General features: G+C 40.0%; 1 protein-coding gene across 4 annotated transcripts; it reads right to left on the bottom strand.

Moving 5' to 3' along the window:
* Positions 1–30835: 30835 nt before the first annotated feature.
* On the bottom strand, positions 30836–102617 carry RALA (RAS like proto-oncogene A). Of its 4 annotated transcripts, XM_036863397.1 has the most exons (7): positions 102358–102489; positions 71524–71612; positions 62569–62643; positions 51986–52138; positions 48978–49186; positions 45319–45493; positions 30836–32797 (listed from the first exon to the last, which is right to left on the bottom strand). In XM_036863397.1, the coding sequence occupies exons 4-7, from the start codon at positions 52097–52099 to the stop codon at positions 32675–32677; spliced, it is 621 nt and encodes a 206-aa protein (XP_036719292.1). In that variant the 5' UTR covers positions 52100–52138; positions 62569–62643; positions 71524–71612; positions 102358–102489; the 3' UTR covers positions 30836–32674. The 4 variants fall into 4 exon arrangements, with proteins under 4 accessions (XP_036719292.1, XP_036719291.1, XP_036719293.1 ...); XM_036863396.1 differs by lacking the exon at positions 71524–71612 and having other exon boundaries at positions 102358–102598; XM_036863398.1 differs by lacking the exons at positions 71524–71612; positions 102358–102489 and adding an exon at positions 67795–67813.
* Positions 102618–105325: the final 2708 nt, after the last annotated feature.

Below are 105325 nucleotides of genomic sequence, written 5' to 3'. Positions count from 1 at the left end.
CTATAGTAACCAAGTTTTAAGTTAGATCCTCATACTGTAATAGGGAAGAACCTTTGTATTCTATATATTACAAGTTAATCACTAAAAGGATGTTGCCTATAAGCTTAAAGCATACATAATGGCCCATCTCTGGGACCCCTGCCTCCCAGGTAATGTGCATTAAGCTAATATAACTTTGATTAGCTCGCAGTAAACATCCTGATCAGGCCCACCTGCGAATGGCTGCAGGCAGGAAGAAATTAACACAGCCCCTACGGAGGCTGATGGGAACCAGGAAGTGTTCGACTTTACTCCCTCCCCTTTTAGTATAAGAGAAGCCTGCATTCTAACTTGGGATACGAGTTCAGCATCTTCTCAGTCCGCTGGCTTTCCGAATAAGGTTACTGTTCTTTGTCCCAACAACTTGTCTCTCAATTTATTGGCCTGTTGTGTGGCAAGCAATATGAGCTTGAACTAGGTAACAAATTTTGGGGATCCAGCCAAGAGCCTTGACGCTCATGGCTAGCTAGTCCAGTTTGGGAATTTTCAGTTAAGGCCCTAGCAGCTGCTAGAACCACTTGTGCTGAGGATCTTCCCTTCAAAATTCCCAGAAGTGGCACTTGCTGCCCCAGCGCTTGGCAGTTGGAGCAAGAAACATTTGGAAGCTGGTGGGCTCCACATAGTAGGGTAAGTCACTTTGCTGTGTACAGCCAGGAACTTTATTTCCTCTCTGTTTGGGGCTTTTTCTCTGGAGTAAGCCAATTTGTTTGGGGTACCCTGTTGGAGAGAGGAAATAGCTGTTGGTCTTTTATCCGATTTGGAAACCAGTTAGTTTGTTTCTTTGGATGCTAGCATTTGTGTGTGAAGTTTGTGTTTTGTTTGTCTTGAATTTCTGTCTTTAAAAGTGGGAAATGTTTCAACTATCCCTAAAGAAAGTCCTCTGAGGCGCAATTTGGATATGCAATCTGATTACAGCTATGAACCCATGGGTGAGAGGAAGACGATATTTTATTGTTAGCAATGGCCACAGTACCTGTTAGGCTCTCCACAAGGGCTTTATGCAGGGTTATCTTGGGACCCTGTGCACCACGGACTGCTACCCTTACTGTGTTAATTATGTAATTTATGGTCTCCTGTGTCCTTGGTATATGTAAAACCCCAAGACCAAACTTGAGCGTTTATTTAGGATTTTCTGTTTGTCCTTTGGGTTTTTCATTTCATTTTGTTTGGTACTGTTTGTCCATTTACAGCCAAAATCAGTTTTGTGATTTTAAAACTTTTACTGATATCAAATGGAGGAAAGGAACAGTGAAGCAAACAAAAACAAAAAAAAGTGTCTGTTCTTGTCTAAGAGTGCGACATTCTCAGGATGAAAAGGTTCCACTTTGTTCCTAAAATCACCAAAAGCTACAAATAGAAGTGTCTTTTCCATAAATGTTAGTAAAAAGTGTTTAGCCATCCAGACAGGTGGTCTTGATTTGTCCCATCTGCCAGAAACCCAATTTGAATCCAATCTCTTTTGTAACTAATGGGTTTTACCTTGTTGTACCTGATTCATGGCTAAAATTTTGGAATGGGAACTATGAGGTCCCTGTGTTTGTATTTGTACGTGTGTTATAGATGTGTGGCATTGCCAGAATTAATTTGTAGAAGAGCTCTATTTAACTGGCTTAAAGGAAATTAAGTGCTTATATAAATACTCAAATATAAAAAAAAACTGGCCAGAGTGAATTTCGGGTTCAGGAAATATTCAGTATTGAATTAATATCTGGTATTAAAGTTAGATTAAGCTTGTTGGTGTGATTAATACTTTAAAGTCATCAACATTAAGTATAATACTTTCATTGTACCTAGGTTTACTAGAAATCAAATAAGACCTTATTATTCCTGTTAACAAAGTTTGTCAGCAAGAAAAATAACAATATGACAAAGCTTTTAATTAAATAAAACAGAGGCAAATGAGGTAAGAGTTTTAGGTGAACTCTATAGGAATAATTATGTTTTGGGAACATCTATCTAAAATAACCTCTAGATTTTCATAACTTGAAATGAAGGTAAGTTAAAGGAAGAGAATTCATTGACTATCTGGGTCATTTCAAATAGGATAAAATATTAGAACATTAATTGCTGGGCAGGTCTAAGTTTACTTACCTTTGCCTTCTTAGGAGAGGAAGACTAAAGCATAAGTTTGTCAATCAAAAAATGCTAGTATGCCAGTGAATTACTTGCTTCTTGGTTTTCACTAGAGATTAAGGTTTTACGTTTAAAAATTATAAATGAAAGATTTCAGATGCAAAAATGTAAGATGTGTGTTTTCAGCAAAGAAGGTATGATAAATGAAAATGCATTTTGTTAAAGGGAAAAAGGTGGTTTTGTCCTAGAACTGATTGTTTCTGAATGGAAAAGAAAGTGAGGGACTGATTAATATGGATACAAAACATTGTGGAAGGTTTGTGGAGGAGGAACGCTGAAAGAGTTTTGTGCATGGTCAGAATTGGATAAGATAAGATCGAACTTAATTAAGAAAATGAATGTTAAAGGTAAAAGGGTACAAAACCTGAATTCGATTCTCTAAGAGGGCAAAGTTTTCTTCAGATATTGACCTGCTTTTGGTAATTGTGAGTTTCTTTGTTTAAGTGATCTGTATTTGCCATTGAGATCTTTTATTATCACTGATTAAAACTTTTTGATATTTTTGAGAAAATTCCAAAGATCAAATTCTAAATGAATTCATTTCACCTCTAGCTAACTTTGAGATTTTCTAAAGGGTCCCTGGAACACCTCAAATTATTTGCTTTCTCTCCATCTCAGAGGAATATTAAACTAATTAGGTTTATTTGGTATGTTAAATTACATGGGAAACATTGTCAAATAAGTGGCGATAAAACTTCTTAGATTGTATCATACAAGTAAATGTTACTAATATACATGTTCTAGAAATTATATGGAACTCCTAAAATTCTGGTATATTCTGGTAAATGATCAGTCATAATTTTAATCTTAAATTGTATGTCACAGCAGTAACCAAGTTTCTTTTCAATTGCATTGTAATCCCTATTGGTTGACGCTAAAGCAAAAAGGCAACCTTAATGGTTAGAGATGATCAATTGCTATTTATGGTTTTACAGTGGCTTTTGAATGACTCTGTAGCTATTTTGTGAAGAAGTGGGAAAGACTGATGAAATCCTTTATGTGCAAGCATTTGTGTTATTACATCAGGGAAAACAAAAGGAAGGGAATCAGAATGAGGATATGTTGCTTCAAACCTTAACTCGTCCAGCTGAGCTAGCTGTCCCAACCACTCTGGCTGTTATGCCAATATATCCACCCCTTCCACCACCTTCCTTTCCTTTCCAACCCCAATTCCTGACACTGGGGCTCGGGACTTCCCCTCCTTCTAGGGATCAATTAGAAAATCCTGTGTTAGTTTCTGGGGCACAGGGACTTGGTCTGGTATCACCATCTAAGGCCCAACAAGGCAGCCAATTTGGGCCAAGAGCCACTCCCAGGGCAGGGCAATTGCCACTGCTGTTATTGTGTATAGGGGGCTAAATGCAAAAGACCAGCCAGCTTGATTTCTCGGACTTGTTTAATTGCAACGATCGATCACAACCCTCCTTTATAGCGAGGATCCTCTACACCTGAAACCCACTTGGCAGGACCCACAGCTGAACCAAATTGGGACCCCAGAGAGGGAGGAATGCCCTTGTTAGAGCACTACTTATTAGTGCATCTTGGCAGGGCTTTGAAACGGGGAACCAAAGTAGCCAAAACAAAACAAAAACAAATGAAGACCTCTCTGAATTTTTGGGAAGGATTTATCAGACTTACAGACATCATCTTAATGCAGATCTTGAGGCCCCTGAGAATATTAGAATGGTAAATTTGACCTTTTTGAGGGGGCAAAGTGCCTCACATATCAGGAGAAAGTTGCAAAAATTAGATGGTGCATTTGGAATAAACCCTTCTTGATTGGTAGATGTAGCTTTTAAAGTGTTCAACAGGGAACAACAACAGAAGAAAGAAGCTGCAAAAATGAAACAAAACGCCACTTGTTGGCAGTGGCATTGGATCCCCAGAAGGTTAATAAACCAAAGAGAGGTAAGCCACCATTGGGGAAGAACGTTGGAAAACAGATTGCCCTAGGCGAGAACAGAAGAAGAAAAACAAGAAGATGAGAGCCTCTCATATGGCAGAAAGAGAGGAACACTCTGATGAATGAGGAGGCCCAGGGCCTCCCTTGGACTTGAGGTGCTTAATTCCCCACAAGAGCCCCAGGTAAAATTGACAGTGGGGAATGAGCTGATTAACTTTCTGATAGACCTCACCCTGAAGATTTTCACTAGGACAGCTTGACATCAGAGTCGCTCCAGAACATGCTTTAAGCCTACAGGTGGTGCTCATGAAAACCCCAGGAAAGGAAACAGAGCTCTTCCCCGCCCACACCCCATCCCCCTCCCCCCCACGCCAGGTCTATGAAAAGGTAAGACCAGAAGTGTGTGCCAGTGGCACCCCAGGGAAGGCCAAAAACACATGGCCAATACGAATCCCATTACAAAGGGATGATGGGACACCTAATCTAAAACAATATCCTCTGAGACAAGAGCATCACTTCTCCCACAGATTGAACTGTCAAAATACCAGCCAGTGTATTCAGAAAAGGACAAAGAGTGGGGTTTCACTTGGATCACACCTAACCCGGCTGGAAATGCAGTGCACAATTGTTTCGATCCCTGAGGTACTCTGGACCCTGTGCTGCAGCACATTCATGATAGCACCCATTACAGGAGATTTGCCACCTTACAAGCGATTCAAAAATATATATAGGGGGGCCTAACCTACAAAATGCCATCCAGCAAGTCACTCAGAATTGCATGATTTGTGCTAAAAATAACCCAAAGACTGCTGTCAGACCTTCCCAGATGGAGACTCAACACAGAGGAACCTGCCCCATCAAGGACCAGAAAATAGACTTTACTCAAATGCCTTGAGCTGCAAGAAATTTCAGATAACCTGCTAGTGTCTGTGGACACTTTTTCAGGATGGGTGGAAGCATATCCCACCTGGACAGAAAGTCTCTGAAATGGTTAAAGCCCTCCTTAGGGAAATGATCCCTTGATTTAGATTAAGGCATTGAAACTACGTTCCTCCTGGAGACCACAATCAACAGGGTAAACCAAGAAAATGAGTCGTACATTAATAAGAACATTGCTTATGTCAAGAGATTAATTTAACTTGGGATAAGGCCTTGCCAGTTGCCCTGCTACTGATTGGTGGCTCCCAGAAGCAGGCTGAAATTTAGCCCCTTTGAGATATTGTATGGTACGCCATTCCAGGTGTCTGCTCAGGCAGGAGAAGCTGTAAATGCTCTAAAAGACCTAGCATTTGCCAATGATGTTAAAACTTTGGGCTGTGTACTAACCTCTGTTCATGACTTTACCTCCAACAAGTCTGTCTATGCAACTGAAGGAGATGGGAATTTCGTTGCAGCTGGAGAAGGGTAAGCCAATTTGTTTCCAAATAAACAGCACAGGAATTGAGTAAATGTATTGGGAACTGGAACCAAAACCCCAAGTTTAATTACACATTGGACCACACAGTGCGAAGGGGTTCCATCAGGTTCAAGTAGTTGTAGATAAAACAGGACTGACTAAAGGTTTTAAGGATACTTGTTGTCTCCAGAAGTAACCAGAGCGGTCTTTGTCCTTTTTTCCATAAGACTGTGGAATGGACATCGACAGTGGGGAACTGTAATAGGGAAGAAGCTTTGTGTTCTATTACAAGTTAGTCACTGAAGGGATGTTGCCTATAAGCTTAAATTACACATAATGGCCTGTCTCTGGGAACCTTGCCTCCCAGGTAATGAGCATTAAGCTAAAATACCTTCATTTAGCTCACAGGAAACATCCTAAGCAAGCCCACCTGTGAATGACTGCAGGAAGGAAGAAATGAACAATCCCCTCAGGGGGCTGACGGGAACCAGGAAATGTCTGACTTTCCTCCCTCCCATTTTAGTATAAAAGAAGCCTGAGTTCTAACTTGGGACATGAGTCCACCATCTTCTCCATCTGCTGGCTTTCCAAATGAAGTAGCTACTCCTTGCCCCAACACCTCATCTCTTGATTTATTGGCCTGTTGTGCAGCAAGCAGTACAAGCTTGGACTTGGTAACAAGACTTTATTCACCTTACAGCTGGAAGTTTGTTCCCTTTTACCCACCCCGCCCTATTTCCCCCACACCCCAGCCCCTAGCAACCACTTTTCTACTCTGTTTCTATGAGTTTGACTTTTTTTAAGATTCCACATAGAAGTGATTCATTGATTCCACGTGGTATTAGTCTTTCTCTGTCTGGCTTGTTTCACGAAGAAGGTATCCTTTCTTGATGCATCCTGACTGCATCCTGAAAACAGCCCCTCGGGGCTGTGCAGGAGCTGCCTCTCCAGGCCCCTGGGTGGTATCCATCCCACGCCCTCCCCTCAGTATCTTCTCTCCCCTCTGGTCTCAGACCAAAGGATTCACCCAGGAAGACTGGGTTCAAGGAGGCTCCCCAGCCCTCCTAAGCTGCAGTCCCTGGAAGCAGTCAGTGGGGCAAGGCCCTGGGACATGATGATGAGGTTGAAGACACTTGGGGGCTGATCAAGGGAAAAAATATGACCACGAGGGAAGCAGTTGTGCTGGAACAAGTGTGCACATGAGGAGAAGTTCATCACGGTATAGACCATGAGAGGCTTTTGGTGAGTGGGCCACCCTCCAGAAGCGGAGGAGAACAAGGGAAGTCCCAGGGATTTGGGACTGGGAGAGGGGTCGTACATGGCTCAGAGCGTGGTGAGGAGCGTCCGGGTCAGAGAACTCCAAAGGTCACTTGGGGTCTTATAACTACCAGGCTCTATCTCATCTACAGCTGGCAGACGTGAAGCGAGCCACGTCTCGCAGGGTATGCAAAGTAGGCAGCCTCTAAGTGGCTAGGAATCTGCTGTTTGGGGCTCTATTTAAAATAACTGGATGTGTAAAATTTTGAGTTTCTCACTGGCAGGCTTTGGGCAGGTCTCAGTCCTCAGTGAAGAAATAAAACACCTAGCGACCAATACGCAGGCTGTCTTTGGCCCATTTATGTAGCACATGAAGTGAAGGAGGAGAGAAAGGTTTTTCCCGATGGCCTTGCCTTCAGGCACAACCTTGACACAGGCTCCTCTCAGATAGTAAATGAGGGCATCTCATTATGGGTAATTTCCACCCTCGGAGGACTACGAAGCCTGCTGTTCAAGGTCGTTCATGGTCTGGGCTCTGCTGGCTCTTAAACTGGCTGCGAAGTGTTTAATGGCTCACTGGGTAGCTAGTCTCCTTAAAATACAAATTTCCTCCTATTATCCCACTTGAAAACCTTAATGCTCCCTATTGCCCACTTTGTCCTACAAACTGGGTGGCTTAAAACAACAGAAATGTATCGTCTTACAGTTCTGGAGGCTGGAAGTCCAAAATCAAGGTGTCACAAGACTGCTCTCTCTCTGCGGACTCTAAGGGAGGAATCCTTGCTTGCCTCTTCTGCCTTCTGATTTTTGCCGACAATCCTTGGGTTCCTTGGCTTGTGCAGGCATCACTTCAGTCTCTGCCTCTCTCACCACATGGCTGACCTCTCCCTGTGTGTGTCTGTGTCTCTTCCCTTCGTACAGGGCACTGGTCATATCAGATCAGGGTCCACCCTTACTGACCTCATCTTAACCTGATTACATCCACAAAGGAAGTCACATTCACAGGAACGGGGGTTAGGACTTCAACCTATAGTTTTGAGGAACTCAACTCAACCCATAATACCAAGTGGCTAACTTCTGGTTAAACACATGTGGTGGAAATATACAGGAGCTGCCGTAGACCTTTCTTAGGAAAGAGCATGTGGGTTCCTTTGCTCTTTCTCTGTCCCCTTCTCCATCCTGCTGCCCAGGACTTGGACTCGGATGTTGAGGCCACACAAGGCAAAGCAACAACACAGAGGGGCTTGGGTTCTTCATGGTGTGGAGCATGTTTCCGGCCCTGGACAGTCAACCCGGACTTTAAAGAGAAATCAGGGATTTCCCTGGCGGTCCAGTGGTTAGGACTCGGAGCTTCCACTGCTGGGGGCCCGGGTTTGGTCCCTGGTTGGGGAACTAAGATCCCATAAGCCATGGGGCATGGCCAAAAAAAAAAAAGAGAGAGAAATCAATGCCTCAGTGTATTGAGGGTTTCTATCACTTGCGGCAAACACAGTTCTAATCAACACACTTGGTGCTGTCCTGGATTTGTGGCTTCTCCATGAGGTTTGGTTTCTCCTTGGACTTACCAAGGGGAAGTGAGCACGGGTCCTTCTGCTTTTACATCTTCAGACTAACTTGGGGATTCTATCACATGCTCCCTTTCTCAGGGACACTCACCTGCGCCTGATCTCTCTCTGTCCCCTTTTTTTTCTCCTTTCCTCAATCAGAGGGTCTTAATCTCTCCTAGGTCAGGAAAAAGGTATTCTCTTACATTCATCCAAATCTATGATTTCTGCCATAAACTGCCTGCTCTGAGTCCCCTGGGGCTTTGACTTTTGAGATTCAAAACCGTTATTTCATTATGTTGTCTCAAAGATGTATCTTAAAAGTCAGAAATCTAAAAGACACTTTTGTGTTGCTGTAGCCCTCTGTTTCTGGGGCTGTGAGCCCAGAATGCTGTAGCTGAGGCCCCAATAGGGGAAGGATCACAAGGGACCAGGGATGTCGAGGAATGAAGACACGTTTTCGAATTTATCAGCTATGACCCAGCCATGTGAGCATTTACCTAGATAAGGTGCCCGAAAATGCCAATGCTGGAAAAAGTCTTAAAGAATCTCCCCCCAAAGAAGAGTTCTATGTTCAAAAAGTTTGAGAAACACTCAGAACTTTTTTTTCAATTGAAGTATAGTTAATTTACAATGTTGTGTTAGTTTCAAGTGTACAGCAAAGTGATCCAGCTGTGTGTGTGTGTGTATATATATTCTTATATTTTCCATTACAGGTTATTACAAGATATTGAGTATAGTTCCCTGTGCTATACAGTAGGTCCTTGTTGTTTATTTTACATATAGTAGTCCATATATGTTAATCCCAAACTCCTAATTTGTCCCTCCCCCTTTCCCCTTTGGTAGCCATAAGTTTGTTTTCTATGTCTGTGAGTCTGTTTCTGTTTTGTAAATAAGTTCATTTGTATTATTTTTTAATATTCCACATATAAGTGATGTCATATGGTATTTGCCTTTCTCTGTTTGACTTACTTCACTTAGGATGATAATCTCTAAGTCCATCCATGTTGCTGCAAATATCATTTTTCATTCTTTTTTATGGCTGAGTAATATGCCATTGTGTGTATTTATATACCACGTCTTCTTTATCCATCCATCTGTTGATGGACATTTAGGTTGCTTCCATGTTTTGGCTAATGTAAATAGTGCTGCAATGAACATTGGGGTGCATGTATCTTTTCAAATTAGGGTTTTCATCTTTTCTGGATATGTGCCTAGGAGTAGGATTGCTGGATCATATGACAACTGTAGTTTTAGTTTTTTAAGGAACCTCCATACTGTTCTCCATAGTGGCTGTACCAATTTACATTCCCACCAACAGAGTAGGAGGGTTCCCTTTTCTCCACACCCTCTCGAGACAGCATTTATTGTTTGTAGAGTTTTTGATGACGGCCATTCTGACCAGTGTGAGGTGATACCTCACTGTGGTTTTGATTTCTATTTCTCTAAGGATTAGTGATGTTGAGCATCTTTTCATGTGCTTTTTGGCCATCTGTATGTCTTCTTTGGAGAAATGTCTATCTAGATCTTCTGCCCATTTTTTTGAGTGGGTTGTTTGGTTTTTTGATATTGAGCAACATGAGCTGTTTGTATACTTTGGAGATTCATCCCTTGTCGGTTGTTCTGTTTGCAAATATTTTCTCCCATTCTTGGGGTTGTCTTTTCATTTTGTGTATGGTTTCCTTTACTGTGCAAAAGCTTTTAAGTTTCATTAGGTCCCATTTGTTTATTTTTGTTTTTATTTTCATTACTCAAGGAGGTGGATCAAAAAAGATCTTGCTGCGATTTATGCCAGAGAGTGTTCTGATTATGTTTTCCTCTAAGAGTTTTATAGTGTCCAGTCTTACATTTAGCTCTTTAATCCATTTTGAGTTTATTTTTGTGTATGGTGCTTTTACATGTAGCTGTCCAGTTTTCCCAGCACCACTTATTGATGGCCATTCTGACCAGTGTGAGGTGGTACCTCATTGTAGTTTTGATTTGCATTTCTCTAATAATTAGTGATATTGAGCATCTTTTCATGTGCCTATTGGCTATCTGTACGTCTTCTTTGGAGAAATGTCTATTTAGGTCTTCTGCCCATTTTTTGATTGGGTTATTTGGTTTTTTGATGTTGAGCTGCATGAGCTGTTTGTATATTTTGGACATTAATCCCATGTCAGTTGCTTCATTTGCAAATATTTTCTCCCATTCTGAGGGTTGGCTTTTCATTTTGTTTATGGTTTTCTTTTCTGTGCAAAAGCTTTTAAGTTTGATTAAGTCCAATTTGTTTATTTTTGTTTTTATTTCCATTACTCTAGGAGACAGATCCAAAAAAATAATTCTGTGTACACTCAGAACTTTTAATATGCACTGTGCAGTAGATAGGGTGCAGTATCTGCTAAAGGGATCTTGTATCTTTCTCCCCAGAACCCTTTACAAACACATTGAAGCACACGAAGGTCTGTCTTCTAAAACGCATCTCTACATGAGTATATGCGTGTGCGTTGCTGCAGGGTGTTCAGGAGGAAACATCAGCTGATACAAATGGTGGCCTCTGGGGAGCCAGGGTGGGAATTAGACTTTCTTTCCACGAGACAGCTTTTGGTGTTCTAGGCTTATGTTTACTATGTGCATGTGTTAAGATAGATACAATAAATGTGTGGAAGCTTAGATGAGCCCAAAGCTGGATGTGCAGTTGACATCATATTTAACTGAATCTTTCTTAGGAATGACAGCTGCCACCCTCCCCTTGAGAGCCAGAGTAAGAAATAGCCCTCAGAAACTCATCATTCAGCCTGACATAAGAGTAACATTGAGGACGCTATAAAATAGAAAAGCAAAAGCAAAAACGAACACCCAAAACTGATTTAACTGCTTTAGTGTGGAACTGGATCTGCCACATTTTTTTTTTTTTTTAAATGTGTTAAGAGGCGATATCCTTGCCTTGTTCTTTTTTATTTATTTATTTATTTATTTATTTTTGGCTGTGTTGGGTCTTCGTTTCTGTGCGAGGGCTTTCTCCAGTTGCGGCAAGCGGGGGCCACTCTTCATCGCGGTGCGTGGGCCCCTCGCTATCGTTGCCTCTCTTGTTGCGGAGCACAGGCTCCAGGTGCGCAGGCTCAGTAGTTGTGGCTCACGGGCCCAGTTGCTCCGCGGCATGTGGGATCTTCCCAGACCAGGGCTCAAACCCGTGTCCCCTGCATTGGCGGGCAGATTCTTAACCACTGCGCCACCAGGGAAGCCCCTGCCACATTTTTTTTTTTTTTTTTTCACATTTTTAAAAGCTCTGATGTGCAGCCAGAGCTGAGACCCACGGGGACTGAGCGATATTTAAGACGTGCTCCTTTGCGAACCATTCCCCTGTGTTGGGCAAGGCACTTGGCACGGGGAATGCAAAAGTGAGTGAGACTCAGTCTCTAACTTCAAATGGCTCCTGGAGCTGGAAGTTGCTTTTTATCTTAGAAAAGAATTTTCCAGAAAGAGCCTCCTCCCGATCCCCTTAGCTTCCCTGCTTGTACTGGGGCTGGGTTTGCCCAGAGAGAGCTGAGCTGAGTGTATCAAGTCAGCCTCGGAAGGTAAAGAGCTTTGGGTCACCTGGAACCCTGAGGGCAGCCTGGCGCGTCCAGGCGCTTCTGAGAGCCTCTGCATTCTAGATCCCATTCTCAGGCCTGAGAACTAAAGGGGGCGCCCTGGCTTGTATAACAGCCAGATCCAGACTTGGCCGTAGAAAAAAAGTCTTTCCAATTGCCAGCCCTCCACAACTTTTAGCATCCCAGATGCAGATTCACCCAGTCCTTTTAAATTTTTAAAATTAATTTAATGTAATTTAATTTTTTATTGAAGTATAGTTGCTTTACAATGTTGTGTTAGTTTCTGATGTACAGCAAAGAATCTATGTATTCTTTTTTGTGTTCTTTTTCATTATGGTTTATTACAGGGTATTGAATACAGTTCCCTGTGCTATACAGTAGGAACTTGTTTTTATCTATTTTATATGTAGTAGTCTGTATCTGTGAATCCCAAATTCCTAATTTATCCCTCCCCCAACCCCTTTCCCATTTGGTAACCGTAAGTTTCTTTTCTATGTCTATAAGTCTGTTTTTGTTTTGTAAATAACTTCATTTGTATCATATTTTAGATTCCGCATTATAAGTGGTATCACATGGTGTTTATTTTTCTCTAACTGACTTACTTAGTATGATAATCTCTAGGTCCATCCATGTTGCTGCAAATGGCATCATTTCATTCTTTTTTATGGCTGAGTAGTATTCCATTGTAGCAATATACCACGTCTTCTTTATCCATTCATCTGTCAATGGATAATTTAGGTTGTTTCTGTGTCTTGGCTATTGTAAATAGTGCTTCTATGAACATTAGGGTGCATGTATCTTTTTGAATTATGGTTTTGTCCAGATATATGCCCAAGAGTGGGATTGCTAGATCATATGACAACTCTATTTTTTGTTTTTTAGGGAACCTCCATACTGTTCTCCATAGTGGCTGTACCAATTCTCATTCCCACCAACAGTGTAGGAGGGTTCCCTTTTCTCCATACCCTCTCTAGCATATATTAATTGTAAATTTTAAAATAATACCCAGTCTTTTTTTAAACTCTGGCAATGGAAAAATCATTTCATGGGTGAAAGCATTCTGGTTTTGGACAACTCTAATCCTATCTTAAAATGTTTATCTTGAAATAATTGCAGGCTTGTAGGAAACTGCAAAACTAGTCCAAAGAGCCTCCTGTACCCTTCACCTATCTTCCCCCAGTAGTGACATCTTATATGGGTGTAGTACAGTATCAAAGCCAGGTTACCATTCTGGACTACAGGTCTTACTCAGTTTTTATCACTTAAAAACAAAACAAAACCAAACACTGCATTCATTTGTGTGTGTGTATGTTCTATGCAGCTTGATCGCCTGTAGAAACTCCCATCACCATCACCACAATTAAGATACAAAACTGTTCCACTGCTGAAAAAAACTCCCTCCTGCTGCCTTTTGGTATTCATGCCCACCCCTCCCCCTCCCCTCCTGGAAACCACTAATCTGTTCTCCATCTCTAGATGGAGAATGTTATATAAATGGAATCATACAGTATGCAATCTTTACTTTAAAGATAACACCTTTATTGACATATAATTCACATACCATGCAACTCATCCATTTACAGTGTTCAAGTTCAGTGGGTTTTAATCCATTAAAAGAGTTGCACAGCCATCACCACAGTCAATTTTAGAAACTTTTCATCACACCCAAAAGAAACCTTATACGCATTAGCAGTCACTCCCTATTTTTCCCAAACCCCCAGCCCCCCAACCACTAATCTACTTTCTGTCTCTATAGGTTTACTTATTTGGGACATTTCATATAAATGGAATCATGTAACGTGTGGTCTTTTGCGACTGACTTCTTAGCATAATATTTTCAAGGTTCATCCATGTTGTAGCAGCTGCAGGACAAGATTAAACTGGTCCCACTCTGTCAGTAACAAGATACTGAGTTGTTTTTCAGACAACAGAGCAAAACCATAAATCATGCAAAGCATGCACAGAAGAGAAAAATTTGACCTCAAATAACACCTGGAACCAAAGTCCTCTCCCCCCAGCTCCCAGAACTAAACTGTGGGGACATGACTGGAACTTGAACACTGGAACCCTTTCAGAAATGAAGGGTCCATTGCCCAAGAAGATCCAGTGCCAAAGTCTCCTACCATATCTTCCCATAAATGCCAAGTTCCAAAACCCTCCAATCGAAACCTGCCCTGCCAGCGCTTCTGCTTACCAATCCATCCTCCCCTAACTTATAGAAGTTTGACTGGGGCTTCCCTGGTGGCGCAGTGGTTAAGAATCCGCCTGCCAATGCAGGAGACACGGGTTCGAGCCCTGGTCTGGGAAGATCCCACATGCCGCGGAGCAACTAAACCCGTGAGCCACAATTACTGAAGCCCGTACAAGAGAAGCCACCACAATGAGAAGCCCGTGCACCACAACAAAGAGTAGCCCCCACTCGCCGCAACTAGAGAAAGCCCACACGCAGCAACGAAGACCCAATGCAGCCAAAAATAAAAATAAACAAAATTAATTAAATAAATAAATAAATTTAAAAAAACAAAAACAAAAAACTCTGAGTCCCAGATCGAGGAGACAAATTTGAACCATGGCTCCTGTCTCCTTGCAGGTTGATGTTGCCATAAAGCCTTTTCTTTTTCCTTTTTTTTTTTTAATATAACAACTACTATTAACATTAGTTGAGCACTTACTACTGTTACTACTAATAATATTTATATAATACTATTTCTTTAACATCTTTATTGGAGTATAATTGCTTTACAATGGTGTGTTAGTTTCTGCTCTATAACAAAGTGAATCAGCTATACATATACATACAACCCCATATCTCCTCCCTCTTGCGTCTCCCTCCCACCCTCCATATCCCACCCCTCTAGGTGGGCACAAAGCACCGAGCTGATCTCCCTGTGCTATGTGGCTGCTTCCCACTAGCTATCTATTTTATATTTGGTAGTGTATATATGTCCATGCCACTCTCTCACTTTGACACAGCTTACCCTTCCCCTTCCCCATATCCTCAAGTCCGTTCTCTAGTAGGTCTGCGTCTTTTTTTTTTTTTAATCAATCATCAATTTTATACACATCAGTGTATACATGTCAATCCCAATCTCCCAATTCATCACACCACCCCCCCCCACCCCCCGCTGCTTTCCCCCCTTGGTGTCCATACGTTTGTTCTCTACATCTGTGTCTCTATTTCTGCCCTGCAAACCGGTTCATCTGTACCATTTTCTAGGTTCCACATATATACGTTAATATACGATATTTGTTTTTCTCTTTCTGACTTACTTCACTCTGTATGACAGTCTCTAGATCCATCCATATCTCTACAAATGACCCAATTTCGCTCTTTTTTATGGCTGAGTAATATTCCATTGTATATATGTACCACGACTTTATCCATTTGTCTGTCGAGGGGCATTTAGGTTGCTTCCATGACCTGGCTATTGTAAATAGTGCTGCAATGAACATTGGGGTGCATGTGTTTTTTTGAATTATGGTTTTCTCTGGGTATATGCCCAGTAGTGGGATTGCTGGGTCATATGGTAATTCTATTTCTGGTTCTTTAAGGAACCTCCGTACTGTTCTCCATAGTAGCTGTATCAATTTACATTCCCACCAACAGTGCAAGAGGGTTCCTTTTTCTCCACACCCTCTCCAGCATTTGTTGTTTGAAGATTTTCTGATGATGCCCATTCTAACTGGTGTGAGGTGATACCTCATTGTAGTTTTGATTTGCATTTCTCTAATAATTAGTGACGTTGAGCAGCTTTTCATGTGCTTCTTGGCCATCTGTATGTCTTCTATGGAGAAATGTCTATTTAGGTCTTCTGCCCATTTCTGGATTGGGTTGTTTGTTATTTTAATATTGAGCTGCATGAGCTGTTTATATATTTTGGAGATTAATCCTTTGTCTGATGATTCATTTGCAAATATTATCTCCCATTCCGAGGGTTGTCTTTTCGTCTTGTTTATGGTTTCCTTTCCTGTGCAAAAGCTTTGAAGTTTCATTAGGTCCCATTTGTTTATTTTTGTTTTTATTTCCATTACTCTAAGAGGTGGATCAAAAAATATCTTGCTGTGATTTATGTCAAAGAGTGTTCTTCCTATGTTTTCCTCTAAGAGTTTTATAGTGCCTGGTCTTACATTTAGGTCTCTGATACATTTTGAGTTTATTTTTGTGTATGGTGTTAGGGAGTGTTGTAATTTCATTCTTTTACATGTAGCTGTCCAGTTTTCCCAGCACCACTTACTGAAGAGACTGTCTTTTCTCCATTTTATATCCTTGCCTCCTTTGTCATAGATTAGTTAGCCATAGGTGCGTGGGTTTATCTCTGGGCTTTCTATCCTGTTCCATTGATCTATATTTCTGTTTTTGTGCCAGTACCATATTGTCTTGATTACTGTAGCTTTGTAGTATAGTCTGAAGTCAGGGAGTCTGATTCCTCCAGCTCCGTTTTTTTCCCTCAAGACTGCTTTGGCTATTCGGGGTCTTTTGTGTCTCCGTACAAATTTTAGGATTTTTTGTTCTAGTTCTGTAAAAAATGCCATTGGTAATTTGATAGGGATTGCATTGAATCTGTAGATTGCTTTGGGTAGTATAGTCATTTTCACAATATTGATTCTTCCAATCCAAGAACATTTTCACAATATTGATTCTTCCAACCCAAGTCATTTTCACAATATTGATTCTTCCAGTCCAATCCAACATGTATATCTCTCCATCTGTTGGTATCATCTTTAATTTCTTTCATCAGTTTCTTACAGTTTTCTGCATACAGGTGTTTTGTCTCCCTAGGTAGGTTTATTCCTAGGTATTTTATTCTTTTTGTTGTAATGGTAAATGGGAGTGTTTCCTTAATTTCTCTTTCAGATTTTTCATCATTAGTGTATAGGAATGCAAGAGATTTCTGTGCATTAATTTTGTATCCTGCAACTTTACCAAATTCATTGATTAGCTCTAGTAGTTTTCTGGTGGCATCTTTAGGATTCTCTATGTATAGTATCATGTCATCTGCAAACAGTGACAGTTTTACTTCCTCTTTTCCAATTTGTATTCCTTTTATTTCTTTTTCTTCTCTGATTGCCATGGCTAAGACTTCCAAAACTATGTTGAATAGTAGTGGTGAGAGTGGACATCCTTGTCTTGTTCCTGATCTTAGAGGAAATGCTTTCAGTTTTTCACCATTGAGAATGATGTTTGCTGTGGGTTTCTCGTATATGGCTTTTATTATGTTGAGGTAGGTTCCCTCTATGCCCACTTTCTGGAGAGTTTTTATCGTAAATGGGTGTTGAATCTTGTCAGAAGCTTTTTCTGCATCTATTGAGATGATCATATGGTTTTTATTCTTCAGTTTGTTAATACAGTGTATCACATTGGTTTTGTGCATATTGAAGAATCCTTGCATCTCTGGGATAAATCCCACTTGATTATGGTGTATGATCCTTTTAATGTGTTCTTGGATTCTGTTTGCTAGTATTTTGTTGAGGATTTTTGCATCTATATTCATCAGTGATATTGGTCTGTAATTTTCTTTTTTTGTAGTATCTTTGTCTGGTTTTGGTATCAGGGTGATGGTGGCCTCATAGAATGAGTTTGGGAGTGTTCCTTCCTCTGCAATTTTTTGGAACAGTTTGAGAAGGATGGGTGTTAGCTTTTCTCTAATCCTGGACTTCTGTTTGTTGGAAGATTTTTAATCACAGTTTCAATTTCATTACTTGTGATTGGTCTGTTCATATTTTCTGTTTCTTCCTGGTTCAGTCTTGGAAGGTTATACCTTTCTAAGAATTTGTCCATTTCTTCCAGGTTGTCCATTTTATTGGCATAGAGTTGCTTGTAGTAGTCTCTTAGGATGCTTTGTATCTCTGCGGTGTCTGTTGTAACTTCTCCTTTTTCATTTCTAATTTTATTGATTTGAGTCCTCTCCCTCTTTTTCTTGATTAGTCTGGCTAATGGTTTATCAATTTTGTTTATCTTCTCAAAGAACCAGCTTTTAGTTTTATTGATCTTTGCTATTGTTTTCTTTGTTTCTATTTCATTTATTTCTGCTCTGATCTTTATGATTTCTTTCCTTCTGCTGACTTTGGTTTTGTTTGTTGTTCTTTCTGTAGTTCCTTTAGGTGTAAGGTTAGATTGTTTATTTGAGATTTTTCTTGTTTCTTGAGGTAGGCTTGTATAGCTCTAAACTTCCCTCTTAGAACTGCTTTTGCTGTATCCCATAGGTTTTGGATCATCGTGTTTTCATTGTCATTTGTCTCTAGGTAGTTTTTGATTTCCTCTTTGATTTCTTTAGTGATCTCTTGGTTGTTTAATAACGTATTGTTCAGCCTCCATGTGTTTGTGTTTTTTACGTTTTTTTCCCTGTAATTCATTTCTAATCTCATAGCATTGTGGTCAGAAAAGATGCTTGATATGATTTCAGTTTTCTTAAATGTACTGAGGCTTGATTTGTGACCCAAGATGTGATCTATCCTGGAGAATGTTCCGTGCGCACTTGAGAAGAAAGTGTAATCTGCTGTTTTTGGATGGAATGTCCTATAAATATCAATTAAATCTATCTGGCCTATTGTGTCATTTAAAGCTTGTGTTTCCTTTTTAATTTTCTGTTTGGATGATCTGTCCATTGGTGTAAGTGAGGTGTTAAAGTCCCCCACTATTATTGTGTTACCGTCGATTTCCTCTTTTATAGCTGTTAGCAGTTGCCTTATGTATTGAGGTGCTCCTATGTTGGGTGCATATATATTTACAATTGTTATATCTTCTTCTTGGATTGATCCCTTGATCATTATGTAGTGTCCTTCCTTGTCTCTTGTAACATTCTTTATTTTAAAGTCTATTTTATCTGATATGAGTATAGCTACTCCAGCTTTCTTTTGATTTCCATTTGCATGGAATATCTTTTTCCATCCCCTCACTTTCAGTCTGTATATGTCCCTAGGTCTGAAGTGGGTCTCTTGTAGACAGCATATATATGGGTCTTGTTTTTGTATCCATTCAGCAAGCCTGTGTCTTTTGGTTGGAGCATTTAATCCATTCACGTTTACGGTAATTATCAATATGTATGTTCCTATGACCATTTTCTTAATTGTTTTGGGTTTGTTTTTGTAGGTCCTTTACTTCTCTTGTGTTTCCCACTTAGAGAAGTTCCTTTAGCATTTGTTGTAGAGCTGGTTTGGTGGTGCTGAATTCTCTTAGCTTTTGCTTGTCTATAAAGCTTTTGATTTCTCCATCAAATCTAAATGAGATCCTTGCCGGGTAGAGTAATCTTGGTTGTAGGTTTTCCCTTTCATCACTTTCAGTATATCATGCCACTCCCTTCTGGCTTGTAGAATTTCTGCTGAGAAATCAGCTGTTAACCTTATGGGAGTTCCCTTGTATGTTATTTGTCGTTTTTCCCTTGCTGCTTTCAATAATTTTTCTTTGTCTTTAATTTTTGCCAGTTTGATTACTATGTGTATCGGTGTGTTTCTCCTTGGGTTTATCCTGTATTGGACTCTCTGTGCTTCCTGGACTTGGGTGGCTATTTCCTTTCCCATGTTAGGGAAGTTTTCGACTATAATCTCTTCAAATATTTTCTCTGGTCCTTTCTCTCTCTCTTCTCCTTCTGGGACCCGTATAATGCAAGTGTTGTTGCATTTAATGTTGTCCTGAGGTCTCTTAGGCTGTCTTCATTTCTTTTCATTCTTTTTTCTTTATTCTGTTCCATAGCAGTGAATTCCACAGTTCTGTCTTCCAGGTCACTTATCCGTTCTTCTGCCTCAGTTATTCTGCTATTGATTCCTTCTAGTGTAGTTTTCATTTCAGTTATTGCATTGTGCATCTCTGTTTGTTTGTTCTTTAATTCTTCTAGGTCTTTGTTAAACATTTCTTGCATCTTCTCTATCTTTGCATGCATTCTTTTTCTGAGTTCCTGGATCATCTTCACTATCATTATTCTGAATTCTTTTTCTGGAAGATTGTCTATCTCCATTTCATTAAGTTGTGTTTCTGGGGTTTTGTCTTGTTCCTTCATCTGGTACATAGCCCTCTGCCTTTTCATCTTGTCTATCTTTCTGTGCATGTGGGTTTTGTTCCACAGGCTGCAGGATTGTGGTTTTTCTTGCTTCTGCTGTCTGCCCTCTGGTGGATGAAGCTATCTAAGAGGCTTGTGGAAGTTTCCTGATGGGAGGGACTGGCGGAGGGTAGAGCTGACTGTTGCTCTGGTGGACAGAGCTCAGTAAAACTTTAATCCACTTGTCTGCTGATGGGTGGGGCTGGGTTCCCTCCCTGTTGGTTGTTTGGCCTGAGGCAACCCAACACTGGAGCCTACCTGTGCTCTTTGGTGGGGCTAATGGCGCACTCTGGGAGGGCTCACGCCAAGGAGTACTTCCCAGAACTTCTGCTGCCAGTGTCCTTGTCCCTTGGTGAGCCACAGCTGCCCCCTGCCTCTGCAGGAGACCCTCCAACACTAGCAGGTAGGTCTGGTTCAGTCTCCTCTCGGGCCACTGCTCCTTCCCCTGGGTCCTGATGCGTACACACTACTTTTTGTGTGCCCTGCAAGAGTGGAGTCTCTGTTTCCCCCAGTCCTGCCGAAGTCCTGCAATCAAATCCCACTAGCCTTCAAAGTCTGATTCTCTAGAAATTCCTCCTCCCATTGCCAGGCCCCCAGTTTGCAAAGCCTGACGTGTGGCTCAGAACCTTCACTCCAGTGGGTGGAGTTCTGTGGTATAAGTGTTCTCCAGTTTGTGAGTCACCCACCCAGCAGTTATGGGATTTGATTTTATTGTGATTGCGCCCCTCCTACCATCTCATTGTGGCTTCTCCTTTGTCTTTGCATGTGGGGTATCTTTTTTGGTGAGTTCCAGTGTCTTCCTGTCGATGATTGTTCAGCAGTTAGTTGTGATTCCGGTGTTCTTGAAAGAGGGTGTGAGAGCATGTCCTTCTACTCTGCCATCTTGAACCAATCTCTGTGTGTGTCATATTTTAGATTGCACATATGAGTGATATCATATATATTTGTCTTTCTCTTTCTGACTTCACTTAGTATGATAATCTTCAGGTCCATCCATGTTGCTGCAAATGGCATTATTTCATTCTTTTTTATGGCTGAGTAATACTCCATTGTATATACATATACCACATCTTCTTTACCATTCATCTGTCCAGGGACATTTAGGTTGTTTCCATGTCTTGGCTCTTGTAAATAGTGCTACTATGAACGTTGGGGGGCATGTATCTTTTTGAATTATAGTTTTGTCTGGAGATATGCTCAGGAGTGGGATTGCTGGATCATATGGCAACTCTATTTTTAGTTTTCTTGAGGAGCCTCCATACTGTTTTCCACAGTGGCTGCACCAATTTACATTCCCACCAACAGTGCAGGAGGGTTTCCTTTTCTCCACACCCTCTCCAGCATTTGTTGTTTGTAGACTTTTTAATGATGGCCATTCTGACTGGTGTGAAGTGGTACCTCATTGTAGTTTTGATTTGCATTTCTCTGTTAATTTGTGATGTTGAGCATCTTTTCATGTGACTATTAGGCCGTCTGTCTGTCTTCTTTGGAGAAATGTCTATTTAGGTCTTCTGCCCTTTTTTTTTTTTTTGTTTGGGTTAGCTGTTTTTTTGGTATTGAGCTGCATGAGCTATTTGTATATTTTGGTGATTAATCCCTTGTTGGTTGCTTCATTTGCAAATATTTTTTCCCTGTCTGTAGGTTGTCTTTTCACCTTCTTTATGGTTTCCTTTGCTGTGCAAAAGCTTATAAGTTTAAGTCCCATTTGTTTATTTTTGCTTTTTAAAAAAATCTTTATTTTATATTGGAGTATAGTTGATTTATAATGTTCTGTTAGTTTCAGGTGCACAGCAAAGTGATTCAGCCATACATATACATATGTATGGTCAAAGGACACACATAGTTTGAAAGAGAGGAGATGGAAAAAGGTATTTCATGCAGATGGAAATGACAAAGTGGGTGTGGCAATACTCATATCAGACAAAATAGACTTTAAAACAAAGACCACAAAGAAAGGTAAAGAAGGACAATGAAACAGAGAAGGAGTCTCTTGTAGGCAGCCTACTGTAGGCTCTTGTTTTTCATCCAATCTGCCACTCTGTCTTTTGACTGGAGCATGTAGTCCATTAACATTTAAGGTAATTATTGATAGATATGTATTTATTGCCATTTTAAACCTGTTTTCCAGTTGATTTTGTATTGTTTCTTTGTTCCTTTCTTTTTCATTTTGTTTCTCCTATTGCGGCTTGATAGTTTTCTTTTGTATTATGCTTGTGTTCTTTTTGATTTTTGTGACTCTATTGTATGTTTTTGATTTGTGGTTACCGTGTTTCTCAAGTATGTTAATCCCTTCCTATGGCTACTTGCTTTAGACTGATAGTCATATAGGCTCAAACAGATTCTAAAAAAACAAAATCTACATTTTCTTATTCTCCTCTCCGATGTTTTATGATTCTGATGTCCTCTTTTACATCTTCATGTTTATCCTTTTGCTATTCATTGTGGTTATCATTGCTTTCACAAAAATATTTTTATTTTTATTTTTTTAACTTGTGTACTGTCTTATTTGAGTGATTTAGTTTCCAATTGTGATTTTCTCTTTCCCATAGATTCTTGCTGCTTTTCTATTTAGAGAAGACCTTTCAGTATTTCTTTTAGGGTAGGTTTAGTACTGCTGTGTTTCTTTAGTTTTTGCTTGTCTGAGAAATTCTTTCTCTCTCCTATTCTAAATTATGTTCTTGCTGTGTAGAGTATCCTAGGTTGCATATTTTTCCCTTTTAGGACTTTGAATATGTCTTACCACACTCCCTTCTGGCCTGCAATGTTTCTGTAAAGAAATCAGCTGATGTCCTTATGAGGGTTCCCTTGTAATTAACTCTTCTTCTCTTGCTGCCTTTAGAATCCTCTCTTTAACTTTTGCCATTTTAATTACAATATGCCTTGGTGTAGGTCTGTTTGGGTTCATCTTATTTGAGACCCTCTGTCCTTCCTGTGCTTGGATATCTGTTTCTTTCTTTAGGTTAGGGAAGTTTTCAGCCATAATTTCTTCAAATACATTTTTGATCCCCTTTTCTCTTTCTTCTCCTTCTGGGCCCCCTATTATACATAGATTGACATGCTTTATATTATCCCACAGGACTCTTATATTGCTTTCATTTGTCTTTCTTTCTGCTGTTCTGATTGGTTTATTTCCATTATTTTATTTTCCAGATCACTTATTTATTCTTCTGCATTATTCAGTCTGCTATTCATTGCCTTTAGCTTAGCTTTTGTCTTGGCAAATGAGTTTTCTAATTTTTCTTAGCTACTCTTTATATTTTCTAGTTCCTACAGTAATCTGCATTTCTACTGGTAACATTTCTTAATTACTTCAGTATTTTCATTATCTCCCTTTTGAACTCAGTATCTATTAGACTGAATAGTTCTGTTTCATTGTTCTTTCAGGAGAATTCTCTTGATCTTTTAGTTGGGAGTGGTTCCTCTGCTTCTTCATTTTACTTATATTTCTCTGACTCTATGAATTTAGGAGAAACAGTGATCTACTGTGGTCTTAAAGTGCTGTTTATATGTGGGAGTGTCCCTGTGTGGCCTTCGTGAGTCTAATATTTTTGGTGCGAGGGCTGTTTTTAGTAGGGGTGTCTGCTACATCTTTCCTCAGTGTGTGCTGGCCATTATCCCCTTGATAGGGGGTTTGACTGGTGTTTTGATGACCACAGCCTGCACTGGCTATTGAGCAAGTCCTCCTCTTTGCTCTGTGGTTGTCACAGCCCTGTCAGGGGCAGGGTCTGCTTCCCAGCTGTTGGAGTAGAAGCCTCCACATCTGTTTCTGAGCTTCGGTTTGAGGCAGGAAGGATTGGAGTGCTCCTGCTGGGACAGGAGCCCCAAGGATTCCTCCGCTGGAGATTTCCACCCAGGAGTATTTTCTGTGCTGTCACCTGACACCTGTTGTGTGGACTCACACAGGACACTGTTGTTTGCACTGCCCTCGGCCTCACCTCTACTGTGGGGATGCAGGCAATTGGCCTGGGTGTCCCTCAGGTGCTGTGTTCCCAAAGCCACCAGCACTGATCTGTAGGCGCAGATCCACTGAAGTCAGGTATCAGGACCACAGGAGTCACGCACCTGGATTTGCTGTGGGAGCTGTGGAAGCAGCCCAGCATCCAGCCCAGCCTCCAAGTGTGTGTGCCCACAGAGCCCACAGCTGCTAAGGCCAGACCCGTCCCAGCCGAGGAAACACCCGTAGTCCACTTGGATGTCCCACAGGCACTGAGCTTACAAAGCTGCTGGTGGTGGCATAAATCCATGGATGGCATGCTGTGGGGAGAGGGCTCAGATTTCAGCCCTGCTTCCTAAGTCATGCGGCCCCTCAGCTCTGATTTCAGCCCCGCCTCCACGTGTGGGCCAGCCCCTGGTGCGTGACTGATCCCTAAGCTCGTAGAGGTGGCACCATGCCGGCTGAGAGCACGCTGAGACATAGGCTGCTATGGAGGGTCCCGCCCCTCCCTTCGTGTGCCCCTTAACAATGGTGCTTCGCTTCTGTGGTGGGCCTGGTCTTCTTCCACCTAAGCCACCAGTTGTGGCCTGTGCCATGCTCTAGCCCCTTCAGGCTGTTTCCATGCAGCCAACCCTGTCCTCTCCCTGGGTCTGTCCTCTGAAGCCAGAGTTTCAGCATCCCGCCCCTGCATGCACCAGCTGATGTGAGTGTCAGGCTGGGGAGTGCAGACAGGTGGCACGGACCCTCTGTGCAGGTCTCGCTCTCCTCTGCCTGCTGCAAACCCGGCTGTTGCACTCTCCTTCCAGCCTCGGAAGCTCCCTTTCTATCCTGGCTGATTTCCCTTCCAGTGAGGGGCCTTCCCAGAGTGCAGGAACATTTCCTCTTTCACAGCTCCCTCCCAGGGGTGCAGATCCTGTCCTGATTTCCTTTTCTTTTTTTTTCTTTCATCCCACCCCTTATGTGGAGATTGCTTGCACTTTTGGGTGTCTGAGATATGCTGCCAGTGTTAAGTAGCTATTCTGTGAGAATTGTTCCACATGTAGATGTGTTGTTTTTTTTCTAATTTTTTTTTTTAATATTTTAATTTATTTTTGGCTGCATTGGGTCTTCATTGCTGCGCACGGGCTTTTCTTCAGTTGCAGTGAGCAGGGGCTACTCTTCATAGCCCTTCTCATTGCAGTGGCTTCTCTGGTTGCTGAGCACAGGCTCCAGGTGCACGGGCTTCAGTAGTTGTGGTTCACGGGCTCTAGAGCGCAGGCTCAGTAGTTGTGGCGCATGGGCTTAGTTGCTCCGCGGCATGTGGGATCTTCCCGGACCAGGGATCAAACCTGTGTCCCCTGCACTGGCAGCTGGATTCTTAACCACTGCGCCACCAGGGAAGCCCCTGTAGATGTGTTTCTGATGTATTTGTGGGAGGAGGTGAGCTCCATGTCCTTCCACTTCACCATCTTGATTCTGTCTCTGAGCATCTTTTCATGTGCTTATTGGCTATTTGCATTTTTTTTTTTTTTAGGAAAAAAATGTTTTTGGATCTTTTGTCCATTTTTTTAAAAATTTTATTTATTTATTTATTTATTTATGGCTGTGTTGGGTCTTCGTTTCTGTGCGAGGGCTTTCTCCAGTTGCGGCAAGCGGGGGCCACTCTTCATCGCGGTGCGCGGGCCTCTCACTATCGCGGCCTCTCTTGCTGCGGAGCACAGGCTCCAGACGCGCAGGCTCAGTAATTGTGGCTCACGGGCCCAGCTGCTCTGTGGCATGTGGGATCTTCCCAGACCAGGGCTCAAACCTGTGTCCCCTGCATTGGTAGGCAGATTCTCAACCACTGTGCCACCAGGGAAGCTCCTTTTGTCCATTTTAAATTGGGTTATTTGTCTTTTATTGTTGAGTTTTTAAAAATATAGTCTAGATGCAAGTTCCTTATCAGATATATTATTTGCAAATATTTTCTTTCATTCTGTGGGTTGTATTTATGCTTTCTTGATGGTATTCTCTGAAGCACAAAAGTTTTAAATTTTGATGAAGTTCAATTTTTTTTCTCTTTTTTTTTTTGGTGTGTGTGTTATAGCGTAGAAGGCTTTGCCTAATCTAAGGTTATAAAGATTTACTTCTCTTTTCTTCTAAGAATTTTGTAGTTTAGTTCTCACATTTTAGGTCAGTGATCCATTTTGAGTTAATTTTTGTATATAGTATGAAGAAGGAATACAGTTTCATTCTCTTATTTGTGGCTATCCAGTTGTCCCAGAACCATTTTGTTGAAAAACTATTCTTTCCCATTGAATTGTCTTGGCACCCTTGTCCAAGAGGGATTGAGTATAAATGTGAGGATTTGTTTTTGGACTCTCAATTCTATTCTGTTGATCTATTTGTCTGTTCTTATGCCAATACCACAGACTTGATTACTCTAGCTTTATAGTAAGTTTTGAAATCAGGACTTTTTTTTTTTCAAGACTGTTTTGGCTATTCTGAATCCCTTGAATTTACATATAAATTTTAAAATTTTTCTTTATTTTCTTTATTTTTTTGGCTGCGTCAGGTCTTTGTTGCTGTGCACAGCCTTCTCTCTATTGGTGGCATGTGGGCTCTCTCTCTAGTTGTGGTGCATGGGCTCCAGGGCACGTGGGCTCTGTAGTTGCAGCACACGGGCTCCAGGGCACGTGGGCTCTGTAGTTGTGGCGCACAGGCTCCAGGGCACGTGGGCTCTGTAGTTTGCGGCACGCGGGCTCTCTCATTGAGGCATGCGAGCTCAGTAGTTGTGGTGCACGGGCTTAGTTGCCCCGCGGCATGTGGGATCTTATTTCTCCGACCAGGGATCAAACCCACGTCACCTGCATTGGAAGGCGGATTACTTACCACTGAACCACCAGGGAAGTCCCTGTCATCTGTTAATCTTCTTTGGTGAAGTGTCTGTTAGGGTCTTTGGCCCATTTTTAAAATTGGCTTATTTTCTTATTGTTGAGATTGCAGAGTTCTTTGCATATTTTGGATAACAGTCCTCTAACAGGTGTGTCTTTTGCAAATATTTTCTCTTGGTGGGCGATTTGTCTTCTAACTCTCTGGATAGTGTATTTAATTTGCATTTCCCTAATGGCTAGTGATGAAGAACATCTTTTCATGTGTTTGCCATTTAGTGAAATATCTGTTTATGTCTTTTGTCCATTTTCTAATTGTTTTTTTGTTTAATGTTGAGTTTTGAGAGTTCTCTATATATTCTAGTTATATGGCCTCTTTTGGCTACATGTAATCATATATTTAAGAAAATTAATTTCAATTATGTGCATAATACATGATTGCATTCTTCATTTAAAAACGAAGATAAAGATAGATAAAGTTTAAACCCTCAAATCCTTTTCCTTTTCACCATCCTCTCATGGGTAACCATTATTATGTATTTCAGGTATATCCATCCAGATTTTTTAAAAAATAGCTTTCTCAAGATAAACTCAGAGCATGTATATGGTGTTGTTCGTATATGGGTTTTACAAAAAAGTTGTAATGTTTGTATCGTGGTGCAAGATGCATTTTTGACCCAAGAATATTGTAGAGATCTCTCTGTGCTGATAAATATCTCTAGTCTGTTCGTTTGAACTGCTGTATAGCATTGATGGTCTGACTATGTTAGGTTTATTTAGCCATTCCTCAGTTCCTAGACATTTAGGTAGTTCTCAGTGTTCCTTAGTAAATAATGCCACAGTGACCCACCTTGTGCGTGACTCTGGGCACATATGCAATTGTTTTCTTAGAGAGAGAGAGAGAAAAAGGGAATTTTGTGAATATTGAGGTGTGTGCTTTTTATATTTGAGTAGATCCTGCCATATTGCCCCCCCAGAATGTTTTTCCCCCCACCTTGGCCAACAACTGCATATCTTTTGACTATAAGACCCACCCACTATTTTGTATCCCAACTGTCTACCAACTGCAAAGGGGAGGGATGTCTGAGGTGGGCCTTGAACAGGAGTGGGATTTAGACATGTTGCTGGTGAGAGTCACACTTATTGAGTGCCTTCTATGTCACAGGGTGTGTACCCACACGCTTTCGGTCCATCCCTACCTATTAGGAATTGTCATTGACTGGAGGAGACTAAGGAGGCATGGAGACTAAGTTCAAAGCGAATTCTAAGGTCCCCTCTAAGCCGACTTCTAGGGTCCAGGAAAACCATCTAAGTAGCTTTCCACCGAATCGGCGTCCTTCACAAAGATCAGTCAGTCCATAAACAACAAACAGATTTGGCATGTGATGGTGCAACACTCAGGGCGATGGCCTGCAATTCCTTGCACTTCCTCCGTCGAGAAGCCCTCTCCCAGCAAAGGCCCAGGAGAAGTTAGCTCTCATACCTGCTCCTTTCTCTTCCAATTCAACAAGGCTTGACTCTTACTTTTTGGCTGTTGCGAACATTTTGCCCTTAGGAGCATTTTCTAACTGGTAGGAGCTTATGAGCACCTAAACGCTTCAGCTGTTTGCTTTCCTTGGGGCTTTTGATAAAAGTGATCTTGTTTTTCTGTCAGATTAGTTGTGCAAGTTATCACGGGTCTCGGGGCCTCTCTTCAACAGATTTTATTTTTTGGCCGCGCGGCTGGAGGGATCTTAGTTCCCCGACCAGGGATCGAACCCGTGGCCTCAGCAGTGAAGTGTGGAGTCCTAACCACTGGACTGTCAAGGCTTCCCTTAAACAGACGTTAGATGCTCTCTGGGCCCCTCTCTCTCCCCAGAAATGGTGCTTCTGTAGGGACTGAGAATACAGACGGCTGAATGTCCCTCCCCGCCCACCTCCTGTCTATAGGCAGTTGTCCACAACAGCTGCACTCAGGGCTGCTTGAGCAAAGGACTCGGAAATTATTTTGCAGTTAAAGAAATATGGGATGAAGGTTTCTGGCCTGCCAAAGAATGCTGCCTCTTTACTGACGTTATGGAAAAAGCACTGTTAAGGCTGACTCCAGAGCTGAGCTCTGCACAAGGTTTTCCTTCCCGCACTTGATCTTTCTCTTAGCAACCAGGCTGTAAGCGCAAGAGGCCTCTTCTGTTCATAGCAACCTCTGCAAACTCTCTGAAGGCAATCACTGACTAGGTGGCTGCAGCCTTGGGGGAATCCTGGATATTTCCCACAATAGTACGGGCCACTGAATAATTAATTCTAGTCTCCACTCTACTCCTCTGTGCGGTGATTCAGAGCATGGACTCGGGAGCCAGACTTCTTTGCTTCCAATCCCACTTAATAATTTTACCAGCTTTGTGGCCCTGGGCAAGTTATTCAACAGCTCTATGCCTCAGTTTTTCCATCTGCAAAATAGGAGCTAAGGACAGCACCTACCTCACAGGGTTAATATTAGGTTAAAAAATATAGGGAGGGCTTCCCTGGTGGTGCAGTGGTTGAGAATCTGCCTGCCAATGTAGGGGACACGGGTTCGAGCCCTGGTCTGGGAAGATCCCACGTGCCGCGGAGCAACTGGGCCCGTGAGCCACAACTACTGAGCCTGCGCGTCTGGAGCCTGTGCTCCGCAACAAGAGAGGCTGCGATAGTGAGAGGCCCGCGCACTGCAATGAGTGGCCCCCGCTCGCCGCAGGTAGAGAAAGCCCTCGCACAGAAATGAGGACCCAACACAGCCATAAATAAATAATAAATAAATAAATTTATAAAAAAAAAAAATAGGGAGTTCCCTGGCAGTCCAGTGGTTAGGGCTCTGTGCTTCCACTACAGGGGGCCCAGGTTTGATCCCTGGTCAGGGAACTAAGATCCTGCAAGCCGTGCACGGCACATATAGAATACACTGTGTGTTTGCTATTATATGAATTTACAAACATAACAAATAGGGGGTCTAGCCCCGTGTAAGGAGACCTAGACTTAATCTCTAATTCTTTAAAAACTTCTTTTCCTTTCCTTATGCATGGAACACATAGGTACTTTCTTCAGTGTGAATGTCTGTACTTGTCCCAAACTCATGTCTGTCCTTCCATCTGTTGTATTCCCAGCAGTGCCCACAGTAGGTGGTCCGTAAAAACCTATCGAAAACTAAAAGGGCATGAAGGAAGACCTCCATTGACCTGCCACTCTTCACTTCCAAAGTAATTTGCTAAAGGGGACTTTGGTTCTCCATTAGCTTCAGGTGCAATTCAGACTACTTAGCCCATGTCAACCCTTAGGACTTCATGAGCTATCTTCCCCGCCTGTGTGGGCAGCCAGGTGAATCTGCTCTAACACTGGATTAAATAAAAAGGATTACTTTGAAAACTTTAGAGGAAGTTTTGGTAAATAGTTTTACTCTTAGGGCAGTTAGATGAGGTTGCCGAATTTTTTTACATCCTTGTCACAGACTTTTGAAAATGACATTCCGATTCACTTTGAGACGACTTAATCTAAGCTTTGTTTGGTACCTAACATTTAACATCATGCCCATTATTGGTGTTAAAAATGGGTCCACACAGTGAGATTAAAATGATGCCATTTAGAACTTAAATGTGTTCATTGTGGCACTGCTTATGAGTTAAGTAGGAAATTAAAATGAATTGGATTTTGAGGGGTTGTGTTCAGTGTTGGGCCAGATCGTTTCTAACCCAAAGGCCGTGTGATGATTAACAGGCCACTATTTCCCAGCAGACATCAGATGAGAGAGAACGGCCCGAAGTGTGATGAAACGGTAGGGGGGTGGTTTCTCCCGCCACAATTTGGAAATTCAAGCATCCCTGGAGATCATTCTGATTTAGAAAATGAATATAAAGCTGCCACCTACCCACTCTGGAGTGGAGTAGTATTCTAAAAGTAGTGTATACATTTGTGACTTTCGCGACAGCAGAAGAGAGTGTCTTCCGTGCAATTCTGCACGTGGGGCTCCTCCATTTCTGAGCCTTGATTAAACCTGAGCAATGATGATCCTGACTGAGGAAATGTGGCACAGAATTCTTCTCACACAGAAGTCCCTCAACTAATGGCTCAAAAGATTTAGTTGTAGTCAAGTCTCTGGTAAGGATGCCCAGGTTGATAAATCTGTATTTTACATGTTATATTGTAAACATCAAGTAACACCACAAACATTTAAAAAAAGAAAGTTTATTGGTCTTTAAATGGCTCAAATTGCAAATAAACCAATCGGGTAGTGGCATCAGCCTAAGACATGTGATGCATCTTTGTCATTTGGCTTCATAGCACCTCAGTACCCAGGAGAGGAAAGGTCTTAAAGCAAAGTCACAATGTTAGTGGTTAGGACCCCTGGTTAAATGAGACTGCAACAAGTACACACGGAGATCGCTGGGCCCACGGGGCCGCGCTTACATTGGTAACTTTAATTCTGCACATGGCACAGCCTATGAAAAATATGAAAGATGTACATCTCAAACCCTTTAAGGACAAATATTTAATATGACAAGCCGGATGTAATATCTAAAGAGTTCAGTTCCTAAATAGCCTATTTTTGTTAACTTTACGTACACATCTGTCACCTGGAATGCCTGAACACATCTTTGACTTGCTGAAATTAGGACTGAGCAAAAAGAAAGAAAAACTTTGTTGAATCAAACTGTCCTAGTCCCATTACAAAGAAAAGAAAAATCTGACAGTGGTAAGTTTCCCATTGAAATTATGGCCCTCCAGCGGGCACGCCATACAGTGGGGACACAGCCTACTGTTTGGTGCCAGACATGTTTTCTGCACTATCCTCGGGTTTGGTTTGGTTGTTCGATGTTAACTTCAGGAAAACGTAGAAACAGTGTTCTTCATTACGAACACAGCCTACAAATAATCCCACTAACTCCCGTACAAACTGTAACCTCGGGAATACAAATTTAGAAGTTAACAGATGGTGAGCACGACTTTTCCGAAGTGTTCTAGTGCAAAACGCGTTAGCACTGTCCACGCTTTTCCTGTGCCCTGCTCCAAGGAGATCAGAATCTTAACACAAGCTCACCACTTGCAGAAAGGGATTTCCAGGGACCAGCATCTTAAAGAAAGAGGGTTCACTGAGACATAACTGGTACTGAATGCTCATAGTCTAAAATTATTTTACAAGCAGACACTGGTCCTTCATTTTAAACTACCTTACACTTAATTAAAAGCAATCAAGAAGCTCTGGAACCTTACTTTCAAGAACCAGAGTATGGCACACAGTTTAAATTTGGACAGACTCCTACCAGTAATTTCTTGAGAATCTTCTATACAAAAGTTGTCCTCCATCCTGACATATATTGTCTCACCAGGACACATGGGCAATGGGCCCACGGCAGAGCGAGGACACACCCAGAATGATGTGAGTGGGTATCTTTAGGTTTCTAAATTAAGGCATATTAAAAAATTTCCATGTACAAGTTTACACCACTTTTCTAAGTTAATCACCGGGTAGTTAATGCAGGTTCACAGATGAATTACTCTCAATTGAACTATATGCAACAATCATGCCAGTAACTTTTTCTTCTATATTTTGCATAACAATGGTTAAAAAAAAGTGGTACAGTTTAACTATCATGTTCACAATTGTCATTTGTCAAGGCAGTAGAAGACCAAGACATTTTAAAATGATATAAAATTTAAGCTTTATAATAAACCAGAGGAAGTAGCCTTTCCTCCCATTGCCCACCCCCATCTCACCTCTTGATAGTTCAAGAAAGACTGCCAGCAAAACACAAGTGCCCACGCTACATTCAGGACTGTGATACATGTAGGCAATTATGAAATAAGTTGAACTTTGCTTCTTGATGAAGCCACATTAATTTCTTTTTTAAGTGAATTTGACTTTCAGTGCAGTTCCAATTCATGCTTTTAGAGATACATAACAATTTCCAAAATGTTAAAGTAATTTCAGTCAATTGAGCCTTCAGTGGCAAAGCTTATAAATTATATTTCTTAGTATGGTCAAGATAAGAAAGGAGTTTGGGCTTTGATTATAAAATGCAGCATCTTTCTCTTATTCTCTTGGCTAAACTTTTCCTCTTCTTTTTCCCATTCTTTTCTTTGCTGTCTTCCATCTTTCTGGCTCGAATTTCCCTCATTAAATCAAAAAATACCTAGAAAGAAGAAAATAGGATAAATAAACCAAGTAGATCATATGTGCCTGGAATTTCTCTGAATCACAACAGTAAACCTTGGGAATGTTATATGAATATTTAGGAGCTCTTGTTTGGGGAGTACAGAGAGAGGAAAGCACCTAAGTAAAGCCTGCTTCTCCAAGTATATTGAGAAAATGGGAAAAATGAATTTGGTAAAATGTGTTTACATAATATAACGTAATCTTTCCATCTGAATTTTCAAGATAAAAATGAAAAAAGCACTACAAGTGAGGCTAGCTCCAAAGATACAAAACTCAATGGATTACATTTGAGTAATTTATAATTAGTAAATGTATTTTATCAATTAAATTTTAAAGCAATTTGTGTTTAATAAAATTTACATTTAATAACCTGGTTTTCTTCAGCCCTGTTTTAAAAAACAGCTGTGGAAAATGACTGCTTCCTTTATCGTTCTGATACCAGGCACTAGAAAACAATTTTGTCTGTTGCACTATATTTGAGGATTTATCAATTCTTGTTTGATGTCTAGAAATTGGCAAATAATGGGAGATACTGTAACAATTCAAAAGTTCAATATCAATAACAAATGTCTGAGTACACACTGAGAAGGGCCTAGAAGGATGTGGACTCACACTGTACACAAATAGTCATGAGTGTGTGGATGATGAGTGGATGAATAACTTCTATGGGTCACACTTTTGCATTCTGGATTAAAAAAATGATTACTTCTAGAATAAAACTTGATAAGACTAAAAACAAACAAATTCAAGAAAACTGAAATCATATCAAGCATCTTTTCTGACCACAATGCTTAGAAATCAACTACAAGAAAAAAACTGTATAAAATAACAGAAACACGTGGAGGCTAAACAATATGCTACTAAAACAACCAATGGATCACTGAAGAAATCAAAGAGGAAAGCAAAAAATACCTAAAGACAAATAAAACGAAAGCATGTAGCAATAACAAAATATATCTTGTATACAAAATATAGAAAAATCTCAAACAACCTAATCTTACACTTAAAGCAACTAGAGAAAGAAAAACAAACAAAACCCAGTTAGTAGAAGGAAAGAAATCATAAAGATCAGAGCAGAAATAAATAGAAACAAAAAACAACAGAAAAGATCAATGAAACTAAAAGCTGGTTCTTTGAAAAGATAAACAAAATTGATAAACCTTTAGCCAGACTCATCAGGAAAAAGAGGGAGAGGGTTCAAATCAATAAAATTCGAGATGAAAAAGGAGAAGTTACAACTGATACCACAGAAATACAAAGGATTGTAAGAGACTACTACAAGCAACTATATGCCAGTAAAATGGACAACCTAGAAAAAATGGACAAATGCCTAGAAAGGTACAATCTCCCAAGACTGAACCAGGAAGAAACAGAAAATATGAACAGACCACTCACAAGTACTGAAATTGAAACTGTGATGAAAAAACTCCCCACAAAAAAGTGGACCAGATGGCTTCACAGGCAAATTCTATCCAACATTTAGAGAAGAGTTAACACCTATCCTTCTGAAAGCATTCCAAAAAGTTGCAGAGGAAGGAACACTCCCAAACTCATTCTATGAGGCCATCATCACCCTGATATCAAAACCAGACAAAGATATCACCAAAAAAATTACAGGCCAGTATCACTGATGAACATAGATGAAAAAATCCTCAACAAAATACTCAGCAAACTAAATCCAACAATACCTTAAAAAGGATCATATACCATAATCAAGTGGGATTTATCCCAGGGATGCAACGATTCTACAATATCTGCAAATCAATCAGTGTGATACACCATATTAACAAACTAAAGAATAAAAACCATATGATCATCTCAATAGATGAATCTGATCAAAAGCTTTGTCTGCAACACCGATTTATGATAAAAACTCTCCAGAAAGTGGGCCTAGAGGGAACATACCTCAACATATAATAAAGGTGGTATATGACAAACCCACAGCTAACATCATACTCAATGGTGAAAAGCTGAAAGCATTTCCTCTAAGGTCAGGAATGAGACAAGGATACCCACTCTTGCCATTTTTTTTCAACATAGTTTTGGAAGTCCTAGCCACAGCAATCAGAGAAGAAAAAGAAAGGGAATCCAAATTGGAAAAGAAGAAGTATCATTGTTTGCAGATGACATGATACTACACATAGAAAATCCTAAAGATGCTACAGAAAATTACTAGAGCTCATCAGTGTTCAGTAAAGTTGCAGGATACAAAATTAATACACAGAAATCTGCTGCACTTTCTGCAATTTCTATACACTAACAATGACAAATCAGAAAGAGAAATTAAAGAAACTCATTTACCATCACGTCAAAAAGAATAAAATACCTAGAAATAAACCTAAGTAGGCAAAAGACCACAACTGTAAGAGGCTGATGAACGAAATCAAAGAGGACACAAACAGATGGAAAGATATCATTTTTCTTGGATTGGAAGCATCAATATTATCAAAATGACTATACTATCCAAGGCAATCTACAGATTCAATGCAACCTCTATCAAATTACCAAGGGCATTTTTCACAGAACTAGAACAAAAAATCTTAAAATCTGTACGGAGACACAAAAGACCCCGAATTGCCAAAGCAATCTTGAGGAAGAAAAATGGAGCTGGAGGAATCGGACTCCCTGACTTCAGACTATACTACAAAGCTACAGTAATCAAAACAGTATAGTACTGGCACAAAAACAGAAATATAGATCAATGGAACAGGATAGAAAGCCCAGAAATAAACCCACACACCTATGGTCAATTAATCTATGACAAAGAAGGCAAGACTATACAATTAAGAAAAGACAGTCTCTTCAATAAATGGTGAAACTGGACAGCTACATGTAAAAGAAAGCAATTAAAACATTCTTTATCACCATACACAAAAATAAACTCAAAATGGATTAAAGACCTAAATGCAAGACCGGATACTATACAACTCCTAGAGGAAAACCTAGGCAGAACACTCTGACTTAAATCGCAGCATTATCTTTTTCCATCCATCTCCTAGAGTAATGGAAATAAAAACAAAAATAAATAAATGGGGCCTGATTAAACTTAAAAGCTTTTGCACAGCGAAAGAAACCATAAACACAATAAAAGACAACCCACAGAATGGGAGAAAATAATTGCAAACCATGTGACCAACGGGATTAATCTCTAAAATTTACAAACAGCTCATGTGACTCAATATCAAAAAAAACAACCCAATGAAAAAATGGGCAGAAGACCTAAATAGACATTTCTCCAAATAAGACATACAGATGGCTAAAAAGCACATGAAAAGATGCTCAACATTGCTAATTATTAGAGAAATGGAAATCAAAACTACATTGAGGTTAAAAAAAAAAAAAAAAAACAACTACATTGAGGTATCACCTCACACCAGTCAGAATGGCCATCATCAAAAAATCTACAAACAACAAATGCTAGAGAGGGTGTGGAGATAGGGAACTCTCCTACACTGTTGGTGGGAATGTAAATTGGTGCAGCTACTATGGAGAACAGTATGGTGGTTCCTTAAGAAACTACAAATAGAGGTACCATATGATCCAGCAATCCCACTCCTGGGCATATATCCAGAGAAAAACATGGTTCGAAAGGATACATGCACCCCAATGTTCACTGCAGCACTGTTTACAATACCCAAGACATGCAAGCAACCTAAATGTCCATCAGCGGATGAACGGATAAAGATTTGGTACATGACAATGGAATATTACTCAGCCATTAAGAAGAATGAAATAGTGCCATTTGCAGCAACATGCATGGACCTGGAGATTATTATACTAAGTCAGACAGGGAAAGACAAATATCACATGATATCGCTTAATGTGGAATCTAAAAAAAATGATACAAATGAACTTATTTGCAAAAGAAAAAGACTCACAGACTTAGAGGATGAACTTATGGTTACCAGTGGGGAAGGGTGGGGAGAGGGATAGATTGGGAGTTTGGGATTGACATGTACACACTGCTACATTTAAAACAGATAACCAACAAGGACCTCTGTATAGCACAGGGAACTCTGCTCAATACTCTATGATAAGCTAAATGGGAAAGGAATTGGAAAAAGAATCAATGCATGCATATGTATAACTAAATCACTTTGCTGTACACCTGACACTAACACAACGTAGTTAATCAACTATACTCCAATATAAAATAAAAATTAAAAGAAAAAAGAAAACAAGGACTATCAGACTAATGGGTTGAGTTAAATGGATGCAGGACCAACAGGAAAGGACACGGATAATTAAAGAAGGGGAAGACTGAGCATAAAAGCTCAGAAAGAATGCAATGTACTGAAACACATGGGTGACAGTTCAAACCCCATGAATTCTTGCCCCACTTTCTTGCAGCTTGGTGGCCTGGAGACTGGGGATTTTGGAACACCTCTGCTTCAAGTCCACAGCTGACCAGCCGGAGCAGGAAGCCTCCAAACTAACTACGTGTGATTAGCAGAAAACTCCCAGTCCTGCTTTCTGATGTGAGTACATCACTGCAGAATGGATATTAGAAGATGGGATTTCTAATTTTAGATGAGTATCTGAAATAAACTGCAAACGAATCCCTATTGGAAACCGCCAAGGTCATCTTAACTAGCAAACCCAATGGGAAACTTTTAAACTTTACATCAGCTAACTTAATGAATTAAGGTAAAGGAGGCCTTGTTTCAACTGCCAAGTGGAAGGAAATAAGTAATTAGGAGTAAGAATCAGACAAATGATAATCCCAAAAGTACAGAGCTTCTTCCAACTGTTTAAAAATACACTTTCAAAATTTCTTCTCACCCTCATTTCCTCCCACCCTATTTCCTCCTGTCCCCTTCTTTCCCTTCCCCCCATTTCCCCCCACTGGCATGTACAGAATTTGACTCTTCTAATTCCAGAGTAGAAATCACAGGAAATCCCTGTTCTCACGTAAATGAAAGTGAAACAAAACTAGACAGACACAGACTCAAAATGCTTAGCTCAGAATACTTACAGTTGAAAAAACATATAAAAATTATTAGAAATGACAAACATCTCTCTTAAAGCATCACAGGCCGTTAGCTTTAATTGTAAACCTTTGCCTTCACCAGTTTCTTCATTTTAAGTACTTAACAGCCCCTAGTTCACAACACAGACAATACTAAATTTTCAAAAGGACTAAAGATCTACTATAAAGGCCAACACAAAAAGGAAGCAAAAATTTTACATTAAGTGTTTTGTTTTTTACTTTTATTTTTGGCTGTGTTGGGTCTTTGTTGCTTGCACGGGCTTTCTGTAGTTGCAGCGAGCGGGGGCTACTCTTTGTTGCGGAGCATGGGCTTCTCATGTTGCGGAGCGCGGGCTCTAGGTGCGCAAGCTTCAATAGTTGTGGCATGCGGGCTCAGTAGTTGTGGCTCACAGTCTCTAGAGCGCAGGCTCAGTAGTTGTGGTGCACGGGCTTAGTTGCTCCGCGGCACGTGGGATCTTTCCGGGCCAGGGATCGAACCCGTGTCCCCTGCATTGGCAGGCGGCTTCTTAACCACTGCATCACCAGGGAAGCCCTAGGTAAGTGTTTTTTAAGTTTAGGATGGGAGAGCTTTTCTAATGAAGCCACAGAACCCAGAAGTCTCAAAGGAAAAACACTGACAAATTTGACAACGTAATCTTCAATGTTTTTTCCATGGCAAAAGGTAAAAATCAGCAAGTTAAAAGACATGGTATGGGGACTTGCCTGGTGGCACGGTGGTTAAGAATCCGCCTGCCAATGCAGGAGACACGGGTTCGAGCCCTGGTCCAGGAAGATCCCACATGCCGCAAGGCAACTAAGCCCATGCGCCACAACTACTGAGCCTGCGCTCTAGAGCCTGCGAGCCACAACTACTGAGCCCACACTCCACAACAAGAGAAGCCACCGCAGTGAGAGGCCTGCGTACCACAACGAACAGTGGCCCCCGCTCGCTGCAACTAGAGAAAGCCCACATGCAGCAACAAAGACCCAACGCAGCCTAAGTAAATAAATAAATAAGACATGGTATGGAGCAAATCAGTCAGGGTGATATACCACATCAACAAATTGAATAAAAACCATATGACCATCTCAATAGATGCAGAAAAAACTTTTGATAAAATTCAGCACCCATTTATGATAAAAACTCTCCAGGAACTGGGCACAGAGGGAACATACCTCAACATAATAAAGGCTGTATATGACAAACCCACAGCTAACATCATACTCAACGGTGAAAAGCTGAAAGCATTTTCTCTAATATCAGGAACAAGACAAGGCTGTCCCCTCTCACCACTTTTATCCAACATAGCTTTGGAAGTCGTAGCCACGGCAGTCAGACAAGAAGGAGAAAAGGGATCCACATAGGAAAAGAAGAATTAAAACTGTCATTATTTGCAGATGACATGATACTATACATAGAAAATCCTGAAGATGTTACCAGAAAACTACAAGAGCTCATCAGTGAATTCGGTAAAGTTGCAGGATACAAAATTAATACACAGAAATCTGTTGCATTTCTATACACTAACGACGAAAGATCAGAAAGAGAAATTAAAGAAACAATCCCATTTACCACTGCATCAAAAAGAATAAAATACCTAGGAATACAACTACCTAAGGAGGCAAAAGACCTGTACTCCAAAAACTATAAGATGCTGATGAAAGAAACTGAAGACAACACAAACAGATGTAAAGATATAACGTGTTTTTGGGTCAGAAGAATCAATATTGTCAAAACGACTACACTACCCAAGGCAATCTACAGATTCAGTGCAATCTCTGTCAAATTACCAATGGCATTTTTCACGGAACTAGAACAAAAAAATTTTTAATTTGTATGGAAACACAAAAGACCCTGATAGTCAAAGCAATCTTGAGGAAGAAAAATGGAACTGGAGGAATCAGGCTTCCTGACTTCAGACTATACTACAAAACATCAGTAATCAAAATAGAAATATAGATCAATGAAACAGGATAGAAAGCCCAGAGATAAATTGACCATAGGTGCGTGGGTTTATCTACAACAAAGGAGGCAAGACTATACAATGGCAAAAAGACAGTCTCTTCAGTAAGTGGTGCTGGGAAAACTGGACAGCTACATGTAAAAGAATACAATTAGAACATTCTTTATCACCATACACAAAAATAAACTCAAAACTGATTAAAGATCTAAATGTAAGACTGGATACTATACAACTCCTAGAGGAAAACCTAGACAGAACACTCTTTGACATAAATTGCAGCAATATCTTTTTGGATCTGTCTCCTAGAGTAATGGAAATAAAAACAAAAATAAACAAATGGGACCTAATTAAACACAAAAACTTTTGCACAGCAAAGGAAACCATAAACAAAATGAAAAGACAACCCACAGAATGGGAGAAAATAACTGCAAACCATGTGACCAACAGGGGATTAATCTCTAAAATTTACAAACAGCTCATGTGACTCAGTATCAAAAACAAACAACCCAATGAAAAAATGGGCAGAAGATCTACATACACATTTCTCCAAAGAAGACATACAGACGGCCAATGGGCACATGAAAAGATGCTCAACACCACTAATTATGAGAGAAATGCAAATCAAAACTACAATGAGGTATCACCTCACCCCAGTCAGAATGGCCATCATCAAAAAGTCTACAAACAATAAATGCTGGAGAGGGTGTGGAGAAAAGGGAACCCTCCTACACTGTTGGTGGGAATGTAAATTGGTGCAGCTACTATGGAGAACAGTATGGAGGTTCCTTAAGAAACTAAAAACAGAGTTACCATATGATCCTGTAATCCTACTCCTGGGTACATATCTGGAGAAAACCATAATTCAAAAAGATACGTGCACCCCAATGTTCATCACAGCACCATTTACAACAGCCAAGTCACGGAAGCAACCTAAATGTTCGTTGACAGACGAATGGATAAAGAAGATGTGATATGTATGTGTACACACACACACACACACACACACAGAGGAATATTACTCAACCATAAAAAAGAATGCCATGTGCAGCAACATGGATGGACCTAGAGATTATCATACTAAGTGAAGTAAGCCAGACAGAGAAACATAAATATCATATAATATCACTTCTATGTGGAATCTAAAAAAAAAAAAGAAAGATACAAATGAACTTATTTCCAAAAAAGAAAGAGACTCACAGACATAGAAAACAAACTTATGGTTACCAAAGGGGAAGGGGTGACAGATAAATTAGGAGATTGGGATTAACATATACACACTACTATACATAAAATAGATAACCGGGAACAGTGCTCAGAGCTTTCTGAGATGCTCTATGCAGTTATAATCCTCAAATTTGGCTCGAATAAAAATTTCTATTTCTTTTGTAGGGAAAAAAAAAAAAGACAACTAACAAGGACCTACTGTATAGCACAGGGAACTATACTCAATATTTTGGAATAACCCATAAGGGAGAAGAATCTGGAAAAGAATATACATGTGTATAACTGAATCATTCTGCTGTATACCTGAAACTAACATGATATTGTAAATCAACTATACATTAAAAAAAAAAAAGATAAAAAAAGATATGGTATGCATTAGGAGACACTGTCCACAACGGATATAGTGGACAAAGGGTTAATGTCCTTAATATAAAGCAGGCTTATGAATCAAAAAGATAAACCCCCCATTAGATCAATGGGCAGGAGAAAGTAATTTCAGCGTTCCCAGAAGATCTACAAGAGGCCAATGAATCAACTACAAGATGCCCACCCTCAGTAGTAACCAGGAAACACAAAAGAAATGATTTCCCCATCTTGTTGGTGACATTTAAAGGCTCCTTTAATTGGTACTGACAAGTAGTGGGGAAAGGGTTTCCTCACACTCTGTTGGTGGGAGTGTAAGGCAGCCTCTCTGGAGGGTGACTTGTCATTAAAATTTAAAATGCACCCTTGCTTTTAGTCTTGTGTGTGTGCACGTGCACACAGTTCACTGTAGTATGTTTGTAATAGCACTGAAGACAATCTAAATGTTACTGATAGGCTTTTTTCATAATTCAGCCATTTTCCTAACTATGGAACATTTTGTAGATTTTAAAAAGAATGTGGTACGTCTATATGCAACGACATGGAAAGAACTACAAGATCTATTTGTTGTGAAATTTAAAAAGCAAACCACAGACATACACTATACATAACACATATACACACACACAAATCCTATTTATACAGGTGGAAAACAAGCAAATACAAACTTTCCCTTAGATTCTTTTTTTTTTTTCCCTTAGATTCTGTATGCCTGTCTTTAAATGCAGGTAAATGTCTGGAAAGATACACACGTGTTAGCAGTGGTTACCTACAGGTAAAGGAGGTGAGTGGAATCTGGATGGAATGACAGACTCACTTTTCCTCCTTATACTTTTCCTCTGTATCACGAATTTTTCTTTATACAATGAGCATATGTTCATGTATTACTTGTATAAAGAAAAAAATTAAAAACATTTTCAAAAACAAGACACTACATTTCTAACAAAATTCTTTCCCCCACATAAAATTGGCTCTCTTGACATAATAAATCATACTTTCATTTTGACATCTACTTGCCTAATTTCTTTCCATTTTCCCCAAGATGTTCCTTAAAATTAAGAGCAACCTTGGAGTTGCGATTTAAAGAGCCAGAGCATTGAGCTAGAAGGGTACTACAGGGCCATCAGGTGACCTGGCACCCAGTGAGGACCCAAGCAGCTTTCCCAGATGGTCCTCTAGCCTCTGAGTGATTCCTCTGTGACAGGCCAGGCCTCAGCTCCACAATTCTGATGGTCATGAAGCTTTTTCACAGGGTAGTTTTAAAATCTGCTTCTTTGAAACTTCTACCCAGTGGTCTATTTGGAATCCTGATAAGGATAAGGCATGGGTGTTTAAAGTCTTGTGGGAGCTAGTATTTGTTTTCTGTGACAACACAAGATACCTCTCAATTTAATAGAAGGAGACAATGTTAACACTTAATCCTGGAAAATCTGATCAGACTTCCGGTAGTGGATGACACACAACATGGGAGATGCCACAGGTATGCCAACCATTGTTTTAAGTAAAATAGAGAGGGAAGAAGAACATTGGCGCCAGAGCCAGCAGATGCCACTACGGCGGCGGCATGGTGACCTTGAGCCAGGTGTGTAATCTCTCCACACCTCCGTTTCCTCATCTAAAAAGGCGCCATGAGAGGAGTATCTATGCTTCATAGGGTTAAAGATGAAACAGTGAGAGCTCGCCACAGTGCCTGGCTCTTGCAAGCACTGAAGAGTATTCGCTCTTATAACTATGTATTACATCACTGCCTCAGCAAACAAACCCAAAAAACAAATATAATCCAAACGTAACCAAATTTAAGAAAGTGAAGAGTTGCTGCAAGTCACTTTTCCTTAGCCACTGAGGTACTTTATCTGGTAGCCGCTCTGCAGGACACAGCAGTGAAAAATGCATCTGTCTGTGACTTAGTTCTCTGGCGGCAAACACAGGTACTAGAATCTTACACATTCCCCTGATACATACATTCATGTGTGCTTGTGTGTGTCTGAGTGTGTTTCAAACACAGATGGCAGCAAACTACAGACACTGTTCTGTCCTTTGCTTTTTCATTTACTGATGTTGAAGATCATTCCATATCAGCACATCTAGCTCTACCTTCATTTCTTTTCAACAGCTGTACAGTATTCCATTATATGGACGCACCATAATTTAAAGCAGTCTGTTACTGGACACTTGGATATTTCCCGTCTTTTGCTTCTACAAATAATGCTTCAATGACTATTGCTGAACATACACTTATGCATGGATGTATAATTTTATCCGTATAATAAATTTTTAGAACTTGAATTGTTGGGGTCATAATTTTGATAGATAATTGCCAAACTGCCCTTCCATGAACATATGAGAGTTCCTCTTTTTCCCATACTCCTGTCAACAGTATTATTATCAACCTTCTTGCTTTTTTCCAACTGACAGGTAAATATGTCATTATATTTTAAAATTGCACTTCCTTTTTTATAAGTAAGACTCATAAGCCTCTTTGCAAGTTTAAACGCGATTTGCATTTCTTTTCTGTGACAGGGCTATCTGTTTTTCGACCATTATTTTCCCATTGGGTTGTTGGTCTTTTTCTTACTGTCTGGTGATATCTCTGATAAGGCACACTACCGTATTTTCCCAGGGCCTCTGATGCCAGCAGGTGACACTACAGGACTGCTTCAAGCCTCAGAGCTTGGACAGTTATTGCTCCCCACTCCCCTTAGATCACGAAGGTTTGTTCTATAACCTGCTCAAGACATCAAACAGGAGCAAACAAAGTATACATATGCTATGACAATCTTCATTGGTGCCTTTCAAAACCCCAAACATGCTGAACCTTAAACTGTATTTCATTAGTACTTTAAAAAACATTTGCCATAACTTTAGAGGAAACTGGTCTACTCAGTAGAAATCTTATAGCAATTGGTACAGATGTCTTGGAGTTACAGGAATCTGACTGTGTGACTAAACAGAAATCAATCAGTTTAAGACAGTAATAACACTGTCTTAAAACCTACTGTAAACAAGCAGAAAGAATCTCTAAAGGTTTAACGTCACGATTCTGGATCAGGGTCGCGAGTCTTCAGGCACGGCAGACCAGCTCACAAGCACCTGCGCGCCTGGGGCGGTTACTCCAAGTGTGCCGCGCCGCCCCGTCTGCACACCCAGGAGCCAGCTAGACGGGCAGAGTCTCAGGTCTCACCCCAGACCAAGCGAATCAAAACCTCTGGGGAAGACCCAGGAACCTGTGTTTATCAGGCTCTATAGGCAATCCTCCTGCACGTTAGTTTTTGAGAGGCACGCGGTAGAGCCTAGATCCGCGGGGGCTGAAAGGGCCCCGCCTGGAGGGCTCTCAGAGCCTGTGCTGCCCCAGCGCAACCGGCAGGCTTCCTAAATACTGATGATGGCGTCCCGCAGCCGGATGAAAGGCACCTGGGAAGGCTTCTAGGAACGAGGTAAGGGTGTTCTTCACCTGGTCTCCAGGAAGGGCCAATCTGAACACAGTGTGAAGATGAGGGGAGAGGGCACAGGAGCTCCCCTTCCACTTGGGGGAGAACAGAGGCTGAGGGTGGGGAAGGCAGCTGTGGTGACAGATTTCAAAATCCTCTCCCCCGGGTCTGGGAGAACTTAAGTGAGGCTGGGCAGGTGTCAGCTCAGAGGACTTACATAGTTCCTTCTAGATTCTCCAGCCAATCAGGATAAGGAAAAAAAAAAAAAAAAAAGGAGGGATTCAGGTCAGGAATCTGTCAGTGCTTTGAAAAAAAAAAAAAAGGTACATCTAGCTGCAGCGTCTCATGTTTTAACACCTCTCGGGAACCTAAGGACAAAGTGAAGTAAGAAATTCCTAACACGTTGCACTTGAGCATTCAGGGCCAATAAAAAATCAACACGTATTAAATCTCTATTCGAAAGTCTCACAGAATCTCTAGACTAAACAGAGCCGAGTTAAAGCAAATCAACCTATTTTTAACATGACATGGTAGTAGAGCCACCTTTTACCTTGTCAACATTAGCTCGCGTTTTAGCAGACGTTTCCACGTAGTTAACGTTCCACTGATCGGCTCTGGTTTTTGCCTCTTCTACAGAAACCTGCCTCTTATCTTCCAAATCTGATTTGTTTCCAACGAGCAGAAACGGAACATTCTCATCTTCCTTTACTCTTAAAATCTGCTCCCTGGATAAGAGAAAATGAGCAAGAAATATTAACGTTATCTCTACATGTTAAAATAACAAAACACGCAATTAGCATTTATTTATGTTTCTATACAATAACAACTAGCTCATTTATTACAAAGTAGGAAACAAGCAGCACTTCTTCCTTTTTCTACCATCAATGATTTGAGCTCCACATTCACTTCATTTGGAAAAATACACCAAAGAAGAGTATAAATATGGCAGTAGACGTACGAAGTGAATATCAAATGCAACTTCCTCCGAAATGCTTTTTTAAAAATAAACTTTTTATATTAGAATGATTTCAGATTTACAGAGAAGTTGTGAAGATAGGACAGAGAGTTCCCATATACCCCACATCCAGTTTCCCCTACTGTTAACATTAATGTGGTACACTTATCACAATGTATAAACCACTGTTGATACAAGTATACCTTGTTTACTGCAATCTGCTTTACTGTGCTTTGTAGATACTACTTTTTTTTTTTAACAGACTGAAGGTTTGTAGTCACCCTGCGTCAAGCAAGTCTATCAGCGCCATGTTTCCAACAGCATTTGCTCTCTTTGTGTCTCTGTGTCACATTGTGGTAATTCTCGCAACATTTCACACTTTTCCATTATTATTATATTTGTTATGGTGATCTGTGATCAATGGTTTCTGATGTGACGACTGTAATCATTATTGGCATTTTTGCTTGAAGTGATGCTCTCTTTAAATAGAGTTCGAGAGGCTACTACAGAATTTTAGAATAGGAAAACACCTTTACAAACTGGTCCAGCTTCATTCTTATCAGAAGGAAAGTGAGAATGAAAAGACGTAACAGAGCTTTCTAACATTTCTATCAAACACTTACTAAGCACTACAAGTTGTATGCCAGCAACTGTGCCAAATAGGGGTACTAGGGACACTGAAATGGATAAGAAGAGTTTTTACCATATCAGGAAAAACACATATAAATCAATCTCATATAAGAGTGGGGCGAGTGTGCTGTTGCAGCTGTGGTAAGCATACCGCACACACACACGAGGGAACGATGGATCCTGCCTGGGTGACGGGAGGCCTAGGAAGGCTGAAGGGAGGAGCTGACAATCAGAGAAATGCAAATCAAAACTGCAGTGAGGTACCACCTCTCACTGCGCGGAATGGCCATCATTAAAAAGCCTATAACAAACGCTGGAGGAGGCGTGGAGAAAAGGGAACCCTCCTACACTGTTGGTAGGAATGTAAGTTGGTGCAGCCACTATGGAGAACAGTATGGAGGCTCCTTAGAAAACTAAAAAGAGAACTACCATATGATCCAGCAATCCCACTCCTGGGCTGGTATCTGGACAAAACTCTAATTCAAAAAGATACATGCACCCCAATGTTCACAGCAGCACTATTCACAATAGCCAAGACACGGAAGCAACCTAAGTGTCCATCGACAGATGAATGGATAAAGAAGATGTGGTATATATAGAGACATATATAGATATATATACACACACAATGGAATACTACTCAGCCATAAAAAAGAATGAAATAATGCCATTTGCAGCAATATGGATGCAACCAGAGATTATCATACTAAGTGAAGTCAGAAACAGAAAGATAAATACCATATGATATCACTTACATGTGGAATCTAAAATATGACACAAATGAACTTATCTACGAAACAGACCCACAGACATAGAGAACAGACTTGTGGTTGCCAAGGGGGAGGGGGTTGGGATTGGCAGATGTAAGCTTTTATATATAGAACGGATAAACAACAAGGTCCCACTGAATAGCACAGAGATCTATACTCAATATCCTGTGATAAACCATAATGGAAAAGAATATGAAAAAATAATGTATATATATGTATAACTGAATCACTTTGCTGTACAGCAGAAATTAACACAACATTGTAAATCAACTATACTTCAATAAAAAAAAAAATTAAAAAGACAGGAGCTGACACTGTGCTATACTTTGCAGGTCAGACCGTGTGGCGTGCCTACTATAACCATTCAGACGATCTCAAAAATGGCTTTCCTATTGCTGGTCAGTTAGTAGGAGCACTTTTTATTTACGGGAGGGGCAACACACTGGAGGTACAACAGACAAGTAATGAATGATTCACTTATTTTCTGTAACAGCAACAGCCCAAGATTCTTTCTCTTGGCATAAAAATACCTCACTCCCTTGAGATACCACTTTGGCTTTGGTGACTATGGTGACAAAATGTATTCCATTACTTAGAACAGAATCTGCTACATAATAAGCACTCAAAATATTTTTTTGAATGAATGAATAATCACTGACACTTACGTAACTTTCAACATGTCTCCCAGGATTACAAAACTCCCTTTGCACTTTATCACATACAAAACTCCTTCCTTATAGAAGCCAACAAACTTAATGTTACAAATAAATTTACATTTTTAAAGTTTCTCAATGACATGCTTTTTTGCAAAGGAGGTGCTTTTGGAATCTTTCAAGTTCTTGAGAGTTTCATGTACACATAAAAAGGAATGCTTTATGTAACCCTTGCTTCAGTTTCTTGCTCAACCACCAGGAATGACCTCTTTCCTCATCTGTGGAAACCCTTCTTCTCCTGCAGGGTTATTATCTATCTCTTGAAGGCCTCCCAGCTCCTCTCCTCTCCTGGATCCTCTGTAACCATCACTGGCCACGTCTCCTACTTTGTCGCTAACTTACACTTGGTTTCATGACTTATTCAACTCAGCTGCGTGAATCTTGAAAACAGAGGATATATCCCATGCTGCCTTGGTGTGCCCCACGCCAAAGCAGACAACACAGAAATAAAAATATACAAGTAAAGAATGCTTGTGATTATGCATGCCGTCTTTACGAGACGACTCAAGAACTTATTTATGCTATATTTCTCTCAAGTATAGAGAGGACCCCTCTCCCCTTTACCAGCCCCCCCGACCCCCCTGCCCAAAACCAAACGGAGGACAGATTTTAATTACGCAAACAGTAAATAAGATATAAAAAAAATACTGTATAACAAAGCCTTGTGTGCCAATCTATGGTGGTATTATTTCTACTAAAAGTCCATGCTATCAGTGAGGTGGATGGCAATGTGCCTCCTGGGCGTGACACAGGTGCTGAGACACCAGTGACCAACACAGCAAGAGTGACAGTCTGGGCCAGAGATCCATTACGCAACGCAAGCGTCTACTCTTAGGGCAGCAGTAGTAGTGTGCTTCAAAGGGAAATACTTCAGAAACGCGTGAGGAGAGCCTGGGTACGGGTGTGCCACAAGCTCAGGCTCCACTGCCGCTGGCACCGGCAGAGCTGGCTGTGAGATCACGCAGGGCGCGCCGAGGATGTGCGCACAGGCGCGCGGCGGACAGCGTCACGCTGACATCAGAGAGGGAACAAACGCGACCAGACGCAGAGGGAAAGGCGATCAGGTAAGAGCCTCTGGCTGCCTGCTTGTTTCTGGGGAGCAAGCCGTCGCGCGGTGTAACGACGCGACTCCCTGACCTACCTGAAGTCGGCTGTGGCCGCGAAGGACTCCATCTCCGTGATGGAGAAGACACAGAGAAAGCCCTCGCCGCTCCGGAAGTAGTTGTCCCTGATGGCAGCGTAGTCCTCCTGCCCGGCTGTGTCCAGGATGTCGATCTGCACTTCCTCCCCGTCCAGCACCACCTTCTTCCGGTAGCTGTCGGCTTTGGTCGGCTCATAGTCCTCCACGAACTGCCAGAGACGAACAGCGCATCCACGTCAGAATTATCCTTACTTCTCAAAGCTGCTTATTTTGAAATGCAGAGTCACGTGAAGTTGCCGAACTAGTACTGAGAGGTCACGTGGGGCCGTCATTCCGTTTTCCCCAATGGTAAACACTACATTCACTTAAATTTCCATTTCAGGCAACTCGGTGGCTTCCTCTTTTACAAAAAGTGGGGACTGAACAGCTCTAGGCCGCCGACGGCTTGAAAACCGTGCCTTTTTTCTTACTTAGAACAAACACTACACCTGCAAAAACTATTACACAGATATTTTATCAAATGTTTAAGAACTCTTTCTGTGTGACTCTAAATAAAAATTTTCATGTCAGAACTGTGGAAATAACTTGAAAGTAAGTTAATATTTAGGTAAGCATTGAAAGCACGGTTAAATTTTTTCTTTCTCCAAAATGAACCGTGTCAAGAAAGTGGCTTATACTAGCCTGTAAAATGCCAAATCTTGAACTTTGAAATTTCTCCCCAAACTTCCAATTTCTTAAAATAGTACAATTAAACAACTTTACAGTTGTACTTCTATCTTCTACCCCCTAAATCTCACCTCGATATTTTTGATCAGTGTATCGTTGTTGGCATACGGGTATGTATACACACATACTTTAGTGGGTTTTTTGTTTGTTAGTTCCTATAAATATTTTCATTATCTGATATTTTCTTATTTATTTGCTCAATGTCTAAATCCCCCTATTAGAATTTAACCCCTGGGGGCAGGGACCTTGATTAGTCTACTCATCACTGTATCTCCAAAGCCTGGAATATGCCTGGTACATGGAAGACACTCAACAAATAATTATTAAAAAATCAAGCACAGGGCTTCCCTGGTGGCGCAGTGGTTGAGAGTCTGCCTGCCAATGCAGGGGACATGGGTTCGAGCCCTGGTCTGGGAGGATCCCACAGGCTGCGGAGCGGCTGGGCCCGTGAGCCACAACTACTGAGCCTGCGCGTCTGGAGCCTGTGCTCCGTAACAGGAGGGGCCGCGACAGTGAGAGGCCCGCGCACCGCGATGAAGAGTGGCCCCTGCCTGCCACAACTAGAGAAAGCCCTTGCATAGAAACGGGGACCCAACACAGACAAAAAAATAAAATACATAAATAAATAAGTCAGGAGCTCTTTAAAAAAAAAAAAAATCAAGCACAGTGTATTTGTAACTGTAAAAGCTACAGAACATTCTATGACAATTACATGCTAATATTTTACAAATATTAAATATTTATAAATATTTATGCATATTTAATGAATAGAAATATTCAGATAGCATATCTGATAATATTATGAATATTAAATATTTATGAATATTAAATGAAAGCGTAACCATTCCTCAAATGTCAGACGTGAACATTCTTACTTTTGACCTCCTATTGTCAAGAAGGGGACTGACTTAAGGATTAGTTTAAAGAAAAGCAGCTATTAAGGTAAATAGCATGAAAAACAGAACTGAACAGATAAATTAGCAATTTCATTTAAAGTACCATTTCAGTTTCTCCCTCTCTAAATTGTTTATCATAAGCAACACGACTGATGGATTTAAGAGTTCTGTGTGTGTGAAAGAAATGCTGACGAGCAGGCAATGAAAAGAGACCTTAGGTGGTAAAAGTCTGCAGGATTTTTTTCTTAGAAGACTAGGTTTAATACTTACTCATCAGAGATCACTCTTCTTGGGCAGGTTGGAAAACCTCTCTGAGGTTCTGTTTCCTCATCTGTAAGATGGGGAAACCACTGCCTACCACACAGGATTTTTTTGAGGATTAAGAAAGAGTAACCATAAATCTTTGCTTCTCTTTGGGAGGAGGAAGAATTGAGGATCAATGCTTAAATTTGATTACCAACTCTTAAATCATTTAGCCTTATTAATAGTCCTCTAGGGAAAGAATGTATTGCTGTATATAGGCTGAGACCTTACCTCTGGGACAATAAAGTCTGATACAAATACATGCACAGAAATCTGTAACCTGTCTAGTAATTTTATTTTAGGGACACAGCCTTTTCCTGCTTAGTGTTGAGTGTGGTGCCACGCCAGTACACAATAACTGACTTTTTCACTGAAGTTATTAAAGGACAACTTATGTATATTAACGTCAAGTTTCAATTAGGTACTATATCCACCAGTTCTATTAATTCAAGGTGGGACTCACCATTAAAACACTAAAAATAAAAAAGCCAGTTAGACTGCTCAAAAATAGTTAGTTTCCAGGGTTTCTTTAAAATTAATTAAATTTTGGCTGCACTGGGTCTTCCCTGCTGCACGCGGACTTTCTCTAGTTGCAGCGAGCGGGGGCTACTCTTCATTGTGGTGCACGGGCTTCTCACTGCGGTGGCTTCTCTTGTTGCAGAGCACGGGCTCTGGGTGCGTGGGCTTCAGTACTTGTGGCACGCGGGCTCAGTAGTTGTGGCTCACGGGCTCTAGAGCGCAGGCTCAGTAGTTGTGGCGCACGGGCCCAGTTGCTCCACAACATGTGGGATCTTCCTGGACCAGGGCTCGAACCTGGGTCCCCTGCACTGGCAGGCAGATTCTTAACCACTGCGCCACCAGGGAAGTCCCTGTTTTGTTTTTTAAAAGCATAAGGATTTTAAGGACCTTGAGTTCTTGACTTGTTAAATCAAGTTGTATACAAATGTTGACTCTGAACAGAAGAAAAATGGTCAGTAGCTTTCAAGAATTCAAGGAATCCATCCAAAACAGCACCAAAACTAAGCTAGAGAAATATTCTCTGAAAGCCCAAACTTTGATATCCATGGTAAAATCAGCACTTACCTCATCATACATGAACTGCAGAGTGAGAGCAGACTTGCCCACACCACCACTGCCTACCATGATGACTTTGTGTAAGGCCAAAGAATTCTGACCCTTCGGCTTATTTGCAGCCATCTTGTGTCACAGAGTTTTCACCAAAGGATTAAGAAGAATCTGAAAAGAATGAAAGGACAAGTAATGCTCAATACATTCTTCTTCAGAATTCCAGTGTAGGAAAGAGATATATTGTCCTTAGGCGTCAAGGTATTAGTTTTCATTCTGCAGTGATTTTAAACAGATGGCAAATGAAGTATGCTTATTTGGGGGAAGAACCACTTATCAGAGAACACCATGGCAATAAGACAAGTATATGACTCAAGGGCATTTCTCTTACAGTAGCTTTCAGTAATGAGCTTGCTGACCGAAAGTGAAAATTTCCCAGTGCAACCATATGCTGACAATAATGGAGTATTTAGTTGTATTAGAATATGGTCACACAGATTACAAAGCAGGCTGAACGATCACTTTGTTTTCATATTATCCTCTATTGGTAATAATTAAAGAGATGTTTCTTCTAATTTCAGTAAGAAACAACTGATGAAAGAAAGAAAGAAAGAAAGAAAGGGGCGGGGAGAGAGGAAGGAAGGAAGGAAGAGAAAAGAGAAGAGGAGGGAGGGAAGAAGAAAAGGAAGGAAAGAAAGAAAGGAAGGAAGGACGGAAGGAAGGAAGGAAAAACCCATCCCAACTACTTGCTGGTAGAAATATAAATAGAACCGAATACCGTATACCCCAACTCCCAAGTATCGTAGTACTGGAACACCTGTATATTTTGGGATGGATGGCTAATCTAACGTAAACACCTGAATCTAGTGTGCCCTCACTTTTGTTCACTACATTCACGTGCTCAGCGTGGAAAGACCAGGTCCCCCAGAGGTCGTAGTGGTGAGGCACACTAATGGCAGCCCGTTACTTTGGCCATGGTACCAGGCCTTAGAAAGAGAGGCGGGGAGGTCACAGCAAACACTGCGTCTGTGTGCAGGCCCAGGAGAGGAGACTTGTTCTGCACCTTCCTTCTCAGCACCTCTGACCTGTCTCAGTCACAGCACACCTTTCTCAAGCTGCAACTTACAGAACACCCCGCCCTGCCCACTTCTGTATCTCAGGCCATCTCTCCCAGCCTGGCCACATCAGCCCACACTGGTCTCCTTTGATTTTTCATACGCTCTTCTCTGCCTCTTGGCCTTTACCATGCAGTTTCCTCCATTTGGCATATTCTTAATTTGGCTAACTCCTCTCAGTGTCGGGGTGTTTCAGCCTTACCTGAAACACTCAACCTAAATTAGGCTCTCCCCTGCCCTGTGCTCACATAGTACGTGATACTTTTCTTTCATAACCATTATCACAAGTCGGAATTGCCTGAGTGTGTTAGCTGATTAATACGGCTCTTCTTCCTAATATACCAGAAGCAACTTGAGTACAGGCGCCATGTCTGTTGGTTTACTTCATGCTTAATGTAACTAATATGCCTTGGCAAAATCAGCCATTCAGTACGTGTGTGCGGAATGAACAAATAAATGTTCGAGTCTGACTTAACCTTGGGGAGTGCTTTAGACTGTACTGGTATAAAGCAGCTATTGCTACTAGAGGTTCCATCACAAGCTTGTTAGGCAAGGACAGTCTGCCGTGGGCTTGTGCGCCACACACTGGCTATGCAGGGCACCCAAGAGCTGGGCACTGCTCAGGCAGCCCCAGAAGTCAAGCCCATAAGCCTATTTGCCCAATACAGAAAAGTCGTAAGAAAAAAAAAAAAATCCCATAACCTTGCTCTCCATTTAACAACACGAATACATTACACTGTGTTTGAGACAGCTTCAGTCTGCACGGAGCGTAACTGAGATCACACCATATATGTGGCTTTTGATCCTGTTATTCTTACATTATGTCTAACATTTTAGTAGAGGCAGCTTAAACTGTGCAGCATATGGGAAAGAATCCACATTTGGAGGCTAGATGTTCAATTTAATTCAATAAACAAGGACTGAGACCCTCTTTTTCCTGGATACCAAGGAGATGATCATTGGATTCTGATGATTACCACTGCTGAGAAACAGTGAAAAGTAACAGTGTACTTCAGATAAGTAACTAAAAGTCCAAAAGATACCTCGTCTACGCGTTTATGGAGCAGCTGTTGCTGGCGTCCCTAAGTAAGGCAGGAAATGACTTCTTTCTCACCATTATGACCCTTACTTACTGGCAGCTGTAATCACTTCACGGCTACGCAACTACTGTTATATTTTTAAAACAGTTAATACCACAGGAGCTCAGGGTGTGAACATATCAATTAATACTCTAAGAGTTCAGTGTGTGCGTTTTTAAAGCAAAACATTTAGCAGTTACACCAACTGGGTTAAAACACTTTCCCTTCCAGAACAATTTACAGTATAGTCTGTGACTTAGAAAAGGCAGAGATTCCCAAAGACATTTTTCCCAAGTGCAGACTTTCTTTAATAACCGTTAGCTGCACATCCCATACTTTCAAGGAAAGCTATCCAGGAAAAGAAGCCCCCGCCAAGGAGACACTCCTTTGCCCCATTGCAAAAACTTGGCTTTCCATAACTTAGGTTCCAATTCCTAGTCTAGATGTTGGAACTTAAGACAACATACATGTAAATAAGAAAATTCCATTAGTGCTAAGCGCAATGAAGAAACTAAGGGGCACCGGGATAAGGGGGCAGGGAGGGGCTACTTCAACCAGATGGTCAAGGGCGACTCCTCTGAAGAGGCAGCATTTGAGCTGAGACCTGAATTTTATCAAGGAACCAGCCAGCTCTGAGGGAAGAGCGTTCTAGACACAGGGAAGAGCAAGTGCAGAGGCCTAAGATGGGAGAGGGTTTGCCACGTTCTAGGGGCCAGAGCAGGGCCAGAGTGGATGGAGCCTACGAGTATCAGGGAGCGTTAACAGGAGGTGAGACTGAGAAGCAGGAGAGGCCAAATCATAAAAAGCCTTGAAGGCCATGGAAAGGTGTTTGAGTTTTATTATCATTGTAATGGGAAGCCTCTGGAGAGTGTGTAAGCAGGACTGTGACATAATTTCATTTATGTTTTTAAAAAGATTACCGTGGCCAGTGTGTGCAGAATGAATGGTAGAGGTGCAAGAGCTGAAAGCAAAGGAGTCCATCCCATAGTCCATGACTAGGTTTGGCAGATGCAAGCTGCCAATGACCTTGGGAAGAGTCACCTCACCAACGAGGTAGGAACCATAGCCTGACTGGGGTGGGTTGAGGAGAAAACAGAAGGTGTAGAAATGGACTTGACTCTGAAGATGAATGGAGAAATGGGGACATAGATGGACACGGTTTTTTTGTTTGGGTCGCTTTTTAATTATTCTTAAGGGATGTTTATATGATAATCATCTAAAAGAGGCAGAAGTTAATGAAGAAGAGAAGGTGCCTCTAGGAGTAGACCAGGGGAGCAGAGACCCAGGGCACACAGGAGCGGGGACAGCTCTTTCCTTGTAGTGGGGGGTGAGGTAAAGCAAAGAACAAGGCACAGGTGCAGGCTGCGGACAGATGTGGCTCCTTCTTCATTTACCTGCGTCTATTATCTCCTCCACGAAGTACGATTCACACGGCGGTTCAGTGAGGAGTTGGAACTCAGAAGCACACCTGCCTAGATAGATCAGTGGAACGGGACATACAGAAATAGATCCAAATACATACTATAGTTTAGTGCGTAATAAACGTGGCATTTCAAATGGAGGGTCGGGGAGGGAAGCATAGAGGATAGTTCAGTAAATGGTACTGGGACAACTGGTGAGCTATCTGGGAAAAAATTAAGTTGGACCCATTCTCCTCACACCAATATAAATTGTAAATTTATAAAATAAATTTATATAAATCTTTGAAAGTGGATCAAAGATTTAAATGATAAAATGAAATCACAAAAGCACCAGAAAAAAAAAAAAACCACAAAATTTTTGTTTTATAATCTTAGAATGGGAAAGGCATAAAGTACTATCTAAAACTCAAGTCATAAAATAACTTTGATAAATTTTACTACTCAAAACAATTTCTACATGGCAAAATCTTCTATAAGCAAAATAAAAAGATGAACTGAGGAAAATATTTGTGATTCATTTCAAAGAGAAGAGGTAATTTCCCTATATAAAAAGTTACTATAAATAAAACCAACAACTCTTAAGAAAATGGGCAAAAAATACAAATAGTCATAGGAAAGGAAATACAAAGGGCTCTAATATGCTCAACCTTGCTGATAAGAGAAATACAAATAAGATTAGACTGGATTTCAATTGTTTTACCCATCAGATTGGTATCAGTATGTTTGCAAGGACCAGCAAACTATAGCCCCCTTGGCCTGCTTTTTGTATGGCCTGTGGCTAAGAACGGTTTTGTGTTTTTGAAGGGTTGTAAACAAAACAAAACAAAATAAAACCAAGAAAAATATGCAACAGAGAACGTATGTGGCCCACAAGTCTAAATAATGTTTTCTTTCCACCCTCTACAGAAAAAGCTTGTCCCTCCCTGGTAGACAAACAGGCACATTCCTTCACTGCAGTGGAAGCGTAAACTGGAAACATGGACTAATTAGCAACCATAAGAAAACAGATGCTCTTTACCCATTGATATGGAGGGAGTTAAAACATATTGTTTTTTTAAACTAATTAATTAATTAATTAATTGGCTGCATTGGGTCTTCGTTGCTGCGTGTGGGCTTTCTCTACCTGTGGTGAGCGGGGGCTACTCTTCGTTGAGGTGCAACAGCCTCTCATGGCAGTGGCTTCTCTTGCTGGGGAGCACAGGCTCTAGGCGTGCGGGCTCAGTAGTTGTGGCTCATGGGCTGTAGAGCACAGGCTCAGTAGTTGTGGTGCACGGGCTTAGTTGCTCCGTGGCATGTGGGATCTTCCTAGACCAGGGCTTGAACCCGTGTCCCCTGCATTGGCAGACGGATTCCTAACCACTGCGCCACCACATAAAGTGAAAAAAGTAAGATATAGACCAATATAACTTGTATGCTATGAACTGCATAAAAAGATGAGAAAAAAGGGATTTAGAGGTTTATTTGTTTATATACCGGAAACGATATAAAAAATGGTAACACAGGGTTGCCTGTGAGGATGGAAACTAAGTCACTGGTGGACAGAAGCGGGATAATGGCTTTTTGCTAACTACCAGTTTCATTTTTGTATAATGTGAACATATAACTTGTTTTTAAAATTAAAATTAGTCATAAAATAAATAACATTACCCTGTTTATTTCCTGCACTCGCTTGGTAAAAATACAATTAACTACTTTCCTGGCACCTTATACAAACTAGGAATTGGAGGACTGAACCTGAATTTTAATTGAAATACTTCTCCATGTATGTGTATGCATTTGTGTTTTCCTCCTTCAAGTAACGAGATAGGGATCCTTGAACTTCAAATTGTTTGGTTTGTAGGGTTCCTCAATTATTTTCTATCTTTTGCTGTTCAAACAAATATTTTTTAATTACACAATGGCCTCCTCCCCCCTCCCCCCACCTTTTGGGTAACATTACATCCCTGTGACTTATTTTATAGCTGGAAGTGTGTGTGCACCTTTTGACCCCCTTCACCCATTTTGCTGCCTCACCCCCATCCTGGCAACCACCAGTCTGTTCTCTGTATCTATAAGCTTGGTTTTCTTTCCTTTTTTTTTTTTTTAGATTCCACATATAAGTGAAATCATATGGTGTTTATCTTTCTCTGTCTGACTTATTTCTCTTAGGATAATGCCCTCAAGGTCCATCCATGTCACAAAGGGCAAGATTTCATTTTTTTAATGGCTGAATAATACTCCATTGTACATATATGCCACATTTTCTTCAACCATTAACATGCTGATGGACACTTAGGTTGTCTCCATGTCTTGGCCACTATAAATAATGCTGCAATGACATGGGGGTACATATATCTTTTTGTGTTAGTGTGGATCATATGGTAGTTCTATTTTTAAAAAGCGATGTCCTAGAACAATACTATAGAATCTACTTGGTTATGGGTGGGCTTCAAGTTTTCCACCTTACTGTTTTTCTCTGCTTCACCCAGAAGCTAGACACCTACATCATGCTCACCATGTTGATTTAAGTTATGAATTACCTGATTTTTCCTTCCTCTCTCCCTCCCATCCTCCATTAACAAATATACTGTGCCTTATTATGTGAGGCACAGTTCTAGGCACTGGGGATATGGAGTTGAATTCCATAGGCCTAGGTCCCTGCCCTCATATGTTTAGTTAACAGGTACCCATACTGTATTGTTTCCTGTTGCCACTATATCAAACACTATAAATTTATAGGGGCTTAAAACAACACAAAATTTATCATCCTGTTGTCAGAAGTCCAAAATGAATCTTAAGAGGCTAAAATCAAGGTGTCAGCAGCGTGGGTTCCTTCTGGACACTCCAGAGGAGAATCTGTTCCCTACTTCTCCCACTTCTAGAGACTGGCTTTCCTTGGCCCCTGGCTGCATCGCTACCATCTCTGCTTCTGTAGTCAAACCTCTCTCTGCCTCCCTCTTATAAGGAGACTTGTGATGAGGAGACCTGTGATTACATGTAAGGCCCACAAGGATAATCCAGAAAATCATCCCCCAATCCTTAACTTAATCACACCTGCAAAGTCCCTTTGGCCACAGAAGTAACATTCAAAGATTATGGGGATGAGGACTTGGATATCTTGTCGTTGGGTCATTAATCAGCCTACCACACATGGGAGGAAGTGGGTCAAGGCGCTTCAGACCACAAATCTCCAACCCAAACTCTAGGCTCTCTATTTTACACTTTATGAAAATTTCTAAGACGTGATCAATCTAGTTCTCCAATACGTAATAAGGAATACTCTACCAAGTAAGATCTCAAACACTCCCTGTCCACTAAAAACAATAAACCCAACGATCTTTATATTTCCAGAGTTCATTATTACCTTTTTTAGACTTTCATAATAAAGACACTTACTATTAGGCTTTAGTTTAATAAAACTATTAGCTGGCAGAAGTTCTTACTGAGAGATTCCTTGTTAATAAAGAGATTAAATGGAGCACGCCTCTCCCCTCCAATTTGAACAGCGCATTAAAAGGCTATGATGATCACTAAAGTTCAGTTCCTATCAAATCATTATAAACCATTACTAAGCACAAGCAGATAGAGGCCACAGTAGTGACTCGACCTTCAAAATGAAAAATAGTTCATATAGATAACTCACAAATGACACTCCCTATCTGCATTAAGAATACCTGCTCAATAAAGGAATTTAGTATAAAGTGAACAATTTTAGAAGAGTTAGAATATACCTGACCAAGAAAGCAAGATACACAATTCTATTTGAAAGGGATTTGAGACTATTTCAGGTTATTACTAGGCACAGATACAGATAATACCACTGGCGTATTTTTCCAACCATTTAAAGAACAGGTATTATTAGTACTATTTAATGTTTTGCAACATAGAGAAAGCCTCCAAATTCTTTTTTGAGAGCTAGCTTAACATTGATGCAAAGTTCCTAACAAAGAGAGACTAAAGGAAAAACAGACTGACCTATCATGTATATATGGTGCAAAAATTCTAAATAAAAAATGTTAGAATCCAGCACATTAAAAGAATAAACCAAAGTGACCAGGTGGGATTCAACCAGATATGCAAGAATGTCTTTATATTTTAGGAAGTCAATGTAATTCTTCACATTAATAGAAAAGTCATAGATTATCTCTACATGATCTGGAATGATATTTGATAAAATTCAAAGTCCACTGCTTATACCAATAATGATTTCATACTTAGGCCAAAGGAATCAACTGAAAAATTACTATAAACAAGAGATTTCAAAGATAATGGTTATATAATCAATATATTGTATAAAAAATAAATTTCTTTTCAAATAACCAGTTAGAATATATAATGGAAGGAAAGACTCAATTTACAACAAGACTCACGAAGAATACATAATTAAGAATAAAATTAACACAAACTGTAAGATATTCATGAAGACAATTCAATAAGGATATTTAGGTAACAGAAAGGGTGACTTTATGAACATAAATGAAGGCAGATCCTGTTCTTGGGACAAGAAGATTGTATACTGGTAAAGGCATAAAACTCTGATAATAAGAAAGACTATTAATTTCTAATATATAAAAATCTCTTCACAATAAAAAAAATTTTTGACCACTGAGTCAAAAGACAAAGGACTTGACTTTGGAGTCATCTGATCTATCGCCTAGTTTTCTTTACCCTTAAATTTGTGAAGATAATTTCTGATGTTGATAACTTGCTTTAACTTTTTCTTTAAAGGCAGGTTGATTTATACACAATAAAATCACCCTTTTAATGAGTTTTGATAAATGTATACAGTCATATAACACCACCACAATCAAGACACAGAATAGTTCCATCACCTCCAAAGGTTTCCCCTTACCTCTTTGCAGTCAGTCTCCTCCCATCACCCCATCCCATGGCAGCCACTGATCTGATTTCAGTTCCTATTGTTTTGCCTTTTCCAGAATGTTATATAAATGGATCATATTGTACATAGCCTTTTGTGCCTGTTTCTTTTCACCTAGCTAAGACTTTTGAGATATATTCATATAGTTACATGTATCAGTGGCACGTGCTTTTTTTTTTTTTTACTGTTTGATAGTATTCCGTTGTCTGGAAGTAGCATAATATGTTTATCCATTCACATTTATTTGGGGTGTTTCCATTTTTACAATTTTATAAATAAAGAAGCTATAAAGAGTCATGTACAGGTCTTTGTGTGTGTGTGTGTGTGTATATATATATATATATATGTTTTCATTTCTCTTGGATAAATACCTAGGGGTGAGACTGCTAAATTGTATGATAAGTATGTGTTGAAATGTTTTTCGAAGTGGCTATACCTTTCTGTATTTCCACGATGTATGAGATTACCCGTTGCTCCACATCCTGGTACAGTCACAGCCACAGTCTTTTCATGCTAAGCGGTCTATTGGATGTGTAGTGGTATTACACTGTGGTTTTAATTTGCATTTTCCTAATGACTAATCATGTTGGGCATCTTTTAGTGTGGTTATTTACCATCTATGTGTCTTGGAGTTCAAATCTTTTACCCATTTTTAAAAACTGGGTTTTTAAAAGTGAGTTTTAAGAGTTCTTTAGGTATTCTGGAATCAAATCCTTTATCAGAGACATACCTTGAAAATATTTTCCCCCAGTCTGTGGCTTATCTGTCCATTTTCTTAACAAGTTTTTTGAAGAGTAGAAGCTTTTGATTTTGATGAAGTGCAATTTATCAATTTTTTCTTTATGTTTCAATGCTTTTGGGGTCCTGATCTTTGACAAATTTTAAATGACGAAGAAGCTACTGTAATTTGAATATTTATAAACAAAACCTTACTATTTAGTTATTATTAAAAATAGAAAATGGAAGGAAGTCCATGTGAAACATAACTTGTAACTGACACCCTGAACTCTTAGAAGGTCCTCCTTTATTTCAAGATATGCAATCAGCTCAAAAGGAGCAACAGTCAAAGTCAGAAAGTCCCTGAGGCAATGTTTTACTTCTAAAATGTAATAACCTAATATTTTCCAATTACCCAGACTTCACTGAATAAGGACAACACAAAATTATAACAAAGACTGAGCTAAAGAAAATAATGTTCTGTTTTAAGGGTACAATAGTTGAAAGCTGATTAAAGATGGCTTAACAATTTGCCTGGTCTGCATAATAAAATTTATTTATATGACTTGCCAGACATGTTGTCAGACATCAAAGCACAGACTTTTAAAATCATGGGAACGCTCAAATTACTTTACCTCTTTGGGTCTCGGCTTGTTTGTAAAACTAAGGTTAAGATGAATAATTTAGCATATGGAAGATGTCTAAATACACATAGTAAGTACGAGTAATGTAAACATTCAGGCATCTTTTTAGAAGACCCTACCTTTATATGCAGCGTATATTCAGTCCCCAGTCAGTGCAAAATTATTGATATTACCAGCAGCACAAAAGTAAAGCCCTCACCAAGGTTAAAACCAACAAAATATTTCTAGAACTCAGGAGGAAGTCATGACTAAGCTGAGACTTGAAAGACAAAGCATTTTAGCAGACCAGGTGAACCTGGGGGTGTTGGTGAGAGATGAAGCTGTAAGAAGTAAAAAGGGCCAGAAACAGATGTTTACATGCCAGCAATTGAGATTTTTTTTATCCTTAGAGCAAAGAGAATTACCAGGAGTTTTTAAGTGAGAGATTATGACTCAGAAGGCAGGAAGAGCAGCCGCAGGCTACAGGGCAATGGTGACTAGGGAGAAGATGGGGATGGATTTGAGACATTAAGAAAAAAGCATCAACCAAATCTGGGGACAGATTAGATATGAGGGGTGAAGGGACAATTCAAGCCAAAGTACCCAACTTCCTGGCTTGAGTGGATATGGGTAAGTAAAGGAAGAGGAACAAGCAGCCTTTTTAGGAGGGGTGGTGGTGAAAAGAGTTGGTGCAAGGAAATGATGGAAATCTACACCGATTTTTTAATAGATCAAAATATTTTAAAAGAAGAATCTAAGTATAGCCTAAGTATAAGCAGTTTTCTTACCCCAGTCACAGAGGTTCTGCTACCACACTATGACTTGATTTCAGCAATGTTGAGAAATAAGCAACAGGGCAGAACCTGAAAGGTGGAAGATAAAAAGACCGATAAACTACTATTTATAGCTATTTTAACATTTTTCTTTGAACCCCTAAATGTGCTTTTAAAATAAGATTATGTAGAAAAATATTTAATAATTATTAATTATAAAGAATATACATTTTGCTTCTGTATTCCTATGCTAACTATGGCACGACACATAACAATATTTTGAATTTTGAACCATGTGAGTCTTTTACCTATTTGAAAATTCAATACATGTTATTTACTGAACATACCAGCTACAAAATTGGATGAAGAAGTAATATTCAAGCGTGAATTTAACAGAACTACTAAAAAAGTATGATTTATGTAATTTATACCTGCTTTAGAGTCTACTGCATCCAAGCTATAAATTAGGTGTATAAATACTGTTGAGTTTCTCTTATTGATATATTTATAAATCTGATATTGCCTGTGAAAACTCTGCTGATTTAAGAAGCGGAACCAGAAAAAAATAATTGAATTAACCATGCCTGGGGCTTCCCTGGTGGCGCAGTGGTTAAGAATCCGCCTGCCAATGCAGGGGACACGGGTTCGAGCCCTGATCCGGGAAGATTCCACATGCCGCGGAGCAACTAAGCCCGTGAGCCACAATTACTGAGCCTGCGCTCTAGAGCCCACAAGCCACAACTACTGAGCCTGAGCTCTAGAGCCCACGAGCCACAACTACTGAGCCTGCGCTCTAGAGCCCACGAGCCACAACTACTGAGCCCACGTGCCTAGAGCCCGTGCTCTGCAACAAGAGAAGCCACTGCAACGAAGAGCCCGCGCACCGCAATGAAGACCCAACACAGCCAAAAATAAATAAAAATGAAAAAAAAACCATGCCTGAATGATCCAACTTAAAAATGAACAGGGCATTTGATTAACTGAATAAGACATATCAAACTACATATTACAAGAAATACTGACAAAAAGTTTAACAGTAAACAGTCATTAGCAAATGAAATATTTTAAAAGAATCTAAGTATGGCCTCTGGTTTACATGAAGACATCTGTTAAATCCCACTTTGGGATGCACGTTTCATTTAAGTTAGCTCTCTCTTTGTGTAGTGGCTTCCCTGATCTTTTGGTTTGCTTTTGGATTTCTTTTCTGTTTCTTACGCCCATATTCTGAGTCAACATATATTTATTAAGAGTCAGATACTGTGCTAGGCACTGGGAGGGGGGAGGGGGAGGGGAAGGCGGGAGGGGGGAGGGTGGGTACACAGATGAGCAAGTCAGAATCCCTGGCTTTGAGATCTTACAACAAAGCAACAGAGATGTGGGGGAGGACGGTATTAAGTTGTAACACACCAGTCTGCCTCCTGCATCCCTTTCCACTTAAGTCACACTTGCTTTTTCTATGTTGTTTTGTTGACTTCATAGCTTTAATTTTAATTTAATCATCCTGTAGATGTAGAGCAGTCTATTTACCAACCCTTGTAATAGAAGACATCATAGCTGTTTGGAGTTCTTCTAAATTCTAAATGGATAACCATCTATTTCTATATTTAAAATGCTTTTCATGAGGTAGATTTTAAGGAATTGTAATGAATGAACGGATTGTTTAAGGTTTATTAGACATACTGTCCAATGCTTTTCAAAACTGCTATACAACTGTTCACGACATTCCTATTAGCAATGGGCATTCTTTTAAAACATCTGCTAATTATATATTGGGAAAAAGACCTCATTTTTTCTAATTACGTCTTTGATTACATGATGAGGGTGACCATTTTTTCCATGTACTTATTTATTTTGTGAATTGTTAATTCACACCCTTTACTAATCTGGCAATAGTATCTCCTATTATACTTTTTATACTTTCATGTCACCATTGGCTAGGCTTTCTTTCCTCTTGCTTTCCCAGCCCACTGTAGCAGGTTTCTTCTGTTGCTGGGTAGATCTACTTCCCATGACAGATCAGGAGAGGTAACAGACTATGTTCACTGGCATTTTAGCGGACGGGCTTTACTTCAGGGTTCATGGGCAAGGAACAGGTTGAAAGGCAGGATCTTTCTCCAAACATCAAAATAAGGAGAGTATCCCCTGGAACACTCACTCTTGCATTAGAACGCCTAGTCCTCCTCAGGCTGAGAGTTTAAAAACAAGGTTTGTTTGAAAGTAGATTTCCAAAATTAGCATGGTAACCAATGTTGTGTAATCTTTGTATGGGCTGAGTGAGTGGGTAGCATATCCAATTAGCTCTTGATACATCCTCCTTTAATTACTACCATGTCCTATCATCTCTTCTGCTCTCTGTTGCTACTGACTCAAGCTTAGAGTCTCTTGAGGACTCTAAGGGGAAAAATAGATTCCACGTGCAGTTTCCCTCATGGGTATGCTGGGCTGGGGCTTCCTCCACCCTGGTTCAGCCATCAACGCCATCTGTTTTCTGTCTTCTGGAACCTGGAAGTGTCTGCTTTGCTGATGGTCACTCCATCTGTTCCCATTCTCAGTTATGGATTTACAAATTTCCGCCTCTACATTTTTTTCCTCTCTGTCATTTCACAGGGAGTCGGGGCTACAGAGGAGTAGGACACGTTAATTTAGTCTATTGGCTTTCCCTGTAGATGAGTTAAAATCCAGAGCTGACTTGATTTGGAATGCCAAAATATTTCAGATTTAGAAACTATGAAAATCTCTATTAAAGAGATCTAATTAAAATTAGCCTCAGCTTTTTTGCACAGCAAAGGAAACCACTGACAAAATGAAAAGACAACCTACTGAATAGGAGAAAATATTTGCAAATGATATGACCGATAAGGGGTTAATATCCAACATATATAAATAGCTCATACAACTCAATATAAACAGCTCATACAACTCAACATCAAAAAAAGCAAACAACCCAATTTAAAAAATGAGAAGAACTGAATAGACATTTTCCCAAAGAGGAAATGCAGATGGCCAACAGGCACATGAAAAGATGCTTGACATTGCTAATCATCAAGGAAATGCAAATCAAAACCATAATGACATCACCTCATACCTATTAGAATGGCCATCATCAAAAAGACAACAAATAAATGTTAGTGAGGATGTGGAGAAAAGGAAACCCTTGTACCTTGTTGGTGAGGATGTAAACTGGTGCAGCTACTATGGAAAAACAGTACAAAGGTTTCTCAAAAAACTAAAAATAGAACTACCATATGACCAAACAATTCCACTCCCGAGTATATATCCAAATAAAAACAAAAAAACTAATTTGAAAAGATACATGCACCCCAATGTTCATAGCAACATTATTTACAATCGCCAAGATACAGAAGCAACCTACACACACACTGGAATATTACTCAGCCATAAAAAAGAACGAAATCTTGCCATTGCAGCAACATGGATGGACGTGGGGAGCATTATGCTAAGTGAAGTCAGACGGAGAAAGATAAATACTGTAAAAAAAAAAAAAAAAAAGGCAACAAACTAGTGAATATAACAAAAAGAAGCAGACTCAGAGATATAAAGAACAAACTAGTGGTTACCAGTGGGGAGAGGGAAGAGGGAGGGGTAATATAGGGGTAGGGGAATAAGAGATAAACCTATTAGGTATAAAGTAAGCTATAAGGACATATTGTACAACACGGGGAATATAGTCAGTATTTTAGAATAACTATAAATGGAGTATGACCTTTAAATATTGTGAATCACTACATTGTATACTTGTAACTTATTTAATACTGTACAGCAACTATACTTCAATTAAAAAAAACAGCCTGAGTTTTAAAGAATACAATTTATTCAGTACCAGTTATGAGAATAAATCCGTTTCCTGATGTCAACCGAAGGAAAATGCACAACCTTAAAGCTGCATGTTATGTTTTATTTGGGGACCTTCTTGAGGATGACAGCCCAGGAGACAGCCTCTCAGATAGCTGTGAGGAACTGTTCCAAAGAGGCAAGGGAGGATATATAGGAGTTTTTGCTGGGGGGGGGGGGGGGGGGGGGGGGGGGAAACAACTACTGCTAATCACAAAAACCAGACATCTCAAGTTAATGATTTTAGTGCTTTTCTATGTATGGGAAGATGCAAGAGTCTGGGCTCACTGAAATTATTCCTTAGATATGCACCTTAGCTATCTAGGGCCAGTATCGTGCTTTTCTCCACCCTGAATTCCTCTCAGGGCGCACCGTCGGGGTGGCCGCAGTGGCTGAGAGCTTGATGGCGGGCAACAGTCACTGTCTACCAGAATGGCAATCTTTGTTTACTGAAATGACAAGGCAACTTTTTTTTGTCCCCACCGATGCGGGTGAGCAAAGAATCACAAATAAGGAAGCAGCTAGGACTAGGCAATATCTGTCATAAAAAGGAGTTAAGAGTGAGGCACAAGTGGGAGAGAAGAGAAAGGAGAGCCAGTAGTGTTCGTTGCTATAGAGAAGGGTTGAAATGATTTATCTTTAACGTTTTCCTTACAGCATTGGGACTGGTTAGCTAAAACTCAATTTATAAGGGAACATATTGATCAGTCATGGCCCTGCAAATTAAGCACTGAAACCATTTTAACAAACCAGGAATTTAAGGCTAAAGTTTAACTCCACAGCAACAAAGAAAATCTCCCTTTGTACCAATTAAGCTTTACTACAGCTCTTTCATAGACGACCTGCTGAGTTTCTACTTTGTGGAATTGTGGCTGAACAGCCAATTCTTTTTAAAGGAATAACAAGGAGCTGCTAAAAAACCAGAAAGAAAGAAAATATAAACTAGTAACCTTTGAAATTCTGACTTGCTATGCATGGCACCCCGTACCACTCCAGCCAGGTTAACCTCTTGGTATGTACTGTAAGATGCTCACTGTTAAGTAGGGTATAGCAAATATACAGAAAATATCATTTTAAATTAAAAACCTCCTCTGACAATGAATATATTATCTGAACTTACATTTAATGACAACTTGAATATTATCAATTAAGTTCTCCATTGCAAACCTGTTTACCACGGGTTCACTTCCAAGGGCTATGCTGAATGCTGCTGAATAGTCCTAATCTTACGGTTAGTGTTGATCACCACGCCGTACACGCATGCAGCATACATGCATGCATGCGTGGGACATGAGCTCCCTCCCCCCTCAACAATTTTTCATGATCCTAAAAGTAACATGTGCTCATCGTATATAATGTGGAGAGTACAGAGAAGAAGGGAAAAGTCACCTGTGTCGTCCTATCATCCACTGTTAATATTTTTGAATTTTTATCTTCTTCTAGGACTATCTTATACAAAGCATTCAACCAGTCATATGGCTCAAGAAACTGGAGAAAAATTCTGAGGAGAGCAGAAAAGAAGAGAAAAAAAGAGATTTAAAAAATCATAATACCTGGAGATGGGACAACAACATTGGAGGAAAATAAATAATATTTTCATTTATTGAGATACTTTTTCAACTACTAATTATCTCATGAAACTCTCAAGGCTTCTTTATAACTATTATCCACATTTTACAGGTGAAAAAATTGAGCCACACAGAGCTTTTTAAAAGGTGCCCCAGGGCTTCCCTGGTGGCGCAGTGGTTGGGAATCTGCCTGCCAATGCAGGGGACATGGGTTCGAGCCCTGGTCTGGGAAGACCCCACATGCCGCGGAGCAACTAAGCCCGTGAGCCACAACTACTGAGCCTGCGCGTCTGGAGCCTGTGCTCCACAGCAAGAGAGGCCGCGATAGTGAGAGGCCTGCGCACCGCGATGAAGAGTGGCCCCCGCTTGCCGCAACTGGAGAAAGCCCTCGCACAGAAACGAAGACCCAACACAGCCAAAAATAAATAAATAAATAAATTTATTAAAAAAACGGTGCCCCAAATCACACTGCTGATGTGGAGCCAGGATTTTTAAAAATCCAGATCCTAAGTGTTTACCACCTAAACTTCACTACCACTATGGAAGAAAATGGTTAAGAATGAGCTTTTTTACAAGGCTTAGGGCACAGATGGCTTCAGACACAATTTCTTTTAAACATAAAAAGATAATTCTCAAGGGTGGCACAGAAAAGCTACACAAATCATTTTATTTGGGTAATAACAACCTAAATGGGAAAAGAATTTGAAGAAAGAACAGATACATGTATATGTATAACTGAATCACTCTGCTGTACACCCGAAACTAACACAACATTGTTAATCAACAATACTCCAGTATAAAATAAAAAGTTAAAAAAAAAGTCAGTGGTACTGAAAGAGCAATAGTCATACCAAAAGAAGCCATATTATAATTGCATTATGAACACAGAAATTTCATAAAATACAAACACCCGAATTTTACTTCTTAATAAAAGAATAATTCATTAGAGTTAAATGTGTTTTATCCCAGGAATACAGTAATAACTTAATATTAAGAATGGCATAAAATAATATAATCACATGATTAGGCCCAATGAGAAAAGCCACATAATCAACAAAAGAGAAAAGAAAAAGGCATCAGAAAAATTCAGTACTCCCTCCTGATAAAAACTTTTCTAAGGTAGACACCAGAGGCTGCCCACTGTTCGTGTACATACGTGCTTCTAATGAAATGCTTCACACACAGATTTGAGAGCCATTCTTGTACAGGAGCCACACTAAACTTCTCCGTATTTTAAAAAAGTATATATGCCACTAAAGCAAGCACATTTCATGTGTAGGGAATGCAAATTAGAGAGAAGGTGATAGTGGGAGGAAGAAAAATAGCTCCGAATTCTCTTTTCTGGGTTTTAATATTCTTGTCTATGGCTGCCAGCGAATGAAGCGAAAAATTCTGCTCATAATTTTGGGCTTATCTAGCACCTACTTACCCAGAGATTTCAAAACACTGGTTAATAATAAAAGCACAATACACAAGTTAACATCAGCAAAGGGAGATAGCTACTGTTCAAAGAAACTGATCCCATTTTCTCTCGGCTACAGTACAATTATGAATCATGTAGGTAAGCTGCACTGTGAGTCATGTGAGTCAGGGTAAGTTAATACTGAACTGTAGCCAGCTTACTACTGTTCATTCTCTTCTTCATGAAAAGGCAAAAGTGTATTTGAAAAGTACAAAATTCTAAGTTTAAGTTATATGAAAGATAATGTGAAGTTACAAACTAGGAGAGGAAAAAAAAGACTTTGGAATTCCCTGAAAATCATGAAAACATCTTGTAGCACCTAGATTTTTCTTCCCAAGATTGAGTACTGATAAATCTTAATTTGAGATTTGATCATATCTTAAAGTTAAAAATGACACTAATTTGTAGAGTCATAAAACTAAAGTTTCAGTTCATGACCAGACAACGGACTATATGAAAAACATACAAGTCTGTATTAAAAACAAAACAAAACAAAACTTCTACGGTAAAAGAAAAATGACCTGAAGGGAAGATTCTCTCCACAGGTGGTTTTAAGCAGGAATTCCGATTCACTGGTCTAAGATGGGGACAGTGTCTATGTATTTTGTAAAAAGCTGCCTAGATAATTCTAATTGCATCCTGGTTAGGAATCATCACTCTGTATGTATATCTATAAAGTTGAACCATATCAAACTGCCAACATGAGATTTCCTTTTTTACATACAAAAATAGCAATTTCATATGATTCACCTAACAGAAAGTGGCCAAGGATTAAAAACAGCGAACACTTACTGAATGCTGTATGACTTTGTACCAGGCACTAAGTTCTTTATACCTGTTGTTGAAAGTCTGATAACACCAGGCAACAGGTGGGCAGAAATAAACCTAGACTCTGTATGGGGAGGTGAGGGGGACAGAGAGGCAGTTGAGAAAGAGGAGAGCTGAATCAGGGGTGATGCCATAGGGCAAATTATTGTTATGCTTGGGATCAAGACCACTGGGGGTTACAGATGGGTTGATGGTGGCAGGAGAAGAGACTGGAGAACGTTAATTTAAAACAAGTTCCGCATTTAGCAATTTATGTGGTCAAGGAAGGGACCACCCTTCTCAGTAATTTCCAACAAGTCTTTAACTGCAGGAAAACGGACTTAGAACGCAAGTCCTATTCCTCTGAGGGGGGGAGGTGTTGGGGGTCGGGGGTGGGGAGAGAAAGGGAGTGCGCTCTCTCTTTAAGGAGTTTTTTGAGTACAGTCATGGCTCGTCAGGAATGGTCAGGAATCGGAGGCTGGGCAGCAGCCCCATGCACAAGGAAACCTCCAGTCTTTTCAAACTGTATCACTAAACACCCGATCATACGTTTAACATTAAAACATTAAACATGCGCACCTAAATTCAAACCAGTGGTTAGAAGCACAGTTGTTAATATCTCAATATCATTTAAGGTTACAGGCTTCAGCTAGTAGAGAGGACAATTTCATGATCAAAGCGAGAACGTCTGGAGGGTCCAGGCCCCAGAGAAAGTGAGATTTTCCTGGAGACCTCATCCAATACAATATCCTTTGGTATACTAGTCTATTTCTTCCAATTTTACATGTGATATGATTTTAACAAGTTACTTTCATTTTTACCTAAAAGTTTTACTGCAAGATATTTTTTAAAGTCAGGTAAATATAATGCAACTGAAGAACCGCAGAAGAAGTCTTAATAATAACCCAGACCTCTTATTTTTCAGATGAGGAAACAAGGGCTTGAGAAGAGTTAAGTCATTTGCCAGAAATTCAACAGAAATTTGTGGTAGAGTTAAAACTGGAACTGACCCAGGATGGTATGATCCAGCAGATCCTACGTATCTGTGCCAGTGTAGTTAGACCAGATGTGAAATCACTGTGTACTCGCAAATGACTTTTGAAGCAAATACCCCTTACCCGCTCTCACTGTTTTGCTCTATCCCCAGATCCGGGGTTCAGTTCAAGGGATGGGCTGAGCATGTCTGCTCTCCTTAGTAAATGGTACCCACTTGTCAGTCTCCACACCCACCAACCCACCATACTGGAGGGCCGTTCAACGAATGGAGTCAGTTTAACTAACCTCCTGAGGAACTGGCTTCAATGTGATCTAGTAGTTTTATGTTACGCCAGGTGTTCAAAAACATGGTCTTGGTTACGCAGTGACAGGTGCTGAATGAAGACAAAGAGACCTGTTACAACAGACTCTCTGTAACAACAAAGCATTCATAAATCACCTTTTTTCCTTTTTGGGTTCTTGCTGTCATCAAGAATCAGTAGTGGCCTCACAGAGGTTATACAGTTATGGTTATAACTAACCAAATTAGTGAACCTTAACTCTAAAGGTTTGAAAGGAAAAAAAAAAAATTAAAGCTCTTACATGCTATTTTATAAGATTTCATATTGAGAAACAGCCAGCATGAACAGATGAGGCCTGTATTTGTTTAATTCCAGCAGACTAAATTCTTAGGCCTAAATATAGTTGTCATTCTCATAAAGCCAAGAAATAGAAGCAAGAAAATTCAAGTAGTTCTGAACTCTGAATTGCTAGTTATATTTTGGTTGACAAAATGCAACTATAATGTACAAAGCATGAGAACAAATTTAAGATATCAGAATAGAGGTTTTGATCTTGCCATGCCCCCCCAAAAGCTATATACATACGAACTAAAATACCAAAGGGACTGACACAAATCCCCTTATTATTAACACTGCCTGCCTTTTATATAAGCACCACCTATCACAATAAAAAGTAAAATCAGTTTGACATGGCTTACTTAAAATTCGTCAGACTCCATATTGCTCTTGGGTTAAAATTTAAATTCCTTAATATTGTCTACCTATGTTATCTGCCCCTTTACTACGCTTGTCCCTTAAACCTTATATACCTCAATCCTGATGCATTTTTCAAGTTCTACTAACGAAATATGTGTAGACAATTTGGGGAAGTTTGGATTAAATGATAACAGGTAAAGTGGATTTGTAGGTAGCTGAACAACGTGGTACCAAGGAAGGTTAATAGAGTCTATAGGGACTGGCATGACATATTAATGACTTGAATATAGAAATAAAAGGTATAGTGGAAATGAGTTTACAGTCATCACAACATTTTATGGATGCTATGTTCAGACCCACACATCTTTTTTCAAATAGGAATAATAAACTGCAATTACAGCATGAAGAAAAGATTAAGGAATGGGAAAAGAAAAACTCTGGCTATCAAAAGTTTATCTAACTACTGTGTTAGTCTATATACTTTTTAGAATTTTATTTGTAACAGCTTTGAGGTATAACATAATAAACCTCACGTATTCAAACGTTTGCCCCATTATAATCCCCTCTCTTCCACTCCCCCGCCAATACATCAATCTGCTTTCTGTAACTATAAATAAGTTAGCATTTTCTAGAGTTTCTACAATTATGTAATATGTACTCTATCTGGCTTCTTTCTCAGCATAATTTTGAGGTGCATCCCTGTTGCTGCTGTATCAATAGCTCATTTCTTGCATTGTTGCACAGTATTCCATTCCATTGTATGGATACACTACACCCTGTTTATCCATTCACCTGCTGATGGACATGTGAATTTAGTTTTTGACACCTGTTGACAAAGGTGCAAAAGGCAATGCAGAAAAGAAAGAACAATCTGTCAACAATGATACTGGGACAACTAGATATCCATATGCCAAAAAAATGAACTTAGATCCATATCTTCCACCATATACAAAAATTAAGTCAAAATGGACCATTCCTATATTTAAAACCTAAAACTACAAAACTTCAAGAAGAAAGCATAGAGTTAGGCATGTGATCTTGAGTTAGACAATTTTCTTAGATATAATACCAGAAGTAAAATCCAGAAGAACTGGTACTAAATTGAACTACATCAAGTACTAGTTTTTCTGGGTTTTTTCTGTCTGGGTAATTTGGATCAGTACTAGTTTTGTTCTGTTGTTTAAATTTTTTTTCTTGTGTGTTTAAAAGCAAGGCATGCTTGTGATGACTGTAACAGACTAATTTGGATTGCTGAAGCTGGTTCTGCTCTGGAGAGTAGTGGGTTTTTTTTCCCTTTTCTTGTTTTTGGGGGGAGGGAGGAGTATGGGGTTTGTTTTTAGTCTTTTTTTTTTTTTTAAACAATTGGACAGCCTTTAAGGGGAGGACAGAAAGATTCCATATTCCACGTCCTAGACGTTTCTAGTTTAGAAAACATGTTCTCCACCTGGTGCCCTTAGGAAGAAGTATAGGAAACGTTGCATGTAACACTGTCCTTTTTGAAAATTGCCTCTTCTCCCCACCCTCGAGTAGGTCCAATATTTGATGAAACTCATGAAAATTGGTGCAACTTGACTAGCCTGTTTTCTAGGATGCATTCTCTATGTGACTTTCAAGGAAATCTGTTTGCCATTTGATGATTTTTTTAAAGTTAATTTCGAACTTCTTCCACCGATAAATGAAGAAAAGTATTGAGCCTTTTGAAATACATCAAATGGATTAAGTTAATAGTTTTTAAAAAATTTCCCTGTCAAAAAGAAAATGGAAGGTAAGCCACAGATGGGGAGAAAATTTTTAGAATTTAAAACTAAAATTACCGAGGAAAAGAGAAAGAAAGACGATTTTGGCTCACTGGCAGGATCTCAAAAATGAAATGAAGTGTCTGTAAGCTCCCATGAAAGAATTCAAACAGAGAAAGAAAGGGAGGTGGTGGAGACTGAGCTGATTAAATTTAAATTCCTTCTTAATCTATAAATACATATTTTAGCTATTTCTAGGATGACCGATTTCATCATATTTGATATCATATTAAATCAATGGTGAAAGAAGTTCCTGATCCATACATCTCAATAAAAACATCTTCAGTTAAAACATTTTTGCTTCATAGGGTGATGTAAATGTGTAAGGAAAGCCTGCTACCTAAACAGAACCTTTCTTTGTTTCTTCTTTTGGGGGGCCGCGCCACTCTGCATGTTCCACTGACCAGGGATCAAACCCGCGTCCCCTGCATTGGAAGCGCAGAGTCTTAACCACTGGACCGCCAGGGAAGTCCCTAAACAGAACCTCTTCTGTGTAGCATTCCCAGCCTTCCGACTGCTATCCAGGCCTGGGTGGGCGATTCCTCGTTGGTTCCAGAGCATTCTGGACAAAACTTCCAGTGCTTCTCATCACATTAATTATTGGGAGCTTTTCAGTAGCGAAGAGCTTCCCCCCTCCCCCAATTCTGTAATCCCACCATTTAGCCCAGGATCTAGCAGATAACTAGTATATACATACACATTTGAAAAAGAAATTAAACTCTTGAAAATGACTTTGGAGAACAGGTAATCAGTATTGATAAAATTCTGAGGCATTCCTGGAGGAAGAATAGGAACCCCAGTTAAGAACTGTTGACTGAGGGGATGGGCAGGGAAAGGAGAGACAGCAAAGGAGACAGGCAGACTGCTCCCATATCTGATAACGCTTTGTTGTATTACCTGGAATTACAATGTATTATGCATTATGGACAAATTGAACACTGGTCTCAGAGGCTAAGTTAACTTTTACGAGACTAATGTTGAAAAAGAAACCCTGAAAAAAATAAAATGGAGTTGTCAGAGATAATTCTGCTGAGCTGAGCTGATACTTCATGCAATTTTCTTAATAAATTAATACGACCATGTCAATGTTATATAACATTTGACTACAAAGGAATTTAATCTTCTGATAATAAGGTCATTTACTAAAATCACTATAGCAAGTTGCAAATCTCTACAAAACTTCTTGCTTCTTACCGTATATATGTATTAAAAGGTTATATATGTACTAGACGTGCTCTGTTCTTATACCCAGCCCAGTAGGTTTATTTATGTAAGCTATGTTTATAGTGACTGAACTATTTTCACAAATTAACCAAGGACGTAAATATCCCAGTCCACTTTGAGAACCCGATAAAGTCCATGGACCCTCAGTACAGAAGCCCCACCATGGTTCTAGTTAAAAACTAATATAAAAACTACAAAGCTATACCTACAGTTATTGCTTTTGCTGGGGGGTTTTTTGTGAATTATTAGTAAAAACCGATATTTGTTTTAAAAAATGGTTAACATAACCATGGTTGTCATAGAGATTAATGACAAGGATATTTACTGTCACATCCATAATAATAAAAAATGAAGGATTAAATTATGACTAACCATATTATGGAATTACAAAGCAATCATTAAAAAGTGACACTGAGTACTGAATGACACTGAAAAATGTTCACAAAATATGCAAAGTAGCTTACACACAGTATTTATGTATGAGCTTTTTAAACAGATATGTATTAGTACAAACAGGAAAAACATTAGATAGCAAAATAATTGAAAAAGAGTAATCTAAACAGGGGAACACGAAAAATTAATTTCCAGGGCTTTTCATTTATCTCTATTCATAGTATTTTACTATGAAGATTACTCTTGTAATCAGAAATGAAAAGCTTAGTAAAAAAGAAAAAATATTTAAAACAGTGTGGATGGGCTTTAATAGAATCAAACTGCTGAAAACTGCTGTGGGCAATCGTGAAGACATTGGTCACACACAGCGAAGTTGGAAGTACACAGCATAATGCACAGGATTCTGTGGACACTCAAGTGGGTCTGCGGTAGTCAGCCTCCAGGCTGAGTCCCAACAGCCCCCTCCCCCCATAGTCACACCTCCGTGTTGTCTTCCTGTATCGTACCAGCCTTGATCTGTGTGATCAACGTAATCAGCAGAAATGAAGGCCTGTCCCTTCCTAGAAAAGGTAATAAAAGACTGAGAACTGAATCCTGGACAGCCTCTCATTACTGTCTACATGGGAAACCATGCCGTCCTATTAGCAGTCCTCTGTGAGAAGCCCACGTGGCAAGGAACTGAAGCCGCCTACCAACAACCATGTGAGCAGGATAGGAAGCTGACCCTCTAGACCCTAGACAAGCCTCAGGTGCCCGCAGTCCTGGCTGACACCTTGATTACAGCCTCAGGACAGACTCTGAGTCAGAACCATACAGCTAAGCTACTTCTGATTCCTGTCCCACAGAAACTGTGAGATAATAAATGTTTGTTGTTTTAAGGTTGCAGTCATTTGTAATGCAGCAATAGCTGACTATATACAGCTTACAGCTTTGGAGACTGGAGCCCTTTTAAGAACCTACCTTAGAGAAAAAGCACCTAGGCTATAACTCATTTTGCTCAAATTCAAGATTCTGATTTCCTTCTTGGTCTGACCCAAATCAGAAAAGATATTTGAGTACCTTTGCAAAATGTTCAGTTCCTTAGATGTGCCTTCTACTTCTTCCCCTCTCCCACTCATATTTCATCCCATCTTCTCTTTCAGCTATTGTAAAGCTAGGGTCAGCAAACTCCTGTAAAGAGCCAGATAGTAAATATTCTAGGCTTCTCTGGAGCAACTACTCAACCCTGCTGCTGTAGTTTGAAAGCAGCCATAGACACTATCTAAATAATTGGGCGTGGCTGTGTTCCAATAAAACTTTATTTCAAAAACAGGCAGTAGACTGAATTTGGCTCCAGAACTGTGGCTTGCCAACCCCTGCTATAAAGGAAACTGATCAAGACCCTAGTAAGCTTGTGCAGGATATCCCATTCCCTCTAGCTGACTCAACAGATACTGTTCCAGAAATCCCCCACCGTTCCATGCATCAATTTGTCCGTCTCTACTGGATGCAAACATGTTATTCTCCTATCTTAAAAAAACAAAACAAAAATTCTCAACCCTGCTTCCATTTCTTGAGCTCACTGTATCGAATTCTGCTTCTTTCCTCTCCTAAGCCTGCTCTTATCAGGCTTGGTCACCAATGATCTTCAAATCACTAAATTCAACCATCAATTCTCAATCTTCATTATACTTCACTTAGCAGCAGCAGTTGACCCAGATGATCACTCCCTCTTTCTTAAAATAAAATTTTTTTTTTGACTTCCAAGATACCTTGATCACTTTTGGGGTTTTTTTTTTTTTCTCTTTATCAGTAAATGGCAACCCATTCTTTGAGTTGCTCAGACCAAAACCACTGGAATCATTCGACTCCTCTTTCACAGGCCATGTCTGATCTGCTGGCAAATTTGTAGGCTCTACCCTCAAAATATATCCACTCCTGAGAATACTCCCCATGTTACTCGGAATAAAATTCTCACAATGGTCGATAAGGTCCTAAATTATCTTGCCATTCCTTCTACTAGAAGATAAACACATGGCTCACTCCCTCATATCCATTAGGACTCCCCTCTGTAGAATATAATATCCATGAGGACAGGGAATTTTTCTTTGTTTACTGTTACATCTCCATTAACTTAGTACCTGACACATAGTTAAGTCCTTAAATATTTGTTGAATGAATGAGTTAACTGTGAAAAGAGACCAAAAACAAAAACCCCCCCAAAACAAACAAAAAAAACCCCCAAACCAAAAAACAAACCATTTTCAAAGTTGATGGGAAACTTATTAGCAAAACAAATTGTGTATATTAACTTTTTTCTCTATTTCCATTTCCATAGTGTTTGTAAAACATAATCAAAGCCCCTGATAACTTACAGCAGAAAGACTGGAAAACGAGTCAATGCACCTAGATTTTGCCGCATACTAGCCTCAAAAGACTTTAGTTTTTCTGACACTTACTAACCTCTGACGACCATGGTTTTCAGATCTGTAAAATGACGACTGAACCAGGAGTCTTGGACCCCTTTAAAATCTACAAGCTTCCAAAATTTTACATATAACTTCAGAGGCTTATGCGATGACAGATGCTCCCCAAACCCACAGGGATCTGACCACAGCTTCCATAAAGGTGTGCTGACGGGGAAGTACAAGTTTGACTTCCTGGAAAAAATGTCATGCTTTATAGAAGTGTCATACCAGCTGATAAGCTGGTGACACAGAAGTGAAACAAACACTTATTTAAGGGCTTAAAATGTCCAAGGTGTTATGCTAGATATGGAAAAAGTTATCTTTTGGTCTCCAACAAAAACAATGGAAAGTAAGTAGGAATTTTCATCTTTTCAGATTTTTGTAGAAGACCATGTAAATGAGTCCCTAAAAGTTATGTAACATGTATAAGGTCACACAGCTAATAAATGGCTGAGCAAGAATTCAAATATAGGTCTATGAACCCCCAAACCTACACTATTTCCAATGTACCATATACCACAAGTTTTAGTTCAAGGACACAACATATCTGAGATTGCCACAGAAACTGAAGGAATCTTGATTAGACAGACAACTAGCTGTACTCTACCTCTAGCATAGTTATAAAAAATCATCTTTATAGCTGAGTCATAGGTCATTATGAAGGATATTTCCAGAATTCACAGGTAAGTCCCATAAGGGCAGAGGCTATGTAGATTTCCTACTAGAAAAAATCTGCTCATAAGCTAATAGGAATACTCAGTTATATTTCTGAATATAAACTAATAGCTATTCCTGAATATTTTTTAAAGGAAAAGATGCTAAAATTTGTGGATGAATGCCTACTATATTCTAATATTTTATGGTATTTATCAAAATGATTCCATAAGGCAGGCATCAGATAGATTAAAAAAAACAAGACTCAAGACTGAGCAAGGCATTATGCATCTTGAATATTAACCAGCTGAGTAGAGATGTGAATAGAGCCCATCTGCTTCCAACCGCTGCAGCTCATATCCACTTGGATATTCACAGAGAACCCCAACTCAAAATGATTAAAATAACCTGTTCTTTCTCCTATGCTCCTCATGTCAGTGAATGGGAACATCATCCACTTGGGCTCAAGAATAACTGAATAACTTCGTACCTATTAGGACAGCTGCTACTACAATCCCCCCTCCCCCAAAACCAAAAACCAAAAACAGAAAATAAGTGTTGGTGAGGATGTGGAGAGATTGAAACCCTGTGCAGCACTCTTCTTGGGAATGTAACATGGTACAGCTACTATGGAAAACTGTATGGTGGTTCCTAAAAAAATTTAAAATAGAATTAGCATATGATCCAGCAATTCTACTTGTGGGTATATATACCCAAAAGAATTGAAAGCAGGGTCTTACTCCCTGCCATCTCTGCCAAAAAAAAAGAAAAAAAGAAAGCAGGGTCTCAAAGAGGTATCTGTACACCCATGTTCATAGCAGCATTGTTCATAGTAGCTAAAGCATGGAAGGAACCCAAGTGTTCATCAGTGGATGAACGGATAAGCAAAATGTGGTGTATACATACAATGGAATAATATTCAACATGAAAAGCAAGGAAATTCTGCAGTCTGTTACAACATGGATGAATCTTGAGGACACTGGGCTAAGTGAAATAAGCTAGTCACAAAAAGACAAATACTGTATGATTCCACTTATATGAGATACTTAGAACAATCAAAATCATAAAGACAGAAGGTAGAATGGTGGTTACCAGGGGCTAGGGGGAGGGGAGAATGGAGAGTTATTGTTTAAGGAATACACACTTTCAGTTTTGCAAGATGAAAAGAGTTACGAGGATGGACGGTTCGTGGTGATGGTTGCACAACAATGTGAACGTATTTAATACCACTAAACTGTACACTTAAAAATGGTCAAGATGGTAAATGTTATGTTAGTGTATTTCACCACAAAAATGGTGGAAACAAAAAAATAATTACATAGAATTTAAAAATTAAAAAACAATGTACATATCTATACTAGTTATCTATTGCTCCATAAAAATTACTCTAAAACTTAGTGGCTTAAAATAAGAAACCTTCATTATCTTAGAGTTTGAGCTGCTTAGCTTAGCTAGGTGGTGCTAGCTCAGGGACTCTCATGAGGCTGCAGTCAGGATGCTGGCAGGCTGCAGTTATCTGAAGGCTTAGCGCTGGAGGCTCTGCTCCCAAAAGGGCTCACTCACGAGGCTGGTGGCGGGAGGCCTCAGAGTTCCTCACCAGCTGGGCCTCTTCACTGGGCTGCTTGAATGTCCTCATAACATGATAGCTGGCTTCCTCCAGATGGATGATCCCAAGACAGCAAGGCTGAAGCTGCAGTGTCTTTTATGATCTAGTCTTGGAAGTCACGCACTGTCATTTGGTCAGCCTTATTCAACGTGAAAGAGAACCATATACAAACGGGTGTGTGTGAATACCAAGAGGCAGAAATCTCTGGTGGGCATTTTAGAGGATGGCAACCACAAAGAACTTTACATAGAAAACTACAAAACATTGCTAAGAAAATTTAAAGAAGACCTAAGTACTGCTTTAGGTCATGTTTACGCACTGGAACTCTCATTACTGCAAAAATGTCAGTCCTCCCCAAATTTATCTATAGAGTCAATGCAATTCCAATAAAAATCCAAGCAGGGTTTCTTGTGGAAGTTGATAAACTGATTTTAAAATTTGTATGGAAACAGTAACACCAAGAACATCCAAAACAGCATCAAAGTATGTAGGAGGTTGTCAAACTAGACTGCCTGTTTTTTTTTTTTTTTTCTGGAACAAATCTATTTTATTTACTTTTAATGATATATATATATTTTAAAATGTTGAAACAGTCTCAAATTTATAGAAAAGTTGCAAGTTCAATACAAAAACATTTTTTCCCTGAGCCATTTGAGAGTAAGCTGCTGATAGCGATACTCAATCTCACCTGAACACCTTTGCATTTATTTCCAACAAACAAGGACAATCTCCTACAAACCATAATATAACCATCACCATTGGGAAATGAACATTAACACATTTCTACCATAGAATCCTCAGACCCTATCCAAGATTCTGCACTGGGTTAAAATCACGTGTTGCATTTAGTTGTCACTTCTCTTTGGTCACCTTCAGTTTAGAACAATTCCTCAGACTTTCTTTGACTTTCATGAACTTGACAGTTTTGAAGATTACTGGCCAATTATTTCATAGTACGTCCCTTAATTGAGTTGCCTGATGATTAGATTCAGGTTACACATCTTCGGCAGGAAGAACAAAAACGTGATGCTGTTTCTTCTGCCTTTGTTTCTTTTTAACATACTTTATTTTTTTAGAGCAGTTTAGGTTCACAGCAAAATGCCTCTTTTTGTAAATAAAGTTTTACTGGGACATAGTCACCTCAAATTATTTATGTATTGTCTGTGGCTGCTTTCTGTTTACAATAGCTGAGGTGCGTAGTTGTAACAGACCATTTGGCCTGCAAAGCCTGTAACGTTTAATGTTTGGCCCTTTAAGAAAATGTTTGCTGACTCCTACTCAACTGACTAGGAAGACTTATTAGAGAGCTACAGTAATTAGTATGGTATTAGTGAATGGATACAAGAGGACTTGGCAAGCTTTTACTGTTGTAAATGTGCCCACTTTAAAAAGATAATCTCACCTGAACACCAATTTGAAAATTAATTCCTAACCTGTTTAAAACTGCAGTTTCACTGGATTTTGAAAACATTTATTAAAAATACAGACACAAAAAAAGGGAAGACATTTTGATGAGTTTCAAGAACTGACTGACATCAGGGAAAAAGAAAATTAGCAAGACATATTTCATTAAAAATGTGTTTTAATTAACTGTTGGATAAAATTGAAAACTGAGGACTATTATTAAGAAAACACAACCAACAACATAATTCTCCCATTTTGATCTATATACTTTATAAGGCATTTATTTCAACTATGACGGCCATTAAAACAAATATAAAACAAACTCAACCCTAAAACCAGGCCTTTGAATCCCCACATCACAAAGTGTTAACCTACGCTAGAAAGAAGACTCCATGTCTGCAGGGATTTTTGTATATATTATGGTCTGGCAGCATCTGGAAGAGGGCCTAGATAATTTATTCTTTATTTAATTTTTCCAGCTTTATTGAAGTATAATTGACAAATAGAAATTGTATGTATTTAAAATATTATATATATGATGATTTAATATGCTAATTATTTGTTTTATTGAATGAATCAAGAAAAGCTGTAACGAAGCATATTCAACTACACCGCTCTCACTAAACAGTCTTTTGGTGCAAAGTATATTTTTACTAGTAAAAATAAAAATTTTTAATTTAAAATAGCTTATACAATCTCTTTGTATCTTTGTATTTATTTACAGTGTACAGTGCATATCATATAACTGCACAGTAGTACATTATATGATTTAAAAGTAAATACACACACAGGAGTTTCTAGAATTCTGTACTGATGGGGTACATGATCAAACAGAGATTACTCCTCTGCAGGAGAGGTGCTCAAAGCATAACTAGTTCATGAATAGGAAAGAAAAAATTTGAGAGTATACATTTAGAAACTCATAGAGGAACTTGACAGTAATTTTATGTTTGTTCAATTTAGTTTTTAAAATGGGCTTGTTTTCTGTCTTTTTTAAATTTCATTTTTCTAGTAATTTATTTTTTATTGTAATTTATAAAAGTATCAGTCTGCTATGTATAGAAAATTTTAAAAATGGTCCTTCATCAGAGATAATCTCAGAAGCACTGCTGCAGAGAACAGTCAAAAGGCAAATCTGATCATGATGCTTCTTATATGTTTTCAATGGCTCCCAAGGGGCCTGAGATGAGGGGCTTTAAGATCTGCCCACAACCCTCCCAACCTTCTCCCCTCGGGCCCTTTTTGCTTCCTTTCCTCACACCTCACGAATACACCTCACTCACTCTAAAGGCACAGGATGAATTTTATTCCCTGGTCTGAACACTCAATGTCCAACTCAACCTAACAGATCTCTTTTACCAAACTCCTACTCATCCTCTTTGCGGTCACTTCTGGAAAGCGCTCCCTGTTCCTTAAGCCTAGGTTAAGTGCCTGTCCTCATACGTGTCTAGCACAGTGCCTGGTTATTCATTCAATAAACATTTTTTTAAACTTGATGGTGGCAATCTTTTTTAAAAAAATAAATTTATTTATTTATTTATTTTTGGCTGCACCTAGTTGCGGCGAGCAGGGGCTACTCTTCATTGTGGTGCGTGGGCTTCTCATCGTGGTGGCTTCTCTTGTTGCGGAGCATGGGCTCTAGGCACGCGGGCTCAGTAGCTGTGGCTCACGGACTCTAGAGCGCAGGCTCAGTAGTTGTGGCGGACGGGCTTAGCTGCTCTGCGGCATGTGGGATCTTCCCGGACCAGGGATCGAACCCGTGTCCCCTGCATTGGCAGGTGGATTCTTAACCACTGCGCCACCAGGGAAGTCCCCATTCAATAAACATTTTATCAAACAAAATCTATGTTCCTATCACGATACTTACTGTCTCCCCCAAAATAAATTCTACTGAGAATAAATGGATGTCTATCAGCTTCAAATATTAAACAAAAAACAAACAAAACAAATGATAATTTCTAAAGGAAAAAAACCTCTCAATTACTATCTTTCTTCCCTTTCTCACTTCATTTATGAGACCATTATTGCCATCATGTCCCAATTTCGGAATGAAGAAAACACGTACTAGTAACAACTTTCATCTCAAAATTTCTTTCATATGACTGCCTTAAAAGGGAATGCTTCTTTCTGAACCCAACTGCCCGACCTCCCACACTGTGACACAGATTTAAAACACAGGTTTATTGACTAATATAACAAAAATAAGCTACAAAAAGGAAATCTGCTGCTGTTTATCCTTGGCCCAAGCATTTTATTGTAACTGATAACATTTTATACTGACATTAAGTTAAAAAAAGAGTTCTGAACCCAAATGATGTTACAATTATAATCAGTATTTTAAACCAAAGAGCACTTCACATTTTTAAGATTTAAGGAAGCCTGGTAATATCATACTTCTTGATTTATCAATAAAGAAACAGCAAAAAGTAATTTATAAGCAGAAATTGGGTTTCCTACATTTTGCACAAATCTGTCAGGTGATGATATACATTCTATACTGCACGACAAAACTGTTCTTCAGGGGGACTTCCCTGGTGGCGCAGTGGTTAAGAAGCCGCCTGCCAATGCAGGGGACAAGGGTTCGAGCCCCGGTCCGGGAAGATCCCACATGCCGCGGAGCAGCTAAGCTCGTGCGCCACAACTACTGAGCCTGCACTCTAGAGCCCGCGAGCCACAACTACTGAGCCCGCGAGCCACAACTACTGAAGCCCACGCGCCTAGAGCCCGTGCTCGGCAACAAGAGAAGCCACCGCAATGAGAAGCCTACGCACCGCAACGAAGAGTAGCCCCTGCTCGCCGCAACTAGAGAAAGCCCGTATGCAGCAACAAAGACCCAACGCAGCAAAAAAAATAATAAATAAAAATAAATTTATAAAAAAAACTTCTTCATTTGAAGTTACTAAAATTTCACTAAGATAAGCTTACTGTCTTACAGTTCTCTGTGGTAGTAATGCTCTGACAAGGATTACTACTAGGTTTTAAACAACCAAAAAAAGACCCCATAAATATTCTGGACTGTGCATTTTAACTCATCTTTTTTGACTGAAGAACAAATTGTCAATATTTGTATCAAAGCTTTAAAGATGTAATAAAATTAGATACAGTTTAAACTCATGAGAATAACGGACAGTAGTTATGTCACTACTTATAGCCAAAGAGCAACCAAGTGAACAGCTGGGATTTGGAGGAAAATCAGATGAAGGCTGAAACCTAAACTACTTCTGGAGTAATACAATCCTCTTCTTTTACTTCCTAATTTAAGAGAAAGCAAGCAACTGTTAACTAGATAATCTTAAAAGTATTCACATACATTTTTATATGAAAATTTAAACTATGTTTCACTTAGCCTAATAACAACATTCTTAAAATACTTAACAACTGATAGCAGGGGAAGTGGACCAGAATGTGCTAGTCAAGTTGTGATAAAACTTAACACATCCAAGATAGGAAAACCCTGGTAATTCAGCTAAAGTTATAAGAGATGATAAGTTCTAACTGCATAGATTACCTCCCAAAATCATCAGTGAGTGATACCTACTATTTACCAAGTAACTTATTATACTTACCACTCAATATACACACATCAAAAAAAATAATAACCACGGGAATTTCTCAACAAGACAATAATCAATGAGAAATAAGCAACTCAGCCACCAGAAGCAGTATTAGAATAGGATGGTATTTTAATTTTTGAGTTGTATTCGACAAAGTTATTTTTTTTTAATTTTATCAGCAAAATGAGTTTATTCGTCGATGAAGATTCTGAGTTCAGAATTTTATGTCTCACAAAAAATTGTTTTTTCTTGATAACGCAGTATCATAATGATCAACTATTATCCTGTGCTCAGAGTCTGAATTATGAATTCAGGGCAGTTTTCCCTGGATTCAATAGCCCTAGAAGGTAGAACTCTGAACTCTCCTATCATCATTTTATAGTCTTTCTGCCTCTTCCCTTCCTTTCATAGTTGTCCCTCACTGATCACTACTGCCTGTGTGCCTTCAGAGCACCCCTTCAGCCCCAAAAATTGTTTGGAAGCCAACTACCAGGCTTACTGTAATTAGATATAAAGTAAGAGTTAAGTAGGTTCTGAAAGATTTACTACTCTCTTGAGCGCTGGATGGATAATAGCCTTTAGTGCTGAGACCTTACGTTTCTACTTTGGATGTTCAAAGGTATGCTGCTGCTGTTGTTGCTGTTGTTTTCGATTTGTTTGCTTTTAAACTTTACTTCCTTATTCTTAATGAGTAGCCTTAAGTTGCCTCATCTTCTACCTCATAGGGTTGTGTTTGGATGATTAAATGGAAATAATGAATCAAATTGCTTGGGTCAGGGCCTGGTCATGGAAGGAAATCTACAGATTTTAGTCGTTTCCTCCTCCCTCTTTAAGTGCATTTCATATTTCAAGCTGTAAAATCTGACCTCCAAATAAGTGAATGTTACTGTATTATTTTTAGAAGCTTGTGACCAAGATGGTTAGGGAACTAACTAAAGACATGAAGGATGTGTCTGAACAGGCGGACACTGGGGAAGCTGGCAAGGGAGTTGTCTGACTGCCATCTTCAATTATTTGAAGAAAGGTATATGTAAAAATGACTATTCTTAATTCTGTCAACAGATGCACTGTTTAACAAGGGCTCAAAGACATATTTGTGCTTGCATAAGTGCTTCTCCGGAGAAAACAGGAATAAAGAGAAGTCACAGGATAATAGACTTCAGTTCAAAACAAGGATGGAATTTTAATTTAAAACGTCCAAAAATAACACAGATTTCCACACTATCACTACAAGTTTTTAAGCAACGGCTAGTGGCCAGGTAGTTTTGAGGGGATTTTTGTGAAAGGTGGAAGAATATATTAGCTGCCCTTTGAAGGCCCGTTCTAACTCTGTAAGAGACGATACATTTTATACAGATAGTCCCAAACCAGAAGTTCTTGTTTCTGCATTTAATTTTCACACTAAAAAATAAATCCTGAAGAATACTGGAAGAGTATGGAAGCAACCCAAGAGCCACGCAGTATCCAAAGTTCTTTGTTCAACTTAATTATACAATAGTACTTACATATCAGTTGTATCTGTCTACAAAGACTTTAGATTAGAAACACTCCAGGTGATTAAAAGTATTTTCTTTTTTGAGCAGGAAAATCCAACTACATCAATAGCATCGTCACCATCACCATACACACTCGATGTCATGAAAAGGAACTGGGAACTAGCCTTACTTTTTAAAAAATCACTTCAAAGATGAATCATATAACATATGGACACTGACAGAGCTTGAGAATCCAAGTAAATGAAAGAAGAGAGGAAGGAAACTAATTATAAAAATGGGTTTCAGCAATCCGCAGGAATGTAGGAACTCCAAGACAGTTGGCTATAACCCCCACTCACAGAGCTAAAGAAAACTACATAAAAGAAAGCTCAAGAGGAGTACAGAAAAATCAGCCAAATTACCAAGTTGTTATCATTGTTAATGTAGGTCCTCCCCTCACTTGCATGGGAGGTAGGAAGAGGTACGTGGAACGTTTTAGCTTAAACCAAATATCACCTGAGTTTGTTTAGGTAAGAAAAGTGCTACTAGTAAATGCTAATTTAGAGTTTAAATTAATCATAAAACAAATGTGATTTCCCCCCCAAAGCTCCAGATATTAATCTCCTATTACTTTTGGTTTAATTTCATAAAAGTGGGCAAAAAATGACCCAGTGCCCCTAAAGAGGCATACGTATGATTTGTCGGCCAAACTTCTTCGAGTGGGAACCACCCTCTCCTCCTGCATTACAACAGGACTATAAGTCAGGGCCCGACTATAAAGCAGGACAAGAGACCCAGGCTGGCCAGAGTATTCTATTCCTTAAACTAGTGAGGAAGATTGGCTCTTTGATGAATCTGGAGATGAAAGTGGCCACCACACAGTCTGCCAGTTTAAAAAAAGAAGCAGAGCTGGGGAAGGAGAGAAAGCCAGCACGTTTCTGTTTCACTTAAGGTAGCCTCAACTGGATTTCTGAGTCTTACAATTGAAAGAACCCTAATACCTATAGGTTCTCTATCTGCTTCTTGTGGTTCAGAAAGGAAGAGTTTCTCACTGCTTAACTGCAGAATGAAGATGAAGGTGACTACACGGTCTTTAATTAATTAGTCTTTAATTAATCTAGTACTTCAGTACTAGACATGTGAAAGAATTATGAACAGAAGATTTAGCTTTTATTCCAACCCTCCAAAAAAGCCCCATGGCAAATAAGAGAAATTAAGCAAAGCTCATGGTTAACATCGCTACAAAAAAATAGCACTCTGAGAGAAAATCTCTGCAAATCACACATCTCATTGACTTGTATCCAGAACACACAAAGAACTCTTATGACTCAATGAGAAGAAAAATAACCCAATTTTTAAAAGATGGGCAAAAGATTTCAGTAGACACTTCACCAGAGAAAACAAGTCAAAGACTTATTAATAAGCACATGAAAAGGTGCTCAACACTATTATTCATTAGAGAAATACAAATTAAAACCACGAGATACTTACTTATATCCACCAGAATGGATATACATTTTTTTAAAAAAGACTCTAACAACTGCTGGTAAAGATGCAGGGAAATGAGAATCTCCAAACATTGCCGTTGGGAATGCAAAATAATGTATAGCCACTTTGGAAAACAGTTTAGCAGTTTCTTAAAAGATTACACATAAATCTGCCATACAACCTGGAGATTTCACTCCATGATACTCATGAGAAATGAAAACATACGTCCATGCAAAGACTTGCACATGAATGTTCACAACAGGATTATTCATAATAACCAAAAAGGGGAAGCAATCCAAATGTCCACCAATTGTAAAAGGAGAAGCAAAATGTGGTCTATCCATAGAATGGAATACTGAGCTCCTGTCCGTCCATAAAAAGGAAAGAACTACTGACACATGCCACTACATGATAACCAAAAAATATTATGCTAAGTAAAAGAAACTCAAAAGGAATACATCTTGTATATTTCTATTTATACATAATGTCCAGAAAAGGGAAATCTATAGAGACAGAATATAAACTAACGGCTGCCTGGGGATGGGAATGGGAATTAACTAAAAAGGGGAATAAGAGATTTTATACTGAAGTGATGAAAATGTTTTAAAACTGGATTATGGTAATGATTTACATGTCAGTAAAGTTACTAAAAATCACTGTAAACCTAAAATGGGTGAATTTTATGATATGTAAATTATGCCTCAAAAAAGTTAATTAGAAAAAGTGAAATAAAAGAGACTAGAGAAGACATAATAAGCAAGCAGAAATTATGAACCTTGACTAGATCCTGGATTGGGGGAAAAAACAGCTATTAAAGACAATAGGCGACAACTAACGAAATCTGAATTTGGACTAGATATTAAATGATATTATGAAACTACTGCTGATTTTCTTAGGTGTTACTATAGTATTATGGCTATACAGGAGAATGTCTTCATTCTCAGAAGATGTAAGCTCAAGTACACAGAGGTGAAGTTTCATGTCTCCAAACTTCTTTCAAATAACTCAGAGAAATAAAAACATCTGTACTTAGAAAGTTAAAGCAGGGACTTCCCTGGTGGTCCAGTAGTTAAGAATCCACCTTCCAATGCAGGGGAGGCAGGTTTCATCCCTGGTCTGGGAACTAAGATCCCACATGCTGCGGGGAGCCCCGCACGCTGCAACTAGAGAGCCCGCACGCTGCAACTAGAGAGCCCGCACGCTGCAACGAAGACCTGATGCAGCCAAAAATAAGTAAATAAACAATAAAAAAAAAAAGAAAGATAAAGCAAACGTGGCAAAACAATAATTGGTAATTGGTGAATTTAGGGTGATTAGTAACTACCGGCATTCAATATAATACTCTTTTTTAACTTTTTTGTAGGTCTGAAACATTTCAAGGCAACAAGGACCTACTGTATAGCACAGGAAACTATAGTCAATGTTCTGGGATAAACCATAATGGAAAAAAATATATATAAAAGAATATATATATGTATAACTGAGTCACTTTGCTGTACAGCAGAAATTAAAACAACATTGTAAATCAACTATACTTCAATTTTAAAAAAATGTTTCAAAACACAAAGTTGGGGGTAAAAGAGCACTCCTTTTCTCAAAAATTTTTTAATTGAGGTAAATACTGGTTTACAACATAAGTTTCATGTGTACAACTTTATATTTCTACTTCTGTACCTACAATGTACTCACCAAAAATTTACTCTTCATCTGTCACCATACAGTTGATCCCCTTTATCCATTTTGCCCTCCCCTCTGCCCCTTCCCCTCTGATAACTCCTACTCTGTTCTCTGTATCTATGTATTTGTTTTTGTTTGGTTTCTTCATGTTTTCTTTTTATATTCCACATATGAGTAAAATCAAAAGGTATTTATCTTTCTCTAACTTAATTTCACTTAGCATTAATACCCTCAAGGTCCATGTTGTCACAAATGGCAAGATTTCATCTTTTTTATGGCTGAGTAGTATTCTGGGGTGTGTGTGTGTGTGTGTGTGTGTGTGTGTGTGTGTGTGTGTGTGTGTGTGTGTGTGTGTGTGTGTGTGTGTGTGTGTGTGTGTGTGTGTGTGTGTGTGTGTGTGTGTGTGTGTGTGTGTGTACGTATGTACACCACATCTTCTTTACCCATTCATCCGCTGATGGGTACTAAGGCTGCTTCCAAATCTTGACTCTCATAAGTAAGGCTGTGATGAACACAGGGGTACATATGTGTTTTCGAATCAGTGTTTTCACTTTCTTTGGATAAATACCCTGAAGTGCAACGGCTAGATCATAGGGTAGTTCTATTCTAGACTTTTTAAGGAGCCTCCATACCGTTTCTCCACAGCAGCTGCACCAACTTACATTCCCACCCACAGTGCAGGAGGGCCCCTTTCTCCACACCTCGACATTTGTTGTTTCTTTGCCTTTTTGATAACAGCCATTCTAACGGGTGTGTGAGGTGATACCTAATTGCTGTTTTGATTTGCATTTCCCTAAAAATTGGTGACGTTGAACATCTTTACATGGAGCACTCTCATTTTAAAGTGTAACCAAATGTAAAAGGACTCACCAATGTAGTTCTCTGGACATTTCAGAAAGAGGCACACAGTTGAGGTTTAAAGACTGTCATGTCTTTGGTCTATGACTGTTAATATACAGCAAATAATGGAGGGAAGAAACGAGAACTCAAAGTATGAAATAATTATGCACAGACTCAGCAAATTAGAGCTTTCTAGAAATTCTACTGCCAACTAATACTTTGAAGTAGTCATTTAAGACAAAGCAACATAGTTATTAGTTGGTGCAGAAATCTTTAGTTATATAGCAGTGCCCGAGAAAGCATTTTTGAATGAAGGTCAATAAATTTTCCCACCTGAAAGAGCACCCATTCCCACCTATATCTCTTGGCTGATATAAAGATCAAATGAAATCATATACACAAAAGTGCTAAATTTTGATTTAAAAAAATTTATTCATTTATACTTTGTACCTTCCTAATAAGAATAGGAATAAAATATAGATTAAACCTAGCATCATATTTGGTTACTCTTGTCTATAATTGGATTTCCTCAATTTTGTAGTCAACACTGCACTAACAATTCTTCAAAGCATTGTCAGTGTTCATTATGAATAATTCCCTTTCACTACTCTAACTTGGGCATTTTGTCTTACTACTTACTATGCCATAATTTGTTAACAGTGTACTTTTGCTGTTGGTGGTGGGGTTTTTTGTTTTTGTTTTTACATACACATGTATCTACTCTTTTTCAAATTCTCTTCCCATTTAGGTTGTTACATAATATTGAGCAGAGTTCCCTGTGCTATACAGTAGGTTTTCGTTGGTTATCCATTTTAAATATAGCAGTGTGTACATGTCAATCCCAAACTGCCCAACTATCCCTTTCCCCCAGCTAACTCTAACAGTGTACTTTTGTTGTTGTTGTTGTTTTTGGCCGTGATCCTAGTTCCCCAACCAGGGATTGAACCCGTGCCCCCTGCAGTGGGAGTGTGGAGTCAACCACTGGACTACCAGGGAAATCCCTTTAACAGTGTACTTTTTTTAAAAAAATAAATTTATTTATTTTATTTTTGGCTGCGTTGGGTCTTCACTGCTGCACGCGGGCCTTCTCTAGTTGCGTCGAACGGGGGCTACTCTTCATTGCAGTGCACAGGCTTCTCATTGCGGTGGCTTCTCTTGTTGCAGAGCATGGGCTCTAGGCGCGCGGGCTTCAGTAGTTGTGGCTCGCAGGTTCTAGAGCGCAGGCTCAGTAGTTGTGGCACACGGGCTTAAGTTGCTCCACTGTATGTGGGATCTTCCCGGACCAGGGCTCGAACCCATGTCCCCTTCATTGGCAAGTGGATTCTTAACCACTGCACCACCAGGGAAGCCCAACAAGTGTACTTTTAACAATTTATAGTTTTAACAGCTTACAGTCATCAGACACTAATGTAAAACAGGAATCTTGTTATGAATCAAAAGGAATGTTCACCTGGAAGTTCAAACAAAAAGTCACATTTATAGTTTTTACAATAAAGAAAACATTCTTGGAATTGGACCTTGAAATAAAATATCTAAGAAGAAAAAAAGATATGCTAAGATGTACATAGGACAGCTTAGACAAAGTACTCTAGCAGATAGCAGAAGACAGAAATTGTACCCACTATGATAGCTATAATCAAAAAGAGGGACAATAACATACACTGGTGAGGATGTGGAGAAACTGTAAGATGATCGTGGGGATGTAAAATGGCACAAGTACCTCAGAAAGCAGTTTGGCAGTTACTCAAAATGTTAAACATGGAGTTATCATGTGACCTAGTAATTTCACTCCTAGATACATACCCAAGAGGAATGAAAACACATGTCCATGCAAAAACATGTACATCAACGCTTATGGCAGCATTATCCAATATAAGCCAAAAAGTAGAAACATCCAAATGTCCATCAACTGACGAAAGAATAAACAAAATGTGATATATCCATTGAATGGAACATTATTTAGCCATGAGAAGGAATGAAGAACTGATACATGCTAGAACATGGATGAACCTTAAAGCATTATGTTAAATGAAAGAAGCCGGAAACAAAAGACCACATATTGTATGATCCGTTTATGGTATCCAGGAATGACCAGAATAGGCAAATCTCCACAGATGGGAAGTAGATTTGTAGCTGTCTGGGGCTGGAGGGTGGAGGGAATCAGGAGTGATGGTTAATGAGCATGGGGTTTCTTTTGGGGGTAATGAAAACGTTCTCAAACTAGATAGAGGTGATGGTTGCACAACTCTGCGACTGTACTAAGAACCACTGAATTAATACATTTTAAAAGTAAATTTTATGGTATGTGAATTATATCTCAACAAATCCGTCATTTAAAAAAAATCCAGCCTCCTCACCACCCCCCCCAAATAAGCAAAGGACACAAAAAGACAACTCACAGAATAAAAAATATAAATGACTAATGAATCTACAAAAAGTTCAAATAGTTGTAACCAACAAAACATAAACTTTAACAAAACACAAAAACGAGAATGGGTTAATGATCTGGGCCAAAGCAAGGACAAGAAGAGATAGGCAGAGCAAATGATCAAGTTTTATTCTATTCTGAGGGATCAAGAAAGCTACTGAAAGCCACAATCAGCAAATAAGAATCAATGAAGTAACAGACATAGAGAATTATCTTAGGTGTAGCATACAGCCATATGAAATAGGGAGATCTTAGAGACTAATAGCGTAGTGGGAAAGTTACCGATAATCCAAGCACTAAGAGACTATGGTTGGTGTCCAGAAACTTAAGACCTCGGGGGATAGGGATTTTCTGTCACAGACAAAATGTCTTAGGGATAAAGATGAAGGAAGACAAAATGTCCTCAGACTAAAAAGGTGGGGGTAGGAGAAGTAAGGCAAAAAAGAGGCAACAGAAAAGATCAGCCTCCTGCAAGCCCAGACATCAGGGTGGCAGCATGTAGCAGAGGGTGAGACCTGAGGATCTTCAAGGCAGCAGAGTCCCCAACCACCACCCGTCAAAGACTGAACTGTGGGCCAAGACCCAGATAGAAAAAGGCAATATGGGTCCCAGGAAAAGTGGAGATGAACAACTGGCCACAGACCAAGAGTACTACCTGGTGAGTGAGAGCTCCTCAACCTAGAGACCTACCAGCATTTATGGGACAATGAAGATGGACTATAGGTTATAGACTGGGAGCTGTAGGGACTTCTAGGGAGGAGCTCCTTGGCATAAGGGACAAGAAATTAATACATATCATACCACCCAGCACTCCTGGGAAAGGAAATATTTAGAATGACTGAGACATCAAACGGGATGTGGACTGGGAGTTCACAAAATGGACCTAGATAACCTTGAAATTATAAGAATCTACAGAAAATATGCTACTTGAACTTTCTGGGTGAATTAGATGGCAGTGAAATGAAAATACTCTGCAGAACATGGGAGACTGAGCACTGGTGTGTGTCTGTAATTGCCGTGTGGAGGGAACGTGTGCAGGATGCTGGGCCACACCTGATTCCACACCAACATACACCACCAGCCAGAGGACTAGATCTTTATAAATGAATTCTGGACAAAGAACTGCCTCAAGGCCAGATGGACCCAGGCCCTACAAACTTGTCTAGAACTACCCCATATCTGTGTACCACGGGCCACCCCATCGATAAACTCATCTAATTACAAGCCTGACTTGCTATGTGACCTACAGACACAAGGACTCAAGCCATAATCGCATCAATACAAGGTGAGCCTAATTCATCTGCAAAGCACAGAAACCACTTAAAGACTATGAAAGCCTAGAAGGAAATAGATTTTAATAGACCTATGGCTGCTTTAGCCTGGAGGAGAAATGGAGGTCACCCCGTGGCACCCACGACTGGCTGAGTAAAGATTACAATGAAATTCAGGAGAGGCAGGAACAAAATTCAGGAATGGTTGTATGAACTGGGAAACTATGGATCAATACCTTACCTTGATTATCATTATATCAATACTTTGCTGCTGCCCACTAGGAAATTCAACCTTCCTGCCTCTTACCATATCTATCTCTTACAGAAATAGTGAAGGACTGCAGTCTTTGAAAGGTATTTCCCCAGTTAAATTAATATCTAGTGCAATGTATATCCACAGAGAAGATAATACAATAAAACAATCAGCATCTCTATTAAAGATACTGTTATATCACTATTTAACATTGTTCTGGAGATAGTAATCCATGCAATTAGATAAGACAAACACTTCGATACAAAAACACTGGAAAAGAAGAGGATAAAATCTCTATTTACAGGTGACATAACTGTATATCTGGGCCACAGAGAAGCAAAGATAAAAGTACTGAAATAATAAAAGTACTTAAACAATAACAATAATTCAGCAAGGGGGACATCCCTGGTGGTGCAGTGGTTAAGAGTCCGCCTGCCATTGCAGGGACAAGGGTTCGAGCCCTGGTACGGGAAGATCTCACATGCCGCAGAGCAACTAAACCCATGCACCACAACTACTGAGCCTGCACTCTAGAGCCCGCGAGCCACAACTACTGAGCTCACGCGCCACAACTACTGAAGCCCATGTGCCTAGAGCTCTGCAACAAGAGAAGCCACCTCAATGAGAAGCTCTAGAGCTCTGCAACAAGAGAAGCCACCTCAGTGAGAAACCCGTGCACCACAATGAAGAGTAGCCCCTGCTCAACACCACCACTAGAGAAAGCCCGTGCGCAGCAAAGAAGACTCAACGCAGCCAAAAATAAATAAATAAATAAAAATTAAAAAAAAAAAGGTAACAAAAAAATGCAGAAATTAGCAATATTCATATACATGAATAATAATCAGTTGGTAAATATAACTAATAAGAAAATTCTATTTATAATAGTAACAACAAAAGATAAAATACAAAATACATAGGAATAAACAATGTTCAAAACTTGTATGAAGTAAATATAAACCATTCCACAGAGACACAAAAGTAGATTTAAGAAAATGAAAAGACATCGCTTGTTCTAGATTAAGATGTTCCAACACCATCAAGAGATCAGTTCTAAGTTATATAGTAAGTTTAATGCGACCTCAATAAAAGTAGTAGTGAGCTTTCTAATGGACTTGGACAAACTGATGCTAGAGTTCATACGGAAAAATGAAACACGCAAGACTAGTACGGAAAACACTGAAGAAGAGGAGCAATAATGGGGAACTAGCCCTACCAGATATTAAATCATATACAAAGCCTCTATGATTAAAACAGTGTAGTACTGGTACATGAATAGTCAGACCACCCAAAAGTATAAAACATACCCAACTACATATAGAAATCTAGTATATGATAAAGGGGGCCAAGATTTTTTTTTTAATTAAGTGGTATCGGGACAACTGGACAGCCATGTGGAAAAGATAAAATTAGACCCATTCACACCATATACAGAAATGTACTCCAAATGGATCAGAGGACTGAATGTGCTCTATATTATACATGAAACTGTATTAGTACTAGAAGAAAGCATGTCTGAATTCCTCTATAACCTGTGGGAAGTGAAAGGCTCTCTATGACTAAAAATCCAGATGCAATAAATTTAAGATTAATATACTTGACTACACAGAAACAAACTTTTGCAAGTCAAAAAAACACACACCACAAGCAATGCCAAAAGATAACTGGGCAAAGTATTTGCAATATATATCAAAGTTAAATGACTAATATTCTTAAATAGAAAGAACTTTTAAACTCTGAGGGGAAAAGACCAAAATTTATTTAGAAAGTGAGCAAATAACATGAACACTTTAAAAAAATGTAAAAAATGGCCGTGAAACATATGAAAAAAATGTTCAATTCACTTGTGATAAGAGAAATACAAATTAAAACTAGGCTGAGATACAATTTCTCACCTATTAGATTAGCAGAAATTCAGCAGCTTGACAACATGCTCTGCTGCTGAAGCTGTAGCACTCATATACCACTGGTGGGGATTCAAAATAGTACAACCCCACAGGAAGAAAAATTTGGCAAATCTAACAAATCTTATATATACATTTATCCTGAAGACATACTTGCAACAATACAAAGAAACAAAGATTTGCATTACAACACCACTTGTAATTGAAAAATATTGGGTATTACTTAAGTGTCCAAATACAGGAGAATTGGTTGAATAAACCGTGGAGTACTATGTAGTTAAAAATTAAAGTTACTCAATTTGTGTATTACTTTTTTCAATTAGTTACTAAATTGTCAGTACATAAATACTTATTAAGTTGTTTGGACCTCAACTAATAAATTAAACCTTTAGGTGTTTCTCCTGACCTAGGGATGCTGTGAAAAGATTACTGATATAATAAGGATGTCATGAACTGAGAAAGTTTGGGAACTTCTGATAAAGTCCTGTGAAGACTTTTTTTTTTTTTTTAATTATTTATTTATTTATTTATTTATGGCTGTGTTGGGTCTTCGTTTCTGTGCGAGGGCTTTCTCTAGTTGCGGCAAGCGGGGGCCACTCTTCATCGCGGTGCGCGGGCCTCTCACTGTCGCGGCCTCTCTTGTTGCGGAGCACAGGCTCCAGATGCGCAGGCTCAGTAGTTGTGGCTCACAGGCCTAGTTGCTCCGCGGCATGTGGGATCTTCCCAGACCAGGGCTCGAACCCGTGTCCTCTGCATTGGCAGGCAGACTCCCAACCACTGCGCCACCAGGGAAGCCCTGTGAAGACTTTTAAGAGGGCATGTGTACCTGGAGATATGCGGTTACTATAGACTGTGGTCAACATAATTTACAATAGGCTAATGAAGGCACTGTCCATAGTAGTAAGTGCTATGGTAGATTTTATGGCAGCTCGCAAGGGGAGCAACTAGCTCAGTCTTTTTTTTTTAATTTATTTAATCTATTTATTTTTGGCTGTGTTGGGTCTTCGTTGCTGCGTGCGGGCTTTCTCTAGCTGCGGCGAGCGGGGACTACTCTTCATTGGGGTGCACGGGCTTCTCATTGTAGTGGCCTCTCTTGTTGCGGAGCACAGGCTCTAGGTGCGTGGGCTCAGTAGTTGTGGCACGCGGGCTCAGCAGTTGTGGCTCGGGGGCTCTAGACCACAGGCTCAGTAGTTGTGGCACACAGGCTTAGCTGTTCCCGGCATGTGGGATCTTCCTGGACCAGGGCTCGAACCCGTGTCCCCTGCACTGGCAGGCGGATTCTTAACCACTGCGCCACCAGGGAAGCCCTAGCCCAGTCTTGAAAGTTGTTTTTTGTTGTTGTTGTTTTGTTTTGTTTTTTTGGAAGGATGGCGTTGAGAGAAAAAATCAAATCAAGATACAATTTTTGGAGAGGTATAAGCTAAACTAAGTTCTGAAGGGCAAGTAGGGGTATATTAGACTGGGGGAAGGAGGAGTGGTTAAAAATCACAGGAAGAGGAAATGAGGGACTGAAAAAACGCTAGCATTCCAGAAGCCTGGGTTGCTGGAACTGAAGACCCTGGAAAAAAAGAAATGAGGCTACAGAATTAGTTAGGTAAGGAGAAGACTTTAAAGGTTTTATGTATGAAATTAAGAATAAAAGGAATTTGGATTGTATTAATTAGCAAGAAGGAGCTGTGAAAGGGCTTTAAGCAGGGGAGTATCGTGAATACTCTAACCAAGTGTGGAAAAAAGATTGGGTGGGGGGGACCCAACCAGAGGCTAAAAGGCTGCTACAATAATCCAGAATAGATCTAGACAGGGCAGCTGAACTAGAGCGTCTGCAATCACTCAGTAGTGGGGCAACCTCATTTTCAATGGATTACTATGCTAGCTTCTCAACCGCAAAAGAAGGCAACAGATCCCGTGGCTTCGAAGACTGCAGTCATGATCTTTGTGGAAACTGGGGATCTTTGCCCCACCTTCACAATGTGTCTGGGAGTGGAAGTCGTTTCATAATCTTGCTGTGTTTTATTCTCCAAGATGACATTGACAAACCCTGATATTTAGTTTCAATAAGTGAATTCTGCAATGAAATTAGATCCCAGACTTCAAAGTGATTATGTGTGTCAAGCATTATGTCTGTCTACTGAACCTAATACAGGACTCTAGCTGTGAGGGCCTCTAAGAATACTAACATGCTTTATGGAAGCTTGCTTCTTGGCTTGTACAGAATGACCTCTTGATGTCTAGGAATAAGTTTTCACCTTCAGGTATAATTGAATCAAAGATGCAAATTCTCTTCTAAAATTTACTCAAACATCTTTTAAGAACTCACAGAGCTTTAACTGAATTTTTTCTATATTCTAACCAAATCCTTATGAGTGCAATAGGGTAGTAAGAAAGGTGTTTTAGAGCTAAAAAACAAAAAACAAACAAACGGAAAAACACAAAGAATAACTGTTACTAATGGGGGCTGGAGAATAAGCTATTTTTTACTTGAGCTCTACACTTCTTTTTTAAACCAAGAGATGAACACATTCTTAGAATTAAGCCCACTGAAAAGGGCATTTTTTTAAAAAAAGTGCACAGCCTTGGGAAGAGTGAAGAGAATTCTATTGGCACCGAAGAGCAGTTAGACCCTTACAAGAATTCTGCCACCTTTAAGCCTCCATACTAAACCCAAAGAGAAAATAATATATGGTCTGAAATGGTAAAAACAGACCCAGTACACCTCTGCTTTTTTACCATTCTTTCCACTCTCCCACAACCTCTCCCCCATGTCCTTCAGTCCAAGAAAGAACTAAAAAAACAACAAGATTGCAGGAAAGGTCACTACAAACAGGTCTCCAACAGTCCTCTCAAATAGGGACTATTCAGGTACTTGAAAGGTAAAAAGTAATAATCAAACACCACAGTTGAGTTCCTTATACTCTACTCTCCCGGGACACTTATATGAACAACGCCCATCCATTTTTTCATTGTGGCACACGCAGGAGGTGATAACGTGTGGAAGGTCATAAACAGAAGACTGGCTGCTATCTGAGGCCACCTGGCCAGGGTCACTGGTTACCCCAGGCCCCATGTGATGGACAAGACTACTGAGGAGATCAGTATCTTTGCTTTCTTAAAGCTCAGCTCAATCAGAATTGAATTCTTTTCTCAGTCTTTTAGGATTAATTGCAACAGCCAATGCTCTCAGAAATTGTTACTTTAAAATCCAGACTCTATTACGTACTAGCGGCCCAGCTTCCAGCAAATAACTTCCCTTAGCCTTAGTGAAGTATGGAAAAACTACCTATCTTGCAGAAGTAGTGTGGAGATTAAAAATTATAAGCTCTTATCACAGTGCTTGGCAGGAAATCAATGTAGGAGGACTGTTATTACCAAGAGAGTTGTTGAAATGAGGGAAATCTGACCTCTGTATAGTGGTTACGTCACTGAGATAAGAAATTACAGGCTTCACTCTCCCTAGTGTCTAAAATTAAAACATTTTATAGAACAGTGAAAACCACGAACTGTCTCCCTACTTCCTCAAAATCATAATCCTTTTCCCCCATTAATATTCACAGCCTCTTATTCCAGTATTTTAAAAGTGATTGTCTTCGCAACCCATGTACAAATGCATATCACACTGACACACACAAATACAAGAAGTGATACTGGTACATTTATCTATGTTCTGTAGAAGCTGAACTTGGAAAACCAGTGTAGGACCAGACATTCGGAGAGGAAAGAAGATATCAGCACTTTTTTATTTGAACCTCACTACAGTGAAAATAACCCAACCATCTATAGACAAAAATTATCTCCCCACACAAATGGTAGACAAGTTTCTTTCCTGTAATAAGCCCCTTTTCCCTGAAAAGAGTTGTATGAAGAATTAACTGCAAAGAAAGTGTTGTATGAAGAATTACTTCAAAATAATTGATACAGATGACTGCACACTCAGCAGACACACTGGAGAACAGCATCTGGATCGCTGGAAAAAAGTGTTAAAGTGGCTCCTGGTAAATCACGTCAAGGTCATAAGAGGATGTCAGAGGACTTCATGTACCCGTGGGAAAAAAATGAGCCACTATAAGCAATTCTGCGATGTACCACGTTATCTCAACAGTGGTAACTCCCAATTTCTTCTATTTGATTAAGATAGGGTATGGTTATAAACTTCCTATCACCAGGAAATCTCTTCTTGATAACCCTGGGCAAAAAAGCTAAAGTAGTAAACATTTAACACTGGAATATAAGTTGTTATAATGCCCAATCACAATACCCCAAATATAATTTTAATCTTTCAGGGGAGGATAGTTTTGGAAGGATGGCAAAGGATTCTTCTTGATTTGTCCTTTGACCATGCTAAAGAACAGAAAGACAAAGCAAAATCTGCAACCAAACTGAAACAAAAACACAAACAAAAAAACCTTAGCCCCCCCAAATAAATGACTACTGGAAGGCAACTGTGAGATCACCTACACATTCATTCATTCACTGAAGAGCTGTGTGAATAACTTCTATGTTCTGGCCACATCGCATGGAAACACAGGGATGAGTAAGACATGGCTCCTGCCCTGAAGAAATTCATAATCTAAATATAATGTTTTAAGAGTCACAGGAGTCATTTTATAATAATATTGCGCTAATAGAGACAGAAACATAAGCGAATAAGACATATTTAAATACCTTAGTAAACATAAGCTAAAAGGAATACCTTTGGTGAAAACTGAGTTCACTAACGACATTTAGTATATACTTTTTGGAGCATGATTAAAGTTGTAATTTACTTCCAGGACAAGAATTAACTCATTACACATATTTTATAATGATCTCCCCCCCCGCCCCCCTCCCCGCGGCCCCCAAACACAATTTGTAAATTAGGTGCTTTTCAGCTTGACAGGCAGGGCGTGGCCCTGGAGTTCTCATACAACCTCAATGACACTTGGGTGAGCTCTCGCAAGTCTGGACATTCAGGTTTCCGAGAAAAAGCCAGTCAACTCCCTAATTCTCCCTAAACCTTGAAACAAGACTGCCACCTCTCTGCGCCGTCACCCCCGCCCACTTACACACATATCCCCAGCCTAAAGCACACAAATCACATCTTCCACTTCTGGAAAACCTTCAGGAACGAACCACGGAAGAAACACCTCCCTCACTCAAAATATCCATATTCTCGTCGTCGTTTCAGAGGCTTGATTCCCGATTATTGGTTAAACCTGTGCAAGAGCCCAGGACCGGCTATTCAGTTCAGTGCGGACCATCTAATGACTTCAACCTGAAAAAGCTGTTCCTTTAACTGGCACAAAACCCTACCGGAGACGCTTAAAAAGCAACTGCTCGCACACAGACAAGGAGTGAAAGAAAGGGAAGGAGGGGAGAGGGGCGGAGTGAGGCGCGGGGACTGCGGCGACCGGTCCCCCCAGGTTGCGGGCACCGCCCAGGCGGGGACCTCGGCGCGGCGGGCCAGAGATGCGGGGTGACCTTCCGACGAGGCCAACTCGAGGGGGTGCCGGGGTCGGGAGACCTCGCCGCAACTGTCCGCTCTCGGGAGTGCACTCGCCCGCACAGCGGCGAACCCGGCGCCCCGGATTCCAGCCCGGGCTCGTCCCGCAGCTGGTTCCCGGGCAGAACGCGAGAGGTGCAATTTCGGCGTCCGGGCCCGCGCCTGGGCCTCGGCCCGCCGCCGCCCAGACACACCCCCGCCGCCGCCCCGGCGGCCCCAGCCCCTCCCCAGGCGACCCGAGCGGGCATCGCTCACCTGCACCGCAAGCCGGTCCACCGCCCCGCGGGCTCCGGAAGCCGCGGCTGAGCTGGCTCCAGCTGGAGAGTGCTCGGCCCTTGTCGTCCAGGAGGCTCCGCGTCGGGAGCGGCAGAAGGAGGAGTCCGACAGGAGGCGGTGGAGTCTGGGCGGCAGGAGGAGGCGGAGGAGGGCTCGGGGCGCCCCGCTCTCGGGAGATCCACCCTCCTGCTGGCCGCTCTGCAGCAGCAGCCGCAGATCACTTCCGGGGCGCTGGGAGCGGGGCGGAGCCTGCTGGGAAGCAACTTCCTGTCCGCGGGCTGAGAGGAGGATGTAGGGGCCGGGGCTGGAGAACAATGGCCGGAGGGAGCGGGCCAGCTGGCCTCCACCCTCCGCGCCCTGAGGGCGGGCTGCACTGCCTCTCGGGCGACCCCACCCCCGGCTCTCTGCTCCCGGAGAGGTGAAGTCACCTCCCCGGGGCCCGGGAGGGGCCGCGGGCCTCGCAGAGTTTCCCGGATCTCGGCGCCGGCGCCACGACGTCCTTGTCTCTCTTCTGGGGACCAGGAGGGGGTTCTTGGGGAAGGACGGGGAGAGCGGAGGCCGCCATCTTGCTTCCAGGGGGCGGCCTCTTCTCCCGGGGCGTCCTAGGCCACTCCGTCCTGTGGTCGGGATTTTCCCGAGTGGAACCGGCGACGTGGCTCGTCGCGGGCTGAATCCCTGGAGACGGGTCAGTCGCCTGCCCTGGCTGGAGGATCTCGGTGGCCGCCCTGGGCCTTCTAACAGCTGATCCCGGGAGAACTCGCATCGGCGGATAGTCGGGGATCCTTTTCTGAGGATTCTCGAACCCCCTACGACACTGCGGGTCTGATGTCTGGTGTGGCACTGAGATCATCCCGCGCCCCCATCCTGTGATTTGGGAGCCTAAATTGGAAGTAGTTCCACTAAATCTTTTGCTTTATTTAATCCTTCCACAGGTTCGAAATCGATCGTTAGACTAACATGCGTTAGCAGCTGCCCTCTTAACTCTAGATATTTATTCCCTTATCCTCCTCCCTCCCCACCTCGCACCTGAGTAGCAACACTCTTTGCTTGACACAGTCCATTCCAGGGATGACCAGACTAATGGAAGCAAATAATTACGGTTGGAAGTATGGCATATCAAGGTGTACAGAGAAAGGAATGGATGAGTTTACTAAAACTGGGTCAGATTTTCAAGATAAACAGGGATTTTACAGCACCAAAAAGGGATTTTACAGCACATCCAGATCCTGACAAAAAGGACATGAAACAAAGGAACAAATAAAGAGTACTGAGAAGTCTGAGTAGTAATTACAGGACTTAAAAGTTCAAGCCTGGGCTGCTGAAAAAGATGAATCTGAAGAAGCAGTCAGGAGTCAAACATGAACTGTCTTTCATTCCGTGGTGAGGCAATGAATAGAGGAATGACCCTGGACAGACTGACAATTTAAGCTGTTGGTGGAGGACAGGTTACTTGAGGGGAGGAGCAGGGTAAGCAGAGAGCTTGTAGACAAGGAGCCATTACAGAAATCAAGGGAAAGGATAACCATAATATGAGTGGCAGTGTGCATCCGAAGAAGATGGATTCCTAAAATGTTCAGGATGCCAAATCAACTAGTTATGATAATAGATTCTTGGGAAGCAAGTGCCTGCTGGATAAAAGAATGGAAGTGACAATACTGATGTCTTGTTCTGCTTTCGGGGGAGGATAAAGGTGTATTTTACCAAATGAAATAAGGAAGGATTGGGATGGGGTTAGGGCAGAAAATGAATGCCATTTTGGACCTGGCGAGTTTTAAGTACCGATGGTGGTGTCTAATGGCAGTTGCTGTGTGGGTCTACAGCTCTGGGTAGGATGGGGTATGAAGTTACAAACACCACAGGCTTGTATTACCACACCCGAGCCAACTGCAGTCTCACTTTATTGAGCACAGATTCAAAGCCACTTCTCCTTTCTCCCTAATTTTTCTTGGGAAAAATGCTGAAATATTACATTAAAAAAAATCCCCATGTGGTAATATATGCATAATGGTCTTCTAAGGACCATGTTTCTTCTAAGGGCCATAAAGTTTAGGCTTACAAGAAACTGAATATGACAAAAGCATAACTAGTATAGCATCATAAAATAATATCATTGTTACCTTAATTAAAATTTTTAAAATTTAATTATTGACGAGACAGATTAGTTAAACTGGCCACAGATGGAGGATTGAGGATGGTAGGTTACACAAATACCTGTTGAATGGAGAACTAGAAGGAGGATAGCTTTAAGAAGAGTGAGCAATGGGAACGCAATGAAAGACAACCTCAAGTTCATTAGTCAGCCTGTCTCAGCTGATTCTTGTTGGTTCACAGCTATGCTAACCTAGCTTAAAGCAGTCAGAAATAGAATGGATCATTTTTGAGCAGAAGCTTCAGAAAGCCACATATAGCAAAAGCCCTGATAATAGTACAGTGGCAAACCAAAGACTAATTATTAGTTGTTATTCTATATTCCTGTATAGCAGGATTTTTTGAACACAAAAAATGAGGTACTCTCACCTTTAGTTCTTAGATTATTCAAATACATTTATTCTCAATTTTCCTAGAATAGAATTACATTTAGGTGTATTGACCAACCATGTAATGGATAATATACTGAACTAGAAATGAGAGCAATGATTTTGAGTCCCAAAGTTCTTTTCACCATATGACCCAAGCAAAGTCATTTAACCTCTCTATGCCCTAGCTTCTTTGACTATAAAATAGAGATTATAATAACTTTCTACCAGCCTGCCTCTTGGAGATAAGAAATAACAAATTAATGCTTTAAAAGCTCTTTGAGGTACTTGGATGAAAGGGCATAATTGTAAGTATATATTATTAATAATTAGCACTAGTATCCAGTAGAACTCATGAGCATTTCAAAATTTCCTGCCTGGGCACCTCAAAGAACATGAAGTGTTCTGTTTTAAAATATACTTAGATTTGG

This window comes from Balaenoptera musculus, chromosome 9 (assembly GCF_009873245.2).
Source record: "Balaenoptera musculus isolate JJ_BM4_2016_0621 chromosome 9, mBalMus1.pri.v3, whole genome shotgun sequence".
NCBI lineage: Eukaryota > Metazoa > Chordata > Mammalia > Artiodactyla > Balaenopteridae > Balaenoptera > Balaenoptera musculus.
Note: the sequence above shows the minus strand (reverse complement) of the source record. Positions and strands in the feature narration are given on the sequence as shown.

Coding starts and splice junctions, on each gene's coding strand:
- RALA (XM_036863400.1), bottom strand. CDS start 52,099: ATGGCTGCAAATAAGCCGAAGGGTCAGAATTCTTTGGCCTTACACAAA. Junction 45,494..48,977: donor GCGGCCACAGCCGACTTCAG/GTAGGTCAGGGA, acceptor TCTCTTATCCAG/GGAGCAGATTTTAAGAGTAA. Junction 32,798..45,318: donor CGCGAGCTAATGTTGACAAG/GTAAAAGGTGGC, acceptor TCTTCTTTCTAG/GTATTTTTTGATTTAATGAG.